Source organism: Equus quagga, chromosome 11 (genome assembly GCF_021613505.1).
Source record: "Equus quagga isolate Etosha38 chromosome 11, UCLA_HA_Equagga_1.0, whole genome shotgun sequence".
In the NCBI taxonomy this organism is placed as follows: Eukaryota; Metazoa; Chordata; class Mammalia; order Perissodactyla; family Equidae; genus Equus; species Equus quagga.
The window spans coordinates 33568032-33712210 of NC_060277.1; the positions used below are offsets into that span (position 1 = coordinate 33568032).

A 144179-nucleotide genomic window follows, 5' to 3' on the forward strand; every position below is an offset into this window, starting at 1 on the left:
TAGCAACATACCTCACAGGCTCTGAGCAAGAAAGAAGGGGTAAGGGCTTGCAAACTAGTGACTGGAAGGCCAAATTGGACTGGCAGGGGTGTTGTGAATTTTGGCACTTGAATGCCCCTAGGCTGGGCAGGTACCCTCCAGTTTACATAGCCTCTGCTCCCTGTCTAACACTGTGACTCTTTGCACATTTGTGTAACTTGCCTGGGCTCTGAAAGCAATTGAGTTATAACCGTGGCATCATCAACCAATGTATTCTCACTCCTCATCAAAGAAATACATAATAATTCTAACATTGTTGGTTTCAAAAGACTCACCATAAATGGAAGAAATAAACAGAATTTAATGGTGAGGGTAAGCAAATACAAATGAAATAAGCATGCAGTTGCAAAGAACAACCTAAGTAAAAGGGCAATATTGGTGTATAATGCAAACTCTGTTCCAAGTGTGATAACTAGCATTGAGCCACACACCCTGGAACTCTCCTAACTAGTCTTTCCCTTCCATCCCCTCCACCCTTCTCCCCATAAACAAACACAGTAGAGAGCGGAGACTAGCAATCTTTTCTCAGGCAAAGATAAGTGACTCATTTGTTACTTGGGTTATCTAGACAATTAAGATAACTGACCCCACCTTCACATATGTATAATTATAAATGATTAAAGGACACGACAGGGAAGGCATATGTAGGAAAGATGAGTTTCTGAAAGGTCTTGAAGGAGAAAATCTTCATGGATTGGTAGAGGAAAGGAAGAAGTCATTTTAAGCAAAGAGAATGGTTTATGCAAAGGTCCAGAGATGAGAAAGCCTAATGGATCACTGCTAGAATGGAGCCCTGCTTGTAAGGAGGAAAAGATAAGGCTGGGTTCCCCGGATCAAGTACAAAGTATTACAGCGTGCCAATTTGTAAGGAAACACATTTCACAGACGGCATACAAAAGCGGAGTAAAATATAATGACTTTCCATTTGTTTTATGGTAATTGGACATTTATTTCATAAAGTAAGTACTGCTATTATACCATGACCCATGATGGAAAGGAAAAGTTTTCAGTTTACATTTCACCTATCATAACCTTGAAGATTAAACTAAACTTACATGCTCCGTTAGCTAGAAAATAATTCCCTTCCTCGCTTTGAATTTGCCTAGGGTGTGGTTCTCAGCAAGCATGAGTTCAATTGATATACTTGAAGAATTCTAATTAAGAAACAAGGTAAATTCAAAGGTATGACATTTAACGCATTACTAGCATATTTTTAACTCATTCTCTTATTCCATTCTGCAATTTCTCGAGACTCCATATATATTTTTTTGAGGTTTAACTTTGTGATTTCTACATCAATTAAACCTTATTGGCCAACCTCTTATCTCATAGATGAAAATTATCACGGACTGACAAAGGATATTTGATTTGTGCCTGGTGTGCTTAGAATCATGTATCAATGAGCATTAGTTGGATATCTATGTGCTAAGTGCCTTGGCAGTATTCAAAAGAATTATTAGACATAATGTTTTCCCTCTAATGATGATATAAAATAGATAACTATAGAAAATAGATTTGCTCATTAAATTAATGTTTCCTGCCAAGTTTCTCTTCTCGAATCTCTAAACAATCAGTTTTTATTTGCAAAGCCTTTGACCAATTATATGATAAAAAAGCACACTATGGTTATATTATTAAATAAATTACATAAGAGTTTTAAATAAGATGGATAGATTGCAAGAAAGTTATATATAATTATACAAAATTAATGATGAGAAAATTTCCCGTTATTGATGGAAAAATGAGGGTACAAAAATTCAAATAAATAACTCCAGTCAGGGAGCAGGGGACTATCCAAGTCAGACAGGACCCCCCAAATATTTGGGGCATCCAGGACTCCTGTCAGATCTCTCACTGCCACTTTTATGGCGCTTAGACCACTACATTCACATAGTAAACTGAAAGTCTGTTTGTGGGAGAGCCACAACTTAGCACCATGTTGTGTTGGAGTGAGAGAGTTAAACTAGTCAGGAAATACATAGCAATTTGGGTCATCTTCATAACTGTGACTTGATTTTCCCCCTCTTTTTTAACCAGAATAACAAATGGTTTTGTTGAGACATCACCTTGAGCAAGTAAGTGTTCAAGACAGAATTATAGATGACAGAGACCAAAAGTAATAGTTCCTGACTTAAATGAGCTCCATGTTCAAAACATAAATCTCAAAATTAATTAAAAACTCTTTTGATGGTTTCTGTACACCTAAATCAAGTTATTTGTTTTGAGAATTTTCTAGGAAAGTGTTGCATGGAATTATTTTGGTTGGCATGTTCTTCATAAGTCAAAATAAAACTAAAAAGTGGGACATGAACTTCTGTCTGATGTTAAGTGACAATTCTATTTAATAACTACTTTATAACATACATAATTAGTAATAGTGTATTAACTACAAATAATCTTTGAGTTTTAAAACCTATTAACCACATCAGTAATCATTTACTCTTCTATTCTTTCCTTTCCCAAACATAATTTGGGGCTCAGTTGCTTCAGTGTTCACCTTCCCACATCTTCTGGGACTCCACTGAATGGGTCTTATAGGAGCCAGGAAAACCAAGACAACATTGACTCAGTGTACCCACATCTATCCTCTAACATGGTTCCTTTCTGTTTGCTCAGGCTGGAGATTTCTTCCCTTCCCCTCTTCTTTTCTTCATTCATCCAATAATTATTTACAGACTATGTGTTGGACTGTGCTAAATGCTGAAGAAACAATAATGAGCAACATAGGCTTGTTTACTGCCCTCTGGAGCCTACAGTCTCAGCAAAGGCAGCTACATGAGCGATTACAGTACAATATAGGGGATGCCGTAATGGAGAAACATAGGAGGGAAACCCAACCCAAAGACCTGAGGAGACTTCCTGGAGGAAATGACACTTAAGCAGGCAACTAAAGGAGGAAAGGGAATTGGACGGTGAAGAGGTGAACTTGTTCCTGGCAGATGGTACAGCATATGCCAATGCCTATGTGCAAAAAATGTGAGGGAAATTCATCACGGCTGGAATATAGGACACTTGTGATGGAGTGGTGGAGATAAGACTGGAGCTAGACAGGTGGGCAGGGGCTAGGTCATGTGGGGCCTTATAAACCATGCTAAGTTAAGACTTCCTTCTTAGAGCAATTGGGAGCCATTCCAGGATCTTCTCTCTGAACCTTGTATATATTATCTACACTCCCCTTGTTATCATGGGCAAGGAAGGGGAAGAGGGACATAATTCCTTCCTTTGACGAATACTGTATTGTCTTCTTCCTCTCTTTATGCTTCTGCGTGTGCGTGTGTGTGTGTACGCATGCACTGGCAGAAAAAAATTTCCCATCTGGAAAATGGGTGTTCTCTCTCCCCCAAAATGGTCTTCCAAAGATATCTCTGTCACCTTAAGTCCTCCAACTCTCTTTTCTAAAGCGTGTCTTCACTGATTAAAAAAATATATATTTTTAGGCACTTCCTATTGCCAATCGTTATGCTAAGTACAGGAGATATGATGGTGGGCAGAAACAGACACACTGCCTGATCCCCTGGAACTTACATGTTTGTTATATTTCCTAAAGAAAACACTAAATAAGTAAATTATGGATATTTTCCCAGTGATAAAGGAATAAAAGTTTGGAAGCACAGATCAACCTTTTTCCCCGAGAAGAACATTTCAGAGAATACAGATCTGGATTGAAATGAATTATTGGCTCATGTTTAAGCCTTGTTGACATGATGATAAATAAATATTTAGGCAAGTTATAAACTGATGTGTGAAGGCCACAGCAGTATCTTAACTTCCCCATCTCCTTTCCCTGCTTCACTCAGAAATGTTTTGTGAAAATGTTTCAAACTGCTGTAGTATACTGTCACACCAAAGGCAAGTTTCCAGGAAAAAAAAAAAAAAGTGGCAGCAGCTTCTCTGCCACCACAGAGATTAATGTTTTGCGGTTATTTATATCCCATAGCATGTGACTCCATGGCACGCCTGAAGGTGTTAGAGAGCAGGGTAGAGGAGGGAATTAAAACACATGGCTAGAGAAAGAGGAGACATGAAGGTGGGAGAGAATAAAACGTACGCGGTTTTTCATAAGATTCAATGAGGAGGCATATTAATTAAATCAACCACACTGGCCAAATTCACATCCCATAGGTGATACGTATTAAGGGCTGATATAAGGGGAGGCTGACTCCTTCTAAGCTTACAATAATTAGTCACTGAGTATTTATTGACTGCCTTTGTACTAGATGGAACAGGGAGCCATGAAAGAACAGAAATCCAACGAGGATGTGAAAGAGCTGTATCTTCTTTTAACTCCATGCCCCTTGTTCTAACGTTCTGGTTGGGAAGAGCTACTGATCTCTGGGTTGTGGGTGCTAATGCCTTGGTACCCTTCCCTAGGGTTTCTCTGGTGCTATTCTGGGACTGCCTCGCGTTGGCCAAACCTTTAGAGACTTGAAAAGGTCGTTTCTGGAATGAGGCTGCAGCTGCTGTGATATGGACATTCTTTAACCAGGGAACGAGTGGGCTCCAGTTTCCATCTACTGGGGGCTCATCTGGCCAGTAGAAGTACCGGGGAAATTTTTTACTGAATTGAAAGTGTGTTTGGGACATTGTCCCCAAACCTGGCTGTCTATCAGAATCCCTATGGGGCTTTTAAAAATATGCATTCACGGCCTAATCCCAGAACTACTGACTGACCAGAATTGTCAGACTACCAGAATCCGAAATGTTCAAAAGCTTTCAGGGTGAGTCTTAGGTAACCAGTCTTTGAATGTGTGGGGGAAAGACTAAATAGCCATTCACACTAAGACTATGCTGTTTGACCCTCAACAGTTTCCCTTCTGAATTTCGATTCAATTCAACAATGATAATTTAAACATCTACTAAGTATTCTTTGGGAACCACTAATAAACATGGTTAGAAGTTATTTTTCTTCATGTAGATTAACAGTTATAGTCATTAACCTGTTGAGCACTTCACAATGATTATCTTATTTAATGATTTAAACAGCCCAGGAGGTAAATATTGCTATTATCCCATTTTACAGATGGAGACACTGAGGATTAGGCAGTTTAAATATCTTGACTGAGTAATGTCAGAATTTGAATTCAAGTCAATATAACTCAAGAGCTGAGCTCCCAACTACTCAGTCTACTGAATCTGTCTGTGCATTTAATAAAGACGAGACTCTGAAGGAAATGCTCTTTAATACTGTGCAGTGCATTGCTTACACACTGAAAAAATTATTAACTTTCTGGGTAAAATGCTTTAAGTGGACTACTTGCCTGAAGATTTTTTTAAGTTAAATTAGTCAGTGAGTGAAGTGTAAGCTCCATTCAAAGGTAAGAATCCGAATTTAAAAGACTGCTGAATTAAATATTTATGAGTATGAGTAGACTGTTACTTATTTACATAGGTCGACGTGAACATCGCCAAATATAGACATCTATGATTTTTTTTCCTCATTCAAACTTTTCCTAGAATTCCTACCTTGATATATTTTGAGTGATTTATATTTACATCAATGCTGTAGTGTTTATTCACTTCCAGGTTGACAGATGCTAAGGTATCTTCTAAATTTGCATTTGTCCCATAAAAGCAAATAACAAAATGACCTTGATACAAATGACATAATTTATTGAATTGTGGGAAATACTATATGTGACCACAGAAGAAGTTCCCTTGATTGTTTGATTGTGCTTTCAAAAATTATCTATTTTTAGTACATATCTATATAAAATAAGTGTTCTCATATAAGATGATGTTTGCTAACAACTCTGGTTTGGACCAGAAAAGAGGATGTTAACGATAAGAAAGCATTTACAACAAACCTGTTGGAAACCAGTAATCTATGTCATGACCTGGGACGCTCCTTAACCTGTTTTCGTCACTTTAATCAGTGTGACTCTGAGCAAGTTACTTAACCTCTTTGTAGTTCAGCTCCCTTACCAGTAAAAGAAGGTTGATAGTAGAACCTTCTTCTTAAAGTGGTTGAAGAATGAAATGAAATAATAAATGTAAAGCAGTTTCAACAGTGCTTGGTACATAATGAGCACCCAATACTATTGGCTCTTGCTATTAATTCAATTCAGCAAATATTTGCTGAATGCCAATCATAGCAATAGCTGACCATTTTGTGGATAATAACTGTGTGTCAGGCATTAAGCTACACATTTTACATGTATTATTTTACTTAATCTTCACAATAACCCTATGGAGTCAATACATTTTTTATCCCATTTTACAGATGAGAAGACTGAGGCTTAGAGCAGTGACTGGTAGAAGAGGCTGACACCAGTATTCTAACAAGCAATCTAACCCCAGAGCTGACCCTCCTCACCACCAGGCTACAACTCCATGCCAAGGACCGTCCCGGGTACTGGAAGGCAACAGTGAGCCAAAGAGCCCAGGTCCCTTGCCCTTGGGAAAGCTACAGTCTAGAAGAGAAGACATCCATTAATCAAGCGTTACAAAAATAATTACAGTTTGGTGCCTCTCTGAGGAACTGACATTTGAACTGATTGAAGAGCCAAGGGAAGTTAGCCTGGTAAAGGAAGACAGCAGTCCCTGGAAGAGGATTGCAGGCCCAAAACACAGCATAAGCAACGGGCCAAGACGAGCAGGAACACGGCTCGTTCTAGGGAATGCGATGTTAGCTGGAAACAGCAGAATATCAAGGCAAAAGAAACCACTTTTAACCCACATGACTACCAGATGGTGTCAGGAGGTATCCCACAGAGGAAGAACTGAATAAGGGGAGAAGAGTTTTCCAAATCACATGCAGTCCAGAAAATTTGTAAAATCTAAAACCAAGAGAGTTATAAATCCCCTCTTATCATGAGTACTACAGACATTCATGGACAAAAGAAATTCACAAACTCTAACAAGACGCCGGTATTCTGTAGGAGGCATTTGCAGATGAATTTGCATATAAAGATCAAGTCTGTAGCCCAGGGATCAGCAGATTATGGTTTGTGGGCCAAATCCGACCATCGACCTGTTCTTTTACAGCCCACAAGCTAAGAATGGTTTGCACATTTTTTAGTAGTTGAAAATAAATCCAAAGGGGAACAATATTTCATGACATATGAAAATCACGCAAAATTTACATTTCAGTGTCCTTAAGTAAAATTTTAGTGGAACACAGCCATACCCATTTATCTATGTATTGTCTCTGGCTGCTTTCATGCCCCACAGAGAAAGCTGAATAGTTGCAACAGGGAGAGTATGACCCACAAGGCCTAAAATATTTACTATCTAGCCCATTACAGGAAAAGTTTGCCAAGTCCTACTTGAGCCGATCGTCACTGGTGAAACTATGTAGTTGCAAGAAGGGATTCAAAAAAACAATACAAACGTTTATATTATGTAAGGCAAAAACTCTTTGTATTTTGAAACTTGGGCTTTGAACCTCTGCAGACATTAAGAGGGCAAACTGGGTGGAATTAGTGTCTAATCTTCTATCCAAGGAAACAACCAGTCCAGCATGTTCTACTGTGGGACCTGTGACACAAAGCAGAGACCCAGGCTGTCTTGTTCCTTTCTGTATCTAGTGCCCAGCACAGGACCTAGTTCATAGTGTTATAGATTCAAGAAAAGTTTGTTGAATGATTCATTGACATGTTAAACAGATGACAGAGAACCAGGATGTTGAAATTTAAGGCATCTGGCCAGCATTAGAATAACAATACCAACCTACCCCTCTGGGCTCAAAGTCTTGCTGATTTCCCAGTGAGGAAAGACCATGATTACACCTGTCATCAATTATTGAGCAGTCTGATATTGACAGTAGAAACATCATCTTTTTTCCCCCCAAATCACAGCCTTTAACTATAGTCTGCCAAATCCTCCTTTTTCATCATTCCATAGCATCTTCAACAGTCTCTTTCAGTTAAAAAGGAAAAGTCCATTTTAACTGAAGTTTTTAGTTTCACATTCAATTTCACATTCATCCTTTCTTCCCTCCCCAGAAATGGCTTGGCTTCTTCTCTTGCTGGGTCTCATTCTCCTCCCATGAGTTGGCACAGGGAGGAGGACGATGGAAAGAGACAAGAATCTCTTACTTACCTGAGTGTGGCCTTGATCTGTTCATAGCTGTCTCTGCTTCTTAGCCAAGAGTGACAGGCCATGAGATTCTCTGCATGGCAGGCACCCACATGCTATCTTTCTCATCAGACGAAGGTGTTCTGGGTCTTCTACATGAGGGTTCTAGCTCTTTGGGGAGGCCCTGTAAGGATGTCACACCTTCCCACTGTACCGTGCCCTGACGTGGGAGGTCCACTCAGCTCAATCTCTTCCAATCTCTCCATCTTCATCTCTAGGAATAGGCCCCACTACCTCTTGCTTCTGCTGTCCTCTCACTCTGGACTTCAGCTCAGCTACCTTCTGAGGCTCCTGTTTGACCCATGGGGACTTCAGCCATCCTTTCCACACCAAATGGTGGGAGTCAGACCATTTGTCTTTAGTCCTCTTCTTCATTCTGCCATCCCTCTCTTTTCTTTCTACTCAAAAAGGCACCCAGAGTAGTACGCTGCATAGTACGTGTTCAGCCAGAGAATGAGGGGCAGCCTCTTCTTATGGACAACTTCAATCTCCACAAGTAATTCTCCTAAAACCCTCCTCCTAACTTCACAAAGGAGTGGAGGGTTAGTAGGAAGGACGAAAGAGCAAGAAATCACACAGCACTCCCCACTGAGCTGATGACTTCTGACTCCAGCCATCTCTTTGATTCCCCTTTCCCTGTAATAGCACCACCAATTTAGCCAACTCTTAGTAAACTCTGAAGACGTGTTTGTTTCTAATGATTTTCTGCTCTTTTGAAAATATGGTGTAATTAATTCCTTTTTAGTGTCAGTCTTGGGTCCTAGATGCCAATTCCTGGGGAATAAAAGAAAATTTCTAAGCAATATCTTGTTATATCCTACACATTTCTTGCAGTTTGCAATTTACAGATTTATGCTACCACCTGATATTGTGGGGAGGGGAGTGGCAAATCCCAGCTCTGGAACACAGGCCTCTCTTGTGGTTCTATAAGTCATCCATCACATTCATTCATATATTCTTTCTTCTGATATTTTTCTGTGCTTACTTGTTCTAGGTGCTCCATTGGGGGCAATGAACAAAACAGACCAACTGGCTGCCTCCACTGAGCTTGCACTCCAGTGATGAAGCAAACGTTCTATGTGTAGGTAGGTTATTACAGATAAGAAGCTGAAAGGAATTAGGTCTCACCAAATGCCCTGGGCTATTCCAGATTCTGCTTTTCTTGCAATGAGACTTCTGCCTCTCTCTCTCTCTCTCTCTCTCTCTCATTGATGAATCCTTAGTCTGTCTGAGCTATACTCCCATGGCCACCTACAAGACCCTTCTTTCTAAAACTATCCTCTGCCTCTTGACCCACTCCATTGACTTTAATTTTGATCTCCTATACCTTGAGACTAGAACGATTTGGCTTCTCCTGGGTGATCCACACCTCTTCCCCATCTTTTAGAATGGATGTCTCCTGCCCCTTTGCTCCCACTGCCCTTCACTATGCTTCTGTTATAGCTTCTCTACACTTGAGGGCAGAGAGTGGGTCATTCCTCTTTGTAACTCTCTCCCCATCACAGACACCCCCCTCCTCCACTGCCTCCACCTCCATCACCACCACCACTGCCCATGCCTCAGCTGCCAACACTACCATCTTTGTGCCTTATACAAAGTAGGAATTCAACAGAAATTGTTTGAGTTGAATTTTTATCCATTAGCAATTAACCTGTCACAGTGCCGGTGCAGTCTTTTAATAACTCTGCCTGGTCAGGCAATGTAAGTGCTCTTCCACTTCTGAACTGGCAACAAGGGTAATTCATCACAGATAATTCTACGGAAGTGACTGACCCTCACTGCCCAGCTGTCCGTTAGCTGTGGCTATTGTAAGAATAACCAGCGGCCTTCAAATTCCATGTCCTCTCATGATCCATGAACTCCCAGAAAGATAGATAGATAAAGGAGAGGTCTGTTTCAAAAAGCTTTGCAGTGTTAGCCAATCTTTAAAACCTTATTTATTGTGTTCATAATACGTCAATTTAGGACTCATGTTTGGTCAACTCTGCTGAAAAATGTTAGAACTGCAATCTGAGCTTCCTTTGTTGGTTTGAATTTTCCCTAAAAGAATTTCTCCTATAATGAAAATAACCAAAAGGGCTTTCATTCATGAAAATATTTGAGGCATCTGAAAGCCTAGTACATGTAGGAGTATTTTTGTACTGGTCTTTTTGAAGAAAATTTCTTTTAACTCTTTTTTAACTGTGTCAAAAATGCTATGACAGCTCTTTCAGCAATTGCCTCTTCACAAATGACCGTCAAATAGACACTAATTTTTAAAAACAGATATTTTCATTGGGAGTGGACAAAAGTGGAGGGTAGATCAAGGTTAGTTTCAGTCAAAGAAAATAAAGATCAAAAAGCCTCCTGGGGTAATGAGCTGAAAAAAAAAAAATTTTCCAAGGCCAATTTAGGGCAAATTTTCTATGACAATTGCTGATGAAATAAAAGAGTAAATGGGGAGCTTTACATGTCACTTGTTCTCCATCTGACTTGGAGAAATTGTGAAGCATACTTTCCCTAGTTTTACCCCTTGCTACTTTGAAACTCAGCTAAAGACCTGGTCATCCAGTTAGAGCATTAGCAGAACAATTGAGCCTTTAGCTACTCAGTAACTTTTAGAAAGATGGTCTTTCAGGAGATCTTGGAAGAAAAAAGTAAAATTCGTCATAACAAAGGGGAATGTAAAGAAGGATTACATTGGAGATAGGAATGGATAAGATAATAGTCATTAATTTAAAATGGTTTAGAATAGAATCAGATTTTATTTGCTTCTATTTGAAACAAGAAAATAGTAGATGATTCCCCTCTTAATCCATTCACTCATCTAAAAAATATTTATTTTGCATCTACTATGTGCCATAATGAAGAATAAGAGTGGATAATTAAGGCTTATAGAAAAAGACACCCAGGCAATAAAATTAAACTTACTCATTCTGAAGATCCTATTATCATTTTATCAGCATATCATTTATCTTGAAGCATTTCATAATCCTCTGTATTAAGGATTCCTGGAAGTTTTTAAAGTCTAATTCAGACTTAAATTCCAGTTTCCCTTAAAACCTATAAAACTTCCATGTTTCTGGGGTTTTCTAAGCATCATGAAATGTGAAGCAGTGAGGTTGCGCAAATGATGTTGGAACCTACAGGATTGGTGATTACATTCTGTATTCTATGTGTGGTAAATTGTATGTCATAAAACAAAGTACTATATTGAAAAATTAAGATTTTAATAATAAAATTGTTAATAGTAATAATACATGTTAAGAAGGACATTCATTCCTTTCTATCTCTAAAGAATAAATCCAAAATAAACATAATTCATCAGTTTTAGTAATTAAGAATAGACATTAAAATAGTAATTAGATAGCTTTTTACCTTCAAATCAACAGTATCATTCTATAATGCTGGTGCATTTTGTTGGTGGGAGTTCTTGAAAATAGGCAACCTCAAATAACTCTCAGAGTGTAAATTTATGCAGTCTTTCTAGAGGACGTTTTAATTCATATATCAAAAACTTAAAAATTTTTATTCCTTTTGATCCAGCCATTCTACTTTGAGGAATGAGAGCTACTCAAAAAGACAAATCCAAGGATATTCATTACAGCATTATTTATAATAACCAAAAATTGGGAATCATCCAAATGTCTAATAATGGAGCATTGTTAAAAAATTAGGTTGCATCTGTGTTTCTTCAGTTTAAAGCCATTAAAAATCACATTGTAGAATGGTTAATACATGCAGAAATGTTCAGCATATCCTGCTAAGTGAAAAAACACAAATGATATGGCAGGCTAAGACTTCTGGAGGCTAGAAGTCCAAGATCAACATGCCAGCCACTTTGGTTCTTGGTGAGAACTCTCTTCCTGTCTTGCAGGAGGCCTTTTGCTGTGTCCTCACATGGCAGGGAGAGACCAAAGAGACTTTCTGTGCCTCTTCTTATGAGGATGTTAATCCTATCTGATCACGGTCCCATTCTGCTGACATCATTTAACCTTAATTACCTCCTGAAGGTCGTATTTCCCAATATAGTCACATCGGGAGTTAAGGCTTCAACATATGAATGAGAGGTGGGGCACAAACATCTAGTCCACAACAATATGCATATTTACAAATACACAACATGTGTTACATATACATGGAAAAAGGTCTGAAGGACCTCATATACATCAAAATGTTAACAATGCTTGAGTTAAGGTAGTAAGATTGAGGGTAGTTTACATTTTTTTTCTTTCTTTGTGAGTTCCTTTCAAAATGTTCTACTAAGAATGTGTATCACTTTAGTAACCAAAAAAGGACAGTAACAGCATATGTATTTTTAATCTCATCACCATAGCACCAGTCCGTTGACCATGTGCTGAGCAGACCGTCCATTGCAGAACCACTTGGGGCAATGTATGCACAGCACAGTGGGGGAACAGACAGACTTGCTGAACTTCCAAAGGAACCCATAGGAGATAATACAAGGATAAAGCTTTCATGGGATTTCAAGACACAGCTGCTTCTCTGGGAAAGCCTTATTATAAATGGGGTTTCCGAAGAACATGAAAGTCAAATAAGAATAGCTAATGCTTGAGTGGCACTTTCAACTTTTCCCAAGCATTCTCACATCTATTAATTCATCTGATCCTCATAACAACTATGCAGGCAGGGCAGCTATCAGTATTTCTGTTTTAACAATGAAGACATAAAGGTAAAGAGGCAATTAAGAGACAAACACAAATCACCAATTAGCAGAGCAGGGCTGCCCTGGGGACCCAGGTCTCTGGCTGTGAGTCCACAACTTCTTCTCCTGCCTGTGCACCGTCGTTCACAGGACTTTTTCCACAACAGAGCCGCGTGGAAACTCTAGGATCTTTTCAGCTCTTATTAAAAGGCAAAAGTCCCTTAGCTTTCTTGTGAAAAGAATGAAGCCAAGTAAGCCTGTAAGAAATAATATAATTCAAAAGGCAAAAACAGCCTGCTTTCACCTAGACTAAAGGTTTTGTACCTTGAGTGTATTCCGTGGTTGTTTCTGGCCTTAAGAAGGTGTCACTTTTTCTGTTGATCATATACTCTTGCTCATTTGCCTTGAGACATAGACAGGTAACAACTCTTTAGAAGTTAAGTGTAGCAAATACGACCACAGTAAAGTGCTTGGGGACAATTCTTATCTAATCCTGGGTTGAGTGACTAGATATGTAATGTAAAATTACACGGCCCTAACCTCTATCTTCATTAAGGAAGGATTTCCTATCTAGGGACATTATTTTGTATACTAGATGACTTCACAGTTCTACCCAAATGCAGTGTAAGAATATGATTTAATCATTTTGTTTTAAACACTCAAATATGGCAGTTGGGGAGATAGTTTACAACTCTATTTTTAATGAACTGACTTAACTATAGATATTATAACTGCAAATAAAACACATTTACAAAAAGCTGTTGTCTTTAGAATTGTAAATCTGGCAAGGTTTTTAGCAGTAGAGTCTCAGATAAATAAAAAGTTGCATCTTTTTAAAGTGAGGGTGTTAATTGGGCTTTTCTTATCATCAAGAGGAGTAAAAGCAGATGTGATCTGAAATAACCACTTATTGTGTGTAGCGGTCCTAAGAGATGGCATTTTCTTCGATGCCCTTGTTTGTTCTGATTTATTATCTACTAGATTTACCTGCTGGTCACATACTTATTCTGACTTGGAAATACCAACCAAAATAAGTAATTCAGGAGACAGATATTACTAGAAAGAAAGTATCCAGCAAGAATGTCCACGAACGAGTTTTGTCAGTGGACTATAGCTGTGTCAAGGTGAGAAAAACTGATCGTTTCACCTTGACGTGCTAAATTAAGTAGTGTGAAGAAATCAGAAGACAATGGTGAATAAAATGAGCTGAGTGCATAACTTGCTATTTCCTTGCATAAATAAATTTTTTGTGATGATTAAAGCTTAGTGAATAAGTTGAGGGGTAGGGGTGGGAGAGGCAATTATTCCACGTAACAGGAGAAAGCATCTATAATTATTTCATGATAACTATTTAGAGTCAAACAGGAGAAGTTATCAGAAGGGTTGTCGCTGTATCTTTATTTAGTCGGCTAGGAAAGGCAGAATTTGTTGTTCTAACTCAGAAAACCTGGATTCAAATCCATCCCTTTCAAAATTAAAAAGAAATGTAAACATGGTCATTTGGCAGAGGTTCAAGTACAAAAAGAATGAATGCAAATCCGGGAGGCTGTTGGGTTTGAGGCAAGCAGTTGAGGAATGAACAAGAATACTAAGAAAGCTTGCCCTCCCTTTCCTCTCTCTCCTGACTTTACTCTTTCTTTCTCCCTCTCTCACTGTATTCCACCTCAAGAACAATATTTATTGGCTGCCTTGTACATTCCAGGTCCTGTGCCCACGGGCACTGAGGATGCAGTGGAAGCAGTTCCTGCTCTCAGGGAGCTTCAGGGTAAGGAGGCAACTCCACTAGGTGAATTTCTTGCTTTAGTTAAGTGCTCCCCAATCAGAAGACTTTCCACATCAGACTGACTGTGAAAAGCAGTCTCAAAACAGCTAATGAAGGCTAAACAGGAAAAATACACATGCTTAGGTAAAGTGTTAATGAGTGACAGCTCCCTTCTGGGATTGTCCAGTTTGCCTCCTCCTCAAATGCACGCACACTTGCGTGTGCATGTACATGCATATGTGTGTACAAGTGTGTACGTGTGAGCATGTGTGTGTGCATGTGTGTACATGTATGTCTCTAGTAGACCAGCAGTCAGCATGGCAAGTCTGAGAGCCTAAGTCCAAGACTTTAACAATGCTGCTTTTTATTTGATTTCTCAAGTTGATGATTTTCCATTGCATATGTGTTTTGACCACAGAACCTCCCCAAATTTTTAACTTACATTGTTCTCACTTATGGGTCGACACATGTCTTGCTTTATAAAACCCTTTAGGTGCAACTTTTATTGCCTACCCTAACTCTAACTTTTTGGTTTATGCTATTTTTTTACCAGCCCTAATTAAGAAAATGTCTCACTAAAGCTAGTACAGGGCACATGTGCGTAGAACTTTCTCACTTTCCTTACAGATGTTCAAGCTGAAAATGTCACTAAGATTTGTAACATAATGCATTTTCCATTGAAATTGGGCTAGATAGTGTCACATGTCAAATCTATTAGCCCTTGGTTGCTGCTTTCAAGAGTTCCAACTCAGGTTTACTGCTTAATGCCACGTGATGAGAGTTGTGACATGCTATTGAACCCAAAGAAGGGACACCGGACCAGGGGGGCACTGGACCAGGGCTGCACAGTGAAGGAAGTCTTCCTGGAGGAGGTGTTATCTAAGCTGAAAACTGAAGAATGAGTAGGACTTAGCCAGGAAAAAGACAAGGAGGAGCCACATTTCAGGTAGAGCGCTTAGCAAGGGCTACTTTCGAGGTAAGAGAAAGTCACACATTCAAGGAACTTGTATGAGTTTGCTAGGGCTGCTGTAACAAAATGCCACCAACTGGGTGGCTTAAACAGCAGAAACTTTTTTTCTCATTTCTTATTTCTGGAGGCTGGGAGTCCAAGATCAAGGTGCTGGCAAGGTTGTTTTCCTCTGAGGCTGCTCTCCTTGGCTCGCAAGTGGCTGCCCTCTTGCTGCCTCTTCAAGTGATCTTTTCTCTCTGTGGGTGCATCCCTGGCGTCTCTCTTTGTGTCCAAATTTCCTCTTCCTATAAGGACACCAGTCAGATGGCATTAGGGCCCCTCTAACAGCCTCGTTTTAACTTAATCATTTCTGTAAAGGCCTTATCTCCAAATATAGTCACATTTTGAGATATGGCAGGCTAGATCCTCAACGTCAGAATTTTAGGGGGACACAATTCAGCCCATAACAGAGCTTAAAGCAGATTTTATAGTATGAAAGCATTGATAAAGAGAAAATACTTGCGTACATTCTACAACCAAACCACAATGTCAAATACATCAGTATTTTGGGACAATTCAAGAGATTGTATTAATTGTTTCAAAAGGAACTATGGGACTTTCTCTTCTCGCTACCAAATGGAACTGAAACCAATCCTTTGCCCACATGAGTTAAGATCTGGGCTTAAAAACATCTCAGCAACTTGATAGTAGCAATCCCTGGAATATTTTGTTAAACCACAAACAAAAAAACAAACAAAAACCCCTGCCTTTTAAAGAGAACATATGCCCCTTACTCTATTGGCACAATACCAGACAATTCTGCCTTGGTCAGTGGAGAAGAACTGACAATATTCCATGAATGATTCTCGTCCAGCTCCTACAGTGACATCATCACTGAAAGACCTGTTGACCAAGAGCAGCACTGTGTGGAATCATTTGTATTGACATGAAAGAAAGTGCCTGCATGTATGAGGCATGTGCTTGTGTCAACTTGTAATGTAAGTGTCCTCACAAGTAAGGTTCAAGCTGTAGGGGCATTTCACTGTGGTCTACCTCTAGGAGAATGCCCTCTGCTTAGACTGTCAAGACACCTGGATTAAGGTACAAGTTCTGCTGCTGACTGTGGTCCTGATGTTGCTCCTGGCACTAACACTCTATGATTCTATATTCCTCATATATCAAGTCATGTCTGAAAGGGATCCCAGCTAAAAAGCTAAGGCTGCACTTCTTCTTTGTCCACACAGACATCATAAGGGATGAGCCAGTGTCAGAAAGCTGTCCTTGCACACCCTCAGTCCTGAGATCCTGAAGATGCCACTATGAAGGGTACGATGCCTGCTTTTCTTTTCTGGGCCTCTGGGCACTAGGCAGTGAAACTGTGCAAAACTTGGAAAGCTCTTGCCTGCATGATTTATGGCTATAGCCAGTTCCTTATTCCCTCAATTCCATAAGCAGCAAATTCCGTTCAAAAACTTGGGGGAAAATCTGCCGATCGTGCGCTATTTTGGGGTTTCTTCATCATCTCTTGACCTTTGATTTGACAACCCAAATAACAAAATGAAAAATGGGCTCTGTAGTCTTGACCATGATTACCAACCAGGGCAGGCAGCATGAGAAAGGAGAAAGAAAAAGCTACTTCATTCGGAGTAAAAGGTTCTGAGCTGGTGGCAAAGGAGAAACTTGAGAATTTGGACACGAAGTCTCAATAAAGGAAAGTAAATTATTTAAGTATGACAAATTGTGTGTCTAATTTGCATCCATCCTTGTGGGATAGAAATGGAAGCTTAAGGAATTGTATGCCATTTTAAGTGGCCGCCTATATTAGGCCATCTTGAAGGGTAATTTTGATGTCCTTGACTTCTATGAAAGAGTGGCTATAAGGTCTATCAAATCTACTTGATATACTAATGTCCTTAAGCTCTTCAATAAAGTTAACATTTTAAAATTTTGCTTACCAATGATCGCGACTTTCCTGTATCGTGTTGTGATTTTGTATAAACATCAAGATATTTCAGTATCGTTGACGGTTTCCCATTCCTGCTATATATAACATGTCTAAATTTGAAAGTGAAAGCAAAGTAATGAGGAAATTTGCAAAGCACAGAAATATATTCCATTCGTTCCCTTCCTGAATTTTTCCTTGCAGGTAAGGAAGAAGGTGCAATGTGCAAGTTAATCTATTTAAATGAAACCATAGCTTTTTAAGCTTTGGGGGCAAATATTTTTCAGACATTTACATGCATAAACAATTGCAGTATGAAAGCTAAACTTAGTCATACAATCTACCTAGCTCTTTAGAACATGCGCATACATTAAACCAGCTCAAAATTAATAAAACTCTCTAAATTATGCATGGCGCGGAGGGTGAAAAAAGTTGATAACAGGAACTGCTGCCTGCCTGGTAATGCACTGAGAGCAACCCGATGGCTATGCACTGGAGAAGATCATAATAAGGTATAATTGTTGCTTGCTCATTTGCTTGAACTCCAAAACTATATCAAATAACACTTAATTATACACATAGAATACCATTACAGCAAAGAACTCGCACTTGAATAGCTCAGTATAAGTGAGGACATTTAATATTATTTGGCTCCACTAGGTGCAAAAAAGATACAAAGTAGCAGATGCAAATTAATCTGGAGTTCTAGGTTTGCAACCTCAAAAGAAAATCTAAAGAATATTTCCTGGAGTTTGAATGCGTAAAGTTTTAACAGCTCCATCTGGTCCATGCCCTCTGATTACCCAGAAAGTTGGCTGGCCGTTGGAGGGACGCATTTGATAGCTGGCCAAGTTTAAAGGTCTACTGGAGGTAAAACAATGCCCACCCTTTAACAAGAGCGCCATTGTTCCTTAACAATGAAGCTCTCTGGCTTATCTGAATGTCAACAATTCAGAAAAGTTGATGTTTGGGGCCATCAAATAAAATGTTTTTGTGAAACAGTTTATTATTTCAGTGGTAATTATTTGAATCATTCATGGTAAAGGATGTTTGCTAATGAGAGCTTGGCTGCTGTAAATTCCAGAGAGACTGAATGCTCTTTGTGCTGACAAAAAGACCCAAATCACTGGAGAGCGACTGACTGGACAAATCATTCATCTATGCAAATGCCAGCCGAAATGGTCAGATGCATTTATTACCCTCCTCATTATAGTAAACAAGGCAGGAATCGTGACTGGCAGTTATCAACTTGCCCTGAAGTATGATTTGTTCTCCTACCACTATTTAAATGAGAGGAAAAAAGGCATGCCACGAGGGACTTTGTTGGTTTATAAAAGAGTAAATGTCACATAGCCCAGTGCTTAAAGACTTTTGATTGACAAATGTTTTATTTGACACATCAAACAATGATGGTTTTCATATCAAATAATCCATATTTGTTAGCAAAAATCTTAACCCCTTGAAGTTTGGCCAATGCTTTTAGCTCACTTCTGCCAATGCTTAGAAACTAGAACACAGATGGCAAGTTACATTAAAGGCAATACCAAATATCTCTACACATAATGTGCAAAGACCTAAAAATACTCTGCATTGGGTGACAGAAATGACACAGTGTTTTATCACAACACATATAGTGTAAAATGTTCTTCTGAACTGATAATGCAAATTAAAGTGATGTTGACCTACTTGCACTTACTAAGTATTCTTCTGCTGTTTAGTGCAAGATAAGCTAAACATTAAAGAATTTATACAGCATATGTCACAGTGAAATCTAAAGTGTCTGGTGTAACTCTTCTTAAATGTCACAACAGTGTCACAACATGTTCAGGGTTTCAGGGCTTACAGTTAAAGCCACAGTACCCTCATATAACCTCTCTCTTCTCATGTGCTCAAAACTTTTCCCTCCTTGTTTCCTGTGACTTAGGTTAACTATGCTTCCTTCCCACCCAGTTGATATTTACAAGCATACCTCAAATCACGGAAGCACGCCAGGCAGATAAGTGAGCTTATGGAATTTGTAATCAAGGCTGTGATTTGATAAATGTCACATGACAACCTGCCTTGGAGATGCTTAGGTTGATGTGTTCCCACACATCTTCTCCTTTGCTTTGTTGCTATATTTTAGGCTGTCACCACTGTTGGAGTTTAGCGCCTCATCTTTCTGAAAGCCAAGACAGAATCATTCGTTTTGAAAAGCCGGAAAGTAACTACAATCACTAGGAAACTTTCTAAGCAAGCCCGAAACTGTAGTGTGTTTTCCTAGCATAGAATATAGTATGAAATTTTCATTGATTAAACTAAGGGTTAGTCAGTCCATTGTGTTTTGCTCAGGTAAGCTGACCTATTTTTAGGCATATATATTATTACTCTAAACATAAAAATAAATTTGGTCATGTTCCTTGATATAATTTGAGTATCCTAGTGAGCATTTTATCAAAAGAGATAATAGTATTCCTCCCTTAAATATATGATTGTAAAAGTGGTGGTTCTCGGGTCAAATCATACCATCTTAGATCTAAACTTTCTCCACAGAAACATTTCTTCCTTTATAAGGATGCAATGACAGAAGAGGATATGGTTATTAGGGGAGAACGCTTATTTCCGATGCTGCTGTTTCCTTCCATGTGAAGGGCCATCCATTAGGAAGATCTTGGCCTGTATTCTCCCATCACTCAGTGTCTTCTCTGGCTGATGCACTTGGGAAAAGACTAAGCCCCTTTCTCTGCCTGTCCTTTTGGGGTGCATCTGCCTGGCTGCCTGGAGAAAGCAGGAGCTCTGATCTGCCTCTGGAGTGGGAAACTCAGCCCCTCCTGAGACTGAGTGAGTAAATCTGTCTAATTCTGCATGTAGCAATAGGAAGCCCATTGTTGAATTCACACACAAATGCCATCATCTTCATAGCTTTATCAGAAATTTGATCACCTGCCCCTGACTCCTTTTTCTCTCAGTCAGTTCAGAACTTGGGTGATCAGGGGAAATACATTAATATTAATGTACAATTAAATTTGTTTCATTAATAAGATTTTGGGAACACATTTCTTCCGAACAAAATGGTACAAGTGCATTAAGAAAGGCTGGACTCAGCTAGCTCTGGTAAGTTCAGAGATCTTGCGGTTGAACAAAGAAAGACAGGACCGTGAGCGGCAGGAACATACAACAAGCTTTCTTGGGGAGGGCTTGGACAGGGTTGCATGACAGAGGGAGCCCCTCCCAGCAGGAGACCTTCCAGAGAGCAGCATGAGGCCACCACCTCAAAGGGGAATAGGGCAGGGGAACTCCTAGGGCAGAAGGGGAAACTGGAGGGGAGGCTTCGTGTCTAGCAGCAGGTGGGAGATTCTGGGTTAGAGAGCTCTGAAGGGCAACGGAGGTTGAGGTTCCGTGTCTTTCATAGCTGCAGGCTTCGTCTTATCTATGGTTAGCAGATATTGGGTGCAGTTTCACAGGGTATGTAAAGTAGGTAGGCTCCAGATGGCTAAAAATGTGTTTATATGGACTCTATTTAAAGCAATTGGATGTGTGAGAATTTGAGCTTGGTGCCAACAGGCTCTGGTCTAATGGCCTCAGCCTGCTGTGAAGAAGTAAATAACACTGGGGCCATTTTAGGCTAACACACAGGGACTGTCTCTGACTCATTTACTCAACTCTGGCTCTGTCGACTTTTGTTACTTGTAGAGGTAAAAAATATCTTTTTAAGACTGGTGCACTAAGCTTTGTTCTCTAAGGCACAGAAATGTCTCTGGGGTGGGAGCTTTTGGCTTAAGTACCATGGCATATCAAAGGCCCAACCTGAAGGTACTTTTCTGATCAAATGAAGACTTGTAGTCCTAAAATCACACGACGCCCATGACTGCCTATTTCACTTCCTGTAAGGGCTGAGAAGCCAGTTTCTTGATGGAAAGCTTTCTGAGGGAAGGGAAGCCTCAGGGACATCTAAACAGATCTCCCCCTTCAGAGCAATGACTTTTGTCTTGGCTTCAGCCAGTGACTTTGCAATTTTTTTTTGACACTAAGGTTAAATGAGTGAATTTGTCTGATCAAACCTGAGCTAGACTAGCCATGTTTCTTATGTTGTCTATAGTCAAATCCTGCTTTTTGGTTTGGGGTTACAGCTCCTCCTTGCAGGAAATCATCATCTTTGCCACAGAGTTTTTGCCGAAGAAATTGTTCTATCTTGTGTGGCAATTGCCATCTATTGCTATTGATGATAAGTATTCTACAATGTTGCTGTTCTGGTTTGCTTCCTAAATACACTCCTCATTTTCCAGCTGCAAACTTATCTCCCTCCAGTTGACTCTGCCAATTGAAATTCTGTCCTCTGAAATGTTAGCGTGGTTATCTCTGGATGATAGAATTACGGGCAGTGGGATTATTTGCCTCCTTAGCCTTGTTTATGTTTTCTTTATGCTTTGCCATGTTGTTTTATAATTAGGGAAAAACTATAAAGTTACAAATAGAAAATAGATATAATGATACGATCAGTTGCTCTCTGGTTTCTCTCTTTACTGCTGGACTGTGACTCATCTCTGTTGATCTTATTCTCAGACTGGCACCCTTCCTGTGGTTGCAAGATGGCTGCCAACTGCCCTTGGTGTATAGTCTTCCTGGCTCATACTCACCAGGAAAGTGTAAGAGTGTTTGTTCCAGCATTCTCATTTAAAGTCTTGACATTCACTTTGATTGAACCAGATTAGGTCATGACTCCATCTTCGAACCAATCATTGTGGTCATGAAATTTGACATATTGATTGGGTTAGGCCTGGGTCTACCCTCTAAGGCTAGGAGAAGAGCCTCATCTCGCCTTGACAATGAGAACTGAGGGTGGAGGAGGGGTGCATTAAATTATCCAGGCAGGCAAACAACAAATGTCCACTCTGTCTTTCTGGCCTTCTTCATGTAAGTTACCAAGAGAGTACTTACTAAAGCCACAATGCTGATAATAGTCTTGTGACTCTCTCCGCATTATCTGAATTACCTCTTCTGTGTTGGCGACTGTGATTTTTGTCAAGGAGAGTTTTGAGAATGAATTCATTTTCCAGAAATTTCATATTGTTTAATGTATAGCACCTTGAGTTCCAGTTATAGATTTTTATTTCCTGTAAGCTTTTGGAGTATATGAGCACATATATGTATAGTTAGGTCAACCTAACTTTTTTTGGAGGGCTAATTAACAGCGGTAATAAACTCTTTAGCATCCAACAATGACTTTTCCACCCTACATATATCGTCTAATGAATCATGACAGAAATTTCAGGTCACATTTGGAATACTTAGCTAAAAGTTTTGACAAGAGAAGGAAACACTCAAATTATTAACATCAAATTTAATGAGATTCATGCTTAGAAAAATTGGTACATGTACTTTAGATGAATTTGGAATGAATTTAAAAAAATAGCAATTCATTAAAGCACATATAAAGTTCTGTAAATCATAGATACCTAGTAAATAAGGGGTTGATAGGTCTACAGTCTGAATCTGAATATACAAACAGATGATGGCCAGCCGTATATAAAAACAGAACTTGGGGGCTGGCCCTGTGGCCGAGTGGTTAGGTTCGCGCGCTCCGCTGCAGGCGGCCCAGTGTTTCGTTAGTTCGAGTCCTGGGCACGGACATGGCACTGCTCATCAGACCACGCTGAGGCGGCGTCCCACATGCCACAACTAGAAGAACCCACAACGAAGAATACACAGCTATGTACCGGGGGGCTTTGGGGAGAAAAAGGAAAAAATAAAATCTAAAAAAAAAACAAAACAAAAAAAAACCAGAACTTGGCCCACCATCTGCAGCAACCAGCCCAGGAAACCAGTCCATTATCTGCAGTAACTAGTCCAAGATGACCTGCTACAAGCCGGACTTGTACGAAGTCAGACCACTGTCTCTAGCAACACACCCAGAAAGCCAAACAATAACCTCTGTAAAAAAATGGCCAGGACTTCATTAATAACTGACAGCTTCCCTAATTTTTGTTCCTGCTCCCTACTAAGGACCAACCAGAGAGAGCCAAATAAACGGTATTAACCAATCACATGGAATGCCCCACTTCTAGCTGGCCTGTCTGCCACTTCCCCAGGCCAACAGCCTCCAGTCAGGGCACACCTGAAGTTTCCTTTTTTCCTATTATAAAGCTTTCCCGCTCCCCTACCTGCCCTTGACTCTCTGCCAAAATATAAGTGATGGCGGCTGACTCCCTTGCTATAGCAAGCTCTGAATGAATAGCCTCTGTCCTCATTTGAATGGTCTTAGATTTTTGCCACAACAGTTACTTCAGAAGTCACACAATTGTCTAATGCCTGTACCCTATAGTGTGTTCTAAGCATGAAAGGAAAATTGTGATTCTGTTCACTTAAATAACATTTTTCAGTTGCATAGTATCAGATGTTTTAAAAATATTAATTAACCCTACCAGGGTCTTCATATTGGCATTCTATTTTGCAAATGGAGTGACCTAAAACTGCTAAACTGAGTAACCAATAATAAATAAAAGGCAGAGTTAGAATTTGAACTTGACACTTTCGTTTCACAAGTGATCTTTAAACAAACACATAATAGGAATTGTAAGAGAAAAATATAGCTAGAACTAGAGTTCTTTTTTTTTTAAATCAAAGTCTGAGGAGAGACAAGATTGAAGTTTAGAAAATAAAGAAAAGTAGGCTTACCATGGGCATTCTCTAATATTTGAAAGGCAACATAAGGACAAATGAAAAATCGCTATTTTGGGATGAGGTGAAATGTATTTCTTAGTTGCTGTGTTCTTTGGACTGGCAAAGGAAAATAGGCAAGTGGAAGAATGGGGTAGTTAAATGGAACTCAAGGCCTAGCTCCTGTCCCAGGACTGATCATAGCTACCTGAGTAACCATGGTCAAGAAATTTCATCTCTCTGGACCTCAATTTCCTCATCTTCTAAAATGAGGTGTAAAACCTCTATCTGCCAGACTATTGCAGGAATTAAACAAGATAACGTGTGACATCTGATACGTATTGGTTCTTCTTTTCCTCTCTATTCAGAGTGCTGTCTCTCTCAGAATCATAGCTGTACATCGATCGTACAGCATCATCTTTATTGATTTGCCAGTCATTTTCTCTCCAGATTAAACTCCTGCAGGACAGGGATGGAGTCTTATTCATCTCTGTATAACTCGTGCTTGATATGACACAAACACTCTGCAAAAGCTAGTTAAATATAGATAAAGTATGACACATGATCTGGGACATCCACAAGCACATACTCTATAAGAAAAGAGTAACATGCACGATGTGATAAAGGGATGACACAAGACAGCCAATTCTTAAGGGATAAAATGTGCTGCACCGCGTAAATGAAAAAAAAAAATTAGTAAGGGAACACTAGGGAAAACATCATCAAGGATGGATGAACCATGGGGTAGACCTTAGCAAAGGAGAGAATTTTACTACCAAGAGAAAGGTACAAAATGTGGTGTAAGAGGAATGTGCACAGGCATAGAGATAGCACTAGACATGAATTTCGTGGAGAGATGGAGGAAACATGAGCTTAACAAGCAGAAAATTCATTTGGGGGGTGAAAAATGATTACATAGTTATGGACAGATCAAATGGGGCCTTGAGTTTGTCAAGAGGTATTTCTGTGTACCTCTACATGCCTATGTTTGCAATAGCCTACATCCTCTGCTAAACCAAAAAAAAAAAAGTCGTTAAAAAAAAAAAGAGTAAAGCCAGAGACCTTACAATAGCTCGCAAAGCCCTGCTGATCTGCAGCTTTCATGGTACAATTCCGACAGCTTCCCCTACCACTATCCTCCTACCCTCTACACTCCACCTACATTGGCCTCCTTGCTGTTTCTGGAACATTTTAGGCACCATCCTGCCTTAGAGTCTTTGCTCCTGCTGTTTCCTCTGCCTGGAATGCTCTTTCCCCAGATATCTTTCTGGTTATTTCCCTCATGTCCTTCAAGTTTATGCTCCTATCTCACCTCCCCCAAGAAGTCCACCTTGTCCATATACCCCACCCCCTCTCCTCCTTCCTCCCTAGCCTGCTCTAGATTTTCTTGTTCTCAGAACAGTAATCACCTCCTCACATACCATAGATTTACTTGTTTACTACGCCTATTGTATTACATCCCCACTCAAGTGTAAGCTTTACGAGTGAAAGGTCTTAGTTTTGTTCCTTGATGTACACCAAGTATCTGGCACACAGTACACCCCGAGAAGAAATCCTTGAGTAAATAAATGAAGAAATGGAAAACATTCAGTTTTATTAAAATGAAAACAAGACTGAGTTTCCAAATTTAAGTAAATTCTCTGCCAGTCATTGTTAGGATTATTGATATTTTAGCTTTCCAGTAGAAGACTCTGACCAATTTGGCAATATGTACTCAAACCTAAACAGAATCTGGTCTTGTATTTGCTCAACTGAAAGTCACTTGAACTTTATAGAGGTTAGAGGGAAAAAGAGAAAGAAACGAATGGAGAGCCACAGATTTCACACTGACATTTGGTGAAGCCAAGGAGACAAACGCAGAACAGAAAGGTCTCAATCAATGAACTTGGTTTCAAATGTGTATTAAGAAAGCCCGATGTCTTAATTCCTTTTCTCAGAAATGTAGAAAGGTCTGGAACCTTTGTGACAGAATTTTGTTTGATCTTCCAGCTGAAGTTTCTAAATGTTTTTCAGATATTTAAATGTGGATAAAAGGTCAAACATATCAAACTAAAAGTTACCATCAGGCTTTAAAATTTGGTGCACTAAGCAGTTACACAGATTAAATGACCATTCTTCAGGGAGCAAGGGTAAGAGAAACAAAAGCTATGGCACTTAAGCGTCATCAGCACAAATGGTAACTTGGCAACCAGCGTAATTCTGGGCAAGAAAACTTCTTTTCCCAATGGGGATAACGGTTGTAAATATAATGAGACTTTTGTGCCAAATGGAGAAAAACAATCTAGCCATATAATAAAAATTCAAATTGAAGTTTCTTACTAGAATTAATAATATTATTCATCTATGGGACTTCAGTCATATACAGTACGTTAGCCAGGAATTAAAAGTTGGAAAACAGGAGGCACATTTAACTCATTGTTTTCTCCTTCATACGTTGTATTCTATTAATCAGTCATCAGAGCTTATGGATTTTTCCTTTAAAAGTTCGTTAGTGCTTATGCCTTAGATTCTATTCTCACTGTCACACTCTAATCGAAGTCTCTCTTGCTTTCGTTTAGCCCTTATCCAGGGCCTGTGACTTATTGCTTCCAGAATAATGTTCCTAAAATTCCTCTGCCAACATTCAGTTTAATAAAGAAGTATTAACCCCTTCTATGTGTAGTTCACCATGCGAGGTGTTACTCCCTCCTCTGTATTCCTTACTGGAAGCCTTGGACTAATGGATTCTCTATCTTCCTCTCATCCAACCCAGAATATGGGCATCATGCTAGATTATTTCCAGCACACGTCAGTTTTATTCTCTGAATATCTCTTATCTGAATTCTTCTCCATTCCCATGGATACTATCTTAGTTCAGTCAGTTTTTGCCTTAACTAATGCAGTAACCTCATAAACTGGCATCCACTCTTGTTCCTTTAAATCCTCATTGCGTTCAGAAGAATGTTTTAAAAATATAAACCTTAGTGCGCTGTGGTCCATGTAAGTTACTTCAATAGTATCCCATTACCTCCAGGATAAATCCAACTTTCTTAACATTGCATGCACTATTTTTCTTAGTCTGGCCTTGTCTAACTTGAAATGTTCAGAGTGGGTCCTTAGGTGTCATTATGAGTGGCATCACCCTCACCTCTGACTTTTGTGTTCTGGACCCAAACATTCTGGCTGTGAGAGAGATGGGGCATCACCGATCCAGAGCACATGGTTCATTCTGTAGGGTCACATCCCAGCCTTGCAAAAGATTGTCTCTAAAGTAGTTTAGTTAAAGGATAATATTTTGCTTAGTTCCAAAGAAGGAACTGAGAGCAGGTTCTTTTCCTTTAACCAAATAGATCCTTTCACAAGAACTCCAACTCACCAATTCCAGATCAAACCCGGTGCTTCCTCCCAGCCTCCCTCGGACCCTGTGGATGGGCAGGGGTTGCATTTCTGGCCCAGAGAATGGGAGAGGGCTTCATTTCTCATCTCTCTAGGCAGGGTGCAGTGCCAGCTGGGCAGAAAGGTGAGAACTGGGGATTGGAGTGCTGTCAGCTGGGAATGATGGTCTGAGCAGAGAAGAACCAGCATTTCAGGCTGGGTGCTTCTTGTTACTTCAGGCTGCCGGAGAAGGTCATGGGGCACTTCCCAATTATGACACTAATTGGGTGTAGAGACAGATTCTTACTGAGAGCAGCTGGGCTCTCAGGACCTGGGCTGTGGGGGCAGGAAAGGGTTAACTTGGCAGGCTTGGCTGCTCAAATTCAAGGCCTGTCTTCACGGCTGGCCCTTGGCACACTTCTGGGAGATAACCTCTGAGACCTTGGAATATTCTGTTTGATAAGAATGTTTTTGTGTGCCTGAGACCCTGGGTCATGCTATACCTATTCAACTAGATAAGTTTACCCTAAAAATGAGATTTATGTATGGAGCAACAGGAACTCTCATTCATTGCTGGTGGGAATGCAAAGTAATACAGCCACTTTGGAAGACAGTTTGGCAATTTCTTACAAAACTAAATATACTCTTACCATGTGATCCAGCAATTGAGTTCCTTGGTATTTATGTCCACACAAAAACCTGCACATGGATGTTTATAGCAGCTTAATTAATAATTGCTAAAACTTGGGAGCAACCAAGATGTCCTTCAGTAGATGAATGGATAAATAAACTATGATACGTCCAGACAATGGAATATTATTCAACACTAAAAGGAAATGAGCTATCAAGCCATGAAAAGACATGGAGGAACCTTAAATTCATATTACTAAGTGAAGAAGCCAATCAGAAAAGGTTTCATACTGAATGATTCCAAGTATATGACATTCCGGAAAAGGCACAATTAAGAAGACAGCGAAAAAAGATCAGTGGTTTCCAGGGTTTAGGGAAAGTGAAGGAGGAAGAGGCTGAGCACAGAGAATATTTAGGTCAGTGAAACTACTCTATGTGATACTATAATAGTGGATACACATTACTAATTTTCTCTAACCCATAGAATGTACAACACCAAGAATGAAGCTTAATGTAAACTATGGACTTTGGATGACAATAATTTGTCAATGTAGCTTCATCAGTTATAACAAATGTATCACTCTGGTGGTAATGGGGGAGGCTATGGATGTGGGGATGGTGGGGGTATATGGGAAATCCCTGTCCACTCTGTTCAATATGGCTGTGAACCTAACACTGCTGTAACAAATAAGGTCTATTTTTTTTAAAATGTGATTTATGGTGAATGCTTGTTGTTGCTCTAGGCAGGTGGGTGGAGTCTCAGTAGCTATGATCATTCAAGGAGCCAGGCATGCCTACGTGACTGATTTCCAGCTAAAACCTTGGACACCAAGACTCAGTTGAGTTACTTACTTGGGAACACCTTGTATGTGTTGTCAAACATTGTTACTGGGAGTATTAAGTGTGTCCCTGTGCAATTCCACTGGAAAGGGACATCTGGCAGTTTGTGCCTGGTGTTTCCTGGACCTCACCTTGTGTAACTTTACCCTATGCTAATCTTCGTCTGTGTCCTCTCACCGTAATGAGCCATACCCACGAGTACAACAGCTTTCTTGAGCCCTGTGAGTCCTTTCAATGAACCATTCAGCCTGAAGGTGGTCTTGGGACTCTGGACACAGCTGCCCATGCACACAAGCCACCAAAGTATATTTTCAAAAGGTAATCACGTACTTAGAGTTCAAACATCATCTTTTTACTTAAATTTAAACTTATTGCTTTATAAACAATTTTCATTATTTACTCTTAGTTTAATGTCTATAGGCTCCACTATAAGGCCAGCTTTGCTTCATGTACCAATCTCTTCCCCAATCAGCAATGGCTAAAGTGGTAGGTTGTTTTCATTTGTAGCTGGAGGCACATCTCATCCCACCTTTTGAAGGGAGAAAAAACAAAACAAAACAGTTCAGGAGACTCTTCTTAGAAAGGAGCAGTGTACCCTGTAGGCACAGAGGTCTTCATGGACTGGTGTAACATGACTAGTACATCTCTCTTTCTTTACCCTACAAGTTGTACAATGAACTTAACTATAAATACATAGTCAAAGCTATAGCACATACCCAGTGTGGTTCCAGGTGTGGCTAAGAGTTTGGAAGCTCTTCTTGTATTGAGCTGGATCAATGACTTTTTTTCTCTGTCCCCTGCTGTTCAGGTCTTCTGTCATCTATGTTAAATGATCACCTCTTCACACCAGAGCCGTAATGTCAATTTCAGAGAATGAACAGCCTTTGAATCAGCATTTGCTTCATCAGTTGTATTTCTCCCTGTCTACGTGCTCATTTAAATGCCTGCTGTGGCTGCCTGCTTTCCCAGGACTGGGGTTTTTATACGTGTGCAGTGCCCTCTGCTCCCTGCCTTGTCTCCCTGTGCTCTATCTAAACGCACCCTGCTCCAGGGCAGCTGTGGGAAGTATTTCACTTTTCATTCCATTTCTGGGAGGAGGAAGTAGACAGAACTGAACCGAAACAGGCTCTTCCACTGCACAGAATGTATGGCGTTTATGATACCTTGTGGCAACTCAGGGCTTTATTGTTTAACCATTTCATACCCATTTTAAGAGTAGGTGATAGTTACACCAAACATGGAGTATCTGTGCATCCTCCTAGTTCAAGTTTACCAAAATAAATACTTTTTTCTTGCATTACAAGATAATAATATGGTTTTCCTGTTTTGATCTATTTATACATTTTCTACTACTGAACTATCCTTGTATTTTTGAAATTAACTTTGCTAGGTCATTCTTTGACATTTAAAAATATTTAAAGTAATGGGTTCATCTTGTACTTATGAGTTTTATGTCAGTTCTTTTAAGGGTGATTGGTCTGAAGTTTGTGCTCTTCTGTTAGCTGGATGCTAACTTGATACAAGAAATAGAGAAAGATTCTTTCTTTATCTATGTTCCAGACCAGTTTATGTAACAAAGAAACAATTTTTTCCTGGAAAGTTTGAAACAATTCATCTGTAAAACCATCTGGGTCCTGCACATTTTTGAGGAGTAGTTCTGTGACAACTTTATTTTTTCCATGAAAATTGATTTATTTAGATTTACTACCTCTTCAAGGGCCAATTTTGGAAATTTATGTTTTCTTAGACTACTGTTCATTTTTTTTTTAGATTTTATTATTATAGAGCTGTGCAAAGTGTTTTCTTGGAGTTCTTTTAATATCCTCTCTTGTTCTCTTTTTTATTTCTAACTTTATGTATAGTGTGCTTCTTTTTTTTTTTAATTGCAGCACCATTGGATTATAACATTATATAGCTTTCAGATGTACATCGTAATATATTTCGAATTCTGTGTAGATTACATCGTGTTCACCACCCAAAAACTAATTATAGTCCATCCCTTCACATGTGAGCCTAATGCCCCCTTTTGCCCTCCCCCCTCTTCCCCTATGGTAACCATCAATCCAGTTCCCATTGCTATGTGTTTGTTTGTCATTGTTTTGATCTTCTACTTATGAGTGAGATCATGTGGTATTTGACTTTCTCCCTCTGACTAATTTCACTCAGCATAATACCCTCAAGGGCTGTTCATGCCATCACAAATGGCCAGATTTCATCACTTCTTATGGCTGAGTAGTATTCCATCGTGTATAAATACCACATCTTCTTTATCCATTCGTCCCTTGATGGGCACCTAGGTTGCTTCCAAGTCTTGGCTATTGTGAATAATGCTGCAATGAACATAGGGGTGCATGTATCTTTGTGCCTTTGTGTTTTCAAGTTCTTTGGATAAATACCCAGCAGTGGAATAGCTGGATCATATGGTAGATCTATTCTTAATTTTCTGAGGATACTCCATACTGCTTTCCATAGTGGCTGTACCAGTTTGCCCTCCCACCAGCAGTGTACAAGGGTTCCCTTCTCTCCTCATCCTCTCCAACATTTGTTGTTTCTATAGGGCACTTCTGACAGCATAATTGGTGCTTGTATAATTGTTAGAAGTCAAGTCATTCTTAGATAAATTCTTTTTGTCTTATAGATACAATATTACAAATCAGAGTTCTGGTCCTATTAATACTATAAAAATACCAATATTAATCACAAAGTAAACAAAGGAAAATATACAATTGTTAACTAGAAGCAAATACTTATAAAGTCACAAAACAAATGTTTAGAATAAAATATAGATTGCGAACATCCCTTTTTGAGGATTTTCCTCTGAGAGTGATGCTAGGTAAGCTTTCTTAAAATGAATTCAGAAAGTTTGGATTGAGATTGTTTTTTTCTGTTTCTTGAAAGATCCTTGAAGCAATAGAGATGCTCTTCATTAATCAAGTTAAGATTTTCTGCCTTGAAAACTCCATTGTGGAAAGTTTTTGAATGGTAAATTCTTGGAAGTGGGGTTGTTTTCATGAAAATTCCTTGTGGCTGCTCATAGAGTGTAAGGGGTAGAGATGAATCTGGAGAGAGAGGCAGAGAGCAGATCACAAGGTGTCACGTGTATTATGTACCATCTATAGAATTTGGGGCTAGGTCCTACAGACAATGGAGAGCCACTGAAGAGTTTTAACCATTTGTGTAGTATGATCATATTGCGTTTTATAAAGATAACTCTGATAGCAATGTGAGGCATGGATTAGAAGAAGAAAGCATGAAGGCAGAGATACCAGTTATGAAAGCAGGGAGATAAGTTAAGACTCAGGAAGAACCTCATCTGGAAAAAGTAGGAATACTAGGGAGTGTTAGAGTGTGTCTTACTGGTCTCAGCATCCTGAGTGCCCTGCAAATCAGTCCCTGGATTTTAGGGACAACACTGAGAGAAAGGACTAATGTGGCATTTCAGTTAAGGGAATGTCAGTTAAGAGAACTTCTTTTCTCTCTCAGTTTCCAAACTCTTGCCATCCTTCCCAGGGCTTTCGGAGTGAGTCATTTTCCTAAATGATTATGTCACTCACCTGACCACAAACATGCAGCCGTCTCTCCATTGTCACAGAACAAGGTCCTGAGTCTGGCATAAAACCTAAATTCTCAGCATGGCATTTAAAGTCTTCAACGATTCCTCCCATATCACCTCTCCAAATACCTTTCTCCTTTCCATGCTTCAGGAATATTAATCTATACTGAGTTGGAATTTTGGAAACTCACAATAAACTTTATTAATAATTCCCCTAAGCAGAGTCTAATCTTCTTGTTAAGTCCTCTGGCCTCTCTTTATTCAAGAAAGTGCAATAGTTACAAAAGGTACAGGAAAGGGAAGGATGGGGCAGAAACAGAGAGCGGTGTGGTATTTGTTCTACAAGCTCTCAAGGGCCCTGTGGCAGACTGTATTTTCCAAATATGGCCATGGCAGTATTTTTGGTTTGACATGCTCTTCAGAACATTGCCATTCCTCCTGTTTTTTCACCAAGAGTTGAGGTCTCTGTTTTCTCACCCTGAATTTGGGCAGGAGCTTGCCCCTATTTCCACAAGTAAAATATGACTGAAGTGATGCTACATGACTTCCACAGCCTGGGCACAGAAAGGATATAGCTAGCCTACTTTGGGTTCTCTCCCTTAGGATGCTTGCCCTGTGAACTCTGCCACCGTGTTGTGACAAAGTCAAACAGGCTTTTTTGCAGAGACCACATGGAGAAGCCCAAGTGGAGAGGAACTGAGGCCCCCAGCCGACAGCCAGAGTTACCTGCAAGACCAGTGAGTGAATGGGTCTTCAGACAATTTTAGTCCTCAGCTTTCAAGTCTTCCAGCTGAACCCCAGACAGTACAGAGCAGAGGCAAGCTGACCCCACCATGCTCTGTCAAAAACCTGACCCACAGTTTCTCTGAGCATAATAAATCGCTTTTCTCCACTAGGTTGTAGACTAATTTGTTATGTAGTCATACTAAGTAGAACAGGCCCTTTGGGCAAGTAAGTAGATACATAGTAAGTTTAGGGGTTCTCTTCCCAGAATTTTGAGTTAGAAATGGTTGGAGAAGCCCCTCCATTTCAGGATTAGGGGTTTCAACTGGAGCATGAAGTGATACTTGAAGCCTGGACAGTGTCTGCTGACAGATTCTCACTCAAGTGGCCTCTTACGCCTTGCCAGCCAACTTCTCTGTGCACCGGGCTTGTCAGATGGCTGCCCACATTGTATTACCAGATGATTCTTTCCTCCTTTTAGGTACTCCTTAGGCTCCCAGTGAACGTTTACAATCTTAGTTAATGCCATCCTCAGTTGTCTTGGGCAATTTGAAGCAGTGAAATCATTATGTATGTTCTCCCTGGAAAATCTCTGCTTTAGAATTTCTTCACATATCAATCTTTATTCAAAAATTATATTTTCACAGCATTGACGAAGCGGAGGTAAAATTATCACAAAGTGCTCTGGGTAGAAAAAGGGTAGGAGCTACTTTGCTACTTTTTGCAACTCTCTCATCACCAGCCCCAAACTACTTCCTGCCTTTTTTTCCCTGCAGGCTTTCCTTGCTAGTTGCCTTTGCCTGGAAATCCCTGGAATTGTACCTATCTTTTTAGCTCAGTTAATCATGCCAACTCCTTTAAGCAGCCATGCTTAGCGGCAATCTTGTCCAACTTTACGCTCACACACAATTTTGTTTATAGTGCTTTTAAACCCTTTTTTGTGATTAAGATATTTGTACACATGGATAGCGATGTTGTTGTTGGCCTTTATTTCCTCTACAACATTCAGTAGAATGTCTTTCACATAACAGAGCTTTAATATAAGTTTATCAAGTTAAATTTCTAAATGAAAAGGAATGATGAAATATTATAATAAAGTTATAATATAATAAGGTTTATATGTAATGTATATATATTATATATTATAATAAGCTTCAGAAATTTAAAACTGACTAGAGGCCTTGACTTGAGTCCAGGGTATGTGTGTGTGCGTGTGTGTACGTGTATACATATATATATAAGTATACGTATATATATTTACATGTGATGTAAATTGGTATCTCATTTCCTTCAGCATTTCTATAAATTATTGTTGCAACTATCTGGGCTTAACTTTGTATGTCAACTCAGAAAAGCCTCTGAGAGACCTATCTGGAAGAACCAAGGAATTTTAGTGATGGCAAGTTATCACACACACATGGTATTTAATCTGGATCATTAGTGGAAGTGTATCCTAATTATCCAGTTCTGATTAGAATTAATAAACCCTTACAGCAGCTGAAAGTGAAATTTGAACATGAAAAGTGATAGAAAATATGATAAGAAGGAGCAAGAAAGAAATTTCAATGTTTTAACATAGCTTTTCCTTTAAGTTAAAAAGTGTTAGCATATTTCTGTTTCAAAATATTTGCTAGATATATTGAATAGCATCTACTTTGAAAGTGAAACAAACCACATAATAGTTCAGAACAAGCACACATGAATGAATTATTCCTTACTAACAATATGATGTACATCTTCCATTCAAAGACATTAATATCAATCCTTTCATTATGCAAGACTTTTTCTAGCTACAGTGTTCCAATTAACATACCCATCTATTTCCATATGAACAGGGATCTGTGCTAATTTTACACTAATTCCTAAGATGAATAATTGAGATATTGGATGCAATGCCTCAAAAAACTGAATCTTGTTTGGTGCTTGAAGTAACAAGTCCTGAGGCATGAGTTAATCAAGAAAACTATACATAGGTCCTCATTAACATACCAAGAATCAGCCCACCAATAACGAAATCACTGAACATGCACATTTAATGGTGTAAAATTCAATCACACTTAACTCAGCCCGAAAATATCAGTATCTTAATAATTCCTTGTGTTTATATAGACTAGAACTTTTCCTGTGGAGAGAGCAAAGTTCTTTTGCATATCTTCTTTGATTAACCACATTTAAGAGCAGATGCCATTATCCACACTTGACAAAATATCAAAAAGGTGAAGTAACTCATCCAAGGTCACAGAGCCAGAGAGAAGTTTAAATCAGCTCTACACGTCTTGGCTGCAATTAGCACTCTCCTGAACCCAGAAATAAACAAGACAAAATATATTTCTGTACTTGGACACTTCCAAGATATTATAAGGTCTCAAATGATGCTGTCACCAACCTCTGCCTCCCTCCCAATGCTGTTTGTAATGAATGAGTAAGTGTGAAAAGAGATGGAGGAGGCACCTGATGGGAATTTTGAGGCCTTGATTCTGAAAAAATACGTAAATGAAAACCAGAGGCATATCTATGTTTCCATCTGTTGTGAGCTGTGGCTTGGTCCTGAACATTCTATAGTATGTTTCAAGGGTTGCTGTAACATGATCATTTGTGATGATGGAATCAGGCACAAAGCATCCAGTAGTACTACAACCCCCTTTGGAAATGCTAGAGGGCAAATGTTGCTGTGGATGTGGTTCTGGGGAGGCCCAGGTGCTGGTCAATGATGGGAGAAGGGGTAGAGGAAATTTGAAGGTGAGATCAAATTGGTAGAGCAGTCCTAGGCTTTCGATGAGACCCTAATCCTTCCTCTTTGGGGCCTGATTGGTAATTGTTTTAGGTAGAGGTTTCCAGATAATGGGGAAAAAAGAGAAAGAAAGATAGAAACAGGGGAAAAGAAAAGCATGGACTAGAAGTGAGGGTTGACACTACATCTGGTTTGGAAAATAAAAGGCACATCTGCCCTCGTTCCCCTGTCCTATGGCACTGGAAGTGACACCATTTGTCATCCTGGACTAGATGATCTCTAGAAACCCTTCTAGTTACATCATTACCTTATCCTGCTTAAGTAAAGAGCTTCTGAAAATTATAGAACAATGAAATTTATTTCCCACATGCTATATTCTGTTAGTTGCCTTCCCTACATTCACAGAAGTGTGGTTGTTTCTTTTAAAGAGACACCTTAAGGCAATTAAAGTACTACAAGTTCCTCTCAACAGCAACAGGTAAAAGAGCAAGACGTCCTCTATTTAGATATGTCAACAGCAAAGCTTGCAGAGCACGTGAACTGACTGATTCAACACCTTTCCCGAAGATGGAAGTATATTAGAGTCCTGAAGAAAACAAGGCTGAGAAAACTTTGCCCATAAATCAGCAATTACTGGTAGTTAGTCAATATCACAGGTTTGATAAAGTGCCAGAGCCCACTAATGGTATGAGAACATTAAGTCTTTGGTCACAAAGTCACAGAAAGACCTTGCTCAGATTTACTTTGGAGCTGTCTGGGTTTGGAGCTGTTGCTGTGAATAACAAATCTGATGCTTTCTTATGCCCTCATTTCCGAGCTGTGCTTGCACTTGAAAACAAAGGTAGGCTGGAGTAGAACAGCATCTGGAGACGCGACATTACCGGTTGAGAACTTTGACATACAGAAAGTTGAACTGGTCACACTCATGCAGTCCTGGCACATGCCAGAATTTCATCCCCAAAACTCTTCTAATATCAGCTGCTGGCTTCCTCAATTACTTTGCAAGATGGACCAGCCATAGTCTGCTGAAACTAAAGGAATGCCCACTTGTGCCATCACCTCATAGATTTATCTCTTGCACCTGCCTTTTCAGTAAAATGAAAATAGAATATGGATTACTTCCCTTCATTCCCAAGGAAACCTAAAACCACCTAAAGGAGTCAACACAGATGTTCTACAGGATTCTATCCATTTACTTTGTTCAAGTTTCTAGTTAAAGCTGAGGTATTGTTTTATCATATTAGTACCTGTTCATGTTAAATCTTCGTAGTTTGGATACAATATTCTGCAAGGGAAATGGCCTAAACCTTCCTACTCAAAGTGTAGCTCAGGGTTCAGTAGCATCCAGATCACCTGGGAGCTTGTGATAAGTTCAGAATTTAGGCTCCACCCAGAATCAGAATCTGTATTTTACCATGATTCCTAGGAGATTCATATGCACATTAAAGTTATTTTTTAATTGAATAAATGCGACGTGTAACATTGTATAAATTTAAGGTGTACAAGGTGTAACTTTGATACATTTATATATTGTAATATGATTGCCAGTGTAGTAATATTTATCACGTTACATAATTATAGTACAATATTATTGTCTACATTCATTATATTCTGAATTAGATTTCTACGGTTTATTTACTTCTTGTTAGAAGTTTGTACCTTTAAAAACCAGCACTCTTATTCCCCACCCCCTCATGCCCTGGTAACCACCACTTTACTCTCTGTTTTTCACACGTTTAACCTTTTCAGATTCCACATATAAGTGAGATCATACAGTATTTGTCTTCCTTTGTCTGACTTATCTCACTTAGTGTGATGAGCTCAAGGTCCATCCATGCCATCACAAATTCGAGGATATCTTCCTTTCTCACAGCTGAATAATATTCCATTGCACATTAAAGTTTGAGAAGTATTGGCCTATAGGACTTCTATTTTTACTGAAAATGGTATGTCTCAGGCATTCTATATGAAAGAATGCCTGCTTAGATTCCTTTCTGTAGTTGGAGGCACAGACAAAATTCGAATAGAAAAAACCCACCAAATACAATTTGTATATGAGGTCCAACTCTTGGTCAAAATGAACATAAATTTTTATTAGTGGGAGAACAAAATACTGATATTGTCCTTACAAAAAGTGACCCCTCGCATCCTCAAAATATGACCTTCAAAGAAAGTAGCTCAAGACCCACTCTTCTGAATTTCAAATACTTGTGTTGGTTCCCTAAAGAGGTACTTTTGAGTGATTGCATTAAGCTTGCTTTCTAGTTGCACTAGAGGCTATGGAAAAATATTCATTATTAGGGAAATAAGACACACATATATGAAATTAGCTCAAGACCTCTCATCCTATAAAATAGCCTAACACTATATGAATAGCAATCTACTTAGTAAATAGTAAATAAAGTGCCCAGTTCCATAACAGATCCATCCCAACTGACCATCGTTAAATCTTGTCTGGCCCATCTCCAAGTTGTTTGTGCTGTCCTGGCAGCTGCAGGCGTTCTCAGGGGGCAGGAGGCCAGGGGGGGGGGCGGAAGGGGGAACGCTGCCAACAGCCCTTTCTGGCTTCTCACTCTCTTCTCTTAGTGACTTGCTTTGTGAGTCATTTGATTTGGAGGAAAAGACCCTTACTCTAAAGCAATCAAATCTCTCACCATTAAAAGCTGAAATGATAAGCAAGAAAAAAACACAGCAAGTCTATAATAGGGACCTTTATCTTTGGTAACATTTTGAGAAACCTATTTAAGAGGAAAGTCAATTCCTCCTCAAAATTCTGGAAAATTTATACAATTTATAACCAGAAAAAGAAGCAAGCCTACTTTTAAACTTGTTCTATGGGATTTTTTTGTCTTTTTTTTTTTTTTTTTGGTGAGGAAGGTGGGCCATGAGCTAACATCTGTTGCCAATCTTTCCCTTTTTTGCTTGAGGAAGATTGGCCCTGAGCTAACATCTGTGCCCATCTTCCCCTCCTTTATATGTGGGATACCTGCCAGAGCATGGCTTGATAAGCCTTGAGTAGGTCCATGCCGGGATCCGAACCAGTGAACCCCGGGCCACCAAAGTGGATAATGTGAGCTTAACTGCTATGCTACCAGGTCAGCCCCTAAAATGTAATTTTAAAATATTTAAAAAAATATTTTAGGATATCCCTTCTAGGCCCATGTAAATTCAGTCTAAAGTTTTATCAGATTATTTGAAACCATCTTACTGGTTTGTAATTAGTATTCACTTCTCAAAGATATTAGAAGTTGTTCATTGGAAACTGCGTTAGGAGACCTACGTTTCAGTCTTGGCTTTGCTAGCAACTTGCCATAAGTCTTTGGGTAAATTACCCAGTCTCTCTAGGCTTTTCTCTCCTTCGGTGAAAATTGAAAGGATTAGACTAGAATGAACTTGAAGGTGCTAATCTCACATTTTGTGCTGGAAAGACAATTTCTGATCTTCAACATGTTCTACTAAATATTGATAATATTCATACATTTGCATACTACTTTATAGGTCACAAAGTGCTTTTCCTTATAAGATCTCTTTTAAATCTCTCCAGTGCCAGCGAGTTAGGCACATTTCATAGAAGTGGGAACAAGCTCAGAGAAATTGTAACTTATCCAAGATGGCAGAGTGACGTACGTAGCAGAGCTGGACGGACGGGTTCTCCCACGCCTCAGTTCAATCTTCTTTCAGCTTTATTCAGCTAATTCAAGGTTATGGTCATATGGGAGAATGATCAGCTAAGTTTTTGTTAAATCATAAAGTAATGTAGTATCGTTAAAAAAAAAAAAACCCTTCTGGATTGAACGTCAGAGAAGTAAGTTTCATTGACAGTTCTGACACTATGATTTGGGGTAGTCACTTAACCTCTCTCCGCCTCAGGTTCCTCATCTGTGAAAAAAAGGGGTTTGGACTTCACGACTTTTGGGCTTACTTCTTGCTTAAAATTCTTATTTTCTTTTTAATGGCTGTGACTGTTTCTAGATTAATATTATAATAGATTGATATTAAAATGAAACTTTTTTATAGACTCTAAGAGATTAAAAAAGAGTACACTAAGAGATCACTTCTACTGGCTATTATTCAAGCTCTTTGGCCACTGGCCTTTTAAAAACCTTGGACTAATGTTACTGACTGAATACCACTTTCCAACAGACTAGTTAACCTAAGATTTCACAGAGAGGTAAATGATTTTGGCTGAGTTATGTAGAAAATGCATGGAGTTGCATTATCTGAGAGGTCTTGACTTGACCAAAGACCTTCCTTGGGAACCAATGATAGAAAAGCTACGGGAGCTCATTATGGACACATTTTTGGCCCTCTCTGCTGTGTGCTGAATATCTCTACCCTCCTGATATAGTGTCATTGTCATGCATACTCTTCACCCCAAAAGTTTATAATTGATAGACATTTTGCTTTAAGATACAGAAAAATCACTCGAAAATAGTGGAGGGTATGATGGTCAGTGTTTCCAGAGTTAGAGACAGAGGAGTTTTGAACCTGCTGCTTTTTTGCCCGCCTCCCTGTCTGAGAAGAACATTGTAACTTTTGAAGCTCACACAGAATGGATCATAACCAGCTTGCTAAGCTCGTGACTTTAGGCACAATTAAGCTTTGTTGGGACTCTCTTTATTTGTAATAGTCCTGTTACGGCGTGGGATGCTATTCAGCTCCAAACAACATTCCTTTTAATAACTAGGCATTAGTTCATCCATTAAATCAGCGCCATCACTAACTGATAAGTATCGCCCTTTTCCATGGCCTCACTTGGCTCTTCTTCAGGAAACAAAGCATGGCAATGGCTTGGCCCTCAAGACGAGAAGGTTGGAGGAAGGGGAGATTGAGCAGTGATGACTAAAATTCCGGCTAGTCAGAGAAATGGAACTTTGCCCTAATCTTCTCCTTTTCTTAAATATAAACTTATATACTTTCCAAGCAGCACTTTAAGTGCCTTTAAAAACAAAACTCACCAAAAACACTAAACAAATAACACCACCAGCTACCACATCTCTTAGACACCGAGGAGATGAAAATGCACGGAGTGGCATGCAAAAGATATGCACGAAAAGATATGAATAAGAATGTTCATAGCAGCATTGTTTATAACAATCAAAACTAAAAACAGCTCAATGTCCATCAAGAGTAGAATAGATAAATAAATTATCGTATAATTATACAATAGAAACTCAAGAAACTACCACTACACTCAACAACACGAAAAACTATACACAAAGCTAATGTTGAGAGAAAGAAGCCAGACTCGAAAGACTGTATAATGTATGGGTCCATCTACATAAAGACAAAAACTTAGCAAAATTAACCTGTGGTATTAAAAGTCAGGATAATGGTTACCTTTGGGAGGAGGAAAGGGAAGATTTAGGAGGTGAAGTGGGGTGTTTCTGAGTGCCAGCAACGATCTATTTTTTGATCTGAGTGGTGAACGCATGGGTGTGTTCACTTTTCATCAAACTCTACCCTCATATTTCGTGTCCTTGTCTGAGTCTATTTTATACTTCAATGAAAAGTTTATCCAGAAATTGTGTTAGAAATGAGAAAGTGCTTTAGTTAGACTGGGGCGAAGTACCCTAAAGGCATCAACTCAATTAAGTCTCACTGGTAACCATAAAAGAGTTAGTTTTATTTACTTATTCATAAGTTAACTTATTATTTGTAATCCACTTTTGATTTTGGAATAGGCTGAGACTTACAGCAAAGTTGTAACAATGGTACATAGGGTTTCCTTACACTACTTATGGGTTTTCCACTTTTAACATCTTACATTACAATAGTACATTTGTTACAACTAAGAAACCAACACTGGTACATTACTATTAACTAAGTGCCACTTTTTATTCCAATTTCACTAGTTTTCCCACCAATGTTCTTTTTCTGTTTGTGGTTCCCATTCAAAATATTGTGTTACATATAGTAGTGCTGCCTCCTAAGTCCACTCTGGTCTGTGACAATTTCTCAGTTTTTCCTTGCTTTTCTTTTTCATTAACTTGACAGCTTGTTCAGGTATTTTGTAGGATATCTGGGTTTTCTGATGTTGTCTCAGGGTTAGACGGGATTCACAGGTTTTGAGGAAGAACAGCAGAGAGATGAAGCTCCCTTCTCCTCACACCATATCAGGGTGCATGCTATCAACTCAGCTTACTGCTGATGGTGTTAACTTTCATCTCACTAAGGTACTATTTACCAGGTTTCTCCACGATACTCTTCCCTCCTTTCCACGTTCTTTGGAAGAAAGTCACTAAATGTTGGCCATACGCAAGGGGGTTTGGGGGTGGGATGCAAATTAAGCTTCACTTTCTTTTCAAAATCTTCATTTTTGGATACAATTTACACTGCACATCATGTATCAGCTCAGTTCATGTATATAATTTATAAATAAATACCCTTACTATTTTGCCTTTTAGGAGCAAATTAGATAGCAAGTAATGTGTAGTTTAACATCTCTTTATTATTAAATGTTCTTGCATCTTAACAGAAACCTTGTAACGAGATAAATCTGATGCAAACTAAAAAAAGGGTGACATTGTATCTACTGAAAATAAATAAAAACAACTGAGTAAGGAAGCCCATGAGCGCATCTTCTTCATCAGAGGGAATGATCACGGGCTTCAGAATGTTGGAAGAGAGATGAACCTGCAGGAAGGATTTGTTATCTGGGGCAGAAGAGGTTTGCAAACTTGGTGAATTATGCCTTTAGAGTGCCTATAATTTATGTTCCACTTTTCCTCTAAGGGCTTTACTTGTAATCCCTATGTTTCACCTCACCCACCAACTTGGGACTGAAGAAGCCCTAGCAGGACTACCCTACAGGTGGCAGGCCGGTGGGAGAAAGGAAATACTCCTGCAATGGATTTGCAACCACTGCCCACTGGAGCGCAACTGGCAATTTATAGGGCACCACCGGGGCTGGGAAACCAGCTGGAAGCTCCTCCCCTCGGCCTGGGAGAAGGCGGTCCAGACGCTGCGGGGGGCCTCCAGCTGGCGCAGCGCCCCGCCTCCCCTCGCCCCGCCCCCAGGCCCCGCCCCGCCCCAGGCCCCGCCCCGCCCCAGGCCCCGCCCCACCTCCCAGGCCCCGCCCCTCCTCGCGTCTTCCTTCCGGGTCGCTCTGGGCGGGGCTCCCGCGCTGGCCGGTCGCTGGTGAAGCCCGCGGCGCGCGCCTGTCCCGGACGCTGCAGGGTACGGCCCTTTACTTCTTCCTCCCGAGGGTCTCTGTCTTGCTCCTTCGGCGTTGGGGCGGGGCCAGGCCGTGGCGGAGCGCCGCGCTTTGGGGAGCCTGGGCGCCCGGGTGAGGTCCCCGCCGGTCGTCCCTCCCCCAAAGTCTGCGCTGCTCTGGCGGAGCTTGCTGGGGACCCTAAAATCCGCTGACGTGACTTGGGCGCCGCTTCTCTGCACCAGCGTGTCCGCAGGGCGTGGGGCGTTGCCCCTACGTGCGCGCGGCGCGTGATGGTTTACCCCGCGGGGTCTGCGGGGCTGGCTGACTGCAGTCCTGGGTTGGCCACCGGCTGCCTGGGTAGTTATTGCTGCTGTGCGTACTTCCTTGATTGCCCTCTGGCATCTGATGGGTTTTGCCTAACCAGGCCCATGTCTTTCTTCCGAACGGCCACAAGCTACCCGACTGCAACCTTGTTTCTATGTTTAGGGATGTCCTTAGAGTGTAGTGTGATGATGAACATCCACTTGGCCTCCTTGTCAACATGTTTGCAGTGAGAGTGGTTTTGGATTTCCTTGATGGTTTCCCAAATGCTCATTGCCACAAAGGCCCGGGATGCATTCACTAATTGAAATATACAAATGATTAGAAAGAAAGTCAAACTGATAGAAACCTGAGTGGTCAGGTAGTTTTGCTGGCAGGACACCATGTCTGGTTTTATGCCCTGGAATGCTCGCTGACACCAGGTGCGGCGATCTTGCTTGTTCTGGCCTGTTTGAGCACACAAGCTGCCTTTACTGCTTCCCGGCCTGGCCTCCGCGGTTTCTTAAGTTCAGAATATAGGCACATTTTTCCCTTAAAATTCCCTTCATGCTTCTGTTCTCCTCTATTACATATTGTACCTGTTGGTTGACTAGAGGGAGATTCTTCTGATACATCCATACACCTATAGTCCTTTATTAGATATTAAGTTCTTGGGGGAAAGGCACAGCTACTTTTCTTTCTAGTGGCAGTGTGCATTACCCCATAGTAATTGTAATGACTGTGTAATTGTTCGTTGAATTGGATCCTTCTTTCCATTTTTCCTTTCCGAGTATCAACTCTTTTTTTGTGACTACTGTCCCAAATTTTGGCTTTTCTGAACCCTGCATTTTCATGGTCGTCCTTTCTGTTATGGACCTGAAAATCGGAGAGGTCAGGTCAGTGTAAGATGGTTAATTCCTTTTTACTCATGCTATGATCCAGTAATGCAATTGTAGTCGTCTGTGCAGTGGCATCTTAAAATATTGCTAACTGCCTATCTTTTGCTTTCCATGTGGTCAGTTAACAAAAACTGCTCCTTCTTCCTTGACTGTTTTGGTTTCAGTGCCTCATCCTCTTAATTTTCCCGTGATCAGCATTTCTCTGTCTTAACTTCATGGAGCTAATTGTCGTGTCCTCTTAAAAAGACTATTGGACACATGAATTGTATATAAATATCCACCTTTGTTTTCTTCTAGCACTTTTAATGCTCCTGTTTTTCGTATTTAAATCTTTAACCTACCTCAACCATATTTTAGTGTGAAAAAGGAAAGAAGGCTCTAACTTTTTTTTCCAAAATTGTTAGCCAGTGACTGGGATCATCATTTGTTGAGTTATGTTTTTTCCTACTGATAACAAATACTGTATTTATTCTAGGCTCTAATTCTTGTATATCCTTGGGACTTTTTCTGAACTGTTATTCAGTGACCTCTGGCTTCTGGTGCTAATGCCATGCTGTTCTTATTACTCTAGCTTTAGAATGTGTTTTAATATCTAGTGATTTAAATACTGCCTGGCATATTGTAGATATCACTAAATATTTTGGGGATGAATAAATTTAGTGGGGGTAAGTTGATTTCCTTGTTTTTCTCCTTTCTTCCCTTCCCTTAAAGTTTCTTGCCTATTGTCAAAGTTCTATTTTTCAGCTTGCCTTTGCCATGGTCAGTCAATAATTAACCATTGTTAAATAAATTCTCTCTCCTGTTAACTCAGAACTCCCCACGTAGAGTTGCTCCTCAAGAGTTGTACATAGAGAAGCAGCTCAATTAAAAATCTGCATCTCTCTTTATTTTATTGAGGTCACATTGGTTTATAACATCATGTAAATTTCAGATGTACATCATATTTTGGCTTATGTATAGACTGCATTGTGTTCACCACCAAAAGTCTAGTTTCCGTCTGTCACCATATGTATGTGCCCCTTTACCCCTTTTGTACCCCCTTCCCCTCTGGTAACCACCAATCTGTTCTCCCTATCCATGTATTTGTTTGTTTATCTTCGACATGTGAGTGAAGTCATACAGTAATCGTTTCTCTCTCTCTCTCTCCTCTTTTTTTTTTTTTTTTGGTGAGGAAGATTGGCCCTGAACTAACATCTGTTGCCAATCTTCTTCTTTTTGCTTGAGGAACATTGTCAGTAAGCTAACACCTGTGTCAGTCTTCCTCTATTTTGTATGTGGGATTCCTCCACAATGTGTCTTGATGAGTGGTGTGTAGGTGCGTTTCCTGGGATCAGAACCTGCAAACCCCAGGCTGTCAAAGTGAAATGCACTAACTTAACCACTGCACCACTAGGCTGGCCCCATACAGTAATTGTCTTTCTCTGTCATACTTGCTTTGCTTAGCAAAAAACTCTCAAGGTGCATCCATGTTGTCAAAAATCACACAATTTCCTCTTTTTTATGGCTGAGTAGTATTCCATTGTATATATATATACCACATTTTCTTTATCCATTCATCCATTGATGGGCACTTGGGTTGCTTGCAAGTCTTGGCTATTGTGAATACTGCTGCAATGAACATAGGGATACATAGATCTTTTCAAATTAGTGTTTTCACGTTCTTTGGTTAAATACCCAAAAGTAGAATAGTTGGATCATATGGTGTTTCTATTTTCAACTTTTTGAGAAATCTCTGTACTGTTTTCCATAGTGGATGCATCAGTTTGCATTCCCACCAGCAGTGTACGAGGGTTCCCTTTTCTCCACATCCTCTCCAATACTCATTATTTCTTGTCTTTTTAATGATAGCCATTCTGATGGGTGTGAGATGGTATCTCATGGTAGTTTTGATTTGCATTTCCTGACTTTGCATTGTGTATTAGCAAGTGTAGTGTGTCTCTCCGCATCAGCTGTGACTTGGGACATTCCGTACCTCGTTCTAGCAGCTCTACGGGATAAACGCCTGTAGGAGTGATCCCTGAGACAGCTTCACATCCATTTGTATTTTACCATCCCAACTGGACATCTTAAATATAATGAATTTTCAGGTGTTGCTATAGTAGATGCTTTGAAACTCTGTTTGATTATAAAGTAAATGTATATCTTAGAAAAAAAAAGTCAAGTAATACAGATATAGCCAAAGGAGAAAATGAAAATGTCGTGTGCCCACCTACCTTATGACCCCATTTCCCAGAGATCATCACTATTTAATCATTTGTTCTTTCTCCTTCCAGACATTAAAAATACATGTGAATAAGTCTACATTTGTTTCATAAGTTGCAGTGTATTGTCTATAATTTTCTATAACTTCCAGTCAGTAATAATTGATGAGCATATTTCTATGTCAGTGCATATAACATTATCTTTTTAAAGTCTTTTTGGTATTTCATTGTAGGAATAACCAAAATTTATTTAACCAATCCCTTGTTCATATTTACACTATTCCAAATTTATTTCCATTACAAACAATACTACAGAGATCCTTTTTGTATGTATGTATTTGCACGTTTGTTAATTTCCTTAGTGTAAGTGCTTAGATGTGCAATTCCTGGGTCAAAGGCTACATACATTTTAAAATATGATGGATTATGGAATATTGCTCTTCAAAAGGTTGTTGTAAGAGTAAATTTATACAGTTTATAAGAATGCTGCTGCTGCCACGTCATTGCTGAGAATTGTCAAGGATCTGAGATTTTACCCTACTTGCAAGCTAGCAGTTTCATGGATACTGGCAGAAGACATGAGACTCCTGGGTCAGAGACAAAGCAGAGCAACAACAGTAGCCAGAGTATCACATTTCTTGTGGTGCTTCCTTGAGCCCCAGTTTCTGCAGGGTGATGTGACAATGGCCAGATGACTCTAGCACATGTAGTAGATTGCATTACAGGAGAGGAACCCCGAGCTTAGGGAACCTGACTCTTTCATAATGGGCTGCAAGTAAACCTGCTTAAACTCTGCACTAGAGAGAGAGAGATTATCTTTATTATGCTGGGTAGTAAACAAACCTGCCCTCTACTCCAGAAGGAAAGCTCTCTTTATCTGTGAAGGATGTTTGCTATATAAACACCCTTGAAAAGATAGTCTGGAACAAAGGCCATCAGTACTCCTGCTTATAAGACATGCAAACGTGTGAGAGACTTGTGAAGAATTGTCTCAAAACAATCACTGCTAAGATGATACAGTCATTTTGTACATTTTAGTAATTTTATGGATGGAAACTTTTATTATTGTTGTAATTTGGTATTTCTTTGCTTATTGATGGAGTTGAATATCTGTAAATGTTTGTTGGCCATTTGTAATCTTTTGTTACTCATTCATATTGTTTGCTTAGTTTTCTGTTTAAGTGTTCCTCTTTTTCTTATTAATTTGTGATAACTCTTTACATATGGTAGCTATTAATGACTTGGTGTGCCATTTGCTAGAACTTTTTCATAATCTCTTTATTTAATGCTATTTCTGGGAGCTTTTGATATATAGAAATCTTGTATGTGATATCATTTCTGTTATTCTCTTCCTTTATGGTCTGAGTTTATACCTGAAGATTATTAAAATACTCTTTGTACATATTCTCTAATTGGATATTTTGTATCATATATTTAGATTTTTTAAAAATGCTATAATATTCTAAACTTACTTTTAAAAATGTCTGGTCATTTTCTCAAAACATTTATTTTAATAAGCTGTCCTTTCCCTGTTGTTTTGACTTAACACATTTTCATAACATGCTGTATCTTTATTTATTGTTTTCTCAAAACTGGAAAATCAGTAAGCAAAATATATTAGTCTCCTGTGACCGGGAATTTGGTTGATTTCATCCTTATAGATTACAGAGATTGTTCTTAGTGGATTTTAATCTTACAAAATATAAAATATCTTTTTCTGCCTTGTTTAATGATTTTTGCCTTGGACTCTACATTGTCTGACATTACTGTTGCTATCTCTGTCAGTTTTTTGTGTACTGGATAGATCTCATTGTTGCCCATGTGTTTATTTTCAGCTATTCTTCATCATTTTGCTTTACTTTCCTCTCCTATAAACATCAACATCTTATAGCTGGACTTACTTTTCCTTCCAGTTTTCCCCTCCCAATTTGAAAGTTTGCCTTTATTTATTTATTTGCATTTTTAAAAAACTTTATTTTAAAGATAATTATAGATTCACATGCAATTATAAGAAATAATGCAGAGAGATCCTGTGTTTACTTCACCCAGTTTCCCCTTATGGTAACATGTTGCCTAACTGTAGTACAATATTACAACCAGGAAATTGACATTGTTACAACCCACAGGTCTTATCCAGATTTCATCTGTTTTACAGACGTGTGTGTGCGTGTTTAGTTCTCTGCAATTTTATGTAGATCTTGTGACTACCACCATAGTCTAAATACAGAACAGTTCCACTATAAGGATCTCTTGTGCAAAGGGGTTTATCTTTTTCCTTTTTTTTGGTGAGGAAGATTGGCCCTGAGCTAACATCTGTGCCAATCTTCCTCTATTTTATGTGGGATGCCGCCACAGCATGGCTTGATGAGTGGTGCTAGGTCCACGCCTGGGGTATGAACCTATAAACCCTGGGCTACTGAAGCAGAGTGCATAAACTTAATCACTATGCTACTAGGCTGGCCCACAAAAGAGTTTATCTTTTAATAGGAAAATTTAACCTATTCATATTTCCTTTTTTTCTCCCCTTTGCAAGTTTGGAAATTTTAAAACCATCTATAACTGACTTTCTGTTGCTCTCACGATTCCATTTAATAAGGTGGGACCTTGACTCCTTGCTTTCCTCACATTCTTGGTTTTATTGATTTGATTTCTTTTTTTTATTACTTATCTTCTGTTTTTTTCTCTAACCATCCTTTTCAACTTTACCAGTACTGTATCTATAATGATTTGAATTTAACTATAAGGTCACTGATTACTGGAACATTGTATCTTCCTCTTTAAAATTATTTATTTTAATTCATTTGTTCTTTGACTAAAATGCTTTCTTGAGTAATGTTTTCAAAAAGAGTTATGGGAAGTACACTTGCGTGTCTAGAAATATCTTTCGTTTTGTTGTTTTTCTATGTGAATAAGAGTTTGAGTCAGTTCTTTTCCTTTAGAATTTCCAGAATATTACATATCTTCTAACATTTGCTTGAATTTTCATCAGCTTCAGTCTCTTCTTGAAACTGTGTTCTGGGTCACCTATCATTATTTTCATTTTTAATTTATTTTAACCACCATCTTTTTAATTTCTGGGAACTTAAAAATTTAAAAAAATTAGCTTGTACTTGTTTTATGGATCCAATTCCTGATTAATTCACACTAACAATAACAGTAATTACTTTAAAATGATCCTTCTATATTTTTGCATTAACCGTTATTGGAAACCCTTTGCTCTAATCGCCCAACTTTTCCCCCATCTTTAAGATGACTAATTCTACTCGTATATATAAACGCGGAGCTATATTCACTATATTGATATTGTTCCTGGTCAGGAGTCTTTGTGAAGTCATGAAGGTCACTTTGCTCTTTTCTGGCCAAGTAGTTCCCTCAGGCCAGCTGAGTGGTTGGGGCTCTGTGATCAGGCTTTGCTCTGCGTGTAATGAATGGGTAGGACATGCCGACTCGTAGCTGTCTCTCAGGGTGTGCTGGTGAAGAACAGATTGATAAGCTAGGAGGCCCATAAACAAGCCGATGCTGGAGTTTCAGATCTTCTACTTGACTTATTTTGTTCCAAAACAAAGACTGAAGACAAAAGCACATAGAACAGTTCCGTCACCCTAAGAATTCCTTTGTAGAATTGCTACCCCTTTCTAGTCATTGGAATCAACCCTGTCTTCTCCCCTACCTCCCTGGCAACCACTGATGTTTTTGCCTTCCCTGTAGTTTTGTCTTTTCCAGAGTATCGTGTAAATGAAATTGTTTAATCTGTAGCGTTAGGGCGTGGCTTCTTTCACTTCTAAAATGCATTGTAAGATTCATCTGTGCTATTGCATGAATCAGTGATTCATTCTTTTTTTGTTACTGAGTAGTATTTCGTTGTATGGAGGGACCACTGTTTATCCATTCACCTGTTGAAGAACATGTTAGATGTTTCCAGGTTGGCGTGATTATGAATAAATCTGCTATACACCTGTGTTTGAATATAGGTTTTCAGTACACTTGGGTAAATATCCAAGAGTGGGATTGCTGGGTGGTTGGTAAGGGTATGTTGAACTTTATAATTATCTGCCAAACTTTTCCAAAGTGGCTGTACCACTTTGCATTCCCACTGGAAGTGTTTGCAGTATGCAGTTTGGTAACATCTTAAAATTTGATTAATCTGTAATTAATGGTTCCTAGATTTAAAATATTAAATACTGTCCATCCCAGGGTTTACCTTTTGGACACTATGCCTGCTACTGCTCTTAAGTAAAATGTTTGCGAGGACCCACAAAAATGTGGCATAAAAAATGATGATTAGACTTAATAAAAATGGAAAACTTTTCTGTTTAAAAGACATTATCAAGTAAATGAAAAGGCAAGCACAGAGTGGGAGGAAATATTTGCAGAACATATATTTGATAAAGAGCTTGTATTTAGAATATATAAAGAACTCTTACAACTCAACAAAAAAAAAACACCTATTTAAAAAATGGTCAAACTAGACATTTCACTAAAGAAGATACAAATGGCAAGTAAGGACATGAAAAGATTCTCCACATCATTATTAGTCAATTGAGAAATGCAAATTAATACCACAAGATACTACCACTCACCCACTGGAATGGCTAAAGACTGAAAATATTAACTGTTGGTGAGGATGTGGAGCAGCTGGAACTCTCGTATATTGCTGCTGGAAACGCAAAATGCTAGAGCCATTTTGAAAACATTTTGGCACTAGAAACAATCCAGGTGTCTATCAACAGGGGAATGGATATGTCCATACAATGGATATGATTCAGCAAGAAAATGGAACAAACCACTGACACGTAATAACAGGGATAAATCTTAAAGATAATGCTGAGCAGAATAACCTGGACACAAAGTACATGCATATTTCACTTACATGTGACTCTCGAATAAAGGACAATCTGATTTATAGTGACAGCAAGCAGATCAGTTTATTCCTGGCCCAGGGAGGGCATGGATGATTGGGAGGATGGACATAGTCTATGTCCATATCTTGGTTGTGGTGTACACTGGTATATGTCTTTGTCAAAACTCATTCAACTGTGCACTTAAAATGGAGTACATGTTTTGGAATGTAAATTATATCCCAAAGTTAATTTAATAGTAATACACCATTTTAGTTAGTTGTTCTTTTAGCTTGAATGGCTGACAGTGGCATACCTATGATCTTGCACTAGGATTTTTGTTACAAAGGCTAACTAAATTCAGTATATTTTTATTACGTAAAGTGCTCTTTGTTTTAACATACAAAACTGTATAGCTAGAATTCGGCTAAAGTAAATTCACATTTACTTTATGGTTTTTAATAGCTGGAGAGAGACATTATTTTTTCTCTTTAGTACATCCATTAAAATTATCCTCAGTCAGAGGCCAGCCCAGTGGTGTGATGGTGAAGTTTTCGTGCTCTGCATTGGTAGACCAGGTTTGCAGGTTCCAGTCCCGGGCATGGACCCAGCACTGCTTATCAACCCATGCTGCGGCAGCATCCCACAAAAAACAGAGGAAGATTGGCACAGATGTTAGCTCAGGGCCTATCTTCCTCAAGCAAAAAGAGGAAGATTGGCAACAGATGTTAGCTCAGGGACAATCTTCCTCACATGTACACAAAAATTATCCTCAGTCAAGTATTCCTAATTTTTAATATTCTAGGTTTTAGTTAAATGTACATTGTATATCTCCTAAAGACTTAGGGTTATTCTAAATTTGTAGTCTTCCCATTCAGATGGTCTGTTCTTACCCATGGTAAAATACAGATAATATTAGCATAGTGGCATTTTATCTAAGGTGCTTTATATTATCATACCTGTCTAATTAGAAACATGTCCTTCCTTGTCACTTTGTACCTTGGGCAGGAAGAGCATTTCTAGATCCATTTTATCAGAAAATCACCATTCACTTATTCTACAACTCTGCTTTTTTTAAAAAAAAAATTGATTCCTTAATTTCTTTTTCTTGCTGCTAAAGGTTGCTTATGAAATATTTCATAAATTTAGATATGCTTGTTAAAGTCTAGGCAAGAAAGAGGAGAGAGGAAACATCCTGCAGAATTAACTGTTCTCAATTCCTAGTTTAAATTGGTTCTCTGTCTCATCCCTTGTTTTCAGATGAGTTCATTCCCAGCTCGACTTCTTAGGTGCTTCTTGCTTAGTCCTTGCCAGTTCTTCATTAACTCAGCAAGAGTTTTGAAGAGCCCACTGGGTTCCATCCTTTTTGTATTTTTGAAACCTATTTTGATTTGTAGAAGAAAGAGACGTACTGCTTATCTCTTTGGTTTTCAAGAGTTTTCCTTGGCCTTTAGGTTTTTCTTTTGTGGATGCAAATAATCGATAACCAATCTATAAATCACAATTGGGGTGAGTTTATTATGAGCCAGATCTGAGGACCATATAGCCTGGGAGAGTCTTTTCACAAAGGAATGGAGCACTCCGAAGAAGTGGGGGTGGGCAGAGTGGTTATATACTGTCAAAGAACATGTATTACGTATGATAGGAGTGTCCCTTTTACAACATTCACTTGAGGTTGCCTGGCCCGTACAGCGATTCACATAGCAATTGATGAATACAGCAGGTAGCAGGTCTGTGGTCTCCAGCTGGGTGGTCACAGCAGGTCAGCAATCAATTCCTAGCCTAGGGAGAGATGCTTATCCTTAAGGAAATGCCAATGTGGGGGTAGTTACATCTTTGTTTATCTTAAAGGGCATTGTTTTTATCTTTGGGACATAATAAATACTTAAGGCAGATATACAATTCATGCTCGATGGCCATGTCAGGCCCTTTTGGAAAAACAAGGTCAGGCCAGGCCGAATTAGTTTGACACCAAATACCCCAATATATCCTATTGCTTGCCATTTATCTATCGCTTCCTGTTTGTTTCCCCTGCCTTCTCCTTCAGCTTTATTTGCCTGGATTTTCAGGAAGCTCTGAAGCTGGGAGTGGGCCCAGTGTCATAGTGGTTAAATTCGCAGGCTCTGCTTTGGCAGCCCGGGGTTTGCAGGTTTGGATCCTGGGCGCAGACCTAGCACCACTGGTCAAGCCATGCTGTGGTGGCATCCCATATAAAGTAGGGGAAGATTGGCACAGGTGTTAGTTAGCTCAGTGACAATCTTCCTCGAGCAAAAAGAGGAAGATTGGCAATAGATGTTAGCTCAGGGTCAATCTTCGAGATGAAAAGCAAACCAAAAAAACAGCAAAAAGAGAATCTCTGAAGCTGGTCAGGAGGCTCTGTTGTCTCTGTTCATTGACTTGGTTCAGTGAAGGACTCTACCTATTTATTCTAGATTGGGGCCTTGTTGATTAAAAACTATAATCATAATAGAAATATTTTGATTGGAGGAGAATTTACTTAGAGGAAGACAGAGGCACATAAAGTTGTAATATTCCGTCCCCAGTAGTCTTCTTCCTGATACATGTTTTTGGTACACACATTGGAATGAAATAATGATGATGAAGAAAAAGGGATGCTTTTGCTGACACTTGGCCTGTGCTCCTCCCCAGCATGTCTAATACCAGAAGTATCAACCTGTCTTTTTACCCCTGCTCTTATGTGATTGCCTCTCTTGGCCTCTCTCTTCCCTCTTGCTCTTAGGTTATCCCTTTTTTAAAGAACTTCTTTTCATTCATAGTTTTTCCAGTTTCCCATAATCACCCTATGGTCTTGATATAGATTTGGGACGTTCAAAAAAATCCTTGTGAGAAAATAGCTTTCTTTTCCCTCTCCAGTCACCTCTTTCATGAATCTTTCTTTAATTTCAATCAGAGTTTCTTTGTGGCCAAGATCAAGTGTCTTATATCTTCAGGGGCTGCTTTTGTACTAACAGAAGTTACAACTTTTTTATGTTCTCTTTGAACAGTAAAATTTCAATATGTGTGCTATTCCTTATTGGATGGTTTCAAAAGTCATACATTTGATTCTTACCTACTGTGTTTTGGTTTTTGTTATACATTTTTTCCCTCTTTTTCTGTATATCAATACATGGAAGGTTTTTGCCTCATTTTTCTGGTCCACGTATGCCTTATCTTGAAGAATCACTGGTTTCATTTCTGTGTTTATTTTAATTTTCTGCTACCATCTACTCTGCCAATTTTCAAAAAACAGAACAAATGTTTATTGAGCATATATTAGCATGTGCTAGGCCCTAAGGGTATAGTTATAATTAAGACACATCCTCTGAATTTGAGGAATTCATAGTCTATTAGGGTAGAAAAATATCTTAGCATGTAAGAAAAAGTGAACAAAATGTAAGAGCAAAGAAAAAGTGTGTGATGGATAAGGTCTGAACCTGAGCTTAAAGGATGAATAAGAGGGTGCGAAGCAGAGGAAGAGCAAGGGCGTTCCAGAGCAGCCCAGCCTCGGAGGAAGACTTGAAGATGCTGAGATGTGAAAGCAAATGTGCAAGTGAGGGCGAGGTAGATGTTCTGGTGGGTCTACAGCGAGGGTGGTGGGTGCGCGGAAGTGGAAGGGAGTGGGGAAGGCTGGTGCCAAGGTAGATGGAACGTTCTTATGTATCATTTTAGCAAAAAGACAGCCATCCTTTAATGGTACCTCTATATATTTGAGAATGAGGAAGAAGAAGACCCAGGGAGGAGACTGAGCAGAGGTTATCAGAGAGGCGGAAGGAGATAGAAGAGCATGTGGTGGCATAGAAGCCTAGAGGGGGCGGGCCAGGAAAGAGGACTGGTTATGAGTGTCAGCTGCTACACCAAATTCAAATATAATTCCACTCTTCTCGATTGATAGTTTCCTCCGTTCCCCAATGTCTTGATTTCTAAACTCCACCAGAAAAGTCTTCCTCAAAATAGTGTCTCCCCATCAATTTCAACAGGATTCAGAAATGGTAACATTTAAAGTTCAGTCTTTACTTTTGATTGGTTACCACGTTATGCGCTCTGTTATATTTTGGTACTATGCTGCCAAGCTGCCTAAGCCCTCGATTTTTCTATCACTTCATTTGTCTTGTCTGTGTGGGCTATTTTGCAAGTAAGTATTGTGTTATGACTTGCCTTCAATATGTGGCTGTGCCTTATTGCCTGTCCTTTCTATCTTTCCGTATATCTTTTGACTTTAAAGTGAGAGTGCTCTTTTGAGTTTTAGACTAAACAAGTCTAAATGATCCTGGTTAGATCATCACACTGTGAACCTAGCCTTGCGTTTTCCTGGCTCGGGTTCATTCCAATTGCCTCCTTTTGTTTAGTTTGTGCAAAGTCCTTTCCCTTCCTCCTTGTTCCTCTGCCCAAGCACAAGCCGTCTTCTCTGCGGTTCCTGCCATCCTGCTTCTCTCCGCCTCATCGACTCCCCATCTCACTTCAAATCTCAGTAGTAAACATATGTTCTCCCTTGTCTGTACCTCTTAATTTCTCTTTTCCACTGTTATTGCTTTCTCTGTAATTGTATTATTTAACTTTGTTAAGCACTTTATAATATGAAAGATGTGGTTGAAAGTAAAGTTGTATTATGATAAAATCATGTCGTATAAAGCAAGTTGTTTCCCAAGGAGTCTGAAAGTCTCATGATACAAGTTAAAATGGCTGTTGTTTTGTGTTCCTTGACTGTGCTGGGATAAAAGTTCAGTGTGTTGCAGAGAATTTCTCACCTCATAACCATCGTTGATAAGTGATTGGATTAAACAGCTAATGAAATAAAGATCACCCTATTTCTAATTTTGTTAAATGGAAGTAATCTTTTTATATGTTTTGAGTCTTTAAAATTAGTCTTTTGAGTGAACTGGAAAGGAAAATGTCTCCCGAAAGGTATTTTTTTATAATCACCCTTCTGGGTAAATTTAGTGTAGCAGACTAATATTTATTTATCTGCACCAGGTGGGAAAAATCATTTTGTCTTTGAGTCCCGTTCTCCTCATCAAATGGTTACTGTGTCTTTTGCATTTGGTTCATTGCCCATTGGGGTATTCATTGGTTATCACAGATTGCCTCCATGCCTTGGCAAAAGTCCAGGCAGTACATGGACAATTTGGACTTCTCGTTGGTCGTTGCTGCCCACATGAGTCCTGAGACTATGGGTCTATTCCCTTTTTCAGCTTCATTTCCCAGGGAAAAGAAGAGTGAGCTATCCTTTCTTCTCCATATGTTCTTCCCCACCCCCAAAACACTTTTATGCGTCATCTTGGTTGGAAAGGAGTTTAGAATCAGCGAAGGATGTTAACAGTGGGTTTGCACATTTCCTTTTTTTATTTCTGTGCCTTGTTTATTTTCAAAAACAGGTTTTAACTTCATTACATTCTTTCAGATAGTATCGCTGGGAAAAGAATAAATATATTTGCTTTTTCAGTTTACTATACACTGCTTTTCCTTCTTTCAAAAATTTCTTCTGTCGTTTTTAGCTTTACCTCACAAAAAACGAACTCTAAAGATTATTGTTATCCATAGTTGGAAGATATAAAGCATCTATTTACATTTCTGCACTGAAGAAATTTGAACATGTAATACATGTATCTACCGTTTATAACTCACTTTTACAAATGTTGCCTCAATGCAAAATTTTGCTTAACTTTAAAACAGCTTAAAAATGATATTGCCCATATGACAATCTTGCTACTTTTGATATCCCATAACCTACAATGGTGAAAGCTAGCTGGGAAACAGTTACAAAGTTTGTGGCTTGGTGTGTCAAATAGAATTTGACTTTCACAATTTGTCTCAATCTTTTTGCCAAGAATCATTATGAAAGTTCACTAAATGGTGGTATCTTACTTTATGGATGTTTCTTTGGTTTTATAAAACTTTTACTTTCTGATAAGTGCAGTTTTATAAAGAAATTGAAAGACGCTTTGCTGAAGCCGTTTATAGACCGTGGAGTGAGAAGTGATGTCCAACAATTATACTGTCAAACTCATCCATGCACCTTGGGAGATAAAGTTTTCTGTCCTTCCCGCGAAGATTTCCAGCAATAGCGCAGCCACAGTCTTCCAGATCAGCTCATCTCTCCATTGAATTGGATACTTGCACAGTGTTATTTCCTGAATTTTATTTTTGCAATTTAAGTGTATTTCATTAATTCTTTTGAGAAAGAGAAGGACCAAATAACCTCTGTGGAACATAACACTTCTTAATTTGCCTAGGAGCCTATTTTGAAATAAAGTATATATGGTAAAAGAAAGAGCTGCATCATTTCAAAATTTGGTGTTAAGGATTTGAGATTTGTGCAGCTGTAAAATATTTTTTTATTTGACAGATTTATATTTATGGTGGGTGAAATGTTTGAGTAAAGAAGTGGTATACTAGATAATTACTTTTTCCTATATTTATAACATGACCTATACTTCAGCCCTTGGGTGTTACACTTCCTGAGGTGAATCTTGCTCGTTGATTCATGAAACATCAGCACTAGGAATGTGTGCTGCAGAAACACCTTGTTTATTTTGGTACATGCTTTGTTACTCTTCTATAGCAAAAGTCTTATTCAGATTGTTCCGTTATTTCTTATTCGTGGGGTGCGAGTTCCTCCACAGTCTACCTACTGACTCCGCCTCATCGTGGTTCCTGTTCTCTCGTGGTCTGAAAGTTTTCGCCGTGCTGCATCTTTACTGTAACTGTACTGTGACGTAACAGTGTCGTCTGTTCAGTGTTGTGGAAGCATCCCTGCAAAGAGGTCTTCATCTGCCCCTACCAGGTCCTAAAGGTTTACCAGTTCAGGACTACTTTTTCTTTTTACATTTTTTGGCTTGAGGTGGGGATAATAAAGCATAGGGTAGTGTGAATTTAGGCCCACACTATACACGGTACTTGCCTAGCAGGGTTCTGATTTCCTCTGGTGACTTTCCCCCATTGCCTAAGTTGATGTCATGTCTCCTTGGCCTTCCTGGCCAGTGAGCTAAGCTTTCGCATTCCTGGTTTCAAAGATAGGGTGATCTTTCTTAAGTTTTGGCTTTATAAAAGTCCTTCCAAATGTACCCTGTGGCTTGAAATAACCTCTCTGCATAGGTGTTAGAAAGTCCCCTGATAACCATTATGGCCTATAACTGGTTGCATGAGTCATATCACCTTCAGCTCCTGCTCTCAGCTCTTTGACTTTTCCTCTTTGTTTCTCACACCTTGAATTTTCCTCATTTGTTTCAAGCTCAGGTCTTTATTTGCTGGTTTACTGGTTGTATTTTGTCATTCATTTCAGTGTGTGTGGATGTGGCTGAGATTGAGAGGCAGAACGATGCTGTTATGTAATTTTAAATTATTTTAGCTCTTTATAAATTTGTTTGTTCATCACCTGTCAACATGTCAAATATTTGGTGCCTACTGTGTATTGAGTACTTTGAGAAATCAAGATATTTGGCTAGATTCTCTCCTTCAAAAACTTGGTCCTGATATAGGCCCTTGTAGAGCTAGGGTATACATTTGATACAAAGATGGTGCCAGTAGGTGCCGGAGAATAGCCTGCTTATGTGGAATAAAGTGGTCGGAAAAGAAATGATGAGGTAGTGAGACTCGAGGTAAAACATGAAGAATGTTTAGAAGTTGGCTGAATTTATTGGGTTAAACAAGAAGAAATGGGGCTAGCTTGAGGATAGCCTTGAAGCGTCAAACCAAAGAATTTAGATTATATCTTGTGGTAAGAAAAAACCATGGGAGATTTTTGAGTGTGAGGGACATTTAATGTTTTATAATCTTAATGCTAAAGTTTTGAAAGCCTAGCACGTTTCTCTCTGAAGAAAAGTTGGTACATTCTCCTTCTTTACTTAGAAGTTAAACTCGAGACTTTACAGGTACAAAAATAAGTATGTTGATTTCCCTGTTTGTGTAGACAAGAGGTTACCCACTCAATGCGGACAGGGGTCAGGCATGTGTTATAAACTAGTAGAGCTGGGTGGGAACAGCAATAGTGGCCTCCGGAAGAGCTCAGGCCTCTTTTCACAGGGGTCCTCTCAGTTGTTAAAGGTTGCAAACTAGTCCAAATTTAAAAAAACACTGTTTGGCCTCCATAAAATATCTGCCAGCATAGTATGACCCATAAGCTCTGGGTCTGCAACCTCTATATAGAAAGGGTTCATTATTATATTTTTATTACATTCTATCCTAAAATTTAAAAAATATATTATTTAAAATTGTCCACAAAAATGTGACCCGTTCAATTAGAAAGTGCTGTGTCTAAGAAGTAGCTTTTTATCTATGATGATAATCTTTTTGGGAGATTTGACTTACTAAGTTGGAAATAAATTATTTTCTAAAACTCTTGTCTTACAGGTAAAAGAATGTCACATTTCAACTTTTGTACCTGAAATGAGCATGCAATTTTCAAGCCGCATGGATGGATGCCAACTTTTGCATTTCGTGTGTGTGTCCTGTGACCATTCTATCTGGAGTGAGTGATTTCTAAGAGTAGCTGGCAACAAACCAGATGCCAGCCAGCCAGGGACTGCCCTAACAAATAATGCTAAGGGTTATAAATTAAACACTGTCTGGTGATCTGTGATGTGTAAGGCAGTTAATTTAGCTCGTCTGGATTAACCGTCAGCTCCAGAAAACTATATTCCCATAATGTGAAACATGTACTTAGTGTGTTTAGAAGTGAGTAATAATTAACAATAGGGAATTATTTACTAAAATGTGAAATTATAAAATGCCTAAGATTCTTTTGGATTTATAGTATTTCAGCAGTTCACCATATATTTTAAATAATTTTAATTTTAAAAGTTCAAGGACTTTCTTGAAGGATAGTTATAATTTTGTATAAAATAGGACTTTTTGGATCATACATCTTCCATTGCCTTATAATATCAGTTTTTCTTCCCGTATAGCATAAAATTGTATTCATTTTCAATATTTAGGTTTCTTAAAAATACATTAGATAAATTATACCAGAGATTCACATTTACAGTGAGTTTTGTTCCTTAGTTTCATTCTGGGAGATTACATTGAATAAAAATCCTGTTTATTAGCTTCTTCATGCATTTTTCTGCTTATTTAAATTATTTTACTTCACCAAGCCATTCATTTTTTTAGAACATCCTTCAAAGAGTTCATGCGTCTTACTGAGGACACCTGACCTTTTGAAGCTTCATAATTCACATCTAGATGTCACCAGTCTTCCCCATGTTAACAGTTCTGACTATGTTTTATTATATATGCCTTTGGCGCCGAGCCAGGACAGCTACAAGAGGAGAAATGATGAACAGCCATAGACCCATAGAATCAAACAGCCGGACTTCCCCTCTCAAGGCAGAGGTGGTCCAGTATGCCAAAGAAGTAGTGGATTTCAGTTCCCATTATGGAAGTGAGAATAGTATGTCCTATACTATGTGGAATTTGGCAGGTGTACCAAATGTATTCCCAAATTCCGGTGACTTCACCCAGACAGCTGTGTTTCGAACTTATGGAACATGGTGGGATCAGTGTCCTAGTGCTTCCTTGCCATTCAAGAGGACACCGCCTAATTTTCAGAGCCAAGACTATGTGGAACTTACTTTTGAACATCAGGTGTATCCTACAGCTGTTCATGTTCTAGAAACCTATCATCCTGGAGCAGTCATTAGAATTCTAGCTTGTTCTGCAAATCCCTATTCCCCAAGCCCGCCAGCTGAAGTAAGGTAAGACTCATTTTTTAATGACCAAGTTACATGACTGAAAGGTTTTGGTTGTTTTAATATTGGAGGTCTTTTTTTATTGGAAGCATTGTCTGAAGTAATTTCAACAAATTTGATTTGTAAACAAATCTGATCATAGTATCTGCCCATTTTACTATTACTTGTTGATATTATCAGTTTTTAGGTCTTTCTATGACTTTATGAGTTAATTCATTCATTACATATTTGTGTATTACCATTGCTAAGCATTGTTCTAGGTATTGGAAATGCATCAGTGAACACTTAACAAAAATAGACAAAATCCTTGCCTTTATGAGCTTATTCTAGTGACAGAGCAGTTTGTGGGCACCCGTTAAACTGTAGGACCCCGGCTGCCAGTGGAGGAGGAGTGGGGGCAGGGATCAACTGCCACCTGACACACTGCTTCCTTGAAGTCCCTGTCCCCTTGGCTCTAAGGGACACCTCTCCAGCCCACCAGGACAGCAATGCAGAGTACAGCTCAACTCAAGCTGGAGACTGCTGGTATAATCTTTATCTGTTCTTTTCAGAACTACTTTGATAATTCATTGTGAACAATATTATTAATGAATCAATTTTTTTAAAATACAGAAAACCAGCATCCTTTAATATACAGCTTTTTTTTTTCCTGAGAGGAAAAAAGTACTTCAGATAGGATCCTTCCTTATGTGAGAATTCTTTTATTGGACTCTGTCATTCTTTGCCTCTTTCTTACAGAGTTACTTACTTTTTTCCTAAAAAGCTGAACAAATTTGGGGATGAGATCTAAGAAACATGTAATGTCTTTCTGCTAATTGAAAACGTAACGTCTGCCTAACTGATTTTGAATATAAATCATGCTCGTGGGTTCCTAGCTGAGACTTGTAGTGTGTGATTGGGATTAAAGTGACAACTTTATTTACAGATGTATCTCTAATTTGCATAACTGATTTTTAGCTTTATTCCACAGAAAATACCATTAAATTTGAAGAGAAAAAGAATCTAACCAGTATATATTATTGGCAGAATAATAAAGAACTTTTTAAATTTTACTGATTATGAAATCAATAGATGTTTCATTGTTTGAAAAACTTGTTAGAAAATACCAAAAAAGAAAATATACAGGAAAAAAAACCCCTGCAATTCTTCTGCCCAGATTCAGTAACTATTAACATTTTGTGAATTTCTTTAGACAGTCAGAAAGATTAACACCTTCTCTGCCAGTTCACTGCTGGGAACAAAACAGAGAGGCAGACAGACCTGGCTCCTATTCTTTGAGTTCACAGGCCAGCCTGGAAGACTGTGATATCGCAGAGAGCGTCTGTTGTGGAGGGAAACACCTCATCTGTGGGGCTCAGAGAGGCCTTCCCTGAGGAAGAGACGTAACTGAGACCAGAGGGTTGAGGGATTATTTTGGATAGGAAAAGTGGAGAGAGAAAGCACAGGCAGAGGTGAAATCCTGAGGTGAGAGCTTGGTGTTTGAAGAAGTGAGGAGAGTCCAAGAGTGTAAGAACCAGCTGTTGAAGGGCTGCAAGCGCAGGAGTGGCATTCTTAAGATCTAGACTAGTGGTTTCCAGACTTTGGGATTTCCCAGAGCTTTGGGGTCCAGTTTCCCAGAAGCAGACCTGGAGAGGACTATTCTTGTGCAAACGGTTTGTTATGGAAGTGCTCCTGGAGAAACTGGGCAGGGAGTGGGGAAAGTGCTGGAGGGAAGGGAAGAAGTCAGGCCAGGATGCAATGTCACCTGAAGTCCCCGTCTGCCTGGAGGCAAACTTGCTAGGGAGCTGGGCTCTTACACCCCTGCACCCATGTGTCTTGAGCTATGGGCTGAGGGAGTAGGAAAAGGAATGGAAATCTTCCAGGCACATTCCCCTCTGGATGCAGAGGCTCCAGGAGCCCAGGCAGTTCTCTGAAGAAGGCTGCATTTGGAAGCCCTTAGGAGAAAGCAAGCAGGTCTGGAGGGTGGGCACACAGAACCCACCAGAAGATCTGAGCGGAGCACAGGTAGGGAACGTTGGCTAAGATAAACTAGAAAACATAATAATAGTATAATAAAAATTAGAGGACTGATACAGGGTTCTCAGATTATTTACTCTGCTAAGTAAGCACACATTAAAAAGACAAACAAATGAGATAGCAACATCATTTATCATCACCATCATTTCATGAAAGAAAACTCAATTTCTACTGATAAACTAGCAGATCAGAGTCTCTAATAAAGAATGGCTGGCAATTTTACATGTATACGTGTACATGTATATGTGTGCGTATTTTGATATATACCAATGTGTTCCTTATTTTTCACATTTAGTAATAGAAAGCTTCATCACACGCAATTGTTTGGGACCCACTGGACTATACTGCCTATTAAGTCATTGAGCACATGGTTTTATGCCCACCTTCAGAGTTGGCAAACAAGAGTGTGTTGGAGTAGCTCAGGGGTATTTTGCAGGAAATAGACTTGAAGTCCCAGAACATTCAAATTTTAAAAGCAGCCTTCCCCCATTCGTCTGGCTGCATTTCTTTGTTCAGTGAGTGAAGTAGGAAAGTTATAGGTAGTTCTATAAGATCTCAAAGTCTTCTGACACCTTGCCTAGTGCCATATTAAGAGAAAAGTAAAAAGGAAATATAGAGTGTACTGGTCCTGAGGATAAGATCTTAACGGATGCTTGTGTAAGAGTCAGAAAGTCGCCTAGTGCAGGGTTCCACGTGAGAAGAGAGAGACAGTGAAAAGAGAAGAAGAAAATGACAAAGTCAGATCAGATTGAAGAAAGTCATTGGAATAAACTTATTTGGGGATAAAATTTAGTGGTATGGATCTTGGTTTTTTTGAGTGTTAAAAGCATTATAACTATATAATATTAAAGTTAAGAAAGCAGGGAAAGAAAAAGTGGCTGTCACAGAGAGAATTTGCTGCCAAAGGGAGTTGCTTAAGCAACGATTCCACAAATTGGTCATATTCTGGTCCTCTTGACTTTATGGGCCAAGAAACTTGATTGTCTCATTTAAATCACAATTGACCAGACCCTTTACTGGTTGATTCTTTTTAAAGCAGATGCCAGTTTGTTAGTTCCAGTTAGAGACGGGCTGGGAGGCAGGCAGTGAGTAGGTACACCTATCAGAATATTTTTCTTTCGTTTGTTTTTCTGTTCTTTCCTTTCACTTGCAGCTGGTGAAATGGAACAGTGTTAGCAAGAGAACTTTCTTTGCGCTGGCTGCTAGACATGCTTACTAACCAGGAGAATTTTGGTTATAAGGAAGGTTTGGCCATTCATGTGCCTGGCTTCCAACCTGAAGGAAAACATGTTTTCTCTGGTTTCCCTTGATGAACATCTCTTTCTGTCTTGTCTACCTGCTGCTTCCTGGGAGCCCTAGACAGACTTTCTTAGTAAGGTAACAACAGGTCGACAGTCACAAAGACAGAGTGGTTTGTTTCTTTGTTTCTAGGCACTGGATGCATGGTTCCGTTATTCAGTACAGTCAACAGAAAGAGAAATAAATGGGCCGGTAAAGAGAATGCTATTGGTTACCATCCCAGAATTAAGTGCTCCAAGAGCAGACTGAAGCACAGCCTGAAAAGCATTCCCAGCTGAATTTTGCACATATGATACCGTACATTTAAAATACTTACATAGGACGTCAGATTTGTCCGATTTGTCCAGTAGATAAATACAGTATTGTGAGCATATACAGTAAACATGTAAAAGTACAGACTACAAAGGCCATGGCTTACAGTAGTTTAATCACGTCAACACTGCCCTGGGTCTGGGGGATTAAAAGAGTTGGGGCTGTGTCACAGAGAGTGTGTGTGTGTGTGTGTGTGTGTACACACACACGCACATGTGTGCATTGGTTTGTATTTGTTTCCTTGTTTTCACTGACTAGTTTTCAAGATTCAGGCTTTAGTTTTCCAGAATAAAAAGATATTGGCATATTCTCTTGTTGGGTAAAATAGATACCTTTCTCTTTCTACTTTGAAATAATATGTTCCACTTCTATTAGGGAATTTTAAACAAAAAGTCACCGTAATGTAGATCACCCCAAGTCAATTTGTATTGGTCTCATAGTTAATGTTAACTTAATTCAAATGGCCACAGACCTGTAAAAGAATTTTTCTGTCTTTTTATCATTTTTCTTTGTTACTTTTTAGATTATCAAGAAAAACCAAAATAAAACTGATACTTGAGAGTTTTTAAAATTTAGACATATTTTTAAATATTTTGATATTATTCTACTTTAAGTATGCTATCATATTTACAACTTGTATATAACTAAATATATAATGTTCATGCTATATAGAAGTCAGAAGCAAAAATGATGCTAAAATAGCATTAAACTTGGTAAGTTTAAACACACTAGAAGTGTTAAGGATGTCAATTTAAAGCATCGTCTTAACCTTGTCCGTTCTGCAAGGTGGACAGAGAGGACTTGAGTAGATTAACACATTATTAAAATAAAATATTTCTACTCTAATCAATGCTTTTCTTTAAGCTTATATTTGTAATTTTATAATGTAATTTACATTATAATGAAATTCAAGCTATACATGAAGAACATATGTTCTCTGTGTATTCATTTATTGCAAAGGACCTGTCAGAGGTGATTTCTCTGTTACATTGTTAGTATTTCTGTTAAGCCTTGTAAAAACCCCTCGTTGAAGCTCAGCAGTAAATTGGGCTGGTTTAGTCCACATGTGTTGTGAACTAGTACTGGCAGTTATTTCACAGGGGCCTGAACAGTCCCGTTTCTTAGACATGAAAAGTTCCTTCAAGATCATCTGATGTCATTTTGTAGGAGCAACAAAAGGATGAGTAAAACCAAAGTTTGAATTTTCTGATGCATTCCACCATTTATGCCATGATTCTTGGAAGTATCCTGTCCAAAATTAGGAGTGTGTCTTCCCACCAACAAGTTCTAATGTTTCGTCCTTTGGTTCCACTGTACCTGGGTGGCTGGCTCGCTTAGCTGTATAGGTTTACATTGGAACCTTCAGATCACTTCCATGGTTAGGAACCCTCAAGATTGTTGCCCTTCAGCTCTAGGGGCTCTTGGGTCTAGGCTGGCATTCCGTATTTGCTTTTCTGCCTTGTCACAGGAAGAAGAAGATGCCCAGCCTGTTTTCCTTTCCTCTGTGAACCTGCCACAGCCTGCTCTGTCCCTTGGAGCTCTTCCCCAGCTTCCCAGGATTGGTTATAGAGTGGGACCAATCTCTCCATTCCTACTTTCGTGTCGTCTCCAAATAAAAATACTCACAGGCTTAAATTTATGTTTGATGGGTTTTAGTCCTAATTTTCAAGAGAGAATCAGCAAAACTAGCAAATGTGGGGTGATTATAGAGGTTCTGGTAACTGCAGAAGTGCCCACTGTTATGTTTAGTGATGTGTTTACTAGGATCCCCATTGAGCTTCTGATTTTTGCTTTTATTCCCAAAGGTAGGAATTACCATACTTCCTTTCTCTATTCTCCCAAGATTGGTGCTCTCTGCCCTTTGTGCTCCCATCTTGGCCTAAAAACCTTTAGGTTACCTGTATGTTGATGATTTCTATAGTTCGTGCTCAGATTTCTTCCCTGAGTTTCACATCGTTTTGTCTAGTTCAGTTTTCCAAATGCCTTGTTGTAATCAGATTTTACCTACATCTCAATAGGTCATTGGGCCAAGGAAATGAACTGACAATATATTAGAGGGAAAAAAACTCTCATGTGATTAATACATGTGTGAAAACATTTTAAGTGTTATTAGTAATCAGTGAATTATAAATTACCTCATATGGAGATATGGCCTCTATGAAATTAGAGGTTATTTTTAAAAATGAATAATGCTTTCAGTGGTCATTCTTATATACTACTGGCATAAGCTTCTTTGAAAGCAGTTTGTAGTGTGTATTGAGAGACTTGAAAATAGTCTTTGAGATGAAATCTTTATTTAAAATATTCTGCTAAGGTAAATAATTAGAAATAGAAGAAAGATGTTTATTAAAGTACTTTTTGTCTGTGTTTCTAATTGTTCTGATATATTAGGAAACAATATTAGAAATGGTTACTTATGACATATATGTAAGAATATGATGTATCTAATGATACTATAACGAATCTTTAAATAACTTAGGGAAATAGTTTTATAAGAAGGTATATATGAAGAGACGGAATATGAGTTGGACCTTAAAGAACAGTTGGGCAGATAATAGTAGGTTGTTCATTTCCTTGGGGGAAGACAACATGAAAAAAGACACAAAGGTGGAAATAAGTTTATTATGTGGAAAGTAATGGTTAATCTGGCTGGAAAGTGGGAGTTCATTTTGGAGGAACAGGAGAAAATGTTATTTACCTGTTATGTGGTAGATACTTGCTAGGTACGAGATGACTAAAAGATGACAATAATGGAAATTTAGGATAAGGGTATATATGAGACAATTTCATGACAAATTGGACAAAACCTACCGACTGGATAAAAGAAAATCAAAGATAATGAAAGTTTTGCATTTTTATGATGCCAGTAAAGCCGAATGTCGCTCTTCATGTGTCCCTGTCTGCCTATTCCAGTTTTAACTGACCAGTGTGAAATCTGCCAAAAAGGACTTTCTAGGAGTGGTGAAAATAATTTAAGTAGTAAAAATATTTTAAGTAGTACGATCTATGGCATTTGGTTTTTAAATTTTTTTCATGTCCTGGAAGCAATACTTGTGTTTGTTCTATTCACCTTATTTAATGCCTTTGCTTCACACTGTCATGTATTGGGCGTGGGGCCATAACCATAAGGTAACAGCAAATCTCATTCTCAACGGTATTATAGAGAAGTCTCTTTCTTTGGCAGATGGGAGATTCTTTGGTCAGAGAGACCTACGAAGGTGAATGCTTCCCAGGCTCGCCAGTTTAAACCTTGTATTAAGCAGATAAACTTTCCCACAAATCTTATACGGCTGGAAGTAAATAGTTCTCTTCTGGATTATTACACTGAATTAGATGCAGTTGTCTTACATGGTATGAAGGACAAGCCAGTGCTTTCCCTCAAGACTTCACTCGTTGACATGAATGATCTAGAAGATGACGACTATGAAGAAAAGGATGGTTGTGGAATGGACAATCTTAACAAAAAGTTCAGCAGTACTGCCCTCAGGGAAGGGCCAAATAATGGATATTTTGATAAACTACCTTATGAGGTAAGCCAAAGATATTTAGTAGTAATAGTGGACATAGCACTATAATTTTTAAATTTTTTGGTCATGATTTTTTTTTTTTTGCTAGACATCTGAGAAATAGAAGCATTGGTAAGGTGTGCATAATCTGATGTATTGTCTATTTTGATTTTGGAAAAACTAGGCAAAATGATGTTGAGTAATTTCACCGCTTTTGTTCTGGGTTGACTTTAGTGATTCTGGATAAACTATTAAATATATGTTACTATATCACGGATTAACAATAACCAAAATACATAAACCAATTATAAATTACACTCCACTTTAATTCATAATTATGCAATGTAAATATGGGCAATGTGTGCTTAACTTTATACCAGTTATGTTAAAGATGATTTGCTATTAAAAATAAGAGCATTAACAAGATTGTGAGAGAAATGTTTATTCTGTTTAATAGTCCACAGTTTCTCCAAGTGTCATTCATTCTTCTATACTAACTCTATTCTGTATTCTTCTAACTAGCTATAATTTTTGTTCTAGACAGGTGCAGAGTGCCTTTATCGAAAGTCTTTTTTTCAGTGTGTCCCTACAGGGGCATTGCTGCAGCAAATTTAGCCTCCCTGGCTCCCAGGCATCAAATGCCAGTAGCGCACCCCTGGGGCGGGGGGCGAGGGAGGGCTGGGCCAGGTATTTCTGTGTCCTGCTGAGAACTGCTGTGTGTGGTTAAAAATAATATAATCAAATCTTTTAAAGAAAAATGTATAAAGTCAACTTTTAACCAATTCAGACTATCTCCCCTTCCAAATTGGTGAGTATTTCAGGTTTCAGTGTAATAACACAGGTAGCTTAATTGCATGGAACCATACGGTAGCCCCTTCAATGCGTGACGGTAACTGTAATGCCTGTGCAACATCTTACAGTTAAAATGCTATGGTGCATCCTGTGCAGTAGCGAAAGTTGCCACATGAAGTTGAATTTAAGGATCCAAGGTAATTCAGTCAGTAAACCATGGGACCAGGATCCAACCTAAGCCTTCTAGGTCAAGTCTTGTGTTATGGAAAGGAGGCTTCGCAGATTGGACAAGACCCTCTGGCTCTTAGTGGACGGAAGGAGAGAAGACGAAGAAAGAGTTGAGCTGGGGAAAGAGAGGAGCATTGGATATTGACAATGTTGTTCTGAGGAGGATCTGTCCTGGCAGCGGTGGGAGCAGTTCGTCTGGAGGAAACTAAATCACTTTGATTCTTACCCATTTCCTAAAACTACAAAATAGAAATTTAAATTCAGCAAATATATTTAAACAGTTTATTGAATTCTATCCAGTCCTGATAAAATGCTTGACACATAGCAATCAGATGATTAACTGATGGGAACTTCAGGCAGAGGGAAGAGATTGTACAAAGGTGAGAAGACGTAAAACTCTGTGACCTGTTTGGGAACTCCACTGTTTCATTATGGCTGGAACAGGATTTGGCAGCAGAAGCTGCAAGAAATGAAATTGGATGGAGGCTCAAGGTGGCCTCAGTGAATAACTCCTCAGGACATCATTCACATAGATGACAATGATTGGGACCTCCTAGCGGTGGCAGTGCATGCACAGCCTGCTTGGCTGCATCATAGAGGGCCCTGTGGGTTTTACCAAGAGGTTTGCATTTTATCCCTTCAGCCAGTGGTCCTCGAGGTGCTGTGTTTCTCCAGTACACAGCAGAATCAGTTGGGAGAGTCATAGGTACTCCAGACATTATAAATAACTTACTTTTGGTGAAAAATTAGAGCAGATTCAAGATTATAGCTGTAGTAATTTCACACTCACTTTGTCGGGTTCTCTTATATTCTTCATATGCTTTTTTTGAGTGGGAGAGAAAGGTGTGGAATAATAGCGAACATTCCAGGAATTATCCATAATATGCAGGCATTTTTGCACATGCTTTGGCTCACAATTAGCATAATTGCCCAGGTGTTTGGCCTCATGTAAATTTTGTCTTTCATATGTGTCATGGTATAAAAAATGATTGGGAACCTTTTCTGTAGTTAGTAGGGAAACATTGAGGGTTTCATTTTATTTATTTTAAAAAGGAGAATAACAAAATGAGATTTCTGTCTTAGATTACTCTGTTGGTAAATGAAGAATAGACCAAAAGGTGGTCCAGGTGGGAGGCAGAGGCATCAGTTAGGAAGCTACTACAGTGATTTAGTCAAGAAATGATGAAGCCCTGGATACTGGAAGGTTTGGAAAGGCGAGGAGTGGGAGAAATATTTCAGAGATGCAGAAGGTAGAAATCAAAAGTAACTAGTGAATGTAGAGATGAAGCAGAACATCAGAGGGACTTTTAGGTTTCTGGTTGAAATAACTTGGTGGATGGACATGCCATTAACCGTAAAACAGTGGGGGAAGGTGGGAAGAGCATTTGACTTTGAGGTGCCTGTGATTCATCAGAGCAGACCTGTCTGGGTGAAGACAGTAGGCAGTTGCTATTTGAGTTTGAAACTCCAAAAGGAGGTCTGAGTTTGTGTTTGAGTGAGTCTGCTTGAAAGAGGGGAGGGGCACCATGGAGATAAAATTGGCAGCAAAACTCTGTGGAGTGTGAATAAAGGGTCAAGAATAGAATTCTGGTAATACTAACATCTAAGAGTACCATAGACAAAGACAAGTCAGAAAGGGCACTTGGGACAAAGATGAGAGTCTTAAAAGCAAAGCAATAGGAAACTAAAGAGGTGTAAAAACCATAAAAAGGATGTAGTCAGCCACATTGCTGCAGAGAGCCAAGTGACAAGTGCCCACTGGTTTTGGTCATTGGGAGATCTTTGATAATCCTTTACTGTTATCAGTTCAACAGAGCCATGACCATGGGGTGAGGGATGAGAAAATCTGACCATATTTAGTTAAGGCATCAAGGAGCAGGGAGGAAGCAGAGACAAAGAGTGTTTACTCTGAGTATAAGCAGAAAAATACTTCTGTTAATATACTCTAATATAGGCTCTAACATGAATAAGACTATCCACCAATAAGGAATAACACCTGGCATCAAAACTAACACTCCACCCCTTTATTTTACACTCAAAAAATGCATATCACAATGAAGGAGAGTATGAAATTATTACACATATTATCTGTTCTAACCTACCTCTTTTTTCTTTTGCTGAGGAAGATTAGCCCTGAGCTAACATCTGTTGCCAATCTTCCTCTACTTTATATGTGAGTCACTGCCACAACATGGCTGATGAGTGGTGTAGGTCCACGCCTGGGGTGCAAATCTGCAAACCCAGGCTGCCGAAGCAGAGCACACTAAACTTAACCGCTAGGCCCTGGGGCCAGTCCCCTAACTTAGTTTTTAAAGGGAGAACAGACAAGTGAGTGGTGGATGACAGCAGAATGGGAAGATTTCTGTTTGTGATGCAGGTTGGGAGAGATTTGAACATGTTTATTTGCTAAAGGGAAGGAGCCACTAGAGAGGGAAAGGTTCCAGTACATGCAGGGGGTTTAATCACTTTGACAAAGTCATGTAGATGGAACCAAGAGATAGAATCTGAGGTCCTCGAGGACGTTAATTAGCCATGATAAAAGCAGAGTACCACGCGTAAAGAGTTAATACTACAAAACACTGAATGATTCCATAGTGAGTACAAAAAGACACTCCTTTAAATAAAAGTTACCCAAATTATTTAAAGGAAATCCAAATTATTTAAAGGAAAAAAAACATTGAAATATATCCAGTGGTAAAATGTTTGCATAGTTGAAAGTAATTGTATTATGAATAGAGTGGGTTTTGAGAGCAGATAGAGCAACTGTGTTTTGGGGGTCCTTCCCAACACATCACATCCTGCATTCACCATGGTATCAAATGGTACTTTATGCTAGGATACCCCTATATAAAAACACGTTTTGACAGACACTAGATACTGGATGAGTAATGATTTATGGGTATTGTCTGGGTAACAGGCCTGAAACCTGTTATCTTTTATTTAATGAAAATCCCAAAGTGTTCTTTCACATGTCAATGTCATGGTCTCCATGACTTTTCATTGTTCTTTTTCTATTTTGATGTTTGCTTAAAATGTAATATTAAGGATCATAGAATGTTTTCACACATTATGCATCTTTGGATATTAGTGACTTTTGTTTGGAATAATGCCAGAAATTGCTGGGAGTTATTTAAATTACAAACAATCTGGAAAAAGTAAATTATTTATCCTCTGATACTGGGATATATTTAACTTTTAATGCCTCTTTGCACTAACTGCTTAAAAATTCTACTGAAGTAACTTTTAATATTATAGTTAAAACAACACATTTTTAATTCATTCTACAAATGTTTAAGGTCCTACTGTGGCCAAGCCCAGATGGCTCATAGGTTCTTTCAAACATTTAAGAAAGATAAATCCTATATTATTTAAACTGTTTCAGAGCATAAAGAAAAAGGAAAGTTTGGGGCTTTTTTATGAAGCCAGTGTAATGCTATATCGCACAAAACTACAGACTAATTTTACTTCTGCAAACAAATAAAATATAGCAATAGAATTATTTTAAAAGATAATAGAATCATTCAGGATGTATTCCTGGAATTCAAAGTTGTTTTAATATTAGAGAATCTATATAATAATACCATAGTACTAGGTCAAAAGGAGAAAAAGCCCATGATCATCTCAGTAGATGTACAAAATTGGTTGATAAATGACAGCTGGATAGAAATCCAAATTTTTATCTATCTCTGTTAAAAAGTAAATACCTTATTGAGCTATCTACTAATTGTCCACTACCAAGTGTTGTTAACCAAAAGCTATTAACCAAAACATCATATTTAATTGTCAAACACTAGGTATGCATTATTTAATATAGTAGCCACTAGCGACATGTGCGACTGAGCACTTGAAACATGACTAGTCTGAAGTGAGACGTGCTGAAAGTGTAAGACACACAGAGTTTCAAAGACAATACAAAAAAAAGGGAATAAAGTATCTCAGTAATAATTTTTAAATTGATTGCATGTTGATAATTTTTAATATCTTATTAAATGAAATGTATTAATATCACCTGTTTCTTTTGACCTTATTTTATTTTTAAATTCTTTGTTGATGAATAATTGACAAATATAATTGTATATATTTAAAGTATACAACATGACAATTTGATATACATATACATTGTGGAATGATTACCTTGATCAAGATAATTAACACATATATCACCTCACATTAACTCTTTTTCTGTGTGTGTGTGATAAGAATGCTTAAGATCTACTCTCAGCAACTTTCAAGTATACCATACTGTATTATTCACTATAATCTTTTTGACTTTTTAAAAAACGTAGTTACTAAAATATTTTAAATTATGTATGTGCCTCACATTCAAATTAAAGCCAGGAACAAGGCAACAATGTTACTTAACGTTGTTCTGGAAGTACTCGTTATTGCTGGAACATATAAGACAGAAATTAGTCACAGTTTTTGGTAAGGAGGCTGTAAAGTCATCATCATTTGCAGACAATATGATTATGTACTAGAATACTCGGGAAAATAGACCAAAAACTATTGGGAACAATAAGTAAGTTGTCAGGTTACGAAGTTAATAGACAAAAATCAATAGCTTTAGGAACTCTAGGAACACAGATGATCATTAAATGATAAATCATAGATGCCCTTGAGTAGGAGGACACAGTAAAGGTGTCAGTTTCCCTTAAAGTAATCTATGTATTCCATGAAGTCCCAGTTAAAACGGAAACAGAACTTCTGTTTGTTCGTGTTTTAATTGAAAAGTTCATCTGAAAAACCATGAAAATACTCAGGAAAATTCTGGGGAAAAAAAGTGATGGAAGGGCCACTATCCCACCAGATAAAGCATATTATGAAGCTATAATACTGATATTTGTGGGTCGACAATGAAGATTGAGTCTCTTTTGCAACCAAACAATCCAGTGCATTCCCACACATAAACTTCTAAAAATTGAGAACAAATGTATTTATTTGATCCAGAGGGCTACTGACATGGGAGAAATAGTGGATAAATAAATGGATCAGAATGGAGTCCAGAAACAGACCAAACGAAAGAGGAAGTATTATTGGCAGCCCACTTGGCAAAGGGTTACATTGCTATAATTAAAAAAAAGAAAAACCCAAAACTGCAAATAAAAACAGCAGTGCCATATTGGTTTTTTTTTTCCTTCTTTTTCTGCCTTTCAGAATGGCAAAAAATGAAGTCTTGATAGCAGTGCTGTCTAGGATATAAGAGAATAAGTAGTTTTATACACTGTGGTAAATTGATGCAAACATTGTGAAGGGCAATTTTGGGCTTATATCAAAACTTTTAAGTTTACGCTAAAGTATATTTGCAAAGTTGGCCAAGATGTTCTTGCATACATACATGCAATGATATTGTGGTGTTATTTGCAATAGGAAAAAACCCCAGGAAATACATCAATGAGAAATTAGTTGAATCAGCATGTCACATCTGTAAAATGGAGTGGGGTGGATTTGTATGTACAGATATAGAAATATCTACAAGACAGATCATTAAATGAGAAAACTAAGGTACAGAACAGTGTACATAGTATCATTCTTAGAGTGCAAATCAAAGAATAGAATTTCGTACATATTTATCTGGAAGAGATCAGAAAAGCTGTTAACAGGGCTTACCAATGGAGAGAGAGACTGTAAGATTTGAGAATAGAGAGGGAGAAACTTCTTATTTTCTACCTTTTCTTCAGTGTTTGGGTTTTCTAATGTTGGACCTGAAGTTTTCTTTTGTTGCTTGTATAATATTTTACATGTCAACAGTTTACATGTTATCTGGATAAGATTTTAGACTAATTTTTAATTTCTTTATATTTCCTTGTTTTTATAACAACAGACGTACACCTTAATGTTATTTTTTAAAAGCCCAGTTCAAATGTTAAAAATAAATACTGGCCCTGTGGCCGAGTGGTTAAGTTCACACGCTCGGCTTTGGCGGCCCAGGGTTTTGCTGGTTCGGATCCTGGGCTCAGACCTAGCACTGCCCATCAAGCCATGCTGAGGCGGCATCCCACATAGCGCAACCAGAGGCACTCACAACTAGAACATACAACTGTCTACTGGGGGGCTTTGGGAAGAAGAAGAAAAAAGAAATTTTTAAAAAAATAGCAAAAACACCTCAAGCCTTGCTATACTCAATATATATGTTAGTCAGAAATGCCTATGTTTTATATACACTCTTTAAACTTATTTTAGGGGGCTGGCCCGGTGGCCACTGGCCCTGTGGCCGAGTGGTTAAGTTCACACGCTCGGCTTCGGCGCCCCAGGGTTTCATCAGTTTGGATCCTGGGTGTGGACATGGCACCGCTCATCAGGCCATGCTGAGGTGGCATCCCACATGCCACAAGCAGAGACACTCACAACTAGAATGTACAACTATGTACTGGGGGGCTTTGGGGAGAAGAAGAAGAAAACAGTAGAAGATTGGCAACAGTTGTTAACTCAGGGCCAATCTTTAGGAAAAAAGCAAACTTATTTTACATATCATGCTGTTGTCATTCTTTATTTTGTAATATTTTGGCCAAAAACAGTGAACTTCTGACCTGAAATCAATACTGGGCCTACATAGTCAAATAAATTGAGGAAGAGCATTTAGGTTAAAGGGCATATTTGCAAGGCAAAAACTGTAGCTAGATAAATGCACTGCATTAAGTTAAAAAAGCTCCACCTTCTCTCTCATCTAAAGATTTTTACCATTTAGCAAATATTTGGTCTTTTTTTTTCTTTATGTTTCTTGGTTCAGAATAGGCTATCAGCAGTAGTTCTTTGAAAATTTGTTTGGAAGCCCTCAACTGTTTACCATAGGAAAAAACAAATCTTGGACTAACTGAAGGAAACTATTCTAATTAGAGACAAATTTTTTTTTTTCTTTTTGTGAGGAAGCTTGGCCCGGAGCTAGCATCTGTGGCTGTCTTCTTCTATTTTTGTATGTGGGTCACCACCCTAGCATGGCTTGATGGGTGCTGTAGGTTGTACCTGGGATCCAAACCCACGAACCCTGGGCTGCTGAAGTGGAGTGTGCTGGACTTAACCACTATGCCACCAACCTGCAAACCTTGGGCCACCAAAGTGGAGCACGCCGAACTTTACCACTATGCCACCAGGCCTGCTCCGAAAATCTTTTTGATTCCTCCTCAATACTTTTTGGCATCTGTTTGCTCCTCCATCATCACTGCCGGCTACCTTACCCAGGCCCCTGTGTTCTCTTTCCTAGAATTCTGCAGCAGCCTCCTGGCTGGTTTCCCTTCCTGTCTCCCTGCCTCCGGTAGTACCTCCTGCACTGATCTTTCTAAGTCTGACCATGTCGCTCTGCAGTTTAAATCCCTTCAAGACTCCTCATTGCTTTTGGGATGAATCCAGCCTCCTCCATGATGCTCTTTGTAACCCAATCCTTACCACTAACTAGTCTTTCCTTTCACCTGCTTGGCCTCTCACCCTTTAAAGCAGAGCCTTCCTGGCACAAATACACGTTCACTTGGGGTCAGGCTTGTGTTTTGTTTGAGGCTCTAGGAGCATTTTATGCTTCTCTTCATCAAAGCTATGAAAACATTGTACTTATCATCATACTTACCAATCTCCACCAGCCTCTGAAAACTCTGAAAATGGAAACTCTTTTCTCTCTGTCAGCACTGTTTGGTGTGTTGTAGATGTTCAGTGAATGTCGAGTCTATGAAAAATTGTATTGTTCAACAGATTACCAAAATATGTCTTTGCACTGTAAAAAAAATGAGTGGTTAACATGAGCTGAGTATACTTTGAATAGTTTTGAAATGTAATGTGGTCCTATGTATGTGTGGTTTCTTCTGATCTGGATAATTCTGTTGAATGTTGACTTATTTAGGATGTGAAAACATTGTTATAAAATATATGATACTATTGTTCTATGTTAGACCATATTATATGCTTACTAAAGTGATAGTGTTTTTCAGTCTTGATGATCTTGCTTTCTCTGTTCTGTGTAGCTCATTCAGCTGATCCTGAATCACCTTACTCTCCCAGACCTGTGTAGATTAGCACAGACTTGCAAACTCCTGAACCAGCATTGCTGTGACCCACTGCAGTACCTCCACCTCAATCTGCAGCCCTACTGGGCAAAACTCAATGACGCCTCCCTGGAATTTCTGCAGGCTCGCTGCACTCTCGTCCAGTGGCTTAATTTATCTTGGACTGGCAATAGAGGCTTCATTTCGGTTGCAGGATTTAGCAGGTTAGTACCAAGCCTTGCAGAAGTTATTTCACCAGCAGGGTGTACTTACTGTGTCATAGTTTCCATAATAAAAGTTTGGAATTATAGACCATGTACTTTACAGAAATGAACAAGAAAGACATTTTGTGTATTGTTATGTTCAAGAATGCTTCTGCTTGTGAAAGTGAATGAGTTTCACCATCCTCTTGAGCTAAAATTCACGGTAATAGGAAGGGAAACTATGCCCTTTACCTCATATTTTTAAAATCCCAAGTAACTTTCAACAGAGCTCCTTTTTTTTTCCTTTCTCATATTTTCAGCAAAGATGATTAACACATTTTAAAAACTATTTCCAAATCAAAATCTACCTCTCTAATGTGATTTGTCAGAAATGGAAAACAATTTATTATAGAACATTTTTAATTAAATCTTAATTACATGTGCAGTACATCACCCAAATTTAGAAGCTCATTTAAACTAATTATGTTGAAAATGCAATTGCATGCTAAACAGGCGACCATACTTGCAGACCTGCCCAGGTGTTTCTGCTCCTTTCTATTTAAGCATTTAGTTTCCTTACTATTAAATGTCACCTGTTAAACATTTGAAAGCTTGCACAAGTGCGATTTCATTAGTAATGTCATAGTAGTTGGTCTTATGATACAAACAGGTGTTTTTCTCTTAACCTTGATGATGCTTATTTTCATTGTATGTTACAGTATAATCCCATCATTTCGTTGTTAAATAATGAAGAGTAGAAACTTTGGGGAAATCACCTATTTTTGATTAATGAATAATCTTCTATTCTGTTTTTAGAAGTTAGAAATGAACTACAGCTCTCCCTACGCACATCCCCAGTGGGTGCATTCTTGAACAGTGGTTTATGAATTAGAAATTTGTGTATTGAGCCTTGTTTCCCCTTGACTCAGATTATCAAAAATAAAGTCTCAGTTCCAGAAATACATATTTGATACCATTAGATTTGGATGAAATAATAATGTTTAAATAGTAATAATGTCTTCAAAATGCTGATATTGATAGTTCATGCATCAAAGTAAAAAATAAACACAGGCGGTAATGGCTTATAGCATATGTTGAAACCATGGATGCACTGAGTTTCCTTCTTTTCTGCCAGAAATAGAATCGGGGAAGGGGATCTTAGATAAAAGAGAATGGTGTTGTGGGTCAGAGAGCCTAAAGACTTTATAACATGCTATGGATGCAACATTCTTTGTCATTATGTAAATTTGCTTAAGAGGGGATATCTATAGTAGAAAAATAAGGCATTTCTTTTTGGCAGTGTGATTTCAGTGAATTTTTATAGAATAAAAATTGCTGGACATTTAACAGCTATCCAGCGAAACACAGCTTAGTCCTTTCTACTGCCTCTTGTCCCAGACACACAGACTTCATTTGGAAATTTTCCTGTCCGCTAATAGGACCAAGAAGAACTGAAGCTAAGCTGAACTGTGGGTGGTTAGAGCATGCTCTGTGGATCATAAACCAAGACTAACTGACTTTGCGAGCACATAGAACAATTGGTTTCAGTAAGCATTATTTTACCTTATAAGGACCTTTTCAGGTACTTTAATTACTCAAGTGTTTGTTTTCAGCTTTTGTGTGTAAGGCATTCTAGTGAGTGGTGTTGACCATGTAAGGAGATGGCTAATATAGTTCCTGCCTTCAGGCTACAGAAAAGATAAAGATATAAACATATCAATATGTCCTTATATTTTTATAAATAAAATAGGGTGGCAACTGTAGAGTATAGGCATTAAAGAAAACATTGGTAGTGAATGGCTGAAGTCCAGCTTCTTTGGTGAAATGTTGCATATAGCCATAATATAATGAATAAAATGTAAAGGTAATAAAAAAATCAATTTTTTTTAACTCTCTTTATGTAGCTCATTCTGGTGCATGAGCAGAAACAAAAGTAGTGAGAAGAAAACTTAGCAATGCTGTGTTTAAATTTTAGACTCATAATGGATAAAAAAGATCTTCTTTTGCAAGGTTAAATCTTCAGTCTGCTTTCTTGCCAGCAGTTTCTCTTCCATTTTCAATTCAGCCATGTTAGTTGCTGTGGGACTGTGTAAATAATCACAAAAGTATATACATAAATTTGTTTCCATATTTTACTGTAGTATTTCAGCCACTAAAACCATAAATCTTGATGGCATTCCTTAAGCATAGAGATTGTTCCCATTAAGAAAAGGAAAGCTTAAAAAGCAAGGAGAGAGACTCTTTTTTGGGGTGGCAGATGTTGGAGTTTTGCCTGCTGGTTGCTGTTGGCCCCCTTGACTTGACTGCTGAATCCATAGTCATGATGGCTTCTAGGCAGCATTCCCAGAATAAACAATAAATATTCATGACTTGATTATTAATGAATAATCTATGAATAAGTATGGTCTATTTATGCTCATTACTGTGAAGAAGATTTATTTATAATGCTTTAAAGGAAAAGGGTACATTTTTAAACTGGAGACCAATGATGATGAGTTGCTTTTTGAGAAAATCTTGGGAAAACCAGGCCAGCCCCGGTAGAGTTTGATATAGTTTATTTTTGTTGCCTAAAAACCTTATGCTCACAAGTTGGAACTATTTAACTGGATTTTAAAGAACTTTTTAGGAATTTGTATTTTTCAACATAGCAGGGAAATAGGTTAAATTGGAATAACGAGAACTTAAAACTTTTAATCAGTTATTAAAATCCTATTCTGTCTACAGATTTGTGATTTGCAGCTTCAAGTACTGCTCATGCATATCATTACTCATTAAAATCACATCTCTTATAATTCCACTTTTCTTTGATAATGCAGTTCTCTAAAGTCTTGGCTGTTCCTTTGCCTCCCTGCCTGTTTGTGCTTTGAGGCTTAATCATATCACCTTGATCTCTGCCTCAGTTATGTAGAGATCTTTACCCCTAACCCCTCTACTTGTTTCCTTCAGAAAACATTCTTGGATGCATTCTAGATTCAAGAACTTTATTGGATGTTTTAACACAGAGCTACAGTTTTATGAGATAAAGAGCTTGTTGCCTATTCATATATTTGTTTATTCCATTGCCTACCTATGCTTTACACAGTGTCTCTTTTAGATTGTCAATTCCTAGAGAATAGAGACTATTTTAAGATTTCCTTTCCTCTTCCTTCTCCCATTGCTGGATAATACCATACACAGTTGAGCAGGAAGTTTTGTTTTTAATGACTTTATTTTGGATCAGATATATTAAATAATGTTCTAAGGTTATTTGGATTAAAAATTATCTTAAATATGCTGTTTTATAAAACTCAGTGAGGGTCAGCTAAGAAAACATAAGATTAGGAACCAGAAGCCAGGGATATTTATATCTCATTCTCTCCTTTCCTTTAGACATCAGACAGGTTGTGAGGATTAGTGCCTTTTATTTTGTGATGAGTAAACTCAGATTAAATCGTTCATTCACATGACGTTAATTATTTTGGGATACAAGTTACCATTTAGTAAATTACTTCTTATGTACTTATATTATTCTGGAAAAATTAATTCACCTCATAAGGATAAGCAATTTATTTCTCTCTCTAGAGACTTCTTTTCTCATAGAAGGAGACCTAGTTTGGGATTGTTTATCTGAACTTAGGTCTTCTCATAATACCCTCAATATCAAGAAACACTTTATGAGACTCCATCACATGGAATGAATAGGCTGTAGGAAATAAGGAAGCTGTAGTCCTCCTTTCAGGTGACCAGTATAGAACTGAGGTGAATAAATAGATGACCAAGCCAAAAACATACATATAATCATGCAGTAAAATGAAACTTACATGAGGAGCATTAAGGAAAGAGACAAGTGTTTGTGTGGCTAAGTTTTTGAGTCTGCTGCTACCTCTGCCTTCTTGGAACGGAGATGTTATGAAGAAGTAGGCAGTGTAGACCTTGTAGGTTTAGGAAGAGAGAGTATGGTGATATTAACCAAGTGTTAACTTCCTGTTGTCCTTCCCTGCTTTAATCTCCTCCTTGGCACTTTTCACTCTGTAACTTACTGTTTATTTTACTCATTTGTTTGTTTATAGTCTGCCTCTCTGATCAAAAAGTCGGTGAGCTCCATGAGAGCAGGGACTTTATTTTGTCCACTGTGAACTCCCCAGTGTCTGGAGTAATGCCCGGGTCATAGCAGGAGCTCAGTAAATATTTGTTGAATGAACAAATGAACCTGCTTGATGCAAACTGCGATTTAGCTAAGGTAACAGTGGTAAGAGGGGTTGGGGGAAATCCAGGAGAGGGAGTAGCTTGAGGGGTGTCAGAATTTTCAAGAAGGAGTGGGCAGTTGTGTGAAATGCTACAATCAGTCCTATAAAGACTGAAAAGAAAGGCCATTGAATTTGATGTTTAAAAGCAAAGGGCGAATTTAGGGAGAAGAGAACACGTATTGCAATGGATTAAGAATAATGGGTATTCAGGTGTATATAAGACATGTAGGCTACTGAGTTATTTGCAATATTTAAAATAAATTTGTAGCAACTGAGTTTTTTTTTTGCTGTTGTCTGAATGTGAGTTGGCCAAGATTTAACTTTTAGTTTACTGTTTCTGGGTGCTCTCTGGCCTTTACAGACTGCTTTCACATATTGTTTGATGTTGCATGTTGATTGTGATGCAGCGTGGTGAGCGCTGTTATATAATTCCAGTCAGCCTTTTCTAGCTGAGGAAATGCTGAGACTCGGCTAGACACCTTTTCTAAGGTCCCATGCTAAGAAGTAGTGGAACTGGGCACTTCCTTTATTTACATAAGTGTTTGATTTAGTCAGTTTTCTTTTGTATGTGTGTCTGTAAGCTAATTAAATCATTTAGGAAAAGATGTGGCATAAATAAACAGCATGTTACTGATGTGACACTGAAGCAAGAAAATGTCAAGAGATCTGGACAGGGATGATTGGTGCACCTGTTTAAGGGTTCAAGTTACTTAGTTGATAAAGTTTCATGCATGCAAATACTCCTAGACTTGCATGTACTTTTAGATTATTTTCAGATGATGGTGGTGGACAGGACTGTTTCCCCCCGTCTGTAATGTAACTACAATAAATATTGTTATTCCTACTCTGATAGGGAATTTTGTGTTCTCTAAGTGTAATTATTTCTGTGTATTTTATGTGAAGCTGCAATTGTGTGTCTTGTAATAATTTCAACATCAGTCTAGCTGCTAAATAGTAACAGTTACAAGGAACGTATCATAATAGTACAGTGAAACCAACCCAGAAATTTTCTGAGTTGAGAGAAGGCTACTCTGGTTTGTTTTAAGGTCATTTAATTAAAGCTCTCACTTTGTGTGCCACATTCAAAATAAATTATCCAGTACTGAATGGGTACTGTTTAGGGGGAAATAGCTTCCAAGAGTTTAGAGTTTGGTCATATTTTGTTTTTTGGCTCTGCCAACTCGGGTGTGAATTACAGGTAAGAAGGAGAAATACACCCTCTGCTTCCTTAATTTTCCACGTAGCATGAGCTGACTTTTTATGTGATGTGAATCCATTTTATCTTCTTGGGTTGATTATTTTAGCCTAACCATTTCAGTATGCAGTAAATGAAAATTTAAGTGAAACAATTTTATGTTTTCCTTAATAGGAACCTATTCTTCTGAAAGTGTCTGCTTAGAGTTGATATAATTCAAAGTACTTGCAAAAATCTTTTAGTTTTACGAAATTCACATGGAACATTGTCTTTACAGGTTTCTAAAGGTTTGTGGATCTGAATTAGTGCGCCTTGAATTATCTTGCAGCCACTTTCTTAATGAAACGTGCTTGGAGATTATTTCTGAGATGTGTCCAAATCTACAAGACTTAAATCTCTCTTCCTGTGATAAACTGCCACCTCAAGCTTTCAACCACATTGCCAAATTATGTGGCCTTAAACGACTTGTTCTCTATCGAACAAAAGTAGAGGTAAGAATATACTCATCATTTACATCTTTGCTAGTGTAATAGCCAACTGAATACTTGGTTGCCTATCATTGCTCATAATAATGTAATTTCTGATTTTAGTTTATGATGCCACCTGACTATTGTAAAATCATTAGGGCTGATTCAGTCATTTCAAAATTATTTAGAGTCTGTTGTGTTGCTTTTTGTAGTTAATTAACCCACTTATTGTCATGTACTTATTGCCTCGACACCAGTCGTGTTGCCCTTCTTTCTATTCCTTGAACATTCTGATCTGGTCCCAGCTCATGGCTTTTTCTCTTCTGCCTGTCTGGAAAATTCTTTCAGCTTATTACATGGCTGCCTTCTTCTCAGCTCAATGTTGAATTTAAGTATTTTTTTGTCAGAGATGGCTTCTTGGACATTGATAAAAGGTAGCCCTACTTCTGGGTGGTTTCTTTCATATCACCTAGTTTTCTTTCCTTTTTAGAATCTTTATCACTCTGAAATTATCTTATTTGTTTTCTTGCTATTATATGTCTTCTTAAACTGGGATATAAGTTTCATGAAGGTAGGATCCTTGTCTATCTTTTTCATTGCCATGTGTCCAGCATCTAGAATAGTACTAGGTAAAAATTGACCATTCAATAAATATTTATTAAGCGAATGAATAATATAACCAAATTACTTTTCCTAAATGATAAACCAATGGCTTTTCCATTATAGTGAATCCTTGTCTGGCTTGAATGTTACCTTGGTCAAGGTGTTCAACCTCTCAATATTTCAGTTTCCTCACCTCTAGAATGGAGATAGTAAAAATACAGCTCTCCTAGGGTCATCATGAGAATTAAATTACATGTAAAGTAGTTTAGAGGGTGCTAGAACGTAGTAAACTGTCAACAAATATGAGCTGCTAATAACAGTAGTAGTAATAATATCATCATGGTAGTTTTGTAGTATGTTGTATTATGTGGTAGGGAAAGTCTCCTCTCTCTATTCTTTTTAAATGTTTTGGGATTTTTTTTTTTAAATCCTTGTATATTATTCTTCCAGGTATCTTTTTCAGCAAGGATTTTATTAGAAGCACATTCATTATATTCCCTTTTACTCTTTAATAAGGCTTCCTGTCTGTTCATTTAGGTCTTGTTTTATGTCCAAGAGCATGTTATAGTTTTCTTCACTTAGGTTTTATGTCTTTCTGGTTAAATTTATCCCTTGCATTTTGTAGTCTCAGATACTATTTTCTCTTCTATTTAATTTTAATTGGTTATTGTTAGTGTAAATAAAAATTTGGTTTTCGTATATTTATCTTGTATCCGCTCACCTTACTGAATGCTTATAATTCTTCTAATAATTTTTTACTTTTATCTTTTGGATTTTCTGATGATGCAATTATATAATTTGGAAATTAATATACTTTTCTTCCTTTTACAATACAGTTGGCTCTCTGTAGCCGGTGGTTGAATTCGCATCTGTGGAATCAACCTAACATAGATCAAAAGACCTGTGATGGTTGTGTCTGTCCTAACATGTACAGAGTTTTTTTCTTGTCATTATTTCCTAAAGAATACAATATAACATACAGTATTACATAGCATCTATGTTGTATTAGGTATTATAAGTAATCTAAAGATGATGTAAAGTATACGGGGGTATGTGTGTAGGTTATATGCAAAAACTATGCCATTTTATATAAGAGACTCGAGTATCCATGGATTTTGGTATCTGTGGGGGTCCTGGAACCAATCCCAAATGTATACCGAGGGACAGCTGTATTTGAAGTGTTGCTACATTAGATAGAACTTCCTAAATAATGTGGAATAATAGAGTCACAACAGGTATATCAATCTTATTTCTAATATAGTGGGAATGTCTTTAATATTTCATTTTTTTAATATTTATACAACAAATATTTGAGTACCTATATGTGCCAGGCACTGTTCTAAGCAGTAGGACTTAAGTAGTGAGCTAAATAGACAACTCCTCATATGGCTTGCTAATCTTATGTGTTGTTTGATGTTGCTTTCTGATAGTTAGTCTTTATCATTCTTGTTTGATTATTTTATCAAAAATGTATATTGTAAGTTTTTAAGCCCCCATTAACTCACTCATCTTTTTTCTTCTATTTATTTATTAGTATATGAATTTATGTTGAACAGTCCTTATGTTCCTGGGGTAATCCTTATGTGTTTTAAATTTAATACGTAGCTAGGTTAATTTCCTAATATTTTGGAGCCAAACTGCCTGGATTTGAATTCTAGCTTTATCACTTAGTAACTGTGTTACCTTGAGGATATTTCTTGACCCCCTGTGCTTCAGCTTTCCCTTCTATAAAGTGCAGATAATGATAGTATGCATCTCAAAGAGTTGTTGTGAGGATTAAATGATTTAATATACACAATAGTGCATGGTTCATAGTAAATATTCTTTAAGGGTTAACACATAAATACTTTTTACATCTGCTTTTTAAGGGAAATTGAGCTGTGGTTTTTCATGCTATTTTATCAAGTTTGGGGCTGGGGTTATGAAAGCTTAGTAAAATGATTTGGGAAACTTCCACCTTTTTCTTTGATCTGGAATAACTTGAATAAATGGGAATTATCTGTTAGATAGAGTTTACCTGTAAAGCCATCTGAATGTATAGCCTTTTTTGTTGGTAAATAAAATAGGCTTTTTTACCAATTGGTAAAATTGGTAAAGAATAGATACCTTTTTCTAGACATAGCTTTTTTCCTAATCTATGGAAGCCTGATAGTATATGCGTATGAGAGCTTCTATTTAATGCAGTATTCCTGATTTTGGGCAAAATGTTTAGCTAGAGTTTAACTGGCGACCTGGTATCGTGGAAAGAAGACTTTGATTCTAGTTCTGGCCCTACCAGTGACAGCTTAGTGATCTAGGTTAAGTCACATAGTCCGTCAAATTCCCTGGTTCTTTATTTGTAAAACGAGAGGACAACCGTCCTTGAATGCCAGTTAGAAGGGAGTGTTAACCCGTGTTTTCATTGGTCTGTGGTGAAATGACTCACCATTTGTGTGGGTATAAAATTGTCAGCTATCTTATCTTGGCTAGGCCTGTCCCTTCGAAATTATGCCATACCTGCTTTTTACTAGCATAGTTACTATTTTATTGGTCTGCAGTATAAAGTCTAAGATTCTCTGAGCAAGATAATGCCTCATTTAGCAATTTTCTGATTAAATTTAACTTTAAGAGGAAATGTAGCAGAGATAATTATTAAATAAACCTTTGGGAAAAAAATAGGGTAAAAACTAAGAAACCTTCTTAGTAGCTTGCTAATTAATATAATCTGTGATGATTTGTAAAAATATATCCCATATATTTACATGATCTAATTGTCAGAGAATCATTAAATAGTCCATAATTTTCTTCAATTTACTTCAAGAAACTTATGAAATATGATTATATTTTTTAAAAATATGATTTATAAGGATTGAGAAGATTTCATATCTCAAGAGTGGAGATCTATATATGTGTATCTAGGTCTAGAGAGCATCAGCTCCAGATTCCCTCAGTTGCTTAAATATAGATATAAAATCATTGTGTGAATGCGTTAAAATTTGGGTTGTATCCTCTGTTACCACCTATTGAAGTTTGTTTTTAGTAGTCCCTTTGCTAAAATACTGTAAAAATCATTTATAAATTTATCCTATACAATTTTTCTGACATTGAGTATGTAGAAAAATTTATAAAATTGATTTTCATTGGTCTACAGTTGACTTATAATAAAATTAAAAATAATATCATTTTAGTGATATAAATGGCAAAATTTTAAATTACAATAAACTTCCCCAGGCATTGTTCACTTTTTCTGCTTCCAAACTCTGTATTCACTGCTCTCTGCCTGTACTTTATTCCCTTCTATCATCTTCTCATTTGTGAGATCTATATCAGACTCCCACGTGGGCACTAAGTAACTCAGGAGAATAAAGGGAGAAGGCAACACCATCAGCTGGTCTCTTTTGAAACAAGCAGATGCCACAGCCCTGGTCTTCATACAATCTGTACACATCTCCCTTGTCACTTAAGCAAAGCCTCATGTCACCCCCTTCTCCCTTCCGTACACCCACCCTTTCGGTCCTGCACTGGATGATGATGGTGGAGGAGAGCACACGGGGAAGGAGAAGACAAGATTTAGAGGACTGGCTTCTCTCTAAACCTTCCACGTAATCACTGGCCGTACATTCAGATGTTATAAACTGTTTTGAAACAAAGGAATAGCATTTGACTTCAAGTGTCTCTGTTTGCTCTAAGGAAATATATGAGAAGAAAAAGAAGATATGAATGTGTTCTTAAGTGGTTAGGCATAGCCAGGTTATTGCAGGCCTGATAACTCAATAAAAATGAGAACCCAGGAGAATGAAACTATGGGAGGATCAGAATTGCTTTATATGCCAGAGGGTGGATCCTGGCATGCTGATGTGGCCCCTCCCTGAGCCAGTGGTGAAACAGGGAGTGGGCCTCAGGCGCTGGGCTTCTCTCTGCCTGACAGATGTTACCAACAAGGCTGGTACGTTGACCACCGAGCCTCAAGTGTAGCCTTGTCAGGAACCGGGGTGGTATCCTAGTGCACATCCTTTGTACTGCTTGATTGCTGTTTTGGTAGTAAACTAAAATGAGAGCAACCTTAAAACAAGTCCCAGGTGTCACTCAAAAATTGTCAGTAATTTTGAAGCCCAGCCTTTTATGGTCTGGCCTAGCTCGTGAAGATTTTTCTCTCCAGCTCCACTGCTTTGGAAATACTATTGCTAACATCCTACAGTGAGAGAAAGCAGTAGTAGGATCTTGTTGAGACTTTAGCTAAGATCAAAACTGCTTAGCAGTGAGGTTCGGGTATCTGATTGATACATTATTTGATGGTTGAAAACTGGGAAGATATTTGTTATTTAGTCTGTGTCATGGACCCTAGTCATAAAACTCAGTCCTTATCTTGGCTTTCCCAACTTGAAAGATTTATGTGCTTGGGTAAGTAACTTATACTAAGCTAAAAGTTTATCTATCTGTTAAAAAAAAAAAAAACCCTATCACTTAGGCTATTGAGAAGACCCAGTTAGGTCATACATGTAAAAACAATGCTCACACTTTATAAATTAGATGGGCATGTGTAAATGTGAAAATGATAGTATAGATTTACTCATCGTGGTCCTACACAGTTGTTCCCACATTCGTGAAGTATTCCTATAAATCTGCCTAAATAGGAGTACCTTTTCCATCATATGCTAAGAGAGACTTAGACTGAATTGTCTCTTTCACCATTATGATTTGTTTCTGGTAAAAGGAACGTTCATTCCTAACTTGTAAACTCCATAATGAGAGGGACCATGTTTCTTTACTTCTTTACATCTAGTACATAGACTAATGTCTGGTATTCACCGTAGTGAATATATATAGTAGATATTCAGTAAATTCGTGTTGAAATAATGACTGATAGCTATCTCTTATCAATTCATTTTTTCATTATTAGGTAAGTTAGTAAGCATGAGATGAGTTTGTCTTTGTACTGAACATTAAGCAGATGAATGAGTGGATTGGCAACTTGAAAAACTTGTAAGAAAATATTTGAACTGTATTCAGAATTTTTAGCCCTAAAAGATAGTGAAATATAGTTTAATTTCTTTTGTTAGTTTATCTCATGAGATCTTTTTCTTTCTTTACATGTGTTTAGGATTGCAATGAAAAAATCGCTTTATCAGAGAAAGAACAAGTGTCATAACACCAACCCCCAAAAAATCACTAAATAAGCTATTTGCAGCATTAGTAGTATACAGTTGTTGAAGTTCAATAGTTGCAGAGCAGTAAACATGTGCCTGGTAAAGAACGAGGTACTGTTACGTTGAAGAGAGAGAGTGGACTGGTATACAGTCAAGTCCAAAGGCTTGCCGGCAGTGCCACACATCTGTGCTTGGTTGGAGAATGGTCTGTACTGGGAAAGCTTTTGAGAGGAGATGACCTTCAAGCTGAGATTTAGGCCCTATTTACTGTGTGATCCCAGAGTAATTAATGGAATGGGTTGGTAAATAGGGTAATTTCCATTTTACTGAATTTGGCGGATCTTTTAGGGTTACATAGACAACACTTTAGGCAAAAGATGGCAACTTGGAACAGACGGGAAAGAAACTTTAGTTGTATTGTACTTAGTTTCTTTTACCAGCGTGACAAGGAAGTCATTATAGTAGAGTAAGATATATGATGATTAGAAGGACTTTGTCTCAGTCCCTTTGGTCCCTTTTTCTCCATTCACAAGATTCTTATTATGTATCATAAACATTGATTGCAGGCACTTCTTTAACCATATGATGATGTATTTTCATGAGGAGGGCTGTGAAAATTTAACTCATTGAATAGATTTTTAAATACTTAGAAGGAAAAACCTTTTATATTGAAATAGTTTCAGACTTACAGAAAAGTTGCATAAAAAGTAAATTCCCCTACTATATGCATGATTTTTTTTCTGAACCATTTGAAAATAAGTAGAAGATATAATTCTCCTTTATCCCTAAAAGGCCATATATCTGTAGCCTACTCTTCAATACTTGTGTAATGGGCTGAATTGTGTCTCCCCAAAATTCATGTGTTGAAGTCCTCACCCCAAGTACCTCACCATGTGACTGTATTTGGAGACAGGCTCTTTAAAGGGCTAATTAAGGTTAAATGAGGTGAGTAGCCTGGGCCGTAATGCAATATGACTGGTGTCCTTTTAAGAAGATGAAGCTAGGACACAGACACACACAGAGGGAAGACCATATGAAGATAACTGAAGAAGATAGCTAGTTTCAAGCCAAGAGGAGAGGCCTTAGAAGAAACTAACCCTGCTGACGCCTTAATCTCAGGCTTCTAGTCTCCAGAATTGTGAAAAAAATCAATTTCTATTGTTTAAGCCACCTCATCTGTGGTTCTTTGTTATGGCAGCCCTAGTAAACTAATACAACTTGTAAGAATGGCATAAGAATAACTTTTTAGCGTATTGCATAAAACGTGTCTTTAAGAGAAGTCCTGTGTATATACTAAGACAATCTAGACTAGTGTTAGAAGTTTGAGCCTGTTAACCTATTCTTTGTTTGCAAAAAAAAATCTGGATTCGGGGTTGAGATGGGACATGAAAGGTTGCTCAGTAAGAATGTCATTCTGTTGCTTAGCAGCAGACAAGAAACCAAGAGTGTTTTTTAAAAGTTGGAGTTATAAATGGAACACCTGCATCCAGTTTTGATTGCCTCACTTCAAGAATGATAGAGCATAAATTGAAAGAATCTGAAGAAGTGAGAAAACTGATTATAGGTATTGTGGGGGACTAGTATATGACAGTAATCCATAAGTATGGTTCAGCAACGGTTTACTTGGCCTGCTAGGTCTGGAGGACAGTTTCAAGGACCCCGCTGCCTTCGTCCTCATGAACTGGCAGACAACAAAAGTAGTTGATCTTTACTTCTGCTGGATATCAACTCGCTTCATGTTTTTTTTCCTCTGGTGCCAGTTTATTCGGCAGAGTAATTCAGCAGAAGATATATAAGTAAAAATTCATTTCATCCTGTCTGTTGATGAAGGCACCAGGGCTTTCCTACAAAAGATATATAAACTGTCTTTTGAAAACAGTATGATTTGATTTAGTACCATGAATTTCCTTCCCGATACGTAGATAATGGTAGTCTTCTTAGTGCATTCTTTTTTCTTTTTAAAGATTGGCACCTGAGCTCTATCATCTATTGCCAGTCTTCTTTTTTTCTGCTGCTTCTTCTTCACCCCAAAGCCCCCCAGTACATAGTTGTATATTCTAGTTGTAGGTCCCTCTGGTTGTGCCATGTGGGACCTTGCCTCAGCATGGCCTGATGAGCAGTGCTAGGTCCACATCCAGGATCCAAACCGGTGAAACCCTGGGCTGCCGAAGCAGAGCGCACGAACTAACCACTCGGCCACGAGGCCGGTCCCTGCATTCTTATTTGATTTAAAGAACACATTATTCATGTTGGTAAGAAGAAGCAGGCATGGCCTTTCCTTTAATAGAGGCCGTACAGCTAACAAACTCAAATGAAAGGGATGGCCTCTCACCTAACAGAGCCAGTGCTGATAACTAACTAAGACCAAGAGGAGAAATTGAAATAGGAAGAAACTGCTTTGATCATCTAAGTTGACTAATGCAGGCTGTCATTAGCTGTCACCTAAAATACAGTCAATTTCAGACAGATTAATTTAGCTAGATAACATATAAAACAAAAGGATATTAATAATTATTCTTAAATAGAGTCGAGTTAAGATTTTTAATAACTTTTAATATATTTAACTTATTGACTATCAGATACTAAAAGTAACAAACTTTTAAAAAGTCTTTGATATGTCTCCAGGCAAGAATATATCTGTACTTCTCTCTATCCTGATTGGCTTTATAGAAGTTCTGGTGGGAATATGAGGCTTTTGGTTGAGGTGTGTGTGTGTGTGACCTGAGTGTGTGGTTCAGTCAGGGTCAAGAAGCCTGACTTGGCAGTGCAGTGAGGTGGTGGTAGGGAGGGTGATCATCTCTTGGAGTTCGGACTCGTTATCCACATTCATGACTGTGACCAGTAAACCAGGTATGAGACATCTACCTGGGAAGGACACCATTCATTAGAGAGAGCTGATGAACACAGTCTCGTACTGTTAGCATGTCACGAGGGAAACCAAATTAGTTATAAGACTTCTTTAGTGAGTTTAGAATGACAACACTGAGAATTAGTTATGTGCCTTAAATGCTTAAAGGCATCAGCACAGAACAGATTGACACCTTCATCTTAACAGGAAGGAAAGAGATGCTTTTGGAAGAAGATAGATAAAACCTTTGGACCAGTGCACTCTCTTAGCTGGGCATCCTTTAGATGAACAGCGCCAACCAACATATGCCTCAGACTCCTCTTACATGTTGACAGTTCACCCCGACTCCTCTGAGCAAAAGTTCTTCCTTTAGATAGTCAATAAGGTTACTGTAAAATCTAGCTGGTGTGCAAACTGCCATGACTTTTTGACTGCAGATCTCTGCCATCATCCATTATGGGTTGATATGGAAATCGATCAGTTTAGTCATTTGTGAGCAAAGATGTATTCAACTGTATTATTATAGGAGAGACCCACTACCGTGGTAAAAAGGGTTCTGAAATGAGACTACAGGGGGAGGTGAATGTGTGTGATTTAGTCTCAGATTTTATTCTATCATACACATGGATTTTTGTAATGTAACAAATTATTTGAACCTTATACTGACACTTGTAGTATATAGCCAAATTTCTAAGTCTGTGATCTTGAGTAACTTTAGCCATTTACAGTTAGGTTTAGAGAACTTTCATTTTTTTTCCTTAAAGCCGTGTGTAAGAGCTTTATATTAATTTATGTTCATTTATGATCTTTAACCTTTTCTTTTTAGGGATCAATCAGAAGTTTAACTTTTCCACCACAATGTTGATCTTAAAGTTTAACCTATAAAAGAATATTATTTTCAAGTTATGATTATGTATCAGCACATAACCTATACCATATTGTATATTTAAACTGTATAAAAGAGAAGAATTTGTAGTAGATGGTTCAGAGCAAATCTCTGTAAAGTAATTGAATTTAAGCATTTTGGAATGATGATTATTTCTACATAGAGTTAGTTTCAAGCACTTTAAATAGTTCTCAAAATGCTTCAACTTTTATTCTATATTCCCCTCCTCAAATTTATTGAGATTGGAACACTGGGACCAAAAAAAAAATTACAGAAAGAGAAATCCATACATATATATGTATTTTAAATTCTAATAATTGAGCGATTGTGTTCTTAGGATTTCTTTGGTGGTATTTGTTATGCAAATTTATGAATTTTCATTTAGCAAATATGCTTTTATAAAATCAGGTCTCATTACTTGTAGATATTGCTCTGATGTGTTTAAAATATATCATGATCAGTGAAAGTACATTTGTTTGTTCTTAGGTGATGTCACTAGTCTATATTTTAGCTAACGTATGTCTGTAGTATATAAACTCATTATATGTTCCTTTAATATGCTTTCTAGGAACCATGTTTCAGCATGGAGAATGCTGATTTAGAATCCTACCTTCCTATATTAAGTGTTATAATTAAAGGAAGCATTCTTTATTAAAGATAAGCAATAATTAATTTTTAACTGAGCAAAAAGAGTCATAAACTAGTTATAACAACTATAAACCTGTATTAATGTTAAATAGTGAACAGAATACTGCGTACATTGATTATACAAGGTCTCACTATGTTATTGAAATATACATAATGTATGCATAAATATAACTCTTACTAAGCTGTAAATCTGGACTGTCTAAAACTTATATGTGAGTATAATAAACCTCAGTTATCATTTTATTAAGTATTTTTGCTTAGCACTTTAGACGTCTGGAGGATGGGAGGTTCTGATGTTTATGGGTAGTATCTCTTAAAAAGCTGTTAATGAAAATTTGAATTTCTACCTTTTTTTTCCACCTCAATAGATTTCCTTGTAACAAGTAGAGGCATTAATAATAATTCTCTATAACTTATAGTTATCCATTAGATTCTGAAGCTGCTTAACAGGGTTAGTAGGTAGATTTTAGGTGGAATACAAAAGGATTCTTTCTTTATGATCATATATTCTACTACTAGATGCCAGCATTCACCTAGGGCATGTTTTGATAATTCTATAGAAGAAATTAACATGGATCCAGTCACTTCTTAGTGAATTCCTTTCCACAGAGATTTAAATAAGGTTGGCCTTTGTTTAAAAATTACAGACTCATTTGAAATGAATCTGCTGCCTTCCATTATTAAAGCTTCTAACTATTAAACTTGTATTTTAATTTTATAGAATTATTCTTGTGCTTCTATTCAGTTTCACAAAACAAACCAGCAGAATCTGTGTGGACTTGGAGATCTAAAAGATACCTTAGGTCTTAATAAGAAGTTCCTAAAATTTTTGACTTTTTATTTCTGAATACCTTTTTCATAGTACACTTAATCATGTAGCTTTAATGCACCTATTTGTGTGTTCTAGATGTGCAGAAGTGCTGCAAGTACTCATTATGGCAGAATTACTCTCTTAAGCAGAGGTGGGCCAACTATTTTTGCGAAGGGCCAGATAGTAAATCTTTTAGGCCTTGTAGGCCATATGGTCATTGTCACAGCTACTCATCCCTGCTGGTGTAGTGTGAAAATAAATGAATGGGTGTGCCTTTGTTCCAATAAAACTTTATTTACAAAAACAGGCCGTGGGCTGGATTTGGCCTGTGGGCAGTAGTTTGCCAACTTCTCCTCTAAACCACTGAGCCTGTGGTCTCTCCAAAATCAGGCCCTTTTATATCTGGAAATGAAGAGTTAGTTTCTCCTCTTTGTTTTAGTGTCAATTGCAGTACTTTAATTCTGAATATTAACAGCATAGAGAAAGGATATCCTAAAGGTATTCTAGGAGGAAACTGGGTGAAAGGATTTAGAGAGATTGCATACCAATCTATGGACCTTGTTCTGCCAACCTTGGTACACCCTCAGGCTCTGGCTTATCATGAGCTCTGCTGGAGAAAGTCATGAAACTGTTAACCTCTACTTGCTCACCTCAGTGCTACCTGTCAGCCCTTTTATTTATCTCTGTCTGACTCCTTGTTACATTCCTCACAGCATCTCTTCCAAGGTCGTCCTCGTTTCCTTTAGCCATCACCTCCGTCCCCTTATATCTTGGTCTCAACATTTGATCTCCCATCTCTTATTTAGCAAAGATGTGTGATATTGTTCAGCATGCATATCTTTGTTCTATGTTAGTTACTTCTTTAAGAGGGGAATGAAAAATGATAATTCTCTCTACTATTAAATGAACTTTAATTCCCAATTTAATGGGCAGACTATAGTTATTATAAAATATTTGCCTGATTAAGTGTAGTATCCATGTGTTGCTCTTTTACAATTTGAAATTCCTCCAGCATACATCTACCTTTACTCAAATGTTTTCGAGATGTATAATTATGAGAATCTTAATTCAAAAGTGAGTTAAGTCTATGCCTTAAAGTTACATACAATCTTTAAGAGGGGCAGTAACCAATAGATACAGCTCCTCTAAGGAACAGTCCAAGAGGTTAATATGGTGTTCTCAACAACAAATATTTTTTGTCCTACTCTTATTTTTAACTAGAAGGACTGATTCACCATGTAATAAATGTCAAACTATATCAAGAGGATCTCATTGTCCCAGTATGGGAGTAATTGGTTAGAGCTAGACTGACGGTGTTGGATGGCTGTCCAAGCCACCCCAGGGGTTGGATGGAAATCTGAGAGAAAGGAGGGATTTGGGCCTGGGCAGATATACCAAAAGGTATATAGTGACCTGGCATTGGCCGCACCTCATGGTCAGACTGAGCCAAGCATCCTTCTGGTTCTGCAGTATGCCCAGCACCACTGCAGAGCACGACCACTGCACTTTCAATAGAAGTCCGGTTCTGGATGGGGACAGTCTGCAAGACCCATAGACAGGGAAGAAGAAAAAGAGTGAGGTTGGCACATGGGAGTTCAAAGAAGTAAATGAAAGCATCTTTTTAAAGAGAAAAGAAATCATGGAGCATTAATAGGCTAAAACAGCAAGAACAAGTAGTAAAATAAATCTAGGAAATAAATGACAGTCATTGTAATAAAAAAAATAAGTTCATAAATCCTTAATTGGATATAGAGAGAATTCCTAAATTAGAAGAGAGGTCTGAGGAATGTACTTAAATTTGTAGAAGTTTTGAATGTCAGGCACCACTGAAGTAGTTTATTTGTTATGTATATATATGTATAAACTCAATCCTCATAGCAATTGCTTTAATAAATATATTGTGCCTACTATGTGCCAGTCACTGTATTATTTATCTATTGTTGTGTATCAATTGCCCCAAAATGTAATGGCTTAAAACATCCTGCGTTCATGATCTCACTCAGTTTCTTAGGTCAGGATTCTGGGAGCGGTTTGGCTGGGTAGTTTTTCTTGGGGTCTCTAATAAGGTTGCGGCCAAGTTGTTGCTGGGGCTGCCGTTGTCTTAGGGCCTGACTGCAGCTGAAGGATCAGCTTCCAAGCTCACACGTGGCTATTGGCAGAGTTCCTCTTTAGTGTTTCTACATAGGCCTCTCCGTTGGCTGCCTGAGTGTCCTCATGACATGGCAGCTGACTTTGCCTGAGTGAGCACTGGAGGAGAGAGGAACCCAAGAGGAGCCACAGCCCGTTTGTAACCGTATTAGAGTTCTACAGAGAAACAGAAATGAGGACATGTGTGTGTGTGTGTGTGTGTGTGGCTTTATTATAAGGAGCTAGCTCATGTGATAATGGAAGCTGGCAAGTCCCAAGTCCTACAGGGTGAGTCGGCAAGCTGGGGACCCAGGAGAGCCAATGGTGTGGTGCAGTCCAAGTCCGAAGGCCTGAGAACAAGTAGAGCCAATGGTGTGGTTCCAGTTTGATGGCTGGCAGACCTGAGATCCAGGAAGAGCTGATGTTTCAGTTGCAGTCTGAGGTCAGGAGAAGCTGATGTCCCAGTTTGAAGCAGGAAGAATTCTCTGTTACTTGGGGGAGAGTCAGCCTTTTGTTTTCTTTAGGTGTTTGACTGATTGGATGAGGCCCACCCACAATATGGAGAAATCTGCTTTACTCTGCCTACTGATTTAAATATTAATCCCATCCCAAAACACCCTCCTATAAACACCCAGAATAATGGTTGAACAAAACTACGGGCACAGCATGGCTCAGTCAAGTGAGCCATGACACTCAAGACACATGAAATTAACCATCACAATAACCTAACATACCATCATACCATTCTGCTCTGTTCTGTTTGTTAGAGATAAGTAAGTCCAGCCCACACTCAAAGGGAGAGGAATTAATCTCCACCTCTGGAAGGAAGAAGTACAGAATAATTTGTGGACATATTTTTTAAACTGCTCTAGCCACTGGTACTTAGGAGACTCCAGTGTTCATTTAGTAGGAGTTCCAAAAGAAAAAAAATGGAAGGCATGATAGAGAAGCAAAAATTGAAGAGTGAAATGTTAAGAATCTTCATCTTTCATGAAGAACGATGCAAGTCTTCAAATCAAGTGTTCACTCAGGATACTAAACAGAATAAATGAAAGTAAATCTTTATCTAGACATACTTGTGATGAAATTGTAGAATATAATACATAAATGGATAAGAGCTGTCAGAGAGAAAAGACATTCCTTGCAGAAGAAGACAATTAGACTGACAGTGGACTTCTTACCAAACAGTAGAGGCTAGTGAGTAATGGAGTGATACTTTCAAAGTGATGAGAGAAGATAGTTACCCTAAAGTTTTCAGCCTGGCTCAACTTTCATTCAAGATTCAGGGGAAGTATAAAAACTAAAGTTACTCACCTTCCCTTGACTCCAATTCCTTGTGTGTAGTGGGAATAATGGTATCTCTTTATAGGTTATTATCTGCTCTGTTTACTGATGTATCCCAGTGCCTGGACACTGCCTGACACATAGTAGGCATTCAATAAAGATTTATTGAGTGAGTAAACGACTGAACAGGGTTGTTGTGAAGATTAAACATATGAACACTAGGGTTGTTGTGAGGATGAAGATATATGTATAAAGAATTTACAGCAGTGCCTGACATATTAGCTACTTGGTAAATGTGATTGTTGTTAAGATTTTGCCACTCAGGGACACTCGTGAAGAGAACTATTAAAAATATTCTTCAAAAAGAAGAAAAATTCCGTAAGAAGGTATCAGATGTAATAAGCAATTATGACACAGAAATTGATAAAATGCCAGTAAATTAAAATATCGAGGAAGAAGAAAAACCTAATCTTTTTGTATTATTTTTAAAAAGGTAAACTAAAATCTTTAAGGTGATTCTAAAATTCATTTGAAAGCACAAAGGGCCAAGAATCAGCTAAGGGAGTTTTGAAGAATGAGGAAAGCATATTTTTCTTACTAGAATTATAGACTTATTACAAACTATAATAATTAAGACTGAAGGATTGGTGCCGGGAAAAGCAAATAGACCAGTGAAACAAAATGACCCAGAAAATAGACTCACACATATACAGAAACTTGGTTTCTGACAGGAAGCATCACAAATCAGTGGATAAGGTAGAATCTTCAATAAATTGAACAGGGACAAGTGGTTATTCTTAAGGAAAAAAAATTAAATTTGATATCCTACCATGTATAAAAATCAATTCCAGTTGGGTTAAAAACCCAACTGTAAAAAAAATAACTTTAAAGCTGTCATTAAAAAAAAAATAGAAGAATATTCTTCTTTGGGTAAAGAGGGACTTTCTAGAAAAGACAACAGAGTACAAACATAAAGGGGAAAAAAAGATTGATGTGACTATATTAAAATCTAAAGTTTCGTGTCTCAGAAGATTCTGTAAACAAAGCAAAAAGACAAGTCTCAGATTTAGAGATGATATTTGTAATGGATATAACTGACAAAGATTGGTATCCAGGATAAAAAAGACTTCCTACAGGTCAAGAAGGAAGAAACAGCCTAATGGAAAAATCAGCAAAGCATATGATTAAGCAATTTCTAGAGCAGGAAATATGAGTGGCCCATGAACATTTGCAAAGATCGTCAACCCCATTAGTAATCATACTAATGAACATTATCCCACTCCATACTCATCAGATAGGCAGACATTAGAAAGGGTGAAAAGACTATACAGTGGCAAAGATGTGGGGACCCAGCATTCTTACACTGTGGTGGGAGCATCAGTTGACACAAGCACTCAGGAGAGCTATTTTGCAGAATCGAATAGTCAGAGCATACCTAAACACCTGGAAATTCTTCCTCTGCTATGTGCTCTAGAGAAATACTCTTCTATAAATGCATGGGAAGCACATATGAGAATGTTTAGTCTAACATTCTTTGTTATGGTAAAACTCTAAAGTAAATATCAAATGAGAGTGTATATTGTATATTTGCATAACAGAATAGTATACAGCAGTTAAAAAGTTGGTGGACTAAAGCCGTGAATATCAACATGGACAAATCCCTCAAAGATACTGTTGAGGAAGATGCAGAAGTGTATGCACACTGTAATACCATGTATGTAAAAACCCTGTGGGATAATATTATATGCTATTTATGGATCCATAACGTATAGTAAATTTGCATAATTTTCAAGCATGTTTTTAAACACTGAGTCAAGATAAACGTTACCTCTGAGGAAGTATATGAATGGTTGGAGGGGTACACAAATAGAAAAGGATGAGCAAAGAAGGCAAAATGTTAAGATTTGATAAATCTGAGTTATGGCTATATGGATGTTCATTATTTTAGACTCTATACTTGTTTGTCTGTTTCAAAGTCTTCATTGTAAGTAATTTAAAAACAAATTACCAAACAGGTTCCATGAATGAAATGTGTGTATTTTGTTTTAATTTCATCCTCTAATATGTTCTGGATCTTGCTCATGGGAAAATCTTATAAAATAACCTTGTTATAAGGATCTGGTACTTTAATAAAAACAAACCTAACGTCATTTTCCCATCTGGTAGTAAGTTAAAATAGCTAAGTTTTAGTTTGGAGAATCTGAAAATTAACTTATGTGCGTATACCTCGTCTAATGTCAGATTTCTGAGTGCTACATGGGATTGTCTTGTAAATATTATAAGTTGTGTTGAAAATTAAGCATAAAATCAAGTAGACATTTATTTTTTGCTTAAATTTAGAGAAATGCTGACAGGGAAACAGTCTTAAGTCCAGTATTGCCCTAGGACCTATTAGAACTATTATTATTTTATTTTTGCCTTAGCTAAGTTTATTTATCTGAAATACTTTATTTTCTCAATGAGAATCTTATCTAGAGTTTGCACAAATGTTCTGTATTGTCATTGACACCTCCTTCATCCCCTTCCCAACTGATGCTTTTCTGTTTCTGATCACTTGTAACAGATTAAACAGAGTTTCTGTCATATCATCTTAATTGGTTAGATATGATTTAGTTCAAATGTTTAGAAAGAAATTTTGCCACATAAGTTTGGATAGTCTTTTTCTCAATTTGTAAAAGAAAAACCATAAATTTGAGTGTTTTCACTGTTTGTTTTTGACAATTTTTCATGGCAAGCATGTTATCAAATGAAATTATGACTGTTTAGAAATATTTTAGGTACCGTGGTTATGGAGCAGTGTAGCGTCCCTTTCAGTTTCTTTAGTGGTGAGACCGTTTTCATTGTGCAGGATAGATGGGCTTAAATGGCAGGAACATGACTAGAAAGTGCACATTGTGTATATTTCAGTCGGCATGTTGCTAGTGACAGGTGCTCAATGGTTGTTGGTATCCTTGTCAGCAGAGAGAATCCTTTGACATTAAAGTCACCAGCGCAGTCCTGATTTGGGGTGACTCTATTGGCAGTTCCATCAGGCTGCAGCTGATCAGCGAATGTCAGAGCTGCCTCTGTTCTTCAGAGTGTCACCAGCCCTCTGTGGGTGTTTTGGAGGGAGGGGTTGTTTAGCTTGTCTCGTTGTTCAGTCCTAACCAGACTTCCAAATTGCTTACCTCTGGGAAATAAACTGAGAGGTCAGAGGGAATATAGGTGTGTTTAGGGCATGCAAAACCATATACAAAGTGACGGCTTACATGGGGACTTGTAATGATTACCTTGACTCCAAGCTAATCAATGGCAGGAGCACTGGGGACTCATTAAATGGCATTTGTGGTGTCTGTAACGTAGGTTTTGAGCTCTATTTCAGGAAAAGCAGTGACAGCCTTTAATGTCTAATTGACCTCTTCTCTTTGTTTCACTTTCTTTCACTTTTCACGTTTGCCTCTGATGTGGTCCCTGATGGCAGCAAACTGCGCTGCTCAGCATTTTGAACTTCTGCTCAGAGCTTCAGCACCTCAGTTTGGGTAGTTGTGTCATGGTAAGTGTTTAAAAATTCTTTTCACTCAATCACTTTTTCTCTTTCTTTCCATGGGTGAATTTAATCCTGAGCCACCCCACCCCGCCCCCACCCACAACTTTTCAGGTTTATGGTTCACTACTGTGTACCCCACTTTCAAGCATTTTTCTTAAATCAGAGAATATGTCTGTGGAACATTGACATTATTTATCTGTGAGAGCAAGGAAAGCATACAGTGTGGTGGAAAGAGTTCGGTTCTGCCTCAAGGCAGATGTTATCTCAGACAAGCTATTTACCTCTCTGGATTTCTTTACAAAATAAGATATCCATCATACCCAAATGCCAGCAGTTCAGTAAGTTTTCACAAAGCCAATTTTAGTTTTTAAGTTCTGAGGTTATTTCCTGGAAATGCTGATGATAGTAGATAGGTTTATTTTTGTTTGTTTCACTGTTCTTTCTGGGTAAGATAAAAAGATGGACACCCTATGTCAGAACTCAGATTGTTTTGAAATGTTACTGGTCTGTGAAATCCAAAAGCCCAGGGACTATTGAACTACATAGTCTTTAAAGTCCTCCCAGATTTAAAATTACGATTTTATGTGCCATTGAAAGAGCTCATGGGACAAGTCAAGTCTTTTTTACATGGCTTGTAAATACTATTGAGACTCAAGGAACAATAAAACTCGTGTGTGTGTGCATGCACATATACGGACCCTCACAGGAAATGCATCTCCCAGTATAACTGACGGTGGAGCAGTCCATTCCTCTTCAGTCCTTACCCCTTCAAAGCAGAAACCATTCCAGTTTTGCATCCTCTTTTTAGGAAGACCTGAATAAGCAGGATGCTTGCAAGATCAGAGAATTTCTCCTGGTGCCCTATGCTTGGATTCAACCTAAAATAGATCGCATTTGAGCACCTTTGTGAGCTCAACACTGGCTTTAGAGATGCCCCAAGATTTGGCAGTGTGGGCTAGAGAGGCCTGTTCTAATGACAAATTTATCTCCATATCTCCTTGGTTTTTAATCCTGATCGCTAGCCTGATTAAACCCCAAGTATGGGCTCAGGCCCTCTCCTGTCTCTGGAAACAATCTTGGGAGCCCAGTAACTCAGCGTTAGGTTTTCCTTACTTATGGTCAAATTCTTACCATAGCAAGCCATTTCATGGGCTTCTATTGGGTCCCTCCAGTGGCTCTTCTAGAAGGGCCCTGTGACATTTGATGGCACTTTCTGTGACAACAAACCAGCCAATTACTGCCACTTGGATCTTTACTTATTGCTAGCCTCCCCTCTCTAGATTGTTAAGGACCTTATTTAACTTTGGCTAGAAGTACCTTATTCTGCCTCTTATTTACCTCCCCTCAAAATGGAGCAGCATTCTCTAGAAAGCAGGTCTCTGACCACAGTCACTTTAGAGTTGGAATTATATATATATGTTTATAGTTGGAATTAGGTGTATTTCAAGTCAACATTTTCCAGAGTTGACCCATGGATCATTAGTCCTAAAAGATATTAACTTAATAAAAGATGTCTATGGGCTGGGGAGAGGGTAAGTAGGGCTTCCTGGTCAAAATTAGGAAATGAGGCTACTTATGTCCTCCTGGAGTTTTCAGTGGTATGTCCTACAGCAAAGAAACTGTTTGCCTTTGCTTAAACCAGTCTTTTCCAACTTTACCTGACTACCGAATTCATTTTTTCATTTTATATCTATTAATATGTACTATATTATGGGAAAGACTACTTTAGGTAAATAGACTATTTTTTAAATTAAAGTATGTAGTTACCAGTAAAGTATTGTTACCATTGATATTTGTTTGCCAGGAAATGAGGTTTTAAGGACTTGACATTGAAGTTCAGAAGTACTGCTATTACCGAAACCGCCACTAACATAAAGATTGAAACATTGTCCAGGGTTCACCAGGACAGTAACACAGACAGCTCTTGGTTGATATTTTAGTACCATGTTTATTTCAGTTTCTTTCCTGTTAATTGACCAAAAGACAAGATGATTCGTTTGATATTTTATTTTTGACTATCAAAATAATAGCAATCAGAATCATGGGTTATGTAAAGTTTTTAAATTGCTTCTTTCTAAAAAAGCTAATTGGCTGCACTGCTTATCAAAGCTATGGTTTTGTGTTGTTTGGGTACACTCACCTAGATAGTTCCATTCCCCCAATCTGTTTCTCCTGGTCTTCTACTTGATTCTACATACACAGCGCTGAAGACCAGAGCCTCAGAAATCATCACCACTGTGTCTAAGCCTTTGGTTCTTACTCAAAATATAGCCCTCAATCTGTCCATGTCTCTAATTCCACTACCTTAGTCCAAGCCCCTTCATCTCCAAGCTAGTGCAGGCCTCTTCACTGGGCTTCCACCCCCATTCTTACACACCATAGACCATGCTCCAGACAGAAGCCAGAGCGGTTTTTTGGTTTTGTTTTAATGTTAATCATATTTGTTTCAAACCTTCCATTGATTTCCTTAGTACTTAAAAATTCAAATGCTTTCATGGCCTACTCGCCTGGCTCTGTGTAGCCTCTGCCCTCGCAGCCTTTCCTCTCCCTTGCTGCCTTGAGACATACCCATCTTATTTCTGTTCCTCAAGTGCGCCACGCTCTTTCCTGGAGATCCCAACAACCACACTCCCTCCCTCAACACCCGACACTCTGTTTGCTCTCATGTCACCCTGTTTTATTATTGTCATACTACTCTCTGAATTTATTTGGCTCATTTATTTGTATGTCTTTCCCCAAAATGTGAACAGAGTTTTTTTTGGTTCCCTGTTGTTCCTAGCATCGAGAGTGGTGCTGGCACATGGTAGTTGAAAGTATGAATAATCAAATGATCCAAAGGAAATAATCATTGGAAATGTTTGCTATTTTATTTCTTTTTGACTTCTGGTGTAGGTTGGACACCTGCTTATAACAAAATCAAATGAAACAATTACAAGAACCTGTTTAAAGAAACGTTGTTGAAGCATATAAAGCCTGTGAACGGAAGTGTTTAATCCTTGATTAGTAGAGGTTTATCCTGTGATCATGAGATAAATCAGGTGACACCTCCAGTAACTGACAACAGTGAACATAGCCTAATCTCAATTATTTTCATGTCGTATATTCAGTCCCCAGATGCCTCATTTAACCCAAAACTAGGTCCTTTTTAGTACTATCAACGTATTCACATACTATTTTAGAGCCTAGCGAAGTGCACACCCTTCTCAGGGAGATCTTATATACCTACCAGTTTATTAATCATCATATATAAAAGAGGAGAGACTAGCCGTCTCAATGAGTAGCAGCAGCAAGGTCAGAATGGGAGGCTTACAAGAACAGCGCAGAATCCTCAAATTCTTCCTGAGGGACTGAGGAGTTCCAACTGCCTTGGGATTCAATTCATTAACGTCCTCTGTCTGGAGTTCTGTCAAATGGATTTTTAAGTAAGTGATTACTCTTGCTGTTTTATGAAACAGTGGCAGATCTGTGAGATGAGTGGGCAGATCTGTATTAATGAGAATGTGGGTATGTTTACATGGAAACAAACAATAGGAGATGATTAAGAATGTCTTAACTTGCTCTCAATAGTTTGCATTTCTGAGCATAATATGTGAAAGATTGGAATTTCTTGGTTTCCAGATTGAAGACTATGATGTGATAGCTAGCATGATAGGAGCCAAGTGCAAAAAACTCCGCACTCTGGATCTGTGGAGGTGTAAGAACATCACTGAGAACGGGATAGCAGAGCTGGCTGCTGGGTGTCCGCTGCTGGAGGAGCTTGACCTCGGCTGGTGTCCCACTCTGCAGAGCAGCACCGGGTGCTTCGCTAGACTGGCGCGCCAGCTCCCCAACTTGCAGAAACTCTTCCTCACGGCTAACAGGTCTGTGTGTGACACAGACATTGAAGAGCTGGCATGTAATTGTACCCGATTACGGCAACTGGACATATTAGGTAAGGATACTATATATAAATTTGTGATAACGTCTATTTCTTTGACATAAAAGCTAATCTCAGACTTCCTGCAAGGAAAAGAAAAACTTCTTGGATGCAGTAAAAATTTTGTCTTACTAAGACTGTTTGGTTTGATCAGAAGTGCAAGACAGGCCAGCTGATATAGAGAGTAATTATGTATGAATTTAAGTAAAAGAGTGAGGACAATAACAGAATTTTTTAGTCTAAACCTATCAGAAAGCTCTAAATGACCATTAGTTCTTGCTCTAGTAAGAAGAGTGAGAACTTATATGAGCTGTGTTCTCCATTGTTATGAAGGCCGGGTAAGAAGTTAATCCATTTGTAAAATGAATTCAAGTTCATTCTTGATGTTAAACTTGATTAAGGACTTTTGGAAGATCTCCATCCCTGATGATTCTAGTTTTTAGGAGTAGTTCTACCCCAAGGCAGGTCTATTGAAAATCCTTCCCAGTTCTGGGATTTCTTGTGTCCTTATTGCAATTTATCAGCCAGGAGCCCCGGGAGATTTTGTGCCTTCTTACCTTAACTTTCAGAAATGCTAGCAATGCCACAGTTACGATTGCCCACACAACTGGGACTTTGTGAACCCACAGAGCACTTGCACTGTGTTCTCTGGTAATCTATTACCAGTGGATTGCTACTAATGCTAATCATTACTAATTACTGATAGAATAGTCCATGAAGTGCTAATTATATCTGTTCCTGTTTATTAAACATTGAACAAAAGGAAAACCTGGAGATTTCAACACCTGTGTTTGTGGTTTCACTTAAAATCTCTCCACAGTCCAGGTTGATGATACACTTATAGATGTTGCTTATATAGTTGTATGTTACTTATTTAAGCTAAAAATTTAGGGAGAAATTCTTGCCTAGTATATGCACACTTGGGGCTAGGTACTTATCTGTGTTGTATTTTCCTTAATCTTCATGGCTCAGGGAGTTGGACATCGTTGTCTTTTCATAAATGAGGGTACTGAAACCCAGCAGTTAGTATATGCCAGAGCAAGGGTTCAAACCCAAGGTTTTTGACCCCACAGTCTGTACTGTTTTTTCATTACAGCATACCCACTTACCTTGCTTGTTTCCTTCCTTCCTACCCACCTTCTCCTGGAATTAGCCTGGACCTTTTATAAGAGAAATATTTTGCAAAGTTCAAGGAGTCATGAATTTACAGGGAGAATGAAGAAAGGTGGCTAGGGCTTTTAAAATGGATCACTAATTGCATCAGGCTTCATTTGAGAGGATGGTGTGTTTTTGGTTAAGATCTATTTTACAACTCTCCCCCACCAAAAAAAGAAAAAAATACCAGATTCATACGCTAGAGATGAAGAGTAGCTCGTGTCTAAAAGAGATGCTACAGAACCACAGAGACATCACTAACACTGATTCTAAAACAAAAGCACTGTTCACAATGATGAACAGTGGGGTCTGTTGTCAGGTGACCTAGCTTGGCCTGTAAGTTTATGAATTACTTGGCAGAGACATAAAAGAAAAATAGGTAAGAAGTATAATGACTTCTTTTTGAAAACATTTGTAACTTTCATGAGCATAAGAGCAAGGAAGTATCATTATCTATATGTCAAAACTAATTATAGATGGCAGACAGCCATCATGCCAATATATTGGAATATCTTATTTCAAATATAAAGAGCATAGTAAAAAATGATATCAATAATAATAATTTATAGTAATGTTAATAGCAGTGTTACTGTATTCTTTATACTGTTCTAAGTGTATATTAGCTGATTTAATTTTCACAACAACCTTATGAGGTCGTTATTGTTAGCCACAATTGAAGAGACAGCCTGAAACAGGTTAAGTGATTTGCTCAGTCTCATGGCTAATAAGGAATCCAGATTTAAACCAGAATGTATGCTCTTAACCACTATGCTGTATTTTCTTTATTTTTATTGTTGTTTCTTGGTTTCCTTTTATCCTTAAGTGTTGGAATCCCTTTTTTTTTTTTTTTTAAGGATTCTGAGTCAAATAAAGCTCATAGTTATTTTAATTTGTCATTTTCTGATGAGCACATTTGAGTGTTAAATGGCATACCTTCTTCATGCTGAAAATGCTTCCTGATCAGCTCAAGGCTGAATTAGATACAGTCCCTACCTTCAGAGAGTTTATTACACAGCAAGGAGGAGTAAAACAAATATATAAATAACTGTAATGCAAGCCAGAAGCAAGTCCATTTTGGTGGGCCTCAAAGAATAGAGAGTGTATATGATTAGAGAAATAAGGAAAAGCTTAATTAAAAAGGTTAATAGGTATTTGAAAGATATCCTTGAAAAGTGAGTAAGAAATAGGGTGAGGAGGGCATTTTAGCCTGAATGAATAGAATGAAACAAAAGCATAGGACTTAAAAATCCAGAATATGTTCAGAGAATAGGCAATCTAATTTGAGTTAGAATGTTAGAATAATGAGGCTTTCATGGAGCATTTTGAATACCAGGATGAGGAATCTGCACAAAATTAAACAAGCAAGAGCTATTATCGGGTTTAATTAGGGGTATGAGTGATATATTTAGAGCTGTGTTTTAGGAATATTAATCTGGAAACAAGTAGTAGGTGAATTGGAGAAGGAAGAGATCAAAATCAGAGAGATTAGCTGCAATAATCCATCTAATGAGGGTCCAAACCAGGGTGATAGTATTAGGAAATTAACTACCATCCCTTCATTCATCCATTCTTTACACACTTACTGAGCATATACTGTGTCAGGCATTCTTTTAAACACTGGAGATATGTCAGTGAACAAAACAGACATGGCCCCTGCGTGAAGGATCAAGCTGACTGAAAACATAGTTGTGTCATCAGTGGATAACAAAAGAAAAGCTTTGCAGGGTGCTCTGGAAGCATAGGACAGGGGATGCTAGCCTAGTTAAATTTTCAGTCTCCAGCTTCCTTCTGTGGCATTCTCTCAGGCTTTAGGAACTCCTGATTTATCAGGAAACTCAGCTTCTAATGACCCAGACAGGCAAATAAAGAACAGTCACAACCCTACGTGAAGAGCACCCCATCGCCAAGTGTCTTAGTTGAGGGTTTCTGATCTTATCTCACAGAAACCCACTCAGGATAACTTAAGCAAAAGCAAAAGAAAATTATTATAAAGATACAGGTGTCTCTCTCAGATCCCATGGTTAGGAGCTAGCTATGGTCAGCCCTCAGGAGGGACTGGAAAACCATCAAAAGGCAAGGAAGCTGTTTTTTCTCTTTCCTTCGTTTTCCTATCCTGCATGCTCAGGCACCTGTCCCCTGGCCCTGTGCCCTACCCCTGCCCTCAGCCACAGTACCCTCACAAGGACCTTTATGTCTCCTTCTCCAGGTACCATGGCCCAATATATCGGTCCCAACCCAGTTGTCCATGTCTTTAGTTCAAGGGATCTGTGGACACTGAAGGCTTTGCTGAATTCCAGTTCTAAATTCCCAGGAGAATCTGTATTGGTTTGGTGTGGGGCCAATCACAGCAGTATAGGGTAACAGTATAGTTACAGCTTCTGGAGCCCATGGCAGAGAGGAGAGTAGAAAGGCGTTCTCAGAAAAAAAGGTATAGGTTAACATTTCAGAAACTTTAATCCCCATCCCAGTAGATGTGTCTATATAATACAATTTTGATTTTTTTTTCCTCCCTAGTGAAGCTGTAGTTAAAGCAAGGTATGTTTTGACGGTATCATCTGAGCCTAGTGAGTGCCTGCCATGTATCACGTGCTTTACATAATTTCTATAATTTAGCTTCCATCCAAATAGCCCATAATCACTTCAGATTAAATATGGGCTAAATAGTACTCACCGTCCATCTTCCAGTAGTGCCATTTTATACCCACCACTTACTGTAAAACCGATCACCTTGTGTTGTAGTCATTTGCTTTCAACTCTGATCCAAGAGTTCCTTGAGGCAGACACAGGTCTTATTCAGCTTTGCATCTTGGGTGCTTGAAACAGAAGTTTCTACAGGGATGTTGCTCAGTAATTGCTCAGAATTAGAGGTTGAATCATTGTAAGCATTGCTGCCTGATTTGACCCATGGGTTGAGGAAACTGAGATGTGCAAATCCTTTTGAACTGGGGTGACAGAAATAGGAAAGTGTGGAGAGCTGATCGGAAGGGAGAAGAGGCAGGAATGAAGATAGTGGATAGAGTAGTGACAAAATTCAGGTCCTAGATGCCGAGTTGGCTGGGAGGACTCACTTTGTATTTTTTTAGAGGACTGTTTCAGTATGAAGGCTTTTGTTTAAAGAAATGTTTTACATTTTTAAAAGGCAAATTATTTTAAATGCATTTTAAACAATAAATAATTAAGTGACTCTTTATCAGGATATTATGTAAATGTTATATTTAAGGTGTTTTGTTTGATTTTGTTTTTTTAAACAGGGACAAGAATGGTAAGTCCAGCATCCTTAAGAAAACTCCTGGAATCTTGTAGAGATCTCTCCTTACTTGATGTGTCCTTCTGTTCACAGATTGATAATAGAGCTGTGCTAGAACTCAATGCGAGCTTTCCAAAAGTGTTCATAAAAAAGAGCTTTACTCAGTGACTTAATGTATAGTCTATAATAAAATTAATGCTCTTTTTTAGGGTTCTATTTGGGGGTGGTTTTGTTTTTTGTTTTGCTTAGTTTTTATAATGGTGGGAATTAGGACGTTTGTAGATTTTAAAGAAAAATATGAATTTGTCCATTAAATCAAGTAAAAATGTAAACAAATGTTTTCACAAAATATTGCAAGCACTTTTCTTCAAGAATTTTTGAGTGGCTCATATTATTTTTATCTTATGTTAATCAGTGATATTATGCTTTCGTCAATAATTATGTGTTTAATAAAAAAAGTATTATGGAAACATTTTAACTTATTTTTAAAGGAACACGTTGGGCAATAAACTGTCATGATCTTTATGCAAAATAAAATGAATTTTTCACACCTGCATGTAAGGATGCCTTATTAATAAGCCTTATGACCTGGCCAGTATTTTGTTTGATATGTATAAAATTGTCAGAGTTAGCTGGAGAAAAGAGTCTTACTTTTTCATCTGTTAAGATTATTGTTTTAAGCTGATACAGTAACTCCTCAACTTGAAAATTTTTAGTTTTTCTACTTTTCTTCTGATGTATTTATCTGTTTTATAACTGGATAATACCAGTATAAAAATATGGGCATAATCTAGAACAAGGTGTAAACTACTGAACAAACTAGCTTTCCACCTGTTAAGCAGATGCCTTAAAAATTTGCCAGAGGGAAAGGTTTAAGACTTGAATTATTTGTGGATTTTATGGGTTTTCTTTTTCTGTGTCCTAGCACCTTAAATAATTAGAAGTCAGCTATAGTGGAAGAAGAAACATTGTTTTGCTAAACAGTGAATTGATTTAGTTCTGCTGCCAAGAAAGTAGACAGAATATTCTGTGGCATGAAAAGGCAGGGCTATTTTGAATAGCAAACTGATATTAAGGGTATAATGTAACAAAATTTATTTTCCCACATAGGGCAAAATGTTCTAACATCTGCAAGTCTGAGAGTGATCTCGTAGAACTCTGCTGTCCAGTATGGTAGCCATGAGCCATGTGTGGCTGTTTTAATTTCAGTTAACTTAAATGTAATAAAAAATTCTGTTCCTGGGGCTGACCTGGGGGGGTAGTGGTTAAATTCAGCATACTCTGCTTCAGCGGCTGGGGTTCATGGATTCAGATCCAGGGTACAGACCTACACCACTCAGCAAGCCATGCTGGAGGCATCCTACAGACAAATAGAGGAAGATGGGTGCAGATAGTCGCTCAGGGCCACTCTTCCTCACCAAAAAAAAAAAAAAAAAAAAAAATTCTGTTCCTCAGTTGTACTAGCACATTTTTGCACTAACACATTCCTCATTTGTACTAACACATTTCGGGGGTTCCCTAGTCCCCTGAGGCTAGTGGTTATCATATCAGACAGCATTATTCTAGAATTTCTTGTGTTATTAGATATAGGCATTTAAGAAAAAGCACATAGTTAAAAAATTAGCATGGTTAATATATATATCTGTAGGCAATTCTTGAGGGTATTCTCCACAGTACGTATATGAAAGCGTTTTCCCCCCAAAGTTATTAAGCTAGTGAATTATACGTATGGCAAATACTAGGCATTCAATAAATATTTACTGAATAAATAAGAATATATTATTGAGTTAAGCCATACAATATGTCAAATTTTAAAAATGTAGGTGTTATAAATTATTACTAGTAGTACTGTGTTTATTCTTTTATAGAATACAAAGTAATATTGTGACATTTAAAATATTAAAATGTTAAAATGATCTCCTCCATGTAAGAAACATCTGTGTGAGAATTGTTGTCCTGTTTGCCCTGCCCTTTCTTCTATTTGATGGCAGAAGCAAGGGGCAGTTGGAAAAGATCTTGGTTATCTTCCATTGTTATCTTCATGCACTTGGATTTTCTTTTCACTCACAAATATATGTAAGCATTTTAAAGGTTGTATTCGGTGGACCTTTTAGGAGGATGAGATTTATCATTTGACTACCAACTGGATGAAGCAGTACTTTTATCTTAAATCAGCAGCTGACATTGAATTAATGCTTGCTGTGTGCCAGGCCCTGTTTCTTGTTCTTTGCATTTACTGGCTCACTTCATCCTCACAACAGCCCTGTAGGATGGATACCATCACTTACTCCCGTGTACAGGTGAGGAAACCTCAGAGAATATGTCTGCTGCAAATTCGCCTGAGAATGGAGATCTCACTTCTTGTCTTACCTTTTGATAGCACAGGAAGTATACAAAGCAGCTTGCTGGGTTACTTTGTGATTCGCACAGTGTTAGTTGTCATCAAAATTACTTTAGTAGGTTTCACGTATAAACACTGATTTGCTGGCTCCACCTCCGGAGCTTCTGATGCAGTAGAATTTGCATTTCTACTGAGTAGTCAGGTGATGCTGATGCTGCTGGTCTGCCTTTGAGAAGCACTGCTCTAGAACTCTCTTTGAGTCTGGAGCCTTTTCCTGAACCCCAATGAATCCTACATACAGTGGGAATAACAGTTTGCGTTGTTTTGCACTGTTTCAATTTTTGATGGAAGTCATTACAAAACATTTTCAAGTGTGCAACAAAAGCTGAATTCCAAAGCCATCAGCATTCTCTTAATAGTGATTGAGGGTATTTCTTTTTGTCCAGAAAAATTTCAGTATCAGCTCTGAGCTCAAAAAGTCACAGTAAAAGTACCACTGCTAAGCCAACAAACTGCTGTGGGGTAGGGCCAGTCTGGGTATTCAGCTTCTCTACCTGACAAAAGATAACTGATGGTGGTTACGGGAAATTCACCGTTGACCCGACTGCTTCAGTAACACAAGATTGAGTCAGATATTCCACAGAGTACCTGCTGATGAATAATACAGTAAAGAACCCTTGGTTTTAAATACTTTATATTTTCACAAGCTTTGTAAATTTGACCAACTAAGCCTTTTTTTATTCCATATGCATTTTCACCACCTCCAGTTGTAATCCATTTTACCAGATTCTACTTCAGATTGCACTGAATTCACGTTTTCTTAACTCTGAGAAAATATTCTTGCCTGTCATTGTTCCACTCAGACTATTCATAGAAACTAACTCACAGTCACCTCAACCTTGGCCTTGACTTATCAAATAAACAATAACTAGGCTGTATCAGTAACATCTGATGACTCATCAAGGGCCAAGGAAAACCACTCAGAATCATTTGCCTTGTTTTTTTATTACTACTGATGTTTTTCCCAATGTTCACAATTCTTCGAGCAACTGTTCTTGCCAAATGGCTAATTTAAATAGTCTTAAGCACATTTACTTTGGACATATTTCTTCAGCTGATGAATCAAAAACAATTTAATTAACTCACCATTGGTAAAAGGCTTCCCGTGCTTGGCTAATAAATGAGCCGCTCAAAAACTCACTTTGGCTGCAGCTTTATTTTCATTTTTTAGTTTTGTGAAGAACCCTGCTGTGATGAGATACCTTGTTTTAAATTTTCTAACTTTTCTCTCCACTGCATTCCTATGAATTGAGAATATTGTGATGAGTACTTCGTCTGGTCCTTCCGATGTATATAAAGTATTCTTTCAGAGCAGCTACGGTGTCATTGCATGTTAAACACAATGCTTTGCCATCTAATTCGGTAACAAAATAATCCATACTCCACTGTGCCTTAAATACATGACATTTGAAGTCTACTTTTTTTTGTTAGGACATTATGGGTATGCACTGATAATAAAAAATTTAAAAAATATTGTCGTGTGACTATGTGTGGCATTCAAAATGCTGGTAGTTATAGCTGCAACTTGTAATGTGTCAAGCAGCAGTGCAAAGGATAAGAGCACCAGGTAGGTCTCTACAACTACTCAAGTCTGCCATTGTAGTGTGGAAGCAACCATAGAGGGTGCATAAATCAGTGAATGTGGCCATATTCCAGTAAAACTATTTACTTATAGACAGTGAAAGTTGAATTTCATACAGTTTTCATGTGTCACAACATATTATTCTTCCTCTGATTTTTATTTTTAGCCATTAGAAAATGTAAAAACCATTTTTAAGTGGCTGTCTGGATTTGGTTTGTGGACTGGATTTGCAACCCCCGTTCTAGGATATTCTCAAATCAGTTAGTAAACCCAGGTTTGCCCATCCCTAATTTTATAAACCACAATCAAACCTGTTCTCAGCCTTTATCTTTCTCATTCTACCATTTAGATTTTAAAATGAAGAACAGTATTTTATGGACATAAAGAAAACAAAAACTTTTTACTATAACAAGAGAATTTTGGAATTTTTTTCTTTTTTATTGAGGTATATTTGACAATAAAGAATTGTATATATTTGGGGCCAGCCCTGGGGGCCTAGTGGTTAAGTTCAGCGTGCTCTGTTTCGGTTGCCCAGGCCCAATTCCCAGCCACCAGCCTACACCACTCATCTGTCAGTAGCCATGCTGTGGTAGCAGCTCACCTACAAAAAGAGGATTGGCAGTGTATGTTAACTCAAAGAATTGTATATATTTAAGGTATACAATTTGATGATTTGATAATACATGTACGTTGTGAGATAATCACCACGTTCAAGCTGATTAACATATCTGTCTCTTCAGAGAGTTACCACTTTTGTTTGGTGGTGACGCTTAGAATCTAACCTCTTGGCAAATTTCAAGTGTATGATAATGTATTGTTAACCGTAGTCATGTTGTACGTTAGATCTCCAGAGCTTATTCATCTTGCATAACTGAAACTTTGTACGTTTTGACCAACATCTCCCCATTTCCCCTCCCGCAGTCCCTGGTAACCACCGTTCTACTCTCTGCTTCTATGAATTTGTCTATTTTAGATTCCACATGTCAGTGAGATTGTACAGTACTTTTCTTTCTGTGTCTGGTTTATTTCACTTAACACGGTGTTCTCCAGGTTCATCTGTGTTGCAAATGCAGTATTTCCTACTTTTTTTTTTAAGATTTTATTTTTTCCTTTTTCTCCCCAAAGCCCCCTGGCACATAGTTGTATACGTTTTTTTTTGGTTGTGGGTCCTTCTAGTTGTGGCATGTGGGACGCCACCTCAGCGTGTCCTGACCAGTGGTGCCATGTCCGCACCCAGGATCCGAACCGGTGAAACCCCGGGCTGCTGAAGAAGAGCGTGCGAACTTAACCACTCAGCCATGGGGCCGGCCCCTTTCCTACTTTTTAAATCTGAATAATATTCCATTTATATATATATATATATATAATGATGTGTATATATAAGCACACACACCACATTTTCTTTATCCATTCATCTGCTGGCATGCATTTAGGTTGTCTCCATTTCTTGGCTATTGTGAATAATGCTGAAATGAATGTGGGAGTACAGATCTCTCTTTCAAATCCTAATTTCGTTTCCTTTGGATATATATCCAGGAGTGGTTTCGCTGGATCCTATGATATTTCTATTTTTAATTTTCTGAGGGAACTCCATGCTATTTTTCATGATGGCTGTGCCAATTTACAGTCCACCAACAGTGTACAAGGATTCCCCTAACAAGAGAGAATATGTAGACTACCATGAAAGTTTGAAGCCGAGTGAGTTATTAACATTGTCAGCTGACTTAAACTTTGTAATAATCATTTATCTTAGCATTTTGGTAAGATAAATTTCTTCCCATTGGCTAGTAATAGTAAAGATATATCCCTGACTCTGAGGATAATTAAAGGAGCCTCTCAATGTAAATTGCTCTGAAATAAGACCCTGAAAATATACAATATGTAGCAAAACATTTAGACAGTTACTATTCTTCCTTCCCTTTGGAGTGATGAGTTTTGAACCAATACCTAGCGAAGAAAAACTGATTTCTTTGCAGAAGTCTTTATTTTTTGGTATTTCCCAGGAATTAACTAACGACTGAAAGCTCATATTTCCAAGTGTAATAACACTAGCAAGGAGACTCAATAAAGATTACATTTGGGGGCCAGCTCAGTGGTGCAGCAGTTTAGTTTGCATGTTCTGCTTTGGCAGCCCAGGGTTCGCCAGTTTGGATCCCGGGTGCGGACATGCCACCACTTGGCAAGCCATGCTGTGGTAGGCATCCCACATATAAAGTAGAGGAAGATGGGCATGGATGTTAGCTCAGGGCCAGTCTTCCTCAGCAAAAAAGAGGAGAATTGGTGGCAGATGTTAGCTCAGGGCTAATCTTCCTCAAAAAAAAAGTGACATTTGGTTACCATGTATATTAATAATGAGTGTTTGGCTTTTCACTTTTCACTTTAGGGTATTAAAGGATGCTTGTTATAGAGTAATTTTCATTTTCAAAGCCGTTTATGCCGATTTATCAGTGTTGCATCTAGTTTTTCCAGCTTTTAACACATGGATACTTGAGAAGAATTTTTCTTTTCAGCTACTCTGAAAATTTTGTCAATGACCCTTAAAATGTTAACTATTGCCAAAAAACTGTGCTAGCAACCATGGTTTTATACTTGCAGCCTAGTTCCCTAGTGGTGCACTAATGTCAATAAGCAAATGAGGTGATAAGTGACAGCAATAGCTACAAGTCAAAGAGAAAAGATACTTTAATCAGAGATCATGATTTATTATATATATATTTTTATAAATATGGATAGAGGCCAAGATTTTACGCTTGGCACAGCAGAAAGTGTATTTAAGATTTTTGCCTGTAAGTCTGAATTTTTGGCTTGAATTTTTGTACTTATGAATACTGTTACTGGTTTATTTGATTGCATTTTGAAAGGAAAAAAGTAATTATGTTGAAGTTGACATTTTCAGAGGAAGGAAGATCTTTATTAATGTTTTTGGTAAAAAGCAAATTAGTGCAGTCTGAGCTATAAAATTTTTAAGGAAAAACTTGAAAGCAAAGCAGTCATATGATCAGACGAGTAGATTACACCAAAGATAAGACAGCTCTTTCTATTACAAATGAGAATCTGTATAGACTGAGATGTTTAAAATTTTATTTGTGTAAAAATGTAGTTCAATGTCTAATGATTTTTATTGTTTGTATTATTCTGTACTTTAGAATAATAAGATAAGCTTGAGTATCTCATTAGCTCACTTTCAAAATTGATCATTTCAGGACACTGCTGAATGTAATGGAAGGTTTGGGTAAATAGGTTTGTGTCACAGCCTCTGAAATGAGACGAGGCTAAGCCCGGAAGATGAGCTGTCATCTACATGCTGAACACTAACAGCCCGTCCTCAGGCTATAAAATGACATCAGCTCAGATGCATTTTAAACTCTACAATTACATGAGTCTGCAATTAAACTGTAAACGGCATTCACTCTGTTATTTACTTCTTTCTGCTCTCTCAGTAATTTCCCCAAATAAGATTTATTTACTTGAAGTTTGTTTGATTTGTTACTTAGAACAAACCAAAGTTTTGATACAGCATTTTCCTACTTCTAAGTTATCATGTAATGTGGTATTTGCTTTTTATAGAAGCCAATTCCTTCATTGCTAATTAGCTCCCAAATCGTTCAGCAGTTCTTAGTCACACCCAAACACAAGACACATTCATTCATCTATTTAGTCAATAATATATATTGACAGCAAATATATATTGATATCTGTGTGCTAGGCACAGCTTGGGGTAATGGGGCCAGGTTTACAGAATGCGTATAAAAACCACAGAGCAATTTTCAAAAATGGTTATATGCCAAGAAAAAATTCTATGGTGAAATAAACATGGGCTACAATGAATTCAACAAAGTTAGGTTTCTTTACTGCGGAACTGCAAAACTTTTGATATCTCATGGACACTGTGAAGGTGGAATGAGTTAAGTTTTGTAGTGTTTCCCAGTTTTCTGTGGAAACTTCACTTTCTCAGAGTACAGTTTGGACAATGTTGCTAAGCAGCATTATATGATGTATTATAAAAAGTATTCACTACAGTAACTTAATATACTTGCTAAAGATTATGCATTGTAATTTGTTTCTAAGAAAAATGTCTTTATTATTTAAGAAGATGAGGAAGTTGACTAATACTTGGGTGATGTGATTCACAAAATATTTCTGAGCATGGTTACTTTTTATTTTGGCCCACAATTCCTAACTCAATTTTTATTCATATATTAGGTTTTTTAGAATATGTGGTTACCTTTAGTATCCTAGAATTCTGTGAAATATGAATCCGAGTCTAGTCATTGGGAATGGCTAAAGAAACTGCTGTGCTATCTGATGACTTTTAATACTTGAATGTAGGATTTCACTGTCAAGTGGCTTTATTTATATTTATAGATTGTGCTAGTCCATTAACTATTTTAATCAATTCTGTAGTAATAGAAAAAATTACAAATTTTAGATTAAATTCTGCTGAGCGACTATTTAAAAAATGTTTAATATGTAATAATTTTTTTAAAGAAAGATATAGTAAAAATTCACTACCAGCATCTGTTTTACTCAAGTCTGTGAATGAAGGAAGGTGGTAGTTTATTACAAGAATCATTTCTTCCCAAATAGATACTTTTATATGAAGCCTATTTTATATATGTGGTCATATATATATATACACACACATATTCATTTCAGTCTATCAAGGAAATATGTGTTTATTTTGTTAAACTATTTTTTAATGGGAAGTTACATTTCTGCTATGGTTTCTATAGAATATTTATAAATTGCCACTAAGATTACAACAACAAAAGCTAGAGAATTAATACTAACACAAATTCTGGCACACCATTGTTCTCACTTGAGATGTTTCTGCTGATAGATACCTCAAATAAAGAATTGATAGTGCTGAAGCCCTGTTTACTTTTTCAAAAGTCCTAAAGGTAGTTTCAACCAATAAAACCTAAAATGAATATTCGTAAGTCCTTATAATCAGAAATATTTGTAAAATTGAGAGACCCTCGAAATGTGTATTCCCAGCAGATGTTCCCTTCCCGTTTGTCAGCACTGTGTCTGACCATGGGTATCTGCACAGAAGAGAGAAAAACTATGAGACTACTGTTTTCCTTCTGTCTCTCAAAATATCTTCTGATTTTCCATCTAGGGACACTCCTTGCCAAAGTCAAGGCTCTCATTTCCTCCTCCCGGTGCATCTCTTTTACCAGGGCCTACAGTCGGAGCAGGAGTGTTCCTGAAGCGTTATCAGGCCTCATTCCTGAGAGCCTCCAGCCTTCTAACCCTCTGTGACAAGCCACTGGCTTCAGTGTTAACTCTGGCTTTCAGTCCTCCCCCATAAATCAAATTAGGCCCCCTAATTTTTATGTTTTGAACGTGAAAGTACCAAAGGTCAAGGAAGGTGAATTTTTAAGCCTAGTGGTACACTGATAAATGTTTAACCACCAACTCTCTGGGTGGTGGTGGGGGAGCTGAGGAAAGCTGCGAGTTGCAGTGCTTTCCAATTTTTGTCATGTAAATATGTCCTCCCACTGTGACGGATTTCAAGCTCTCACTGTGAAGTCGCTCAGTGCTGGGTTGGGATCAGATGCACACACTTCGCTCTTTTGAGTTGATATGAACCGGCTCCAGCTCACCACTGCCAGATAAAGTTATTGAAACTGATCTCATAATTTCTGAAGAGTAGTCATAATAAACTATAGCTGGTTTTCCCCCAGAGATGGTAATATCCGTAGTCAAGTGGTCCTTCAAAATCTGTGCAATTCTTCCGTGCCACAGAATACACTGAAAGAATAAAATTAAAATAAATTTTCCTAAACTAATATCCAATAATCATTAGTAGGAGAATTAAGAATATTAAGAAGAAAAACTTTGAAAAAACTTATGACGAGAAGCAAATTGTTTTTGCTGATGTAAATCTGACGTTGGTCACGTAAATGGATGGGGCAGTGTGTGTTTGTGGGATTACAATTTTAAAAAACCTCCCACTATATTTTCACAGACTTTGAAAACTATATCCCCAGATAAACTCTGACATTTCCTTTCTGCATGTTGGTCCAATTTTATATTATGAAATTGTCACGTAGATTCATTACACCTATTTTCCCAACGCAAATGACCATAACTCAAATATGTACTTATCATATACAGAACTCTAAACTGCATAAAAACATTCTATCACTAATATATATGCAGGCACATTGATAAGATATTTACACATTTTTATAACAAAGATTCTTAGTTTAGGAACCTCAGAATTTTTACTTTTGATATCTTTCTGCCTCGGGTACCACATTTTTGGTCCAGATTTGGAAGCATTTATATATTAGCTTTTGTCAGGCTACAATGAATAACAACCTCAAAATCTCAGTGGCTTTCAATAGCATGTATTTCTCACTCATGTGGCATGTTGGCTACCGTAAATGGGTTGCTGTGGTTGTCCTCCAGGCTGTGTTTTGGGTTCAGGTCTGCTCCGTCCAGGACCCAGGCTGAAAGAGAAGGCCCTACCTGGGATATGCCCTTCTAGTGGCAGAGGGCACAGATGCAGGAGAACTGGCAGCAACATTAAATTTATCTAAAAGTGTCTAAGACAGACTGCTCATCAAGTCTGTTCACATTCTGTTCGCCAAAGCAAGTCACGTGGCCAAGCCCAACCATTGAGCGAAAAGACTCCCCTTCCTAGAGGAAACCATCATAAGTCATAGCCAAAAGTGTTGGGAACTAATGATTTTAACCAACAGTACTCCAGGTAACACAGTGTACCGCAAATATTTGAGCTCACCAAGAGTAGCCCAAGGATGTCAAAATAATATAAAATGGAATTACCTCTGAATTTTTTAAAAAGAAATGTATTACTGATTATGTTGGTTTAGAATCAGAATTTTTAGAAGGATCCCCACTCTTTTTATTTTGTTTTTGGAAAATAAAAGAAATTTTTCCCAATATCACTATCACCTAATTCTGTAGGAAATAAAAAATATAAGTTAATAGACATTCCTAGATAACTGATGGTGTAGCAATGGAAATGACAGAGGGGAAACAGGAGTCATGAGGAGTCCACAATCTGGACTGCGCTGCCTTTTGGCTGTTATTTAACTTTTCTGGGTCTCAATTTCCTCATCTGTAAAATAAGAAAGTTGTTTCACAAGCTTCCTAAGGTCATTCTTACTCTAAAGCTCTCATTCTACTGCTTTTTTATTGTCATTTAATTAACAAAGCATATACTTCTGCAATTTTTATTATAGTTTAATTCATTGTTTTTCTTAGAATTACAGAAGAGCAATTTTAATTTTCCTTTGTTCATATCCTACCCTATTCAAAAATGTATTTGAGGGAAAGTGATAAAATACAGTCCTCCTTGTTGTTAATCTTGATATTCAAACTAGTCCTCTTCCGTTACTCTGAGATTTGCTGGTTTAAACATCATTATATATAAGAATCATCTGGGAGCTTGTTTAAAATGTAAATTTGCAGTCCCCAAACCCCTGGAGTTTCTGAAACTAGATAGAACCCAGAAAACTACATTTTTAACAAGCACCCCAGGTGTCTAAACTAGTCTAAGCAGTACAAACCCTATAAATTATTTTGATAATAATAATAATAATAAAACCCCACATACTGGGATCCTATATACTTATCATAATAATTTAAAATTAGTTGTTGATAATAGCATGCTTCTCAATTATACATTCTTTATTGGGTGTTCATATTTTGTCTTCATGAATTTAATTTTTTTTGTTACCACTTTTAGTGTATTGGACCTCTGTAAGTGACAGAATTATGTTCATATATAAATTTTAGAAATGTGGAAACCAAAATATCTTAATATACCTTTAAAGTGAAAGTGCTTTGGTATTAACATTCTCTAAATGCATACAGGGCAGATTCATCTCAGAATGAAATGCTATGAAACGAGACTACAGTTGGCTTATTACATCCAGCCCCCCTGTTCTTCTCTTGTTTCCTTACAGTCGAATCTCCACAGCCAAAGTACTCCTTTAAAACATACTTGATCTTGTCATTTCTCTGTTTAAAATCCTCCAGAATAAAAACCAAAGCCCTCTTCCTGGCTCCTGTAGGATCTTATCTCCCCAAATCCCCACTCGCCCTCTGCACCTCGCTCCTCGCTGAAATACCCTTCTCCATATAGCTTCACCATAACAGCTCTCACTTTCTTCAGGTCTCTGCTCAAATATTAACTACTCAGAGAGAGGCCCTTATGACCATCCAAAATTAAATAGCATATTCCCTTCTATCCATCAATCACTAACCTTCATTCTCTGCTATATTTTTGTTTATAGCACTTATAACTATTTGACATATTATGTATTGATTTATACCCACCACTCTATAATTTTAGGTCTATAAGCACAAGGACTCTTCTGTTCACTGCTGTATCTACAGGGCTTAGAATAATACCTGGCACATAGTAGGTACTCAATAAATATTTGTTGAATAAATTTTGGAGATTCTCTGCAGCTTGGCCTGTCTCCAGTATAAGGCAAGACTATTAAGATCTAAGTTTTATAAAGTAGACAATGTTTTAAAGGCTTTTTATTTTCTCTTAATTTCCCATCTATTTTGAAAGCCATTTTAATTTATTACTTTCAGATTCATCAGCCTTTTTGCAAACTCTCTTCTTTCCATCTTTTTCTAGTCTATTTTTTAATTATGTGTGATACTTTATTTTGAATTATGGGCAATTTAAAGTTGATATTTCATTTCAACAAGTTTTAATTACTTAATTGAAATATGAAACTCCAACTATGAATTCACTGTTGGTGAAAGGCACCAGATTTACATTCCCATAAAACTGAGCACTTACCTTTATGTGCTACGTATATGAGGTAGGTATATGAGTGGGTAATAGCATTCTGGATTTCCTCTGAAAACTAGAAATCTTCTTGATTAAAAAACAAACTAACTAACTAAAAGGATAATTTATTCCTTAGCATCCTCTGATTCATGCCCTCTAAAACCAGCATATGTATCAATAGAGGTTTTTATGCCATAAAAATATAACTGACTATAAGAGAACTGAGCTTATTTAGGCAATAGGTCCAAAGCACTTTGAAAACTAAAGGAGAAAAAGCAGCTGTTGCAATGTTTACAACATTTTTACTAAAATAAAATTAAAATAGTCCACTTCTTTGGACATTTTCCCTGCCTTGGCCTAGACTTCCCTGCTTGTTACTTACCAGACCAGGTACTAGAAATGCCCTATGTGCCAGTAAACTGTCTGGAATGAAGGGCGTGTCACCTTCCAGGTAAAGAACCAGGACCAGCAGAGGTGCTTGCTAAAGGCAAAGGGAATATGGAATGAGGAGTGGAAGGAGGAGGTCATGGATATGACCATGTGAACACTTTCAGAAATAAGAACTGTAATTGTCATGAGTATTTCCTCTTTATTTTGTTATGAATATGTTTATGTGTGTCTGTACAGCAAATATCTTTGTCTTCTCTCTTATCTCCTTATCATGTAATATAAGATGTATTGACTTTATATCAGAGTAGTTAAGTATTGTTAACTTTACGTCGTAGTATTTAAGTTACGGGATATCAAGACGAGAGATCATCGTCTAAGGACTTTGCATCCTCTTCTGTGGAAAGCATTAGTGTGGTTTTGGCTGTATGCAGAATAGTTGTTTCATGTTGAGTGGTATTATGCCCTTCTTATTCTCTTATTTTGGAGATTAAGTATGGTTTCAAGAGGTGTGTATGGATGCCAAGTTGACAAGGGGTGCACTCAGGATGGTTAATTTTATGTGTCAACTTGGCGCCACAGAGTGCTCAGATATTTGCTCAAACATTATTCTGGGTGTGTTCTATATTTGGATGAGATTAATATTTAAATTGGTGGGCTTTGAGTAAAGCTTAACTAATGTAGATGGACCTTACCCAATCAGTTGAAGGCCTGACTAGAACAAAAAGCTCGGCCTCTCCCAGGCAAGAGAGAGTTCTCCAGCAGACTGCTTTTGAACTCAAACTGGAACATTGCTTCTCCCAGGTCTCCAGCCTGTCAGCCTACCTTGCAGATTTTGGACTTGCCAGCCTCTAGAATCCCATGAGCCAATTCCTCCTAATATTGTATAAATATATATACATACATGCATACATACATATCCTGTTGGTTCCATTTCTGTAGAGAACCCTGACTAATACACTTCCCAACAAGGACAAAAAAGTCTGTGACCTAAAATTATTTACAAGGAAATAAAGACATTTTATTAAGTAGATTCAAAACATTTGTTTGTACTAATGACCGTGTCATACAATCACTCAAAGGTAGCAGAAGTTTGCATTATACATACGTTATTGGAGAGATCTAGTCATTCATTGAGCTTTAAGTGTGTAGACTGAACTATCGCCATGATCTTGCCTACCTTACAAACATCTACTCTATTTTTAATAAACAGCATTTTCGTAGGACTTTTTTAATGAACTTGAGACCCAGAATATTTAAACACTTTATCACTGCAGACATATTTTGTAAATTCTGTAAGTTAACATAACACTGATGCTCAATGAAATTTGTTTTCAACTTTATGTATTATCAATAATGGTAACTTATTTCTTACAAAATAGTAAAAAATGCTTTTATTGTGTATGGTGCTACCTAACATTGGTAAGCTGAATACAAGCTAGGAAGGAATGTGAAAATCAGACTCAAATATGTTGGCTACTACATTCATTAAATCAATATGAAATCAGGCCACAGAAAAAATTACAAAATTATGGGATATATTTTCAGAATCATTTCAGAAACTTCTGTGAGATATTGAGGCTCTGTAGAACAGTTTACACAACAACATACAAGAAATTAGAGTATACCATTAGTAGGCTTCCTACAAGGAAAAAAAAGCAATTTTTGAAGTTCCTTCAAGGACAAAAGATAATGGATGTTTTTATAGTTTGCATCTGGACTAACTCTATTAGCATCATTAGTGGTAATGTATTCCAGAAGCCATTTAATGTAATTATGCAGATAATATTTTTTTCATTAAGAATGTTGTGGAATTTCAAATAAGTACATTTTTTTAGCTGAAATCTTTTAATCTTCTAAGCGTAGTTTCCTAGAAAGGTCTATTACCTCTACAGGAAAAAAATAGGGAAACTGTGGGTTAAGAGACTAATAATCTTCACTGTTCTAACTCACTTAAATATTGATATAACGTTTTCCTTTAAGTTGCTAAGTCAAGATAGAGAAGAAAAAGAGCTTTCCAAATACCCTTACTTTTAGGTCTTAGCGTGCAGATGTTTAAAATAAAAGCATTACTGTATTGAAAGTGCACTGCTTCTAGTAGACACTTTTCATTTTTCTTTAGTTTTTTTTTTTCCTGTTTAGCCATCTTTTGACTCCTCTTGAACCACCACCCCGCCTTTCTTTGGGGAAACACCTCTCTCAGACTCTCAGGACATGTGGTTTGGATGGAGCCAATTCCTTGGTTTTAGAAGTTGGCACGTGAACTCAGGTCTGGCCAATCAGAGCATTGCAACCCCCTTACGCAGAGGTGTCCACACGCGCACGCTCACCCATGCACTCATGCTGCAATCACCCAGACACGGAGTGTTTAAAAAGATGGGCAATAAGACTCATTCTGGGCCTCCTGTGCAACTCTTCAAGGTGCGGCTCCTTGTTGGACAGGATACAAACCTAACCTATCATCAAGCCAGCAGTTCCAGTCACCAGAATGAGTTCACCTGCCAGAAGAGGAAGAGAGCCCGACTCAGTCCTGTTGATGCTCTTGTCCTCCCGGATCGAGTCATTTCAGAAGTTTTATGTTGCATGACCCAATAACTTTATTTTTTAGTTGTTTGTTAAATCTGTTTGATTTAGTTTCGGTTACTTACAAATGAAAGTCATATACTACTAGTCATACATTACTACTTTGAAGAAAATATTCTTATAATTCTCCCACTCATTTCCCATAAAGGGCAAGTTCCCTTTGTGTCTTTTCCAGTTGTTCCCTCTGTAAAGTACCATCCCGTTTCTTCCTGCCAAATCATATCTCTCATTTTATTAAACACTGCTGAACCATTTTCTTATATTACCCTTCCTAGCTTTGAATTCTCCTCCAACTCAGAATTCTAATTGAGTCAGCTTACACATACTATTCACATGCTTCTGTTGTTCTGGAAATTGATATGTATTTGTGTACTTGGATTATAAGTTTCTTGTGGCAGTTATAAATAGTATTGATATCAGAGTAGTTCAGGGTTCCCCACACCCTTAGCAACAAGGACTGTGTCATTTGGACTCGTTGGTTGAAAATTTTTCACCCACTTTTTACATACCTCGGAGGACTGGGAGTTGGGCAGGAATGACACCCCAAGAACCTTTAAATGTTGAGTTTTGCTGTGATGTAGAACTAGGAAGACTTCCTTTTGTGAACGTTTTCTTATGGCCTCACCTTACAGTGCAAATACGCCAGACCTATAGCATGAGCCCATTCTCATATTGTTTTCTTTCAGTTACTTGTTGCTGCATTGTAACCACCTCAAAATGTACGGCTTAAAACAATAATGGTTTATTACTTCCCGTGATTCTGTGGATTGTTTGGGCAATTCTTCTGTTCCTGCCCAAGCTCACTTATGGCTGCATTCACCTAGCTGATTGGCCGGGCTTGGGTTCTGCCAGGTTGGTGGCTGAGGTAACCTCTCCTCTTCCCTCAGTGGTTCCGAGAGTGCAAAAATAGAAGTTTCAAGGTCTCTAGAAGCTCATCTTACAACCCATGTAGAGTCATTTGCATGGTCGCATTTTCTTGATCAAAGCAAGGACCAGCCCAGCTTAAGCAGGACTGGTGGTAGGGGGAATAATTCCACCAGTTGACGAGAGCAGTGGCAAAGCCTCATCGCAGAAACTGTGCAGGATGCGGGCTATTGTGGTGACCATCTGTGGAAACCCTGTTGTTGTTATTTATAATTGGAGAAAAACCAGTGCACCTTTTTATTTCCAAATCCTCTTGGTGCATTCAATAGAATCCTTCCTGAACCATTTAATACTTATAAAAGTACTCAAAATGAAAAATAATGCTTTTCATTGCAAAGTAAATATTTCTGAAGTGCCATGTATTAGGACATACAGTTATTTATAAGTACACACATATGCTAGTCTATTTTCTTTGGCTTATATACACAGCTAAGCTGATAATTTGTAAAAAAGATAGATTCTGCTCTTGTTGGAAAAGGCAAAACATAAATATTGTAATTACTATCCATTCTGCCTTTTACTCTGCTCTGTAGAGCTTTAGTTTTTGAAAACATAACTAGGTTGAAAGAGTCATACAGGCCTTTGAACCAATACATTGCATTCTGTAAGTCTGAGAAGTGTAGCAGTGTATCCACAATGCCGTTATTTTCATTTGAGATATTTAACATTTTTCCTATGGTGTGGTTTATTCAAAAGTTTTATATAATTTATATAAAGTTTTAATACATAAGAAACTGAAGAATAAAAATATTTGTGTAAAAATGGAAAGAAACTCATGGATGGCAAATACTACATTCAGGATGGTTGTTACCTCTGGCGGGGAAGCGAGGAGAAGGCCATCGAGGACCCCTAACTGAGAGGTGAATAACGTATTGGCAATGTTTTATTTCTTAAATGGTGTGGCAGCTATGCAGGTATTTGTTATTTTTTTAAAGATATTTCTATATTAAATACTACAAAATTATAAAGAGAATTTAATACTTCATAATTATCTTCTAATTATCATTCAAATCTATGCTACCTGGAACTCTTCCAGAAATAATTTTTCTATTGGTTTCTAAAGTGTTGCCTCACTATACGGATAATTCTGATAATTCAGCCCACATGCAGCACCATTCCATAATACCATTTTTTCTTCTTTCCAAATTAATTATGGTAATGACAAGCAGCCAGGCAGGCAGCATCCAGCAGCTCCTCCACTACACACAAACATCTTCTCATTCGGAGCCACAAGCCTCTCCTGGCCACTTAGTTGCACCTGAAAGGTTTCTTATATGGTACATTTTGTAAAACATGGCAGGGGGTGGGGTGGGCTGGGAGTTGTATGTCAACATCTGAAAAAGATGCTTGCAAAAGGACCCCAGTAAACTTTAATCCTCTTAACAAATTAGGGCTAAATCTTATTCTGACATATATTGCTGAAAATAGTTTCTCATTCTTTCCCCAGTATCCCCAAAATATTAATATCTAACAAACGTTTTCAGGTGGAAAGTCCTTTTCTGAATATTACTTAGGATGCTTCCAAGAAAAAGAAAATTAAGGTCCTCTGGTGAGCTTGATTTTAAATAAGAAGTGGAAAATAGAAGCAATGTAGGTTGACTATCTGTGGCACACAAAAGAGGAAGAGAAATGGTATGGAAGTCCGTTCATGCTCTGTGTTTTAAGCCAGGCAGTGTCAGTTACTTTAAACTATATTCAAGAGGATATCGACATGCTTGTGCTCCACTGGCCTCTATTCAGATTGCCGTCCTTTCTTCCTAACTCAGAGTAATCCAGTAGAGCATCCCTATCTTTTAACTGGGAAATAATAGTAAATATAAACAAATATATTATCCCCAAATCTAACCCTTCATAATTTTAGTTGACTTGACACGTTAAATAAGGAAAGTTTAATGTCCGTCTAAATTTCTTTAAAATAGACTCCTTTCTTTAACTCCCTTAGAAGCAAATAAAGATTTGGATGAAAATATGTGGTAGAAGATACGTGAAAAAAGAAGTGCTGTGGCTCAAGGAGGCCTCCTTCTTGGAAGTTGCTGGAAGCCTGGCTGCGGTCCTCCTGTAAAGGTTTCTCCGCACCGTGGTTAGCGCCTACTGTGTAAGAAAAACGTGTGGCCTCTGATTTAAGTTCACTTTTTTCTCTTCCTATTTTCTCCAGCTCGGTTACAGACACATCATTTAGGAAAGGGCCTAGCATGTGGTAGATACTTAATACAAATTTCCTGAATTGAAATTACGTTGATTTTACTAGGGTCAGCGTTGGAGGTGGGTTCAATATAAGATAAATGTTGCTGACAAACCTGCCATCCTGATGGCTTCATGATACTCTGTGTGTCTGCATGTGCGTGTGTGCGCGTGTGTGTATGTGTGTGTGAGGGGGAGAGAGAGAGAACAAGTAGTGAAACTAGCATATCTGAAACCGAACACAATTTCTACAATTCTCCTTGGTTCCCATCTCTCTATCCTTGTCCATCTGATTCCGCAAGAACCCAATCATGGTCTCGATATTCTTTCTCTCTCCTTTTGAGCCCCTATAGCCATTCCGGCACCATCATCCGCCTCTTTTGCAGACCTCTGTGACCACTTAGCGTCACTCCTCCCGCAGCCTCCTCTCTACCTCCGAGCTTTTCATCCTCTCCAACCTATCCGATGCACTACACCAACTCTCTTCCTTCCTGAAGCATTATTTTCATCGGATCACTCCTCTACAATGGCTCTTAATTGCCTCTGAATCTAATTAAAACTTCTTCAAGATCCTCTACCAATTAACTCCATCCGCAGGCTCCCTTAGCAGCCTTCTCACGCCGGGCGCGGCTCCTGTTCTCCGGCCCAGCCGGCCCAGCCTCCCTGCCTCACAGCGTGCCAGTTGCCTCCTACCCAGAGTGCCCAGTCCACCTCTTTCTTCTTTTTGCCAAAGCTCCCTGTCTCTCAACCCAAAAAAAAAAAAAAAAAAAAAAGAACGATTGCTAAATTACCTTTCCCTTCCAACTTGGGTTATTCCAGCTAAGAATGTTGATGGATTGAACTTGGATCTGTGCTTTCGGGAATGCGCGCGTGTCACGTATCCGCATTATCGACGCCTGGTTGCGGGGGCAGTGCCCACACCGCTTGGTTCAGGGACTCCGCATTTGGCAGAAGTCCTGCTGACCTCGGCTAGTGGTTTGGCTTTTCCCAACAGCAGATGAAGGTGCTCGGCTCAGGCAGGATAGGCGGGCTCTCGGAGACCGTCTTGGTGTCTTCCTACTTCCCTTCCCGCCGGCAAGGCGCGCTGCCTGCCGTCGGGGCCATCTGCAGCCTGGGCCGTGCGTCTCTCCCGTCCCGCGCGATGGGATGGGGGAGCCTCGGGGGCCTCCGGGGTTCAGAAGGAAACATCTAGGCGAGAGCCGCTGGAGCGCGGCTGGGCCGAGAGGAGGGGACCGTAGGCCGCTGGTCATTTCCCGGTCTGGCCACCTCCTGGTCGGCGTGAGACGACTTTGCCGGGTCCCGCGGGTGTCCCGATGCTGGGGCCCCGCTGCTCCGCTCGGGGTGGCGGCTCTGGTCCCCAGCCGCCTCTCGCCACCCCCTCCCTGAGAATTCCTGGGGAGACAAAGTGTTTGTAAACCTTGGCCCTGGAGCAGCTGCCGCCCCCGCCTTGCCAACTAGGAGAAGAAGGAGGCAGCCACGGAGCGGCCGGGGCGAAACCCTTCCTTGTCTGCTCTGCAGGCGCCCGGGGCCCGCCCGCGCCGTCGGGTCGCTGCGCGGGGACTGCGCGGAGACCCGGCCTCACCCGCACCCGGCCCGCGGGGGGCCCGGCTTCGCCACGGGCGGGGAGCGCCCGGCCCCTCTCCTCCCACTCTGACCGGCTGGGTGCCCCGGGGGGTTCTCCGTGTGCAGGCAAAGGGAGGGACCGGCCGGGCCACTCCTCCTCCGCCAAAGTGGCGGAGGGACCCCCAGAAGGGACCTTGGGGTGGTGGAAGGACGCTCTGAGTGGGATGGGAACTCTGAGTGGCGGAGGGGACCCCAGAGTTGGGGACCGGCTTCCGCCACAGCGCCCCTCCGGGCGACTCCGGGATGTCGCGGAGCGCCTTTTGGATCCAAACTGTCTTTCCAAGCCCAGGGACCGGATGTGGCCGTAGCCCGCTGGAGCTCTCCACAGGTGGGAGGCCTGTATCCATACAAGATAAGCTGCTGGTGGTTAGTGCTGTTGCTGCTGCTGCTTTGCTTTGTGTGTGTGTGTGACTGGTTTTAAGAGTATGATCCCAGTATCCCTTCTTGACTAGTGCAGGCTGCTATAAATGACACCCAGAGAAGGACGCTATAAACATCAAGCGGTGGTAAGATGTTAAAGGAATGGAGTGGTTTGCAGGAGCACTGGGCTAGCCCTGGCATCGCACTGGAGCTACAATCGCTGTGATTACTGGTGTGTGGCGCTGGAGGCACTAATGATGGTTTTAGCTACAAGCCAGGGCTTGAACATCCTAAATACAAAAAAATCCCCTGCAGTGGCAGCCCTGATTTAAAGCTCATCAGAATCACTAGTGCTTTTCCTGGATAATGCAATTGAGATGGCTGTCCCTGCATTTCTCTTTCCCCACACTGATACACGTAAGGCTGCATCATTATTTTTAAATTAACATATCTTGCTGGACAGTCACAGCAGAGGCCACCCCTGAAGTTGGCCACAACAGCACTTCACGTTGGCCTTGCACTTCATAGACATTGTTTCCTCTGGGACTTACTTAAATCCTGTTGGAAAGAAAGAAGTGGGATTATCCACATTCTGCACGTGAAGAAAGTGAGATTCGCAGGTGTCAACTGACTTCCTCGAGGTTGCTCACACATAAGCTCAGAGCTGGTGCACAAATGCAGGTGTTCTGATGCAGGCCCATTTCCCGTTCTGTTAGGTCTGCTGGGGGCTGCCTGTGGGCCTTGTTCTCCTCTTCCTCCTTCTTGTCATGTTACTTGGGATAAAGGCAGAAGGAAAAATCACCAGTTGTGGTGGAAACGGCCTACAGTGTGGGAGAAGGACTAAATCACTGGGCTCTGAAGGGAGCAAAGTTCTGCTCCGCGTGCTGAATTGACATCGTTGGTGGTTGTATCTAGGAGTGGGGGGGATGTTTTCTCTCCATTCTGGAAAGTTCTTCCATGGATAGGTCCCTGTTCAAGTGACAGCTGGAAACTCACTTTTGAACCTTAAAGCTTATGAACAAACCTACTGTATGGGAAGAAGTCACAGGTGAAACCTGGGATTAGTTAAAATAGCATTCACTGGGCTGCCTTTTTCCTGCTGAAGGATCCTACCTGTTATTAACCATTGCTTCCTACCTGGTATTTGGGTCCTGATGGCCCTGAGAAGCTGGGGCTTCTCTGAGAGACTGAAGACTTGCCTACCACAGTCCAAACATGTAGGAACCAAGAATTGGGGGAGCGATGTTTTTCTTCTTACCTTGGGGAACTTTTGTGGTATAGAATGTATGGCCTTCCCAGAGGAAGCTTTTCAAATCCCTACTCAGGAACTACCTAGACATGGATGTTTAGAAACTTTTGCATGAGTCGTATGCATAGAGTCACCTTCATAAAGATTTGGCCAGGAGGAGTGGAGGGAAAGAATGCAGGGTGACGAGGGAGAGGAAGGGGAGGGGAAAGGAGAATTGGAACTGAAACAAAACATTTGAACACATTAGGAGGCTGTAAAATCAAGAGTCATTCCGAGCCGATGCCACTGTGGGGCGCCAAAGTTCTACTCGGCTAAGGCCTGCAGCCGTCTTGGGTGCAAGGACAGAAGTCCTGGAGAACAGATGCACTGGGGGAAGAGAGGGGGGAGGAAGGAGGGAAGGGAAAGGAAAGGAGGGGTGGGGCTGGGGTGTCCTTTTTTCTCCACTTAAACTCGCCTGGGAGACTTTGTTACATAACAAGTCTGTGCGTGGAGGAAGAAGACTTTGTTAGAAGGGAAGAAGGAGGTTGGGGGAGGGGGCGAGCTCTTAGAAAAGAAGAAAATCTCGGACCACCGAACTGACCAAGGAGCACAGACGCTCTTCTTCGCTTCAGAAATTCTTGGGCGTCTTCTCAAACTGAGGCCACGACCTCTTTTAAAGGGGGAGTTCGAGGAGGGGACTCAGGTTTGGAGAGAATCTGCTGTCCACAAACACACCAGCTGCCCCGCCCAAGCTCCCCGCCTCCCACCCCACTGTGGGGTCTGCTACCTCCAGGACGCCGGGCTCTTTCTCCTCCTGGGCGCCCCGGGGTTGCCCAACTCCATCTGTAGCCCCCGAGGACTTCTCAGCCGGGGTAAAGCGCCCCCCCCCCCCCCCAGCCTGTGAGCGTCCTGGATGCTCAGCCGTCAGCTGCCGGGAGGCGCTGATTTCATTCCGGGGCGGCTTTGGCTGCGGGCGGCGAGGGGCGGGGGCCGGCGGGGCGGGGTGGGGGCGGGAGGCGGGAGGCTGGAGGCGGCGGCCGCGACCAGGGGAGGCTGAGCGCCCCGGCCCCGCCAGGGTTTATTACATCCCAGCCACCGGCAAAGGTTAGGAACGCACATTTAGAGACGGGATAATCCGAGTTTAAATATTAACAGTAAAAGCAGAACCGGTGGAATATTTACCTAGAAACTGAGCAGATCTCCTTTTGCCAGGGGAGAGGAGCGCGGAGGAGGCCCGGCTCCCAGGCCTGCGGCTCTGGCGCGGCTCATCCCCCAGGCATCGCTGGAGCCCGCCAGGACCCACCTCGGGAGCTTCCTCGGATTGTGGTTCAGCGGGGAGGGCCGCGGACCCCCTCGCTTTGCCAAGTCGATCCGAGTCTGCGGGGCTCGGTCCAAATGTTCTGCTTTGTCATATTCTCCTTTTTAAGGGCCTCCCCGACCAACACAAAAGGTAGCGGAAAGTACGTTGGATCAATAGCAAAGATTGTTATTTAGATAACGAATTAATCTCCCTGTTATAATACTTTTTATAGTGAACTTTGCACCCCTTCCATAAGAAAAAGGAATTTAAAGGAAAAGAGTCTCAAACAGGATTAAGGTTTTAATTACAATTCCCTATCGAAATAGTATGTTTGATGAGCTGATCTTATCAATTAATAGTAACATTAAAGCTCAAGAAACAGATTCACGGAAAATATGCTTTAGGGCGTCTTTTAAAAGTAATCGCACCCAGGGAACCGACGGGCAGCAGGCCAGCGACGCGGCGTCCGAGCGAATTTCGGATCCGCGTCTGCTCGGACTCGGCCAGCGTGGGGCGCGCATCTGGGGCTCAGGATGCGGCAGGGGGCGGTGGGACCTGTTCTGGGAGCCGCGGCAGTGCAGGGGGGGCGGGGGGGGATAATAAATAACTGACGCCTCTTCCAAGCCGAGGCCCACATCAAAGTTGGGGCCCCACAAGGGCCGTGCAGTTCACTGCGTTTGGGTCAACGTTATATTCCAGGGGCAAATAAAGTAATTTGAACATGCACCAACAGTTTTCCATAAAATACGAGTTAAAAGAAGTAATAGAACTAATCACTGTCTCCTCAAATCAAGTAGAAAACATTTCAATGCACTAATTAGAGTAATTAGAATAATAAGCCTCTGCCTATATGTGGTAAGACAATGTGTACAAACAACTTTATTTAATGTATACTGGTAATCAGCGATGCGTGCCTGCTTGAATGCTTAGCGCAATAAAACTACCCTCCGTCCGCCCAAACAATCAAATACAAATTAGTTTAATGATTGTGCCTGCTGAATGTCTTAGAAATCCACAGGCAGAGGCGAGTAAATAGAAGCATCCTTGTTTGCGTGCGTCCCCGCCCGGACTGGCCGCAGGGCCCGGTGAGTGGCCGCGAGCGGGCGCGGCGGGAGCGAGCAGGAGGCCCGGCGCGCCGGGCGGAGGCCGGCTGGGCGCCAGCACCGATCTGCGCCCCGCCAGAGCCCTGCCTCTGCCCTGGCCGCCTTCCCACTCCTCCTCAGCCGGCTTCCAGCCTCAGGGGCCCCGCCGCGCACCCCAGGCCCCAGGAGCCCCTCTCCCCCGCCGGGCCTCACCTCCTACTCCGGAGGCGAAAGGCCTTGTTAGAACTCCCAGCGCCCATCTACGAGGATTTTCAGAATTTAGTGATTTCCTCCCACCAGGAGACTCCTCCGAGGGCCCTTGGAGGGCTAAGAGGGGCGTCCGCTCCTGCTGCGAGGGCCCAGCCCCCGGAAGAGAACCCCAGGCCTCGGGTCTTGGGGCGGACCCTCCCTGCTCATTGTCCTCAGCTCTGACTTGGGATGATGGGGCGCCCAGAGGAGCCCCCAGATTCCCTGCGCTGGGGAATTGACTTTCCTCCTGTGTAGACAGAAGAGCGACTTGAGGCCCAGCAGGGAGTGGTCGGTTTCCGGGGTTTAGAGGCTCGCTTTCCTCCAGGCTTCAGCGCTTGGAGGGTAGGTTCCTCTCCACTGGAGGCAGGGAGCTGAGGTCAGGAGCAGCCAGAAGTTTGATGGGTGGGAGCTGAAGGGAGCACGCTTCAGAACTTCCTTGCCAGCCTCGGCTCCCTTGCTCCACTCATTGACCCTCCCCCACCCCCCCACCGCCCCCCCCCCCCGCCCCCGCCCCCAACAAGCAGGAAAAGGCCAAATTACTGTACTTCACAGGCACCTGATCACTTTTTCCTCCCTGATTTTTCTGCAGTTGCCTTCTCTACCCTCTTCTCTTGGGCCACCTTTTCCCACGATTGCCTCTCCCATGCAAAAAGCAATGTCCTGGGCCCAACTTTGCAGAGTCAAGCAGAAAAACCGCGCAGGCAGAAAGCTAGGAGATTCACCCACCCCTGGACCACTGACCCTCAGTCACCTCTGCGCCCCATCGCATCTCTGTCCCTGCCACGCGCGCCCCTACAGAGGCCCCGCCAACTCGCCGCGACTGAAACCAACTTTCCCAGGGGCGGCCGCCGTACCTAAGGCATCTGCCCTCCTCCTCCTCGCCACCTCGGCTGGTGCCCCGGGTGGGAGAACCCACCCCTAGTCGACGGGCTGCCCCCCTCCCCCACCTCCAAGCTCTCCCTGAAAAGGAAGAGTGATGGAATGGCCCTCGACGTCGGGGCTGTCGACCCTCCCCATCAGGGTTCAGGCGTCTCAGCCCGGCGGCGCAGAGAATCCCCATTCCTGGCAAACACTCCGGGGCTCTTCAGCATCCCGGAGAGAAGGCCCGGGCTGGAGGACAGGGAATGCCCGGCTCCTCTCGCTTGTCTCCGGTCCCTGCGCCGACAAGCGGGGTGGCTGGGCCTTTCTTCCAGCGGCCCTCGCTACCCCAAGGTGAGGGGCGCACGGCGAGGCGGGGGCGCCTCCCTTGCGCCCGGGCGCAGAGCAAATGCTGGTCGCGGCCCCCTCGCCCGCCTGGCCCAGGCGCTGTAACAACTTGGAAGGAATATTTTGTTAGGGGAGCAAAGAAACAGAAGTTATTAATGTCAAGTCATTCTTTCCAGAATCATGTGCTGTGGAACAGAAAAATTCCTCTGACGGAATGAGATTTCTTAACAGGAGGAGAGAAAGAACTCCCAACACTTCTGCAAGGATTTGCCTGGAACCTTAAAGCCCGCTGATTTACAATGGCTAATTTGTGTTACAAACCCGCAAGAAACTTTTCTTTTTCCCACTCTCCTGCCAAACTCTGGCTACATTTATGCGTGTGTGGCTTTTTTTTTTTTTCCTTTTTAAACAACAAACCCAGAGGAAACACTAGTGGGAGGAAAAATATATGCCCCAAATGAAAAAGGACGCAGATTCAAATTGATTCCACAGCGAGGTTTCCTATCGCCGCCGTTCTGCACACCGAGAGTTAATCGTATACAATTTATAACAATCAAAATCCCCTCCATATTGCTCCGATGGGGTCCTAATGCTCCCCTGTCTTTCTAAAATTAGTGACAAGTGAGTCTTTGTGGGGCATTTATTTCCCTCTTTTTTCTGGATGACAGCTCCCCATTCTGAGAGCAGAGAGCTGTTTGCCGCCAGCTACAGACCACTCCAGACTCAGACTCTTCACGCGCGAACCGCCCATGGAAGTTTCCCCCCAACCCCAGACAAAGAGCTATAAAAACTCAGAAAGACGTGGAAGGAATAAACTTTAAGATATAGATGCACTTTTACTGGTGTATTAAATAACATTTCAGACATTTTTTTTTAAAAAAGAAATACATCTTAATGTAATCAACAACCAGAATTCTAGGAACAATAAGGGAGGCCAGGGTTGTTCTGATGGAGTCTGATATTGTTTCTAAAATCTCTAACAGCCAAGCCAAGCAGAGTTGTTATTTAGGTAATGGGAAAGTACTACAGGATAAAGTTAATGAACTTTTTTTCTTAGGAAAAAAAAAGGAGGAAACAAATTTCCTAGCTTCCCACCAAATACAATGTGAACAATGTGAAATATTCTGGTTGTTTCTTTATCTCCATAATCTAGCAAAGCCTTAAAGAAAACTAAAAAGCCATTTTCTGGTGCTCCCATACCCATCTCTAGATCGGGGGCATTGAAATAACTCTAGCCCAAGTCCTACAGAGGTGCGCAAGTTTATTCCATGGTTTGCTAGCTGAGTGGCAAACCTCTGCCACTTTTGCATTATTTCTCACTCTGAATCAAGTGGTGGGAATATGTACCAGGATCCATGGGTCTCTCTTGCCACTAGCTGCCCCCTGTTAAGAGATTGTGTATCCTTGAAAAAGCAAACTTTCCTAAATAGGGAAAATGTATAAAATTTAGCTGTACATCTCATTTAGTTATATTGTCAAGATCCATTCATAGTACTTCAAGATTCATTTTTTGCTTTCATTTTAAATAAACACTGTCCTGTTTGCCTCACTGAAATATACAAGCAGACCCCAAGAAACATTTTTACCTTTGACCCTCACCTCATCATCCCTCTTTCTTTTTCTGTACAAGCTCCATTCTGTACCTCATTCTTTAACCTGTCTAGGACTGCAATGGAATCTAGAACAGAGTTCTATAAACTGATGGAAAAATCAACAAAGACAAATCACAGAGACCAGTGATAAAAAGAGAACTTCTCTCATCCAGCACTACCCAACCTGCTTCTGTAGCAAGGCAAATGAATGCAGCGTATAGACAAACAGGCGCAGGTACCAATGCACTCACATGCCATTTCCCCCCCATTGTTGCTATTGCATCTCTTTATTAGTTGCTTTTGGAGAAATAAGAAGCTAGAAAGATGAGTGCCTTTATTAAAGCCATTTCACCAGAAAATTTGTCCAACCAGTATATGGTTTCCACTGGTAGGAGCACGAGGAGAAGAGGCAGAGTGCCTTTGTTGCTACATCGGAAATATAAAGGAGGTAACTTCGTGGGAACCGAGGACATTGAGAAGTGCCAAGAACAATATTTGTGGCCATCCCCTCCATCTGACCCTCATATAACTCTCCCACATGATCCTTTCTCTCCCATCCTACATTATAAACTTTAAAAGTGACATATTTTGAGGAAACACAGGAGCTCTTTCAGCATGGCCGTATTCCGCATTGTTGTCTTTAGGGAAAAGGAAGGTTTGTCGTTGTGGCTAGCCAACATCTTAGGGATGACTGCCCCAGAAATTTCTTCCAGTGGCAGTGATGGAGCTTTTTCCCCTTAGCATGTACTGATTCCCCAAACCAGCATCAAAACTGCCCAAGTAGCTTTAGAATCTGAATGGCAAGCATGGGTCAAAACCATGGCGTGTCCGTTTAACACGTGATGGTTTCTAGTCACTAGCCCCTGTGGGTAAGAACAAAAAACGCCTTCTCAAGGTCCACTAAAATGCCCTGCAGAGGGCAGATGCTGCTTGTTTTCTGCCTACAATGGAGGAGGATATTGACCCAGAACTCAAATCTATATCCAGCTTAAACATTTTACCCATCAGCGTATCTGTGGTCACAGAACACTTCTTCTTTCTGTCACTTCTCCTTCAGACTATTGATAAGATCATTTGGCTGAATCTGTTTGGGACCTGAGTAATATTGACTAGGAGTTAGAAAAGATGATCAGATATAATAAGCCCAGAAACTACCTCTCAAAATGGACATTTATACTTAAACCAGCGTTCCAAGGAGACTTTAAATACACCAGGAAACTTGTAAACTAACCCAATACTGCTTGGATTTCTCACTAACCTTAAAACTGATTTTGTAAGTGTAATGTTCCATCTAAAACTATCTGAAACGGTCTGTTATTGGCATCACGGTCTTGAGTCTCTCCCATACATTCTTTTCTTTTTTTCTTTCCTTGTTTTAGAGCCTGTTTACTTGCCTGAAGAGAAATAGACACTGTTGAATAAACCATGGCAAAATCCATCTTTTTCTGTAAACCTAACAGGAATAATATATAGGGCCTATCTCTAATCACTTGGTAAACACACATATTGCCTATTGTCAGTTATTCTTTGTTGAAAGATATTTGTTAATTTTTATTAAAAAGAATAGTCCTCTTAACTAAGCCTTGCTCTTCTGTAGATCCCACATTATGTGAGGACATGTGGGTAGAGATTAAAGTCCATCTTGTTCCATTGATGCTTTCCAAAAAAGCGCAATCAGAGAAGGTAAAGCTAACCTGGAAAGAAGATACAGGGATGTCTGCATAAATTTAAAGGGGACAAATGTCTCTTTGTCAGACCATGAAATGACAAACAAATTGAAGCTCAAACCCAATGATCATTTCAATTCACTGCTACAGGCGTGGGGACTGAAAGGTTTGGGACCGATAGCTTTTGCAAGAAAAGTGAATCAGAACAGTAGCCTCTCTTAAAAAAAAAAAAAAAAGACCCTGAAAGTTATAAACATGAAACCTGGCAGTATATGCATAAAATTTATTCCAAAACTTTATGAAGTATAAAGGAAGGGAAGTGTTTCACACAGAACTCCACTCAGTCAGTATAAGGTCTAGGGCTTTTCCCCCCCTTAAAACTTGGCACTATCTTTAAAAATAAAATAAAGATATTTCAATAATTAGAACAAACTATGAAGGTATTGTGCATTTCTGTTTTATGTAGATAATAAAATATTACTTTAACATAAATATATAAGGATCTCTGCGTTTTTATTTTCCCCACAAGCACAACCAAATGTACCAAAACAAAGTATTTTTAAAGAGACTGAACAAAAAAATTACATCCCATATAGATTTTGCTCACCTACTCACTTAAAGCTACAGAAAAACAGTTTCCAGAACCTTTTTGCTTTAAAAGAAATAAATATACATTGAGGCAGGCCACTTAAAAATGATATGAAAATATTTCCCTGGGTAGCATTAAAAAAAAAGAAAAATAGACAAAGAAACATTTAAACTATTTCTGCATTTCAAAAGACAGATATTAAACATATATACATAGTGGTAAGGTTCAGTGGTAACTTAGTAAACCCATGAGAGTTAGAGAAGCTTTAGACACATCCCCTGAACTCCAGCTTCTGACCTTACCCACTCGGTAATAAGAATCTGAAAATTCATTTCCTCCACCATTGGCTATTTGCCCTGCTCTGGATTGCTCCACTAAAGGCCAGTCCCCATACCTCAGGAAGAAGCAGCGTGATGCACCGAAAGCAGCTCCATGCCCATCTCCTTGTGACATTCATTGGGGGAAATGAAATACAGGCAAATAAATATGCCCATTATAAGTCATCATTTATCTTGCAAAAACATTGAAAATGAAACAATCACAGGTGTTTGAAAAGACAATATAAAGCATATTTCCTAAAACCTTAACTACTGAGTGCAATGCTAATCTGATGCTGAACCATAATTTTATGGCATTGAGAATTTAATCTTTTAAAATAAAAATTTGCCTAATACCTAACCAGAAAAAAAGCCCTAAACTTTTAAGATTAATAAAAAGTGTTTTCCCTTTTAGCGCCCGTTTGTGCTGATTACTTTTTAATATTTTAACTGATCACAGTTTAATGGTATTTCTTTTCAATACAGTTACAAGTTTTTTCACCTACTCTCTCGGTCGAGTCTTTTGTTATGGGAGTTAACCATTTTCCATCAAGATAAGGTAAAAAGACACACTTAAAACTATTAGCAAAACTATTAACAAAAGGAAGGATTGAAAATAGCATTTTTTCCCACTGCATTTGGCTTCCTTACTGAAAGAGGGGGGAAAAGCTGTCCAAGTCAAACCAGTATTTTCTGCAATAAATTATAGGAGAAGAGGGTGTGGGACCTTAAATACGATTTGATAAACAAATGAGCTAGTGAAGACAAAACCAGTGTAGAGTGGCGATATTCTCTGTATGCATGTGCGTATTTGTGTGCTAAGAAACACAGTCTTTGCATACACCATTAAGTTCCCAGATTATTTTCTTTATGTTGAAAAAAAAAAAGCTATTAGAGGAACAAAGTTTAACTGCTGTTGTCAGCACAAATAATTCCTCATAATTAAGTTATTAAAACTGAAGGCAGAGAACTATATAGGGGTGTCTGAAGATGTATATTTCCCTAGTTCTCTCCGAAGTGCCACTTTCTTTCTGTTGGACAACTCTGGAAATATATTTAACCTCCACATTTCCTCTGAGCTCTCTCACAATGGGCCCGCCTGATGAAATGAAGCAATCAGTCACTCACTATCGATTTTTCTTTTTCTCCCCTCCACACCTCCCCCAGAAACACTGCCTGAAAATGAAGTTTACTTTGTGGCCGGTAACAAAAACCAATGCTTCACTCTCCTTTTTGTACTCCGTACTGGATTCTTGCCTTGGATAAAGCGGGTGGACCATGCACATTTCCTGAAAGCAGAGAATTATTTATTTTGTTTGAAGCCAATCGTTTTGCTTTGGTAAAAGGGGCAAATAAACGTTACACCCATGTAAAGGAGGTGGGGGGGGGTGGATCTGAAGGTAACCAAAGTTCACAAACAGCAAGAAGAACAAGGGACAACACAAGAACGTTAGAAATGGAGAGTGGCCAAGAGCTGGCTTCAACTCTCTCCGCTGAATAAAACAAAACAAACCCCGGCAATTTCAAAATGAACGGTGGGAGAAAGAAAAATACGTTCACGAATTTGTTCCTGTAAACTTCGATTTTCTTGCAGTGCAAACTGACGTGGTTAAATTTTGCCTACATCAAGAAACGTGTGTATTTTTTCCTTTTTCCTGATGGGGGTCCACATTAAACAAACACAGCAGCAAGTGCCAACTCGGAGCATCAGGAAGCTGTGTTTTGTGTTTATCAAGGTTTGGTGGACTTTTTCTTTCTTTTTGGTAATTTGTTTAGTTTTGCCAGGTATTTAACTCAGTGCTTGCCATCTCTCTTTCTCTCTCTATCACACACTCTCTCCTCACGCTCTCTGTGAGACAATCCACTTCACTGCCTGGTTACTAGCCTGTAAAGGTCAAAACATATCATTACACCTGCTACCGTTTAAAGGATAGTCCAGTGCCTTAGTTGCTTTCCTTAATTTTTTTCTTTGTAAGGGACGGGGAAATAATAATTAAAAATAAAAGAACAATCAGAAGTTAGAGAGGGAACAAGGGGGCCAGGAAAGGGCCGTGGACCGAAGGGGAGGGGGAGCCCCGCGCTCTGCCCCTCCCCCTGCTCGAGTTCACTGGACGGGCGTCTGCACCCCGTGGTGAGGTGGCGTGTCCCTACTCCCCCCGTACACATCCTCGGCGCCCGGCAGAGTCCCTCCGGGAGGGGTCATCCTTTTCTCTTTCTGTCTCCTGTTACAAAACCAAACTCTCACCACCTCCTTCTCCAGCTGTAAGCTGTCCGCGAGGGAAGTGATCTCCTGGGCCGAGGGCTTGGGGCATTTGAGGAAATGGCTCTCCAGAGCCCCCTTGACGCTCACCTCGATGGAGGTCCGCTTTTTCCTCTTGCGCCCCTGCGCCGCGATCTTGTCTATGCTCGTGGGGCTGCCCGAGGACGAGTCCGCCTCCTCCAACCACTTGTTCAACAAAGGCTTCAGCTTGCACATGTTCTTGAAGCTCAGCTGCAGGGCCTCAAACCTGCAGATGGTGGTCTGCGAGAACACGTTGCCGTACAGGGTGCCCAGAGCCAGCCCCACGTCCGCTTGGGTAAATCCCAGTTTGATCCGCCGCTGCTTGAACTGCTTGGCGAACTGCTCCAGGTCATCCGAGGTCGGCGTGTCCTCGTCCGAGTGCGGGTCGTGGTGCGCGCCGGGGTGGCCCGGCGGGCCTTGCGGGGGCGGCGGCGGCGGCGGCTGCGGGTGTGGATGAGAGTGCGGGTGCGGGTGGTGGTCCGCGTGGTGCGGTTCGTCGTGCGCGTCCCGCAGGCCGTGGTGGTGCAGCCCGGCCGGCTGCCCGCCGGCGCCCAGCATGCCGTTCACCGTGAAGCTGGGCTGCGAGTAGAGCAAGCCGCCGTTGGACGCTCCCATGGAGGGCGGGAGGTGCGCTGCAGCCGCCGCGCTCCGCCATGCCCCGGGCCCCGGGTGGTGGTTGGCGGCGTGGTGCACCAGATGCGGCGGCCGCTGCTGTTGCTGCTGCTGTTGCTGCTGCTGTTGCTGCTGCTGCTGCTGCTGTTGCTGCTGCTGGTGCTGCTGCTGCAGGGCGCCTGGCCCGTGCAGCTCGTCGCCGCGGCCGCCCTGCTGTACCACCACGGAGGGCTTGATGTCCGGCTGGCCCAACGGGCTGGTGGACCACGGGGAGCCGTCGCCGCCGCCCCCGCCGCCTCCCCCGCCCCCGCCGCCGCCGCCACCACCCCCGCCGCCGCCGCCGTGGGACAGCGCGGTGATCCACTGGTGAGCGTGGCTGAGCGGGTGCCCGTTGCTCTGCAGCGCGCCGTAGTCGCCCTGCACCAGGCTCTGCGCCTCGCGGTAGCCCCCCGCGCCCTGCTGCATGCCGCCCGGCGGCTCGGCGTGCACGATGGAGGCGCTGGAGGTGAGCAGGCTGTAGTGGTTAGACGCTGCGGTCGCCATGACTCTCAGAGCCGGACTGAGCGCTCCGGTTAAAGGAGCCGCGCATTTGACAGTTACTTTTTCACCTCGGGCTCCTCTCCCCGCTCGCTCTCTTTCTCTCTCCTCTCTCTCTCCCCCAGCGGGCAGCTCCGACGCCCGCTCCGACGCCTTCTGTTGCTGCTCCTGCTATTACTGCTGCTGCCGCCGCCGCCTCCCGCCCGCCCGCCCTCGCTCTCTTTCTCCTCCTCTCCCTCCTTCTTGCTCTCGCTCACTCTCTGACTAGCTCCGCGCTCCCCCCTCTCCCTGCTCTCTCCAGCTCTCTCCCGCTCTCTTGGCAGCGCCGGCTCGCAGCGGCACGCGCCTGGGCCCCGCCCCCTCCGCCCCCTCCCATTGGCTCCGCGCCCTTTGATTTACGTGGATACCACTAGCAACCTCCCAGGCCGGCGCCACTGATTGGCGCAGAGCTGCCCCCTCCTCCTCCCCCCGGACACGGAGTCCTTTTAGCCCTCCTCCGGTCCCCCCTCGCCACCCGATTCAGATTCTCTTAGTTCTCACCTCCCCTTTTCCCCCGCCCCCGGCCTCCTCCGCCCCTCTCAGATGGGCCCCGCCCCCCATCTGTCTCCTGTGCAAACAAACCCGGGAGGGGTGGGGGGTGGCCCCGACGCTTTTGCGACCACAGCCACTTGGAAGACTTGGGTGGCGGGGGGTGAAGGGGGTGGGTCGTCGGTCCACCTCTTCCCCGTAGGGCTGGGGGAGGGGGTGAAGAAGGAGGGAGGAAGAGAAAGGCTGAGTCGCACCGAGCCAGTGGGAGCCCGATTTTTTTTCACCTTGGGGGACACACACACACACACATCTCTTAAACCTAGAGCCAGAAGCCAGACTTGTCCCCTTTTGAAGTCTCCTTTTCCCCCACGGTTAGAATTTCAATGCCCTTGTGCTTCTTGCTCCAGGGTGTGCGACGCTTTTGCCCCGAATAAAGGTCCTCTTCGTCCCCTCCTCTCCCCCGTAGCGCAGGCTCTCTTCCTTTTAGGTTCTAGGCCCAGTTGCCTCCCAGCCCCTGGGCGACAGGACCCCACGAGAGGCAGTCTCAGCCCGCGCATCGGCTTGTGAGAGACTCCTGTTAAGACGCAGAGTTGCCTGCCCTGACCGCGCCGCGGTCTGGACTGAAAACAAAACAAAACTCTAAAAGTCTCTGTGAGATTCACACACTGGGGCGCGCGCACAGTTTTTGGTTTAGAAGACTAGGAGCCTGCGCGGGCCGACCTTTGCCTTGTGCGAGGCTGCGGGAGCTCCAGCAAGGGCTGCTGGGCCTCCGGGTGGGTGGAGGCACCAAGGGCCGCTCCGGGAAGCCCAGCGGCTG

General features: G+C 39.5%; 2 protein-coding genes across 3 annotated transcripts; one reads left to right on the forward strand and one right to left on the reverse strand.

The window, feature by feature from the left end:
- The first annotated feature begins 42986 nt into the window (after positions 1-42986).
- On the forward strand, positions 42987-109901 carry FBXL4 (F-box and leucine rich repeat protein 4). Of its 2 annotated transcripts, none has more exons than XM_046677321.1 (9): positions 42987-43059; positions 59621-59738; positions 60380-60963; positions 67769-68114; positions 77057-77301; positions 82979-83192; positions 100962-101033; positions 104646-104958; positions 109350-109901. In XM_046677321.1, exons 3-9 carry the CDS (start codon positions 60452-60454, stop codon positions 109511-109513), a joined length of 1866 nt encoding a protein of 621 aa, XP_046533277.1. In that variant the 5' UTR covers positions 42987-43059; positions 59621-59738; positions 60380-60451; the 3' UTR covers positions 109514-109901. The 2 variants fall into 2 exon arrangements, with proteins under 2 accessions (XP_046533277.1, XP_046533279.1); XM_046677323.1 differs by having other exon boundaries at positions 59621-59709.
- A 31607-nt stretch (positions 109902-141508) lies between these two features.
- POU3F2 (POU class 3 homeobox 2) lies at positions 141509-142972 on the reverse strand. Its single transcript, XM_046677674.1, has one exon. The coding sequence runs from the start codon at positions 142838-142840 to the stop codon at positions 141509-141511; it is 1332 nt and encodes a 443-aa protein (XP_046533630.1). The 5' UTR covers positions 142841-142972.
- Between the last annotated feature and the right edge of the window lie 1207 nt (positions 142973-144179).

Excerpts from the sequence above, each read along its gene's own strand:
- POU3F2 (XM_046677674.1), bottom strand. The coding sequence starts at position 142,840 with ATGGCGACCGCAGCGTCTAACCACTACAGCCTGCTCACCTCCAGCGCC.
- FBXL4 (XM_046677321.1), top strand. The coding sequence starts at position 60,452 with ATGTCACCAGTCTTCCCCATGTTAACAGTTCTGACTATGTTTTATTAT. Across the intron at positions 68,115-77,056 it reads TTGATAAACTACCTTATGAG|CTCATTCAGCTGATCCTGAA; the intron begins GTAAGCCAAAGA and ends TGTTCTGTGTAG. Across the intron at positions 101,034-104,645 it reads GTTTGGGTAGTTGTGTCATG|ATTGAAGACTATGATGTGAT; the intron begins GTAAGTGTTTAA and ends CTTGGTTTCCAG.